This window comes from Hyperolius riggenbachi, chromosome 1 (genome assembly GCF_040937935.1).
Source record: "Hyperolius riggenbachi isolate aHypRig1 chromosome 1, aHypRig1.pri, whole genome shotgun sequence".
Taxonomy (NCBI): domain Eukaryota; kingdom Metazoa; phylum Chordata; class Amphibia; order Anura; family Hyperoliidae; genus Hyperolius; species Hyperolius riggenbachi.
The window spans coordinates 367,185,433-367,329,188 of NC_090646.1; the positions used below are offsets into that span (position 1 = coordinate 367,185,433).

The 143,756-nt window shown below is 48.5% G+C and overlaps 2 protein-coding genes across 4 annotated transcripts; one reads left to right on the plus strand and one right to left on the minus strand.

Moving 5' to 3' along the window:
• Positions 1–4,987: 4,987 nt before the first annotated feature.
• On the plus strand, positions 4,988–41,240 carry ARL9 (ADP ribosylation factor like GTPase 9). Of its 2 annotated transcripts, none has more exons than XM_068234265.1 (4): positions 4,988–6,472; positions 28,052–28,223; positions 32,477–32,652; positions 38,557–41,240. In XM_068234265.1, exons 1-4 carry the CDS (start codon positions 5,147–5,149, stop codon positions 38,746–38,748), a joined length of 1,866 nt encoding a protein of 621 aa, XP_068090366.1. In that variant the 5' UTR covers positions 4,988–5,146; the 3' UTR covers positions 38,749–41,240. The 2 variants fall into 2 exon arrangements, with proteins under 2 accessions (XP_068090366.1, XP_068090367.1); XM_068234266.1 differs by lacking the exon at positions 4,988–6,472 and adding an exon at positions 23,879–23,962.
• A 3,967-nt stretch (positions 41,241–45,207) lies between these two features.
• Positions 45,208–92,520, minus strand: HOPX (HOP homeobox). Of its 2 annotated transcripts, none has more exons than XM_068271330.1 (3): positions 92,394–92,520; positions 56,438–56,624; positions 45,208–47,885 (listed from the first exon to the last, which is right to left on the minus strand). In XM_068271330.1, the coding sequence occupies exons 2-3, from the start codon at positions 56,597–56,599 to the stop codon at positions 47,808–47,810; spliced, it is 240 nt and encodes a 79-aa protein (XP_068127431.1). In that variant the 5' UTR covers positions 56,600–56,624; positions 92,394–92,520; the 3' UTR covers positions 45,208–47,807. The 2 variants fall into 2 exon arrangements, with proteins under 2 accessions (XP_068127431.1, XP_068127430.1); XM_068271329.1 differs by having other exon boundaries at positions 92,229–92,519.
• Positions 92,521–143,756: the final 51,236 nt, after the last annotated feature.

Sequence of the window (143,756 nt, forward strand, 5' to 3'; positions counted from 1 at the left end):
TTACTTAATATGAAAAAGGAGCAAATGACCTGCCCTCTCCAGGGCTTTGGAGTCGGAGTCAAGGAGTCAGAACAATTTTTGGGTATCAGGAGTCGGAGTTGGGAAACAATGCTCCAACTCCTAATGAATTTAAACTGTAATTAAAATAGAAAATATGATAAAATGTTCTATTTCTCAGATAATAATCATCATAAATTATATATACTGTAATAGCTGTGCTTAGCCCCCAAAAATGAAATAAACCAATTTAAAAATAAGGGGACTGCTTTATTGAAGCAGCACAAGTAACTATTTTTAAGTCCGATATACTTATCTGATTGTGACTGTATATATGATGTGTACACAGGAATCTTTTATATATATTAAATAACATCTATGCTGTAAGAATAAAGCCTGATGTGTAGCTGTGTCACTAACAAACTATTTGAGGGGTTACTAAGAGATACTATACATGACTTCATAGTAGAAAATAATCTTATTTCTCAGCATCAACATGGGTTTACTAAAGACAGGTCCTGTTTGACTAACATGCTCAGCTTTTATGAGGTAGTGAATGCTAATATGGATATTGGGAATGCTGTAGATGTGATATACTTGGACTTTGCAAAGGCCTTCGACACTGTTCCCCACAGAAGTCTGGTGCAAAAGTTGAGGATGCAAGGACTGGGGAAGAGTTTGTGTGCATGGATAGGGAACTGGCTAATGGACAGAAAACAAAGAGTTGTGGTCAATGGATCGTACTCAAAATGGGAGACTGTTAGCAGTGGGGTCCCACAGGGGTCTGTACTGGGTCCAGTGCTCTTCAATTTATTTATTAATGACCTAGTAGATGCAGTAGTGAGCAATGTTGCTATTTTTGCAGATGATACAAAATTGTGCAGAATCATCAACTCTCAGGAAGATAGTGTCATATTGCAACAGGATCTGGATAGGATGGCTATATGGGCACATACATGGCAGATGAAATTCAATGTTGACAAATGTAAAGTCATGCATTTTGGTCGTACCAATGGTCTAGCACCATACAAAATAAATGGGATACAGTTGGGAACATCAAACTTGGAGAAGGACTTAGGAGTACTCATCGACAACAAGTTAAATAATCGTACTCAATGCCAAGCCGCTGCAGCTAAAGCGAACAAAATTTTGGGATGCATTAAAAGGGAAATAAAAACTCGAGATGCTAGCATAATATTGCCCCTGTTTAACTCTCTAGTAAGGCCACATCTGGAATATGGAATTCAGTTCTGGGCACCACATTACAAAAAAGATATTGCAGTTTTAGAGCAGGTGCAGAGACGAGCTACAAAATTGATACGTGGGATGGAAGGTCTCGCTTACCAAGAAAGGTTAGATAAACTGGGTTTATTTAGTCTAGAGAAAAGACGCCTTAGAGGAGATCTAATTAACATGTATAAATACATTAGAGGGCAATATAATAGCTTGGCGGATGAGCTTTTTGTCCCTAGGCCTTCTCAAAGGACTAGAGGACATGAGCTGCGCATGGAGGAAAAACGTTTTAGTCATTTATTTAGGAAAGGGTTCTTTACAGTAAGAGTGGTTAAGATGTGGAATGCATTGCCACAGGAAGTCGTTATGGCAAACTCTATACCTGCATTTAAAGGGGGCTTAGATGCTTTCCTTGCGTTGAAAGACATCCATGGCTACAATTACTAGGTTATGCCTAATGATGATGATCCAGGGATTTTATCTGATTGCCATCTGGAGTCAGGAAGGAATTTTTCCCATTTGGGGCTAATTGGACCATGCCTGGTGGGGGTTTTTTCGCCTTCCTCTGGATCAACAGGGGTATGTGGGGGACGGGCTGGAGTTGTACTTTGTACTGGTTGAACTCGATGGACGTATGTCTTTTTTCAACCAAAATAACTATGTAACTATGTAACTATGTAACAGCGTAATATGTTGGCACTTTATAAATACAATAAATAAATAAATAATAGAGATAGTCAATGAGATGCAAATAATTCTGCGTTGATGCTGGTTTATGCAAATTTATGCACTTCTTTTGCTCATGAAACCAAATAATTTGATATGTTGTAAAAATTTGGTTTGGTGACTAAGGGGTACCTGAGATGGATGAAAAGAAAAGTTTTATACATACCTGGGGCTTCCTCCAGCCCCCTTCAGGCTAATCAGTCCCTCGCTGTCCTCCTCCGCCATCTGGATCTTCTGCTATGAGTCCCGGTAATTCAGCCAGTCAGCGCAGTCCGGCCACCTCCATAGCCAATAGCGTTCTGCATCTGCGCAATAGTGCTGTGCAGGTGTAGTACTGGCAGCGGAGTGTGTGCATGCGCACTAAGCCCGACTTGCTCAAGTACCTGGACTCATAGCAGAAGATCCAGGTGGCAGAGAAGGAAAGCGAGGGACTGATTAGCCTGAAGGGGGCTGGAGGAAGCCCCAGGTATGTATAAAACTTTAATCTGTCTCAGGTTTACTTAAAGTTACACAGTAGTACTATACTCTACATATGCACTCCCCACAAATCTTCAGGGAATCCACTGAGCATGTTGTGCACATTGAACACAGAGGTGTTGTCTATCACCTATAAACCTGGTTCAGATTGTACATGAAGAATGTGTAATGGACGAAGAATCCGCTTATTCTCCTGCAGAGTACCTGCACATCAATCTTACATGTACCCACAGTTACATTGCCTAGGGTCTGATCCATGTTCAGATTGTGCATGAAGAATGTGTAATAGAGGAAGAATCCCCTCATTCCCCTGCAGAGTACCTGCACATCACTCTTACATGTACCCACAGTTACATTGCCTAGGGCCTGATAGATGTTCTTTGTTCCTGTCTGTACCTTCTACAAGTACTCTTACCAAGGATAAGTTTTAGGCCTTGTTCACATCTATGCAGCGCAGATGGCCATGCGATTGGAACGCAATGTGTACGATGACACACCATCTGCGCTGCTACCCGCTGCACTGCTGATCCCATCTACTGACAGTGAATGGGTCAGCTCTGCGCTTTACGGGCAGAATGCATGCAGCCGTACGCAAGCGCATCGTACTGCTGTGCAGCGCATTGGATGTGAACGGCAGAGGGCTGTCTATACCCTTCTGCCGTTCTTGCATGTTACCATGTCATACGCGCTTCCAAAGATCAGCTGGATAGGCAGGAAACTGGTATTGTTTAAAAGGGAATAAATATGGCAGCCTCCATATTCCTCTCAGTTTAGTTGCCTTTTAAAATTCCTAAGCATTGGCAGTTAAGAGATGCATTTTATGTTACACTAGTAAAAATGCCTACCACCCACAATGCGTGCACAGACGTGTCTCACTTGCTCATCCCCCACCGCTGTCCAAAGTTTATGCACACAGGGAGACATTGCTTGCTTGGCAGTTGGAAAAGCTTCTATTTCCCACAATGCAATGAGATTCACAGACAGCAAACTGTCAGGTCTGGTAGCAGGGACACACACACACGTTTTATTATATAGGATACTTTCAATCAACAAGATTGTAATATGCAAATTAGAGGAGTCGAGTGGAATTCTAACCTGAGGAGTCACAAGATTTTTGTACCGACTCCACAGGCCTGGCCATCTCTGCCATGTCCACCAGTACAGAGATGCCTCCCCTTCCCCTCAAGTAGTTCCATGTCTCTGTCAGCAGATTCATTTCCCTACAGTAGTGCCATCTTCTCCCCTTAAAGGACACCTGAGGTGACATGTGACATGATGAGATAGACATGTGTATGTACAGTGCCAAGCACACAAATAACTATGCTGTGTTCCTTATTTCTTTCTCTGCCTGAAAGAGTTAAACATCAGGTATGTAAGTGACAGTTTCTGAATGTATCAGACTGGGTCAGACTATCGGATAAGCCTCACTAATAAAAAAATGATAACTATAAAACACTTTCCTGTCCATAAATGGCTTCTGAGAGCAGGAAAAAAGATAAAAAGGGTCAATAGTTCATAGATTTTTAGCTCTGGCATAGATCAATGAAGGTATCATTGAGCAGAGAAAATGAAACAGTAAAAAATTAGATTTAAATGTAAAATAAAACTGGGGATATGGAAAAAAAGTCATTTTTTGGAGAAGGAAGATAGATGCAATTTTTTATCTCATCAGTTTATTTTCACCTCGGATGTCCTTTAAGAACATGTGCTCCCCCTTTCCCAGCAGATCCATGTTTCTCCCAGTAGATCCATAAGGCTCCTCACAGTAGTGCCGTGTCCTTCCAGGAGAGGAGAGCCATGCTTTACCTCCAGTAGTGCCCTTTCCTCCCCTCGGTATAACCATGCCCCCTTCGGTAGTGCCATTTTCTTCACTATTGTCCTCCTGACTCTCCCCTTACAAAGCAGTGCAAATAATTCAGGTGAATTGGAGGAAGGTTAAAATGTTTTCTTTTATGTTCTACATCATAAACTTCCCAGCACACCTTTTTCCAAACAACCATGCATCTTCTATCTTCATGATGCAAGGCAGTCATGTGGAACATTCAAACAGCATCATGCAAAACGCCTCCAACTGTTCTGGACCAACAGGGTTCCTTATCAGTCTCATTCTGAGAGAGGTGTGTTGGTAGCTTCATGTACACTCCGCACGAACATTTCTATCTATTCTACAGGTTTTTTTTAGCTTAATGGGGAGGGGGGGGGGGATCAAACGTACTTATTGTTATGGACAATAACACTATTTTTTTCTTCATATTATACTAGTGTTTAAAAAGAAGTTGTTTTTTATAAGACCATTAAAAAAAAACAAAAAAAAAACCAGTAGCTGCAAATCCATAAATCCGTCCACACACACAATTACAAGAAAAAGGGTCAGATGCATTGCCTAAACAGTGGGACTGTAGATCCAAAGGAGGAAAAAATTGTGCTGTATCATCATTGCAGATCTAGTAAGTATACTGTAAAGCGTGTGCCTGACCTTTGCAGTGAGTAGTATGCCCAGCCGTAGAGGGCAGTGCTGCTCTGTTCCCTCCTGTCACACGCCTGCCACTCCCCGGCTGTGTCTTGCTGTCGGAAGTAGGGAGGTGCCAGGCATTGTTGTGTGTGCAGTGCACACCTGCTCTTCTTCCCTCTTAACCGGCTGGTGGCTGCCGCCTTGCCTTCAGGAGGAATTGCTGGAGCATGTAGAGTGCTGTGTACCGCCAGCCAGGCCGGGATGTCGGGGCTCAGGGAGCTGGGGCTGGCTGCAGCTCTGCTAGCTGCTACAGGAGGGGCGGCTATAGCTACATGGAGCTACATCTCTGCCCGGAGGAGGAAGGAGCACGGGGAGAGTGAACCAGAAGAGCAGAAAGCTATTCCAGTGCTGGGGGACGAGAATGGAGATGAGCCTGGATCCCACCAAGATGCTAAAGCAGAGTCCATGACGGTACTTTGTGTTGATAGAGCTGAAGCTGAGCTGGAAAGGTTAGCATTGCAGATAGATGAACGGCTAAGCATAAGGGCTTCATTCCAAGACAGAGGAGAGCAGAGGGCAGACCGAGAGAGCTCTGTGATGCAGCTGTATGAGGACAGAGCTGGGGTCCAAACCGTGGAAGACACGACAGCAGAGCTAATTACAGAAACTCTGCAGCTTTCAAGAGCAGAGCCAAGCATACCCCCTGTACCAGAAAGGAAAGCAGAGGCAAGCATACCCTCTGTACAGACCAAGAGAACAGAGCAAAGTATACCCAGTGTACAGGACAGGAAAGCAGAGCCAAGCATACCCTCTGTGCAGAACAGGAAAGCAGAGTCAAACATACCCCCTGTACAGGACAGGAAGGTAGAGTCAAGCATACCCACTGTACCGGAAAGGAAAACAAAGGCAAGCCTACCCTCTGTACAGAACAGGGTAGCAGAGTCAAGCATACCCTCGGTGCAGGACAAGGCAGCAGAACCAATTTTACCCACTGTTCAAGAAAGGAAAGTAGAGCCAAGCATACCCACTGTACCGGACAGGGAAGCAGAGCCAAGCATATCCACTGTACAGGACAGGAAAGCAGAGCCAAGCATACCCACTGTACAGGAAAGGAAAGCAGAGCCAAGCATATCCGCTGTACAGGACAGGAAAGCAGAGCCAAGCATACCCACTGTACAGGAAAAGAGAGCAGAGCCAATTATAACCAGAGTACAGGACAACAGAGCAGAGCCATGTGCTAGATCTGTACAGGACAGAGGAACAGAGTTACACACAACATCTGTACAAGACATGAAGCCAGAACCAAATATACCTGCTGTACAGGACAGCAGAGTAGTGTCAGGTGCACCGCACGCACAGGACATGAAGAAAGAACCAAATACACATAGTGTACAAGACTACACAGCACAGGAATTCACCCCACCTGTACAGAAGAGAGAATATCAAAGCGCCACTACTGGAGAAATATCCAGAGCAGAACCAAAGAACTCACTTGTGCAGGACAGGAGTGCAGAGCTATGCACAACACCTGCTGAACCTGCAGGGGAAAAGGAGTTATGTGACAATCATACTTCTACACAGCCTCAGGTAAGGACTAGATGAACAGGTGATGCATGGAAATCATTTATTTGTAGTATGTCGGTTTACATATAACATAAAACACTGTGGTGACTGTGTATATATATATATATATATATATATATATATATATATATATATTCTGCTGACATACTCGACTGTACAGGTGTATCTTGCTGTATAATTTTCTGAATTGTTTTTTAAGCTATATGGACCGTGTCCTAAAGTGTTTCGGGTCACATGAGAGAATGTAGCCTGACAAAGCTTCAGGGCTGAGAAAAGAGACAGGAGCGCCTCTCTGGTGCATTAACGTCGTAATGTATAAAAAGCGCATTAACATTACACTTACAGCGTATAGAAGAAAGTTAGGCGTTTCTTAAAGCCTGCCGGCAACTCCTGTCCTAGCTCTCTCGCTTGGCCAGAGGTCTGGTGGGCGGGGCCTCTGACGTCACTACGCGTTTCGTCGTTAACCACGCCTTCGTCGGGACTCTCTTCGCTCTGGCCAAGCGAGAGAGCTAGGAGAGGAGTTGCCGGCAGGCTTTGAGAAACGCCTAACTTTCTTCTATACTCTAAGTGTAATGTTAATGCGCTTTTTATACATTAAAACGTTAATGCACCAGAGAGGTGCTCCTGTCTCTTTTCTCAATTTTGTACAGATTGCTGGCACCACCCAGCGTTCGGAGCAGCACCTGGGAGCATTTCCACAACCACTGAGTGTCTTAGCAGAGCAGGAATAAGCACAAAGCTTCAGGGCTGCCTGTGCTGTGGGCAGTTTGCTGCTGTATTTCCCAATAGCCCTCTGCTAACTTATTGTGCCTGTTAGGATACTATAACTGGGTGCTTTGTGCTCTAAGAGTGCATCCACATAAAGCCACTGTTCCTGCTCCTGCTCTCTCCGTAGCTCTTCACATTCAGCGTAGTGTTTGCAGAGTAGCATGCTAGGTTGTTAAGCTCATACGTCTCTGTGCTCTTATGCCTCAAACTTTTCCTCACTGTAAGCACTGCAGTCAGTCTTCACTTCGCATTGACCCAATAGTTCATGTGGCACAACAGTCCTAGAGTACACTAGCCATGTAGGGGGACACATGAACAGCCAATCATTAAAATGACCGCATAGGGGGGCACATGTGTCTTCCTATGTGGTTAGTGTACCTAGAGAGACCTAGCACGTTTCCGTTAGCGGGTCCAGTGGTGTATCTGGGAAGAGAGTGCATGTGGCAAATACTGAGGTGGCTCCACTATCCAATTATAGGCAGATGTCTAAATGTAAAAAAATGCCCATCCTGCTTGGTGGCTGTAGGCTGGTTTCACATACTAGGAATTGGCGTTAGCGTTGCATTGTGGTGCGCCCACCGCATCACACCACCAAAAACAGGCCTTCAGGGAACAACACGTTAGTACACGGCATCTGTCCAAACAGGAAGTAATGCGTCACTACCTGCTTCGGGCATGTGGAGGTCCACGGAAGCATATTCTAAAAATACGCTTCCGCTCATGCATGCTGGGACATCAATGTACATAAAGAACTCTGCGTCGCCATAGACAAAGAGGCGATGCAGGTCACCGCAGGAGCCGCACAGTAACGTAGGTGTGCGCTAACATTAAGTCAGGCACTTCTGGTGCAGCATACTGCAACATGGGAAGTATGAACTTCCCCATAGACTTTCATTAGGCTGCGGTAGCAGTGCGTCAATTTGATGCACTGCACCGCCCCAGTGTGAAAGGGCCCTTAAGGTTTGCTCAAAACCTAGCCACAGTTTATAGCTTGGTCCTTTTTATATCTTACTAGCACCAACACGAAGATCCACTCACTCCATATTACCCATTAATTGAACATTCTTTCATGTACCCCTTATCGCGTAAAGCGCATTACATGTATAATGTGAATATCGAATATGCAGACACTTGTTTACCTGCAATGAGTGTGCAGCCTTCTAACACTGTAAAGCATTACATGGGGCCTATAAACATTTGTTCCATAAAAGCTGCGACAGGGCACAAAATAGATGCAGGCATTATAGCAATAAGCCCTGCCATAAAAGCCCCAGTAACAAGTGCTGCCATAATTACCTTCCATGCAGAGTAATTGCCTCCACCATGATCACTATTGTATAGCAAGCACTGCTACCACACCCCTCTATATATAACAAGTGCTGTCTTCATGCTCTCTTGTTGTATGTTCTCCTTGTGTTTTGTGAGAATGCTATACACTACACCACTGTGCTACCCAGTCAATAATGAATACAATTGCTAATCGATCATTAGGTAACAATTCTGCCAGGGCTGTGGAGTCAGACTCCTCAGTTTATGAAACCACCGACTCCAGGTACCCAAAATTGCTCTGAGTCGGCTGATTTTTTTTTTACCGACTCCACAGCCCCCCACAGTGTGTACTGCTGTATGTAGCGAGAAGGGAGGGGGGGGAGTGAACAAGTGAGTAACTTTCTGTGTCGCTGGAAACAAGAGAGCCCAATGCGATCTTTGGACTTGATTGATGAAGCTGCACTGCTATAGCAGCGTGAGCTCCATGACAGCAGTGTGACCTGAACCCAGAGCTGCACGGTCGGGCAGAGTAGTGTGCCTTCCTTAGTTACATGTGCTGCTTACATAGCAAGCACACTCCTTTAAATGCTGGCTGCCACTGTGAAATATTGCGTCTGCGATAATTTAGTAGCGTGGCTGCTGTTAACATAGTTACTATATAATAATGTAATTATGTTAACATAGTAGCGGCCGCACTAGTGAAGTATCGCAGTTGCAATACTTCACAGCGGCGGCCGGCATTTAAAGGAGTATGTCTTGCTATGTAAACAGTGCACGTAACTAAGAAAGGCACACTACTCTGCGCAGCGTGAAGCCCTGGTTTTAGGATGCGCTGCTGTCATGGAGCTCACGCTACTATAGCAGTGCAGCTTCATCAATGAAGGCCTTTGTCACTTAGTAAACTGCTAAACAATGTTGAGGGCAGCTGTACATACGGTAGATTCTCTACTGAAAACATGGGTTTAGATTGAGGTAAGGACATTAAAGAACAACTGAAGAGAGAAGTAGATGGCGGCTGCCATGTTATTTCCTTTTAAAGAGAATCTGTAACGTCAAAACGTCCCCTGGGGGGGTACTCACCTCGGGTGGGGGGAGCCTCAGGATCCTAATGAGGCTTCCCACGCCGTCCTCCGTCCCTCAGGGGTCTCGCTGCAGCCCTCCGTACAGCGGTGACGTCAATATTTACCTTCCCGACTCCTGTGCAGGCGCTCTGATGGCTGTCGGCTCCCAAGTAGGCAGAAATACCCTATCGCCGTCGGGTCTGCTCTACTGCGCAGGCACAAGTCTCCGGCGCCTGCGCAGTAGAGCAGACCCGACTGAGATCGGGTATTTCCGTCTACTTCGGAGCCGAAAGCAGCCACAGCGCCCCCGCTGGAGCCAGCAAAGGTAAATATTGATTTGACAGTCGGGTCTGTCGCCGGCTGTTCGGAGGGCTGCAGCGAGACCCCCGTGGGACAGAGGACGGCGTGGGAAGCCTCATTAGGATCCCGAGGCTTCCCCCACCCGAGGTGAGTACCTCCCAGGGGATGTTTTTGATGTTACAGTGTCTCTTTAAACAATACCAGTTGCCTGGCAGCCCTGCTGGTCTGTTTGGTTGCAGAAGTGTCTGAATTGCACCAGAAACAATCATGCAGCTAATCTTGTCAAATTTGACAATAATCAGAATCAGAATCTTTATTTTCGCCAAGCACGACTGGGCCGTGCCCGGAATTGGTCTTGGCACGTACAGGATACAGGTAGGATAGGGTACACAGAATACATCCGAAAGGATCAGCACTATATCAGACATTTCATACAGAGAAAACATTCAAGCAAATACTCAATTTTCATTTCCAATTTTCAATTTCCAATTTTTGCATAGTTACACAGCACTCAGGTGTGTGAAGGATATGTGTGGCGGCAAAACATGATCACGTTGTAGTGGGGAGTGCGTGGAGAGAGATTAGTGAGTTTACAGCTGAGGGGAAGAAGCTATTTCTGTGTCTAGTGGTCCTGGTGTAGATGGACCGATACCTCCGGCACAAAGAAAGCTGGCTGAAAAAACGATTGCCTGGGTGTGAGTAGTCATTTACAATCCTCAAAGCTCTGAAACTCAGCCTTGAGTGGTAGCGGAGGTCCAGAGCGGGTAGCGGTTTTCCTATAATTCTCTCCGCTGATCTGATGACTCTCTGCTCTTCCATCCTAGTCTGGTATGCCAGCTCCTCCCCCAGCGACAGACACAAATTACAGAGGACAGATGCAATTGAATCAGAGTAGAAGCTGGTCAGAAGTTTCGGGGACATGCCGAACTTCTTCAGTTGACGGAGAAAGAATAACCTCTGCTGGGCTTTCCTCTGGATGGAGGAGGTGTTTGCCTTCCACTTCAGGTCGTTGGAGATGGTTGTGCCCAGAAGTCGGACACAGGGAACTCTTTCAACTTCTTTGTCATCGATACGGATTGGAGGGTGGCGTTGGCGTGCTTCCTAAAATCAAAAATCATCTCAACAGTTTTTGCTGTGTTTAGGACCAGCCTGTTCTCCCTGCACCAGTGGCAGATGCTCTCAACCTGGTGGCGGTACGCTTCCTCGTCATTTTTAGTGATGAGGCCGACAATGGTGGTGTCGTCAGCGAATTTGATCACTTTGACGGAGTCCGCTGTGGATCTGCAAGAATTCGTGTACAGGGAGAACAGGAACGGCGACAGGATGCACCCTTGTGGTGCTCCTATATTTGTAATCCGAGGTTGAGAAGAGATGGTGCCTAGCTTTACGACCTGGGATCTGTTGGTGAGGAAGTCTGTGATCCACAGGCGTAGAGTGGGGTGGACCCCAAGTGCGGCAAGGTTCTCCTGAAGTATTTGGGGGCTGATGGTATTGAATGCTGAGCTAAAGTCTAGAAGGAGGATCCTGGCATATGTGCCGGGTTTGTCCAGATGATCATGGACAAGCTCCAGGCAGATATTGATGGCGTCGTCGGTGGACCTGTTTGCTCTGTATGCGAACAGGTGCTGATCCAGCAGTGCCTCAGTGGTGAGCTTGAGGAGGGGGAGCACCATCCTTTCAAGAATCTTCATGATGACTGATGTAAGTGCCACGGGCCTGAAGTTGTTGTGGTCGGTGACGCCTTGCTTTTTGGGGACAGGGATGATGGTGGACCTCTTGAAGCATGCGGGGACTTTCCCGCTCTGAAGGGACTTGTTGAAGATGGAGGAAAGAATAGGGGCGAGCTGTCGAGCGCCGGTTTTCAGGCAGGCTGGTGACAGAAACGCCTGATCTGCTACATGCATGATCAGGGTCTATGGCCGAAAGTATTGGAGGAAGAAGATCAGCAGGGCTGCCAGGCAACTGGTATTGCTTAATAGGAAATAAACATGGCAGCCTCCATATACCTCTCTCTTCAGCTGTCCTTTAAATGACTATTGAAGGGTACTAGATTACGAGCTCTGTCAATGTCAAGTTACGGTGCGTACACATGCACAATTAGCGTAATCTGTCAGAAGATGGCTCAGGGAATGCTTGTGGCCATGGAACGTCGCTGGGATCCATCTTCCTGCCTCTGGAAGTGAGTATTCAGCTTAACCACTTGCTGACCGCACGCTTATACCGTGCGTCGGCAAAGTGGCAGCTGCAGGACCAGTGACGCAGTACTGCGTCGCCAGCTGCAGGCTGATTAATCAGGAAGCAGCCGCTCGCGCGAGCGGCTGCTTCCTGTCAAATCACGGCGGGGGGCTCCGTGAATAGCCTGCGGGCCGCCGATGGCGGCTTGCAGGCTAAATGTAAACACAAGCGGAAATAATCCGCTTTGTTTACATTGTACGGCGCTGCTGCGCAGCAGCGCCGTAAGGCAGATCGGCGATCGCCGCCATGTGACAGGGGACGTCCTGTCACTGGCTGCACAGGACGGATAGCGTCCTGTGCAGCCCGGATCACCGGTAAGGGGACAGGTAGGAGAGGGAGGGGGGAATTTCGCCGCGGAGGGGGGCTTTGAGGTGCCCCCCCCGCCAGCCACACACAGGCAGAAGAGATCAGACCCCCCCTGCACATCATCCCCATAGGGGGGAAAAAAGGGGGGCAATCTGATCTCTCTGCCTGCACCCTGATCTGTGCTGGGGGCTGTAGAGCCCACCCAGCACAGATCACTAATAACCACGCTGGTCCTTAAGGGGGGGTAAAGGGTGGGTCATCAAGTGGTTAAAGCTGTTTAAAACCCTGACATAATATTCAATAAAAACATGTTTTTCTACTATTTATATGCCATACGGTTATCATATTTGCATTTGTGCAGCACGGTGGCGTAGTGGTTAGCTCTCTCGCCTTGCAGTGCTGGGTCCCTGGTTCGAATCCCAGCCAGGGCACTATCTGCAAAGAGTTTGTATGTTCTCTCCGTGTCTGCGTGGGTTTCCTCCGGGCACTCCGGTTTCCTCCCACATTCCAAAAACATACAGATAAGTGAATTGGTTTCCCCTAAAAAAAAATTGGCCCTAGACTACAGTACTTACACTACATAATATAGACATGTGGCAATGGTAGGGATTAGATTGTGAGCTCAGTGCTGCGTAATATGCCGGCGCTATATAAATACTAAATAATAATAAAAAAATAATAAAAAGTATTATTATTCATTTACAAATTATAGGTTCCTAAAAGTACAGTTTTTTTGCTTTGTGAGCGGACTTTGCATTTTATTAATAACTGGTTTTATTCATTATGTATTGGAGGCAGACATACTTTCAGTGTCTCTCTGTCTCCAGCTGCTTCTGCGCAGTCAGAGAATGTGTCACATCCCTCACTTGATACATTTAAGTAAACACAAGATTACATTATCTACAAATTTGGATGCTCCAGATTTCAATGCACTGAACTTTCAAGCTCTGTGTGTAAAAGGGCCCATACACCTAACAGTTTTCCCGCCGATATACAGCAGATTCATTCACTGTGATCGAATCTGCTGTGAAAACATTGCGCAAACGTTGACCGAGCGATCGATTTCCGACCGAAATCGATCGTTCCCTTTGTTCCTGTCCGTGCGGGAGATTTCACTCGATCGCCGTCGGGAGTGCATCGATAGCGGCGTTCAAATGTCCGACGACCGACGTAATACAGCGGCAATCCATTACCTGTTCTGCCGGCACGTGTCACCGCTGCTCCTTCTCCGCTGGGCTCTGAGTCTGGCAGGCTTCACTTCTTCCTGTCCCGGCAGGAAGTTTAAACAGTAGAGCGCCCTCTACTGTTTAAACGTCCCCGGACAGGAAGTGAAGCTGGAGCTGAGCGCGGAGAAGAAGACAGCGGAGACCGGGGGACTCGCGCTGGCCGGATCAGCAGCTTGACAGATGGTGATCGGTTTCATGCTGAAATCGATTCACAATCTGCTTGCAGCAAAGGCAGCCATACGATCCCTCCCTGATCAGATTCGATCAGAGAGGGATCTATCTGTTGGTCAATCTGATGGCAAATTGACCAGTGTATGGCCACCTTAACCCTTCGAATGCTGGTCTAGTAAAAAAAAAAAATGCTGGTTGCATATAATATGCTGTAAATAATTTTTTAGAGCAAAGAAGAAATGCTGGGTTATATTCCGCTTTAAGTTTACTGCAGCTTGTACTCCTGAGGCAGACATAGGTCATTGGGCCATATTATGGAAGTGTGCAGTGACAACTCTTTTCATCCATCACATGTTTCTTCATGTCTCCTGCCAGGGGCGTAACTAGACATGACTGGGCCCCCCTGCGAAACTTTGGATGAGGCCCCCCGCAAAACTTTGGATGGGGCCCCCCACCTCCCTCGCTTTCTGCACAGGAAAACTGAGGACCAATGTGTTTTCCCCATACAGATAAAAACACTTAGACTTAAAGGAAACGTCAGGCAATCTATGCTCCCCCCAGATCTACTTACCTGAGGCTTCCTCCAGCCCCTTGCAGCTGACAAGTCCCTTGTCGCAGCTCTGTTCCCAGTACATACATACATACATACATACATACATACATACATACATACACAGCCGTATGTTTTTACTACATGCAGTGGCGTATCTGGACAAAATAGTGCCTATGGCAAACACTGAAGTTGTGCCCCCCCTCCTCCCCCGCCATTCCCAGAGAATAGGATCTTTAAGACGCTCGAGAACTGAATGCAAAGTACGGCAAACGCTCAACTTCCATTTTGCACCCGTCGTGTAAAAATGTGTGACGTCGCTCACAAGAAGATGGATCGGAGAACGCTCATCGTTGCTGGATCCATCTTCTTACATGTTGTGCCAGCAATGAGTACCGTATTTAGTTTTGAGACAGTGAGCTGACTAAATGTTCACTTTCCTCCCTCCCCTTACCCCATCATCTACTCATTGCTGGTCAGTGCTCTGCTCTTATCAGGATGATCTCCTACACCAGGTCTGATAAAAGTCAAGGACCTGTGAATCTTCTCACTAGCACCTATGTACTGTGAGCCTGCTGAGAGCAATGTATGGGCAGCTTAAGCAGCTATGTACTGTGAGGCTGCTGAGAGCAATGTATGGGCAGCTATGTACTGTGAGCCTGCTGAGAGCAATGTATGGGCAGCTTAGGCTTTACAACTTACAATGCCTATATAGCAGCTCTCAGGAAGTTTATAGTAGTGATGGGCTGAACCTCCGATTTTAGGTTCGCGAACTTCCACGGAAGGTTCGATTCGCGGAAAAGTTCGTGAACCGCAATAGACTTCAATTGGGAGGCGAACTTTGAAAAATAGAAAAAATTATGCTGGCCCCAAAAGTGATGGAAAAGATGTTTCAAGGGGTCTAACACCTAGAGGGGGGCATGGCGGAGTGGGATACACGCCAAAAGTCCCGGGGAAAAATCTGGATGTGACACAAAACAGCGTTTTAAGGGCAGAAATCACATTGAATGCTGAATTGCAGGCCTAACGTGCTTTAAAACATCTTGCATGTGTATACATCAAATAGGTAGTGTAATTAGAGTACTGCTTCACATTGATGCACCAAACTAACTGTGTAAGGGCTGGTTCAGACGGGCGTTTTTGTGGCGTTTAACGCAGCGCTTTTTGAGATCTACTGCCATCCCATGCAAGTGAATGGGAGCGTTTAGAGCTGGCTTTTGCAGGCTTACATAACAGCCTGGCAGTAGATCCCAGCGTTGCGTCTAGTCTCAAAAGCAACATGCTACTTTCAGAGGCAGTAAACGCGAGGAAACAATAGCAGAGACCAGAACTGCTAGCCTTGAACGCTTTTCAAAAGCTTTCAAAAGATAGCTTTTAAACGCTGGCGTTTAAACGCTGGCGTTTGAACGCAATGCCAAGCAAAAGCTCAGCAGACGCCCGTGTGAACCAGCCCTAACGCACCGCAAGTTACCAGCTGTTTGTGTAGTGACGGCCATGCTGGACTACTGCGCACCATGGCGAGATTGCTCTTCCTCACTCAGTGATGTCAGGTAATGTGTGACTGCCTTCTCAACTTTCCATGGCATTGTTAAAAAGCTTACGTTTTGTTTTTAAATTACATTTTCTACTTGCTGTGTACTTGTTCAGTACCGCTACAATGAGAATCCTATGGAGACGGGCAAGTCTGGCATTGTGATCCCGGGTAATGGCTGGGGAATGAGGGATGGAATCCGGTGTGGAGCCTGAGCAACGACTACCACTACACATCCTAGGAGGGCAGCAGTCAGGCATGCACGCCCGCCCCGAGGTAGTGACCAAAAATTAACAATACAGGAGCACTATCGAGGGTTTGCTGTAATTAAAATGAATGTACTTTAAATCCTTTAAAGAGACTCCGTAACAAAAATTGCATCCTGTTTTTTATCATCCTACAAGTTCCAAAAGCTATTCTAATGTGTTCTAGCTTACTGTAGCACTTTCTACTATAACAGTCTCTGTAATAATTCAATGTATCTTTCCCCTGTCAGACTTGTCGGCCTGTGTCTGGAAGGCTGCCAAGTTCTTCAGTGTTGTGGTTCTGTGATGAATATCCCCTCTCCAGGCCCCTCTCTGCACACTGCCTGTGTGTTATTTAGATTATGGCAGATTCTCTCTTCTCTCTTATCTTTTACAAGCTGGATAAATCGTCCTCTGAGCTGGCTGGGCTTTCACATACTGAGGATTACAGACAAGGGCAAAGTTGTTTGCAAGAAGAAAAGAGCAGCCTGAAACTTCAGTGCATGAGAGCAGAAGGGGGAAAGAAACACACAATGATCTCTTGAGATACAAAAGAAAGGGTGTATACAGCCTGCTTGTGTATGGATGTATTTTCTATGTTTGGACATGCTGTACATCAACCTACTTCCTGTTTTGGTGGCCATTTTGTTTGTTTATAAACAAACTTTTTAAAACTGTTTTTAACCACTTTTAATGCGGCGGGGAGCGGCGAAATTGTGACAGAGGGTAATAGATGTCCCCTAACGCACTGGTATGTTTACTTTTGTGCGATTTTAACAATACAGATTCTCTTTAACGAGAACCAGTTATGGCAGGCAAAGATGACACCACATTCCTTTCACGAGAATCATATGGAGGCGGGCAAGTCTGCCATTTGTGACCCCGGGTAATAGCCGGGGAATGATGATGGAATCTGGTGTGGAGCCTGAGCAACGGATACCACTACACAGGCAAGGAGGGCAGCAGGCAGGCATGCACGCCCGCCCCGAGGTAGTGACCAAAAATAACAATACAGGATCCAGGAGGACTTTTGAGTCCCTAATTGTAATGAATCAACTTTAAATCCTTTAACGGGAATCCGTTATGGAGGGCAAGTCTGCCATTGTTTGTCACCACGGGTAATGGCCGGGGAATGAAGGTTGGATTCCGTCCCGAAGTGGGAGCCTGCTGAGACCCTTGCTGTAGCTGCCCTGACCGTGCTTTGCAGACCAGGCATCTGTGAAAGCATTTGCCAAGAATGTTTTACGGAGGGCCATTTTTTTGCCATTTTTTTCAATAGTTTCAAACAATTTAAAAAGACAACCATCTACAGTTTCAAACAATTTAAAAATACAACCATCTACAGTTTCAAACTGTAGATGGTTGTATTTTTAAATTGTTTGAAACTGTAGATGGTTGTATTGCGTTCCGGAGTTGGAGCCTGAGAAACGGCTACCACTACACATCCAGGCAAGGAGGGCAGCAGGCAGGCATGCCCGCCCCGAGGTAGTGACCAAAAATAACAATACAGGAGGACTATCGAGGGCTTGCTGTATTTGAAATTAATGTACTTTAAATCCTTTAACGAGAACCAGTTATGGTGGGCAAAGATGACACCACATTCCTTTCATGAGAATCATATGGAGGCGGGCAAGTCTGACATTGTCACCACGGGTAATGGACGGGGAATGAAGGTTGGATTCCATCCCGAAGTGGGAACCTGCTGAGACCCATGCTGTACCTGCCCTGACCGTGCTTTGCAGACCAGGCATCTGTGGTCAGTTGGACCCTTGACCCAGCGGAAGACAAACCAAGTCGAAAGCATTTGCCAAGAATGTTTTATGGAGGGCAAGTTTGCCATTTTTTTCAATTGTTTGAAACTGTAGATGGTTGTATTTTTCAATTGTTTAAAACTGTAGATGGTAGTATTGCGTTCCGGAGTTGGAGCCCGAGCAACGGCTACCACCACACATCCAGGCAAGGAGGGCAGCAGGCAGGCATGCACGCCCGCCCCGAGGTAGTGACCAAAAATAACAATACAGGACTCAGGAGGACCTTTTGACGCCCTAATTGTAATGAATCAACGTTAAATCCTTTAACGGGAATCCGTTATGGAGGGCAAGTCTGCCATCCATTCAAGTGCAAGTTATGCACTGACTGCCAGGTATAATGTGCAGTCACAGATGCAGTGAAAGGTATGCAGTGACTGCAAACAGCCGTTTGTTTAGTGACGGCCGTGCTGGACTGGTGCGCACCATGACGAGAGTGCAGGTGATGGTGGCTTTTCAGCCCATATGGTCGCCCGGCTGATGTAGCTGAATGACAGAACAGTGACTGTCCAGCTGATCAAATTTGGTCTGACCACAATGAAACAACGACCTTATTATCTTTGGTGTGCCACCCCCACCCGAGACACTCATATAGCCGGCGGTCATTGCTTCATTGTGATACGCAAGCCCCTTCACCGCGGCAAGGTAAGGGATGGGCACATGTACATGCCTTTTTGTTTTTTTGTTGCAGCCGCCTGCAGTTCAGCCAGAAAAATTAGGCAGGCATGTGCACGCCCCAGAAAAATTAGTATAGCGGCCGCTGCTAGCAGCAGCCTTAAAAATTCTGGAATCCGCCTAGAGTCCTGGACCCTGGTGGTGGTGGTGGTGGCGGAGAAGGCAGTCAAGCGGCCTGCAGGCAGAGATGCTGTGTGTGGGGACTGACTTAGTCTTCGGTCGTGCAATAGCCCTCAGGGATCCATGCCTCATTCATTTTGATAAAGGTCAGGTACTGAACACTGTCATGACTTAGGCGACTTCTCTTCTCAGTGACAATGCCTCCAGCTGCACTGAAGGTCCTTTCTGACAGGACGCTTGCGGCAGGGCAAGAGAGAAGTTGTATGGCAAATTGGGACAGCTCTGGCCACAGGTCAAGCATGCGCAACCAGTAGAGCAAGGGTTCATCGTCGCTGCTTGCAGTCGCAGTGTGTACATCCACACTTAAGGCCAGGTAGTTGGCTACCTGCCGGTCCAGGCGTTGGTGGAGGGTGGATCCCAAAGGGCTACTGCGAGGCATTGGACTAAAGAACGTTCGCATGTCCGACATCACCCCGAGATCGCTGGAGCGTCCTGTCCTTGCCTGCGTGGACTGGGGAGGAGGATTACTGCCAGTGGTACCTTTATTGCGTTGTACTGTCACATCACCCTTAAATGCATTGTAAAGCATCATTGACAGCTTGTTCTGCAAGTGCTGCATCCTTTCCGCTTTCTGTTGAGTTGTTAACAGGTCTGCCACTTTGTGCCTGTACCGAGGGTCTAGTAGCGTGGCCACCCAGTACAGGTCATTCCCCTTGAGTCTTTTGATACGGGGGTCCCTCAACAGGCTGGACAACATGAAAGAGGCCATCTGCACAAAGTCGGATCCAGACGTACTCTCCATCTCCTCTTGCTCTTCCACAGTGACGTCACGCAACTCCTCTTCCTCTCCCCAGCCACGAACAATACCACAGGAACGTGGAGTAGCAGAAGCCCCCTGTGACGGCTGCTGCGGTTGTTGTTCTGCCGCCGCCGCCTCTTCCTCCTCCACAGAAACACCTTCCTCATAATCGTCATCCGAGTCTGACTCCTCTCCTTCCCCACACGACTCCTCTTCTTCCTCCTCCTCCTCCCCCCCCTCTGTGGTGCCGCAGGTGTCAAGGAAACATGTGGTTCGGATTGAAATCGCTCCCACGAATCCTCCTGCCATAGCTGTTCCTGTTCCTCCACAGCTTCATCCACCACTCTACGCACGGCACGCTCCAGGAAGTAAGCGTAGGGGATCAAGTCGCTGATGGTGCCTTCAGCGCGACTCACCAGGTTGGTCACCTCCTCAGACGGCCGCATGGTCCTGCATGCATTTTGCATCAGTGTCCAGCTGCTGGGCCACAACATCCCCATCTTCCCAGATTGTGTCCTTCTACTGTAGCTGTACAGGTACTGGGTGACGGCTTTCTCCTGGTCTAGCAGGCGAGAGAACATGAGCAGGGTGGAATTCCAGCGAGTCGGGCTATCGCATATCAAGCGTCTCACCGGCAAGTTGCTTTTCCACTGAATGTCCGCAAAGCGTGCCATGGCCGTATAAGACCGCCTGAAATGCCCACACAACTTCCTGGTCTGCTTCAGGACGTCCTCTAAGCCTGGGTACTTTGAGACAAATCTTTGCACGACCAGATTCAGCACATGTGCCATGCAGGGTACATTTGTCAGCTTTTCCAAATTCAAAGCAGAAAGGAGATTGCTGCCGTTGTCACACACCACGTTGCCGATCTCCAGCTGGTGCGGGGTCAGCCATTGCTCCACCTGTTTGTTAAGAGCAGCCAGGAGAGCTGCTCCAGTGTGACTCTCCGCTTTGAGGCAAGACATGTCTAAAATTGCGTGACACCGTCGTACCTGGCATGCAGCGTAGGCTCTGGGGAGATGGGGCTGTGTAGCTGGAGAGGAAGAGGAGATGGCAGCACCGCTAGAGTTCAACTGACACTCAGCCGAGGAGGAGGAGGTTGACAGCGAAGAGGATGTAGCTGGAGGAGGAGAGGAGGTGGCAGGAGGCCTGCCTGCAAGCCGTGGAGGTGTGACAAGTCGGTCCGCTGCGCAGCCACGTACTCCCTGCTTGCTGCCACCGGTCACCAGGTTGACCCAATGGGCTGTGTACGTAATGTAGCGGCCCTGCCCGTGCTTGGCAGACCAGGCATCCGTGGTCAGGTGGACCCTTGACCCAACACTCTTCGCAATAGATGACACCACTTGCCTCTGAACTGCACGGTACAGTTTGGGTATGGCCTTTCGTGAAAAATAAGTGCGGCCTGGTATCTTCCACTGCGGTGTCCCAATGGCCACACATTTACGGAAAGCCTCTGACTCCACCAGCTTGTATGGTAATAGCTGGCGAGCTAATAGTTCCGCCACACCAGCTGTCAGACGCCGGGCAAGAGGGTGACTGGCCGAAATTGGCTTCTTCCGCTCAAAGACTTCCTTCACGGACACCTGGCTACTGCTGTGGGCAAAGGAGCAGGAACCGCTCAAGGGCAGAGGCGGTGGGAAGGAGAGTGGCTGTGAAGGTTCAAAGGAAAAAGCGGATGAAGACGATGCACCTGAAGGAGGAAGAGGAGAAGGAGGGTGGCTTGTCTTTTGAGGGGTGCAGCTTTTCCTCAGGTGTTCTTCCCATAGCTGTTTGTGCCTTTTCTTCAGGTGCCTTCGTAAGGCACTTGTCCCTACGTGAGTGTTGGCCTTTCCACGGCTCAATTTTTGGAGGCAGAGAGAACAGATGGCTTTGCTCCTATCTGAGGCACACAACGTAAAATATTTCCAAACCGCAGAGCCCCCCTGGGGTGATGGCACTACCGTGGCATCAACAGCTGACCTTGAAGGGCATTTTGGCTGGCTGGCCATAGCTGGCGATACATGGCGCCGGACACTGCCCCCAGCTGTTTCTGAGGACGAGCTCCCTCTGCTTCTATCCTGGAGTCGTCTCCTCCTACTCCTCTCTGGCTCCCCCTCTGAACTGTCCCCCTGGTCATCTCCTCTTTTGGGAACATACGTGACATCCGTATAATCGTCATCATAATCCTGCCCAGCTTCGCTTTCCTCAGACACCTCCTCAACTGCACCAACTGGTTCATCATGCCCCTCCTCACACGTTACGTCCATACTATCACCACCTAACTCAGACGTATGAGGTGGTGTACCTGCGCCTTCTTGTTGTTGTTGCAGTAGTGGCTGTGAATCCGTGATTTCACCACCACCACCACCAAATAACTCCTGCAAAGTGTCACATGCAGCGGATGTGGTGCTTGTTGTATCGTTGGTGGCTGCGGGAGATGAGGAGTTCTGTGTTAAATACTCAAGCACGTCCTCACAATTTTGGGAAGTGATGGCACGTGCCTTCTTCTGAGCACTGTACTTTGGGCCAGGTCCGCACGAAATCACAGCAACACCACCTCGCACAGACCTGCCAGTGCCAGATGGCCTTCCTCTCGGTCTGCCTCTTCCTCTACCTGGTTTGTCCATCTCGGGGGGAAGCTAGATATATGCAGTCAGCTGAGTTCACTCAACCCAAAGGTAGTTATATATGCAGTGAGGTGAGTTCACTAAAAACAACAGGTAGTTAGATGCAGTCAGCTGAGTTCACTCAACCCAAAGGTAGTTATATATGCAGTGAGGTGAGTTCACTGAACACAAAAGGTAGCTATGTGCAGTGAGGTGAGTTCACTTAACCCAAAGGTAGTTATATATGCAGTGAGGTGAGTTCACTGAACACAACAGGTAGTTAGATGCAGTCAGCTGAGTTCACTCAACACAAACGTAGTTATATGCAGTGAGGTGAGTTCACTCTACAGAAAAGGTAGATATGCAGTGAGGTGAGTTCACTCAACTTAAAAGGTAGTTATATGCAGTGACGCAGGTTCACTCAACACAAAAGGTAGTTATGTGCAGCGAGGTGGGTTCACTCAACACAACCCACCTCATCATTGCATACACCTACGTTTAACTAAACACAACAGGTACTAGTAGTAGATAAATGCAGTACTGGGTGGGTAGTACAATGTGCAGCTCCCTGTCACACACAGGTAGTCACTGAATGTGCTGCTGAATGCTGGTGGGCTGCTGGCAGTGGGACACACACATTATGAATTAGCAATGCTGTCTAAGCAACACAAGTGTCTCACACACACAGGTAGTCAAGTCACTGAATGTGCTGCTGCTGCTGCTGGCAGTGGGACACACAGTATGAATTAGCAATGCTGTCTAAAAAACACAAGTGTCAAACACAGAAAAAAAAAATTGATCACACGAACAGGATGAGCTCTGAAAAGAGCTTTTCTGGGGCGCTATTATAGCAATAAGATGCAGCTAAGCAAGCTAAGAAGGCAAGAGCCTGACTAATCTGTCCCTAGGAGAACAAGTCTGCAGCAGCTGTCCCTATTCTGTCTCTAGCAGGCACACGAGTGAGGCTAATGGCCGCCGGAGCCTGCCTTATATAGGGGGGGTGGGGCTCCAGGGCTTAGTATAGCCGGGTTGGCTGCAATGCGCCTACTGACTGTGATGCGGAGGGTCAAAGTTGACCCTCGTAGAGCATTATGGGGCGAATCGAACTTCCAGGAAAGTTCGCCGGCGAAGGCGAACCACCCGAAGTTCGCCTGGAACCGTTCGGCCCATCTCTAAAAAGCACACAGCTGCAGGTCAGAAGATTCACATGTCCTTTGCTTTCAGAGGCCATAAGGTCGTGTGATAAGAATCTAGGAATCTCTTTGGAATGATTGCTGATAAAGGACAGTGTAGAACTTTTTTCACTCTGTGACTCTTTTGTTTGTAACTTGTACATTAAGTCTTCAGAACTTTGCTGCAATGTGGGACAGATGTTTTTTACGAACCCCAGGGAGCAGGGACAGTGTACAAATTCCAAAGTGTGTGTGAGTCCTTATCTGTGTGGTGGACACATGCAGTCAATATAACAATGGTGCGAGAGCAGAATACGTTTTTTTTCTCCATGCCCTTAGCTGCTAGTCTCTCAAACTTTCCCCCCACGGGCCCCCTGTGGCTTATGGGCCCCCCTGCGGAGGCATCCCCTGCAGGGTCTATTGTTACGCCTCTGTCTCCTGCTGACCTATGACATCCAGGTCACGTAAAGGTGTTGTGCTTTTAGGTTAAAGCTGGATTAGGTTTAACTGCATTAGCCAAATCTCATTAATGACGAAATAGATACTTAGATACTCCGTCACATTTGTTTATTGCTTGAGCTCCTGTATTTCCATTCATGTTTATTAAAGCAAGTGCAAGAGTCTGGACATGAATGTGCAGAGCAAGAAGACATGGAGAAAAGAATTAAGAAGGTAACTTTCTTACTGCCTGATACACCAGATAGTATTTACCAGGCCAGGAGTTTATCTTACTGCTGTGTAGTACTGATCCATTAACCTGCTCAGTTGTGTTATGTGTAAAGACAATTTTTTTAACATCATTTTAATTTGAACAGACACATTACGAGGCAGTTATAAAATGTAAAAGGTCCCTGGGTGCATATAGTCTGTCACTGATTGGTAACAGCTGTGTGACAGGCATCTTTTAATGCAATCAATCTGACATGAATTCTAAAAAATTAAACGGACACAGGCCTCACAAATCAGAGTATGTCTTCTGTAGAGAAGTGGATGTCCTCTGGCTAACTGGATCCCTGCTATGGAGGTGTCCTTGCCCTCTGTTGCCTGAACATCAGCATTTTTGTCCTGGTTGTTCCTGGTTAACATTCTCAGTTTGATGCATGAAAGTGTTTTGGCATTCTTTTGTCTTTGCTTTGCATATTAATCGGTTTATCAGTTTTAATTTTTTTAAGCAATACTGAACCCCTCCCTCCCCTGCCCCCCCCCCCCCCAAGAAAAATACACACCACACACTTAGACTGCACCCCCCCCCCCCCCCATAATCGACCGTCAGATGTGCCCCTGTGCCTCCAGTATTGGCAGCACCCTCCCCAGCATAGACAGATGTGCCCCCCAGTATTTGCAGCACCCTCCCCAGCATAGACAGTTAAATGTGCCTGTCCCCAAGTACTTCCGAAGAGGATCTGTGCTGTGCATGTGCGATGATACTGAGGCATGTAGAAACCCTGTCCACAAAGCTTATGTTGGATACATACGGTGCGTTCCCGCACTCGATGGCCCATCGATTCGCGTCGACTCGATTATTTCCGACATGTCCGATTCGCGTTTCGATGGATCGTTAGGTTGATTTACATGTAAAGTATGCCAAATCGACCTAACAATCCTCGAAATGTGCTCGGAAATAATTGAGTCGACGCGAATTGACGGGCGCATCGAGTGCGGGAACGCACCGTGTGTATCCAGCATTACTGGTAGCTCACTCTACAGGTTCAGAACCACATTTGCATAACAAGAATCTTGGTTTCAGAATCCATTTTCTTTTTTTTTGGCCAAAAAGTGACATTTGCTTAAAGAGACTCCGTAACAAAAATTGCATCCTGTTTTTTATCATCCTACAAGTTCCAAAAGCTATTCTAATGTGTTCTGGCTTACTGCAGCACTTTGTACTATCACAGTCTCTGTAATAAATCAATGTATCTTTCCCTTGTCAGACTTGTCAGCCTGTGTCTGGAAGGCTGCCAAGTTCTTCAGTGTTGTGGTTCTGCTATGCACTCCCCCCTCAGGGGGGAAAGAAACACACAAATGATCTCTTGAGATTCAAAAGGAAGGCTGTATACAGCCTGCTTGTGTATGGATGTATTTTCTATGTGTGGACATACTGTACATCAACCTACTTCCTGTTTTGGTGGCCATTTTGTTTGTTTATAAACAAACTTTTTAAAACTGTTTTTAACCACTTTTAATGCGGCGGGGAGCGGCGAAATTGTGACAGAGGGTAATAGGAGATGTCCCCTAACGCACTGGTATGTTTACTTTTGTGCGATTTTAACAATACAGATTCTCTTTGAGGTATCTAAATAGTGTATTTAGATCTGAGCCTGAAATTGGACACTAAATCGCATCTACAGTTTCCTTATGAAAACAACAATCGTCAGATTGCCTCTATATAATATACAGTACAGTATGTTGAGTATTTTAACAAACGGTAACAGAAATATATCGGCAATTACTTTGTTTTCTAAGATTTCTCCTTTTGAACCACTGTATGCTTTACAGCAGAGGTGCCCACACTTTATTGGCTTCTGAGCTACTTTTAAAAATTAGCAAGTCAAAGTGATCTACCTATGTACAATTTTAGGAGCACACTTGTATATACATAATGGAAAATGTAGTGGGGTCAGGATTTACCATGAAGGCCTTTGCGATCTACCGGTAGATCGCGATCTACCTAATGGGCACCCCTGCTTTACAGTAAGTCAATGGGAAAGCTGCTCTGCATGGCTCACCTGTGAGATTGAAAAGCTTTTACTCCAACCTTTGTGTACAGATGTGAGGATGTCTCCACCCTATGGAAAGATTGTGTCACTGCAGTAAACTTGCTAAGTTATTTGGTCAGGGCTGTGGAGTCGGAGTCGTGGACGTGGAGTCGGGCAATTTTGGGTGCCTGGAGTCGGAGTCGGGAAAAAATGCTCCGACTCCTAATGAATTTGTAACTGTAATTAAAATAGAAAATATGATAAAATGTTCTATTTCTCAGATAATAGTCATTAAAAATAATGTATATATATACAGTATATATACAGTAAAAGCTGTGCTTTGTCCACAAAAATGAAATAAACCAATCAAAATTAGTTACTTGTGCTGCTTCAATAAAGCAGTCCCCGTATTTTTAAGGTCAGATATACATATCTGATTGTGACTGTATATATGATGTGTACACAGGAATCTCTTATATATACTAAATAACATCTATGCTGTAAGAATAAAGCCTGATGTGTAGCCATGTCACTAATAGAGATGGTCAACGAGATGGAAATAATTCCGCATTGATGCTGATTTAGGCAAATGTACGCACTCCCTTTGCTGATGAAATCAAATAATTTGATATGTTATTAAAATTTGGTTTGGTGACTACAAATTAAAGGGTAGCTGAGACGGATGAAAAGTAAAGTTTTATACATACCTGGGGCTTCCTCCAGCCCCCTTCAGGCTAATCAGTCCCTCGCTGTCCTCCACCACCCGAATCTTCTGCTATGAGTCCTGGTAATTCAGCCAGTCAGCGCAGTCCGGCCGCATGCCGCTCCCACAGCCAGGAACATTCTGCACCTGCGCAATAGTGCTGCACAGGTGTAGTATGCTCCTGGCGGCGGAGTGTGTGCATGCGCACTACGCCTAACTGGCTCAAGTACCTGGACTCAGCAGAAGATCCAGGTGGTGGAGGAGTACAACGAGGGACTGATTATCCTGAAGGCGGCTGGAGGAAGCCCCAGGTATGTATAAAACTTTAATTTCATCTGTCTCAGGTTTACTTTGTTACACAGTAGTACTATACTCTACATATGCACTCCCCACAGAGCTGCAGGGAATCCACTGAGAATGCTGTGCACATTGAACACAGAGGTGTTGTCTGTTTACAATCTCCTCATTCCCCTGCAGAGTACCTGCACATCATTCTTACATGTACCCACACTTACATTGCCTAGGGCCTGATAGATGTTCTTTGTTCCGGTTTGTACTTTTTACAAGTACTCTTACCAAGGACTAGTTTTAGTCTAAAGGGAATAAATATGGCAGTCTACATATCCTTCTCACTTCAGTTGTCTTGTAAAATTCCTAAGCGTTGGCAGTTAAGAGACGAATTTCATGTTACATACTTTTAATCAACAAAATTGTAATATGCAAATTAGAGGAGTCGGAGTCGGTGGAATCCTAAACTGAGGAGTCGGAGTCGGTGGATTTTTGGACCGACTCCACAGCCCTGTATTTGGTTGCGAATTGTTCAATAAATGTTACTCTGTGCACTGTGCAGACTTATGAATCATTGGCCCTGATTTAACAAACTGTGTAAGATTGCCATATGCAGGGAGCACATGGCAATTTTTCTGGTACTAACACAAGGGGGGACCGCCTGTTTACCTAATAGCACCACACGTTAACAGGATAATGCGTTCATTGTAATAACATGCGTTACCATATTAGCACCGCACCTTACTGTATTAATGAGCGTGTTTCTGAGTTCCTGTTCTGTGCCTGTGCACAGGAATCTTACTGCAACTGGATGAATCAGGACAAGCAGGAAGCCATATACTATTGCTATAGTTTCCAGAAATTCTTATAGAAGCTGAAGACTGAGGTTAAAAGATGATACTCACCTGTGTAATAACTTGTATACTGATATGTGTTATATAGATTTTAGCACTACAATGGAGGAACAGTTTAGTACACAGGTGGCTGAGATATTTGCTAATCACCTTTTATATTTAGTTTTATTTGGAGTTAGAAAAGACAAAAAATGTTTTTTTGTTTGTTTTTCACCTATAGGCTAAGACAACACAGTGTACACATGTTGTGGTTCTGGGACTTGATGGATCTGGAAAAACAAGTGTCCTGAATTCCATGACAGCCAGTAAGGGAAAGTTTGTCACAACACCGACAGGAGGTGTCAACGCCATGTGTGTTAGCAATGGAAATTCTAAAATGGAGTTTTTGGAAAGTAAGTTTGACTTCTTTTTTTTATTCAGTTTCCTGTTAATTCATGCAGTCAAGTCACAATTCGGGTACTTCCAGACATCAGAACTAGGAAAGAGGTGGCATTTGGCCTCTCCAAGGGTACATTTTGGAGGCCTTGCTAAAGTCCATCCAAGCTGGGTTTTCTCCAGGTGACCATTACGGTTTTCTCCAGAATAAAGCCTTGTATACATGTTCAAGGCATGTCACTTGGCAGGAATCAGGACCAGATCCCTTGGGTGGCATTGCAGGGCTGAGGCTGTACATACATTTTGCTAGCTTTGTTGGGGTTGGAAGGCCAACAGAGCGGCGTGGTTGTGATGTCATGCAGGGTAAGCTGAGAGGCTGGCTGAGGGAGGTCAGAAGGGGGGGGGGGGGTAGTCAGGGGCTGCTTTGTACACAGGCTTTAGAAGAAAAAAATGACATTTAATTACAAGGTATTTAAATTCAGTTTGAGGACATGAGAGGCTGCATATACCATTTTTTTTGTCACTGGAGTTACACTTTAAAGGACAACACTGCAAAGTGTAGATTATTTCTTTACTGTGTAGTATCACTGCTGTTATTAGTATGGAAATCCCAGAGTTCATCTCCTAGCTTCAGTTTATACTGGCTAAAGTTCCATGTTCACATGGTTACATTAGCTTATCAGTTAGGTTGATAACTAGGTTAAAACTAGTTGTCCATGAGTCAATAGTGGTCCAGTTCTGCAAATGACTGCTTCCAGGTTCTTCTCTGATACCGGTACTACACAATTTTGATTAGCCCAGTTACTTAATTTCAGCAGACATGTATTTGAAAATAGTCCCAAATCAGTCAGAAGTTTATCAGTTGGGCTGGCAGGGGTTATTAAATTGGTTCAGCTTATTTAAGCACATCGATCAGCAGACATCAAATAGATGCCAATGTGAGCTATCTGTATTCCTGCGCCCAAGTGGTGAGTTGGGCACCCGATGCAGACAGTAGTAGCCTGCTGCTATGTAGTGTTCAGTTACACTTGCTGATCGGCCATTTGTAGATAATTGGCTAGTGGTTACAACAGCCAATCGGCTAATAGTTGTGGTCGTCTGGGCGTTGGGGGTTTAGTGTTAAGCAGTGGAAGGGAGGTTAATGTTAGGCACTAGGAGGGGGTGTTCGTGTTAAGTATTTTCAGGGAAGATTAGTGTTAAGCAGTAGCAGGGGGATGGTTAGTGTGTGAATAAGGTGCCAAGTAAGTCAGTGAAAATATGTGCAACATATTAGTGTACTGATATTTTACTACAATCGGCAGCATCTGGTGCCCTACTCACCTGGTAGGAATGCTACCCACTGCAATATGTAATCTTAGTGTCAATCTTGGTGTCAATTTTGATCAAACTTGGTGGCAATATCACACCATGCTTGGCCACCTCAGTAAGTCAACAGAATATTACTGGACTTGCTTACTTGAGACAGGACTACAGGTACACTGTTTTCAGTACTACATACGGTAGCACTCTTCAAATCTTGAAGGAAACATTGAAGCGCAGCAGAATTTTCAGAAAGCTCATGGCAACCCAGAACCATATAGAAAGTATGAGGCTTAAAGAGACCAAAAAGCCGTCTTGCTAAAAAAAAAAAACTATGCAAACTAAATACTGTTTATATTTGCCTTCTTAAAACAGATGGTATTTGCAGTAAAGCAGATTTAAAGTTTACCTTTAAAAAAAAAAAAAAAAAAAAGGCTCCCCTAGGGCGTACTTACCTCGGCAAGGGAGAATCCTCTGTATCCTGAAGAGGCTTCCCCCGGCGTTCTCCCTCCTCTCAATTCTGCGATGAGACCCCCAAAAAGCAGCCTCTTTACGCATGTGCGCTGGCATCATCCAGCTCGGGCTCCGATGGAAATAACGAGCCACAGGTCTGTGCTACTGCATAGGCACAGAAAGCTTGTGATTGCGCAGTGGTGCGGATACGATCCAGATGGCTTTTTCTAAACAGGATGGAGCTACTGCGCCCATGCGAGCTGCCGAAATGCGTCGACAAGCTCTGGAACAGAGGAGGACAGGGGAAGCCTATTTCGGATCCAGAGGCTTCCCCCTGCCGAGGTGAGTACACCATAGTAGATACACTTTAACCACCTGGGCGGTATGGACGAGCTCAGCTCGTCCATCACCGCCGGAGGCTGCCGCTCAGGCCCTGCTGGGCCAATTTGCGCCAAATAAAGAGCAGCACACGCAGCCGGCACTTTGCCAGCCGCGTGTGCTGCCCGATCGCCGCCGCTCTGCGGCGATTCGCCGCGAGCAGCGGCGAAAGAGGGTCCCCCCAGCCGCCTGAGCCCTGCGCAGCCGGAACAAAAAGTTCCGGCCAGCGCTAAGGGCTGGATCGGAGGCGTCTGACGTCAGGACGTCGGCTGACGTCCATGACGTCACTCCGCTCGTCGCTATGGCGACGGTGTAAGCAAAACAAGGAAGGCCGCTCATTGCGGCCTTCCTTGTTTATTCTGGGCGCCGGAGGCGATCGGAAGAACGCCTCCGGAGCGCCCTCTAGTGGGCTTTCATGCAGCCAACTTTCAGTTGGCTGCATGAAATAGTTTTTTTTTAATTTAAAAAAAACCCTCCCGCAGCCTCCCTGGCGATCTTATCAGAACGCCAGGGTGGTTAAGTGAGCAAGAGAAATCGTCCTTAATGCTTCACTTCAGAATATGCAAATCATCTCTTTATGCCCCTAAAAGCTAGGCATACATCCAGAACCGCTGGTACAGTTAGATCCATAAATGTTTGGACAGAGACAACTTTTTTTTTTTTTTTTTTTTTTTCTAATTTTGGTTCTGTACATTACCACAATGAATTTTACATGAAACTACTCAGATGCAGTTGAAGTGCAGACTTCTTGCCTCTCCTGTGCCTACCACTAACATCCCCCGTTCCTCTGCCTAACCCTAACCTACCCATCTCTACGGATTCTGTCATGTCCAAGAAAGTGGCCGGCCAATATTAGACTTTGGCCGGTGATGTTGCAACTAAATTGGCTATTTTGAGAAATGCCTGTCCAGTTTCCACTTTTGCCAACTTCTGGCTTTGGCCGTACCAAATACTGTACATTTTACTGAGCCACACCAATACATCATGCATACATTCTGTTTCAGAGTTTCTGCTCCTCACAGCGCATTACATAGCTTGATATGGCTCTATGTTAAAGGGCTTAGACCAGTAATGGTGTTGCTCTATAAAATGTATATGTCTGTACTAGCCTAGTGGTTATGGGTCACCATGAGCTATCTGGGTATTCCATAGTACCTTCTGTTTTAAAGGACAACTGTTTGTGAGAAGAATGTGGAGGCTGACATTTATTTCCTAAATAATACCAGTTGCCTTACAGCCCTGTTGGTCTGTTTGGCTGCAGTAGTGTCTGAATCCCACCAGAAATAAGCATGCAGTTAATCTTGTCAGATTTGACAATAATGTCAGAAACATCTGATCTGCATATGCTTGTTCAGGGTATATGGCTTATGTATTAGCTGGAAAGGATCAGCAGGACTGCCAGGTAACTAGTATTGGTTAAAAGGAAATAAATATGGCAGCCTCCATATCCCTATTACTTCAGTTGTCCTTTAAGAAGGCAAATATTTTGATTGAAAAGCAAGTGATCCAAACAGCCATATATTGGTTTATATACAGTCTGTTTCCTTCCCAACAGTGCCAGCTAGTGGCCATAGGGATAAGTGGCTCTGGATGTAAACCAGTTTCAGCTTGTCAGATCACACACATCTGGTTCCCATGGCCCCTGTTAAGATAAGGAACTGTATATAAGTGACATTTGATCTAATACTGAGGAAAAGCTTAAAGTGTACCAGAGCTGAAAAACCAGAAGATTTGATACTCACCCGCATCTTCCTCCTGCAGCATAAACCCATCTGAGTCCCACGCCATCCTCCTGCGATCAGCCCCGGTAATAGGCTCAGTCGGGACCAGTCTGGGTCTTCTGGGCATGCATGGACCTCCCGCGCATGCGCAGTAGACACGACTGAGCCTATTACCAGGGCTGATCGCGGGAGGACCGCGTGGGACTTAGACGGGTTTATGCTGCAGAAGGAAGCTGCGGGTGAGTATCAAATCTTCTGGTTTTTACAGCTCTGGTTTACTTTAAAGCACCATTTACATGTGAAGAGAAGTACTTCTGAGTGGTTGCATAATACACTCATGGGGTGTTTACATTTTTTGTTGTTGTTAAGGAAAAAGTGAAATTTGTCATGACTAATTAATTTATCCATTTCACCAACAGTTGGAGGAAGTGAAAACCTGCGCCCATATTGGAAAATGTATCTTTCCAGAGCATTTGCTGTCATTTTTGTGGTGGACTCTGCAGATCACAGTCGCCTTCCACTTGCAAAAAGGCACCTTCATCAGCTGATTCAGCAAGACACCGTTCTTCCACTTATAGTCCTTGCTAATAAACAGGTACTGTCTAATTATCCTCCTAGATTACCTTTTCACTGCTAAGGTCATACTCCTACTTTGCTCATCAAAGAATGTTTCACTTGCCCCACATAAACACAAACCTGTACACACCTAACTTGAATGTTTTGGGTATGTATGGACAAGTCCCACTCTTGTCAGTGACATTTTATTTGTGAGGCACAGTGAACTGAGCCAAAAGAAAGCAACATCTAAGACTTGTTCAGTGTAAATTGAACGTGAGGTAAAATACTTTTCAAAATATGTATTTTTGGGGGAGTATTCACTGAGCTTTTCACACAGGTAGTAACAGTTTGGTTAAATTTGAAAAAAACTTAATGATAATTTACAAAAATGTTTACCTCATGCTGTATTTCATTCAGTAATTTAAAGGGAACCTTAACTGAACGGGGGGTAAAGAGTTTTACTTACCTGGGGCTATTACCAGCCTTCTGCAACAGTCCTGTGCCCTCGGCGCCGCTCTGGTATCCTCTGGTCCCCAGCTGTCACTTAGTTTCGTTTTAGACGACTCACCAGTCGCCGGCCGGCATGCGTATTATTGGACGCATTCACCAATGCAATTAGCGCTATTGCGGACCGCAACGCGTACAAAAATACGCGTTGCCGCATATCTACGCATGCGGAATGCGGCAACGCGTATTTTTGTACGCGTTGCGGTCCGTAATAGCGCTAATTGCATTGGTGAATGCGTCCAATAATACGCATGGTGGCCGGCGACTGGTGAGTTGTCAAAAACGAAACTAAGTGACAGCTGGGGACCAGAGGATTCCAGAGCGGCGCCGAGCGCACAGGACTGCTGCAGGGGGCTGGTAATAGCCCCAGGTAAGTAAAACTCTTTACCCCCCGTTCAGTTAAGGTTCCCTTAAAGGAATCGTGCTGTATTAGATTATTGCAGTGCTTGGAAGATGGCTGTCAGATGTGCAATCAATAGCATTTTTATCATAAAATTATTATAACATTTGTATCAGCTCAAAACCATTAGCATCTTATTAACCATTTTTAATTGCTACACAATAATATTGTGGATTTATGCTTTACAACGTGACATTAGGAAAATATGTTTTCATTAAAGGTGTCCACGCACTGGCAGATAGCCAGCATATTCAACCATCAGACTGATCCCCCTCTGATTGAATCTGATCGGAGAGGTATCTATTGCTGCCAGTGTAGTGCACACATATTTCCAATAGATTTCAGCATGAAATCTGTGCAGCCACTTCCTCCTGCCAGGCTCCCCTATATAATGTGTATCCCAATCCCATCAGCCACAGCCGCACCCTCCTCCCCCACGGTGAGTGTTGAAGTGGGGCTTAAGCTCACCTGTGAGCTGCCATGCTCCTGTGACCTCTCTCCATCGCTGCTGGGATGCCTGTACACCTGCATGACCTTGTACATGTCGTCACATCACGGGGTGCAGGTGCTCAGTAGCAATGGATAGTACATGGGACTCAGGAGGAGCGCGCCAGCAGACAGGTTAGCTTAAAGTGAATCTCCATCTATAAAATAAAAATTCTTTAGCGCTGCTGTAAGAAAAAGTTGTATTTACTTGCGGAGTCTTGTCCCACAAAGCCGTCCCGAAGACCCCACATCACTCCACTTCTGGCGCCTGGCCACGCCTCCCCTCTCTCCTCTGAGAAAAGCTGGTGCCCAGGAGGTGGTGGGCCCTGGGGTTCATGGTGGAATCTGGGGTCCCCTTTAACAAGGAGTCCTGCAGATGCCTGCCCCCAAGTGAAATGGGTAAAGGGCTACTGAAGTACCCCATACACATTTCCACAAACACTTGAGTGAAATTAACCAGCTGAGCGGTCTGGACGAGCTCAGCTCGTCCAACACCGCCAGCGGCTGCCGCTCAGGCCCTGCTGGGCCGATTTGAATGAAATAAAAAGCAGCACACGCAGCCGGCACTTTGCCAGCCGCGTGTGCTGCCTGATCGCCGCCGCTCTGCGGCGATTCGCCGCGAGCAGCGGCGAAAGAGGGTCCCCCCAGCCGCCTGAGCCCAGCGTAGCCGGAACAAAAAGTTCCGGCCAGCGCTAAGGGCTGGATCGGAGGCGGCTGACGTCAGGACGTCGGCTGACGTCGATGACGTCACTCCGCTCGTCGCTATGGCGACGATATAAGCAAAACAAGGAAGGCCGCTCATTGCGGCCTTCCTTGTTTATTCTGGGCGCCGGAGCGCCCTCTAGTGGGCTTTCATGCAGCCAACTTTCAGTTGGCTGCATGAAATAGTTTTTTTTTTATTTAAAAAAAACCCTCCCGCAGCCACCCTGGCGATTTAATCAGAACGCCAGGGTGGTTAAAACACAATGACAAAAAAGGTCCTTTATTGTACTGAATTAACCATTAATACTTAGCTTTGGATAATCCAGTGCTTCAGGCTCAGCATTCTGGCTATCCCAGCCTGCATGGGTGACAAGGGGTTAAAGAGGCTTGGGAGGGGGGACCACTCGCTGTCCGTTTTCAAGAAATGTACACAATGTACATACAGAACTCAGAATGCAGTACAGTGTACTGCAGCAAAGTGTCATTTTACCCAGTTTAAGCACTTTAGGATCCCTTGCATATCTACACGCCTGCATACTTCACGTGCAGATCAGGGGGGTAGATATGCGTAGTGTTCGTTCGATTCACCGTCGCAGCCCCTGCCATCTGTGATCGAGATATGAGAATATTCTATTCTCAATCCCGATCACCGTTCCTGTGTCTTCCGAGAACTTGATAGTAAGGCAAGCGCTCTGACAAGACACTTCCGTGTTCTATTAATAGAAACACGGTCTCAGTGACACAATCTTGTGGTCAAAAAGTAAAAATACACCTAATTATACCACTATACTGTTTTACATAAAACATTTATTATTAATTTTATTTTATTTTTAACCCCTTCCAACCCTGCCCCACAGTTACAGAAATAAAACACCTGTTAAAAAAATGAAAAAAAATTACATCATTTAAAAAAAAGTATATAAATAGTTCAAAAATATGCAAATAAGTGATTTTGTGCCCACTGGATCTAAAATCAATACGATTGGCTGCAACAAGTGATAAGTGGGGTTACTCACACCCCCACCGTTAAAGTAAAAAATATCTCAGAATAGGAAGTAGTGCAATTATACGCTAGGAAACGAATTTTACTCAGCGAATCAAGCTATAGGTACCTGTTGTGGTGTGTGCCAGGCGGTGTGCCATAGGGCGGTGGCACTGAGAGAGTTGGTTAGTGTTTTTTGCATTCATAGATAATTTTATCTGGTTTTATAGGGGATTCATGCCTCTGTATTTATGATTTTAAATAAAAGAATGTATATGTGACGGTACATATAGGCGCATAAGTGTTTTCTGGTATATAAATAGTTACCTTAGAAACTTTTCAAATATGTATGTCATGAGAGTATATTACTGTTAATTTTGCAAAAAAAAAGTCTTGTAATAAGTGAAATAGTTTTAAAAGTCCCTAAACTGAAAAAATGCTCCTTTATTTCTAGATAAAATATTATCATCATACATAGTACTAGGGACATAATTTAAACGTTGTAATAACCGGGACAAATGGGCAAATAAAATGTGTGGGTTTTATGTATCGAAGAACATATTATTTTAATCACTTCACCCCAAAACGGTTTTTACCCCAACAGACGAGTGTTTTTCACCTTTCAGTGCTCATCCCTTTCATTTGTCAATAGCTTAATGACTACTAATCACAATGAAATGATCTATATCTTGTTTTTTTTTTTTTTCACCACCAATTAGGCTTTTTGGGGTTAATATTTGTTTTCAGTAATGACTTTGTTTTCTATGCATTTTAAAGGGAAAAACAAGGAAAAAATTTACTATTTCTCCAATTTCATCCCCTATACAGTAGTTTTAATATAAACACTGCTACTGTACAAAACCCACACATTTTATCTGCTTATTTGTCCTGGTTATCACAAGATTTTAATTATGTCCCTTGTACAAAGTATGGTGACAATATATTATTTGAAAATAAAGGTGTATTTTTTTTTTCTATGGTGTTTTTTTTCCCCCCACTAATCTCACGTGCACGCAGGCGGGAACGCATGTGCACGTGCACACGGGAGCTTGCACGAGCACAGCAGCAGCAGTACTGTTTGACTTATAAAAACGTCCTGCTAGAGCCTCTTAACGACTCCAGGACATTTTTATAAGTCTGATTGTCATTAAGTGGTTAAAACTATAATGGCTGAAAACTGAGAAATCATGATTTTATTTATTTTTTTCTTATTATTCTCTTTACAATACATATAAAATAATTCATAGCAAAAAGGACCACCAAAAGAAAGCCTAATTTGTGGCAAAAAAAAAATACATAGATCATTTCAGTGTGATAAGTTATCGCTGAATGAATGGGAGGAGCTCTGAAATGTGAAAATTGTTTTTGTTTTTAAGGGGAAAAAACCTGTGATCCTGTGGTGGTTAAAAAACATTTTTTCCTATGTTTCCTTTAAAACCAATTTTCTCAAAAATTACATGGTCTTTTTTGGAACATCAATTTTCAGCTAATTCAGAATTCAGCTGTTCCGATCAACTCTACTTTGCATTCTCAATGGCGGCAGAAAAGGAGAGAATCATGGGTGTGGGGGGAAGGAGTTGCTAGATGAGGGATGAAATGCTCTGCCCTGTGCGGTGACATGAGTGTAAACCAGGGCTGTGGAGTCGGTACAAAAATCCTCCGACTCCTCAGTTTAGGATTCCACCGACTCAAACTCCACGACTCCGACTCCTCTAATTTGCATATTACAATCTTGTTTATTAAAAGTATGTAACATGAAATTCGTCTCTTAACTGCCAACGCTTAGGAATTTTAAAAGACAACTGAAGTGAGAAGGCTATGGAGACTGCCATATTTATTCCCTTTAGTCATAGACTAAAACTAGTCCTTGGTAAGAGTACTTGTAAAAGGTACAGACCAGAACAAAGAACATCAGGCCCTAGGCAATGTAACTGTGGGTACATGTAAGAGTGATGTGCAGGTACTCTGCAGGGGAATGAAGGGATTCTTCCTCTATTACACATTCTTCATGTACAATCTGAACCAGGTTTATGGGTGATAGACAACACCTCTGTGTTCAATGTGCACAACATTCTCAGTGGATTCCCTGCAGCTCTGTGGAGAGTGCATATGTAGAGTTTAGTACTACTGTGTAACAAAGTAAACAAAGAGACAGATGAAATCAAAGTTTTATACATACCAGGGGCTTCCTTCAGCCCCCTTCAGGCTAATTAGTCCCTTGCTATCCTCCTCCGCCACCTGGATCTTCTGCTATGAGTCCAGGTACTTGAGCCAGTCTGGCGTAGTGCGCATGCACACACTCCGCCGCCGAGAGCGTACTACACCTGCGCAGCACTAATGCGCAGGTGCAGAACGCTCCTGGCTGTGGAAGCGGCATGCGGCCGGACTGCGCTGACTGGCTGATTTACCAGGACTCATAGCAGAAGATCCGGGTGGTGGAGGAGGACAGCGAGGGACAGATTAGCCTGAAGGGGCCTGGAAGAAGCCCCAGTGTATATGTAAATTATTTATGATGACTATTATCTGAGAAATAGAATATTTTATCATATTTTCTATTTTAATTACAGTTTAAATTCATTAGGAGTCGGTGCATTTTTTTCCGACTCCAGGCACCCAAAATTGCTCCGACTCCACGACTCCGACTCTGACTCCACAGCCCTGGTGTAAACAGATTTGAAAGTAGCCTTCTTTTGCTCCAAAATTATTAGTTTATGTTGAATTATATTTATGGTGTACAGTATATATTTTCTTTGAGTCAGTGGATTTTCACTTCAAGATAATCTTATGTTGGTTTCTTCCTCTTCTGCTTGCTGATCAATGTTCAGGTGAAGCGGAGATGATAACCTTTTCCATCTTCCTTACAGGACTTGGAGAATGCATACCACATCACTGAAATTCATGATGCTCTTGCACTATCGGAGATTTGTGAAAACAGGAAGCTGTTTTTAATCGGAACACACGTGACGAAAGATGACTCTCAGATCTCGTCTGGGATACTAGATGCAAAGGAATTTCTTGCACAGCTCCTTTCAGAAAGTTCTGCTAAAAAATCTTAGTTGCACTTGTCTTAAGCTCATGCCAAAATCTAGATTCTGCAGTTATAAAATGTCTGTTGAAGGATTTCTATGCTCTGAATAATAATAATGCAAAGTGCTTTGCAATTTTACTATATAAAATAGGTCTTTATTTAAAGTACACTTGAATGAATGCAGCCCATGGTGCAGCCCTCCTCCTCAGTGTCCAGATGCTACTCGTTGTCCTTGGGGTCCCTCCTGTTCCCCATACCTGGTCCTCTTAACCTTTTGGGGACCGACGTAGTTTGAATCTACGTCCAGCAGGTGGTGCTGCCGCCCTGACTGGACGTTGATTCAACGTCTGCACTAACAAACTGTCCCGACGTGATTGTGCGCACCGGAGAGGGGAGATTAAGCTGTCATATGACAGCTGACATCTCCCTTCAGTGATCAGCAGCCATCACGTATGGCTGCTGATGACGTGATCACTACGATCGCCATCGTAGTGATCAATTTGACAGCTTCGACGGTAGGGGGAAGAAGAGCATCCGCTCACCAGAGGGGTCCGCTGCGGCACATTGCTGGAGCCTGAAAGGTGAGTAATGGCTGCTGACTGAAAGAGGGGGACCTGGCCACACAGGGGACCCTATGCACAGCAAGACCCTGCCGAGATCCGGCAGCTCTAACCCCCCCCCCCCCCCCCAACGCGCCCCTCCTCCTTTCAGCAAAAACGCCTGGTCCTTAAGGGGGGTTAGGTGGACGGTCCCGAAAAGGGTTAAAGAGGAGCTGTTAGGTATAAGGTCTCAGAGAAAATAAACACATATATCAGTAGCTAAAGATTGGCTGTACTTACATTACATATGCATTTCACTGTCCACGTTTGGATTTCACAGAATTTGTATATAGTATATGCAGAGATAGATGCTCCTGACAGCTCATGGCAGGCTCCATGTTTTTCTGTCAAATGTGTCGTCATGTCCTGCCTGCTTCCTGATCACAGATAAGCTCCTACTTGAACAACACAGTGTGCAGTGAATATTAATGAGCCATGTGGCTAGGAACAATAGCTGACTCCTGCAGTGTACTCTGCCCGAGATTTATCAGTGCTACACGCTGGACTGATTACACAAGCTGCTGTAACGTCTCATTAGCAGCCGAGGGGAGGGCCCCAGAATGCTTTGCAGTTTAGTATGCGGCTTGCGTCTTTATGGGTCTATAACAGACTTGCTGATAAGCACACATCAAAGGTAACTGAGATTTTTATCTTCACTAATGGCTTTTGAGCTTCCTTCTAAACTGTTTAACACAGGAGAATAGAGGTTTAAATTAGCTTCTGCAGCCTGACAGTTACTCTTTAAGTATTCCTTCAGTTGGCTTTCCTAAAGTTCCCCCAAGCGGCGCTGTTCGATTCAGAACTATGCAAGTGCGAGTTCTGAACTGTGCCTGCATAACAAAGGTAACTGCTTATTCATTAATGTTTTATTTCACTGTGCGTTCACAGCTTAAGGTGTCCATTAACGGTCCAATTTCTGGCGAAAAATCGATCGATAAGATAATTCTGATCGGATTGGTTGTAAATAATCTCCGTTGGTGGACACAATCAATTACAAATGATTGAAAAAAATGTCCGATTGAATTTCCGTCAAACCAAAATTAGGTTTTTCTTGGCAGTTGTGATAGATAGGAAGCAAAGATTGGTTCATTGAGGGTATAGTGAACGATGTATTACAATATTTCACTTCCAATCAGAATTATCTGATCACTCAAACAATTTTTTTGCTAAAAATTGGATCATTAGTGGCCACCTTTAGAGTCACTCTGCGCCATTTGGTGGAGCTTCTGGAAGCGCCAGAGGACGGGGGGCGGGAGGACAGCGAGCAGCATCTGGAGACTCAGGAGGAGGTAATCTAGCCCACCATGGGCTACATTCAGTCATTTTTTTGTTTTTTTTGTCTGACTTGGGTACTTTTAGGAGGACATTTTTTTTCACAGGTCACATTTATTCAGTATGGGACCTGTCTTTAGGGCGTGGTTATTATCTGCTTAACTATATATATTTATATATATTTAACTGAATTTCTGAAAACGGGCTTAATTGTTACCTAGTTTTTTATTGTGCAGCATATAACTACACAGTCAAGGGATTCATATGTTCTGTTTGAAACAGAATTGCAGTGTCTATTTATAAACTGGCTTCTGTTATGAAAAAGAGCAGGAACAATCTTGTTACATAATAGGACCACGTGTACCTGTTACATGAGGGCTGATGTATCAGAAGAATCCCAGCAGTGCTGTCCATGGGTAGTAATCAGATTCCAGCTTTCAGCTGATCTTAGAGAAACAACGATCTGGTATGTTGTCATGGACACGCTTGCCTTTCAGACAAATCTGTATATTGGTTCTATAAAATCTTTCCCTGAGTTTCTCACTCTGTTTTATATTAGCTTGTATTACAAAACCCTGAATATGTGCACAGATCTACTGTTAAACGTCAAAACTGCTGATTAAATAAAGTTTGCCTTTTTATCAAGAAAGTGTCATGGTTTTTAATTTTAACAGAGGTGCTTAACTTGAATCCTTGTGCAGATCGCTTGATACTCCTCCCTGTATTGCCTGTTGAAGCGGGATTGAGCCTGCGAAACGCGTTACAAAATTTTTTGGGGAGTTTCTAATACATGTGTTTGACTGTCTGAATCACAGCCGTTGTCGTGTCTGCTTGAGGGAGGTAATACCACCACTTCCACCTCCACCACCTCCTTCATTTTTGCCATTTGAGTTGGTTTTTAAACTCATTTAATCTAATTTTATACTTTTGCCGCCTCTGTTCATTGTATACGATTTCGAGTCCACCCTTGGTGGATATTTGCTACCCTTTTTTCCTGTCTACAGAGAGCGGCTTCTTAATCCTGAGTGGGGTCAGGATAACCTCCCCACCTGCCTTTACAGTGGTTGCCTGCTTGTGACCCTGACTTGTGAGTATCTAGCAATACGAATTTATTGCCACCTTATGCAGTATGTATTACACTATTGGGGCTCTTGGTGTTCCCTGTTTTTTCATTTTATGCTTATCGTCTACATTAACGGAAATTTTGTTAACTGAAAAAATCAACTCTATACAATTCATAGCAGCTTGTGGAACATCAGTAATGGCATTTACCTATATCCCCTTCCTGACCTCAGACACTGCAAAACTCCTCGGCCATACCCTCGTTAGGTCCCGCCTGGACCCCTGCGATCCATCATGAACGCAGCAGCCACATTCATCTATTCCTTCCACCATTCTGTATCCACGACTCCCCTATGCAAATCCCTCCACTGGCTCCCTACTTTTTTAAAGTATTTTTTTAGGAGTAGAAAGATAGATGCAAATTGTTTATCTCATCAGTTTTGTACCTTGGGTTCACTTTAAGTTTCTTGGGAAACATGCTGCTGGGATATGATTGCTTAAATGATATTGTATTTTGGGTATATGCCTGCTCAAATATGATCTAAGGTTTGTAATGTGGATGGAGACTGTGCAGCAACATGCGTCTTTGCTACTGCTAACAGTCCTTGTTTTCCACCACCCAGCCACACCAGCAGATTGAGGATGTTGAGAGGTGCTGAAGCTGAGCAGCATTCTATGGAGTGGTCACAAAGATAGGTAATATAATGACAGGGACACACAGAAATGCACTATAAAATATGGCACAGAGAGAGGCATTGTGTGGAGGCATAGGTATAGGCACTATAATAGAGCGACAAAGGCTCTAAAAATGCACTATAATGAAAGTGACAATGTGCTGCAGAGAAGGCCATTGGGGAACACTGAGTGGGCACTAAGATGCTGCCTATTTATGTTATGTGGATTATATACCTGCTTAATTATGTTATTTTTGTTTGAGAGACATGCCTGCATAATTATGTATTGACATGGTGCATAATTGTGTTATGGACATGCCTGTTTACATTTTTATCCAAGATTTTAGAAGTGGTAGCTGTGGGAAACATATTCTGTCTAGTTTATTACATCTCGTGGCTGTATAGTAGATAGGGCCTTGATATTTATTAGGGAAATGGGACCCCATCATAAGGTTGGCTGGGAGACCATTGATTTCTAGCTATATCGATGGTTGCTGTTACTTTGCCCATCTTCTCCCTCAGCGGTTTATTGCCACCACAAACTGGTGTAATCCTGTAACTTATTTAGAGAGCAATGAATGCTCTCAAGGGACGAGCTAGAATCGCATATTACTGTCATTTATAAAATAAGAAGGGATGTTTCCTCGTGCATAGCAAGAATATTATCCTCTCCCATGCAAAACTACCGTAGTCTACTTTGACCAGGCAGGGTTCATACCAATGAGGCAGGCTACAGACAAAACAAATTACAACACTCCACATAATCCAATGGGCCAAATCAAACCCCTTGATGATCCTATCAACAGACGCTGAGAAGGCATTTGATAGGGTAGCATGGGAATTAATTAATTTTTGAGTACTGCAGTGCTGAACCCCCCCCCCTAGTGACCAGGCCATTTTTATTCAAATAGGCCACTGCAGCTTTAAAGGAACACTGTAGGGGGTCGGGGGAAAATGAGTTGAACTTACCCAGGGCTTCTAACTGTCCCCCGCAGACATCCTGTGCCCACGCAGCCACGCACCGATGCTCCGGCCCCGCCTCCAGTTCACTTCTGGAATTTCAGACTTTAAAGTCTGAAAACCACTGTGCCTGCGTTGCCATGTTCTAGCTCCCGCTGATGTCATCACCAGGAGCGTATAGCACAAGCCCAGTATGGTCTGCACCTGCGCAGTACGCTCTTGGTGACATTAGCGAGAGTGAGGAAACTGCAACGCAGGCACAGTGGTTTTCAAACTTTAAAGTCTGAAATTCCAGAAGTGAACTGGAGGCGGGGCCGGAGCATCGGTGAGTGGCTGCTCGGGCACAGGATGTCTGCGGGGCACTATTAGAAGCCCTGGGTAAGTGCAACTCATTTTCCCCCGGCAGGGCCGCACAACACAGCCCACAAGTGATTTCCCCCCCCCCCTTTTCTCCCCACCAACAGAGCTCTCTGTTGGTGGGGTCTGATCGCCCCCAGATTGTTTATTTATTTTTTTTACAAATATTTTTCTTGCTGTTTTTCATTTAAAAAAGGATTTCTTCTTTAAAACATCCATTTCTTTAAAACATCCCTACCCACAGCCAGCCAATGATGGCGATCGGCTGTCATAGGCTTCTGCCTATGAGAGCCGATCACTCTCCAGTGTCCCAGGGGGACAGCTGTGTCACACGGCAATAGCAGCCGTGTCACGCGGCAATAGCCGCTCGGAGACTGAAGGCGGGGTGGAGCTCCGCCCCCCCTCCCCCAAGCAGGAGATGCGCGCGCAGCCTGCGTGCGATCTCCTGCATTAGCTGGCCCAAGGACTTCACGCCAATCGGCGGTAGGCGGTCCTGGGGCTGCCGCCGCGGCCACGCCCATCAGCGTGACGCGGTCGGCAAGAGGTTAAGAGGACACTTCAATGCATAGGGGTCTCAGACAAGGGCGCAAATTAACTTTTTCTCCTGAGTTTTCATTTGCTCTTTAGTACCCAAAAGTAGGTGAAAAAGTACTATCAAAATTATTTTCTGTTTGTTTTTTGTTTTTGTTTTGCTTTTGGTGGTTTAATTGCTTAAGGGCCACGGGCCTAAACAACCCCCCCCCCCCCCCCCTTAAGGACCAGGCCATTTTTTACAAAATGGGCCACTGCAGCTTTAAGGCCTCGCTGCAGGGCCGTGCAACTCAGGACACAAGGGATTTCCTCCCCCCCACCCCACTCTTTCTGCCCACCAACAGAGCTCTCTGTTGGTGGGATATTATCAGTCATAGGATGTTTATTTTTTTTGTCAAGAATTATTGACAATTAATTATTGAATTATGTATAAAAATACATTTTTATTTATTTTCAACACCTCCTCCCTCCCCCCCGCCAGCCAATCACTATGATCGACTGTCATAGGCTTCAGCTTATGACAGTGGATCACCTCCAAGCCTACCAGGGGGACAGCCGTGTGGCTGTCCCCAGTACAGCGATGCCTTAGATCGCAGCGCTGTACGGAGAAAAAAGACATCTCCTAGTGGCGATCGCCACTGGGAGGCTGATGACGGAGCGGAGATCTTGCAAAACACGCCCCCAGGACTGCACACCGATCAGGGTTAGGCGGTCCTGGGGGTGGCGCTGCGTTCACGCCTATCGGCGTGACGTGGTCCTGGAGAGGTGAAAAGACATTTTCTTAACAAGGTGTGAAAATATCACCTAGGAGAAAATGTTAATTGCGTATGGGCCAAGATGTTAACCCGCATCCTTATACACAACTCCAACTGCCAGAGTCAAAACTAACGACATCTTATAACCCTTTCCCATATATAATGGCACATGGCCGGGATGTCCACTTTTGCCTCTAATTTTTGTCCTTTCCTTCTCAGTAACAATCTGACTGAATCCCAACATATCAGGTGTTATTAGGGCAATCTGAACACAAAATAGCAGATTATGCAGATGACCATTTATTCTTCATGTCAAATTAAAACTTAGAATATCCCTCCCCAAACTATTGACAGGATTTAAGACATTTGGAATAGTTACTAGATTTAAAAATAAACTTGGAAAAATGTGAGGCCATTACTGTGGTAAAGTACAACCAACCTAACTCAGGTAGTGGAATGGAGCAGACATTCAAAATTGAAGCAGTGGGTATCTTTAGAACAGAACCTATTAAACTCTTCCATAAATAAGATTCTCTGCGCCCTCAAAAGCCTCATGCACACTCACCCTGCCAGCATTCTTATTAGCCAGACTATCATAACACTGGCTAAAATCCACACACCCACAAATCTCATCTTGGCCTTCATCATTTTTGCCAGTTTTAGATAACCTTAACTGTCCTCCTGGTTGCATTAAAAATAACTGTGTCTTGATTCACACTACAACGAAGTAGACCAACAGAGACTGGATTATTCCTCAATCACCCTCAAACATTACATTTCTAGGGTCATGACCTATTCAACATTTCCTGCTTTCACAAAGGAAAGAAACCAGACTTCTCCAAGAAAACGCCCCCTTTGAAGACTTCTGTGATGCTGAAGGACCAATCAAGGGAGCCTTGTTTCAAATATGCTCGGCTCTGACCCATCCCAAATAGCAGCAAGAACTGAGATGACGCTCAGTGGGAGAGAATACTGCTGTTTGCACACAAAGCTTCTATTTCTCTCAGGGTATTGTAATCCATTTTTAACATTCTCATCTGATGGTATCTCACAACTCACAGGCTGAGCAAAATATATCCATGTACAGACAATTGTTGGATATGAAAGGCAAACTGGGGCAATTGTACACATTTTCTGGGATTGATTGGTGGAATATATTTTACATAAATTGACCCATCCAAACAACCCCACTTTTTTTTTTTACACTATAGCTCTTGGAATACTAAGTTATTTATATATAATCTCAATTGACATTTAGTTAAAGGAACGTCTGAGTGTGTGCAGTGCGGGCAAACATTTTGGAACTTTGGGGGTCCCAGCGCTGGAACAGAGGGTTGGGGGAAGTCTCCCATAGGATCCAGAGGCTTCCCTTTCCCAAGGTAAGTATCTCAAAGTTTGCTTTAGAGTCCCAGATTTACTTTAATGTAGAAAGAGTCCTAATAGCTAGACACTGGAAATCCACTAACCCTCCAGCCCATACTGAATGGCTTCAAGAAATAGCCTCTACATAGAGAATGGTGGGACTCACCCGTGGCAGTCATGGGAAGGAAGAGTTTTATTGGTTTATTTGGCTCCCTTGGCATGATTCCACTAAGAAAGATGAGCCTATTTTTGGTGAGGTTTGATTTGTATAGTAGAGACTGGGTCACATCCTCAAACTTACACTCTCTACACCCCACCCAAGAAAATATATCATGCAGCTACATGGTGAGACAGCTCAACAGTACTTGAAGCTGGGCCTGGGGTCATCCCCACTTCCCTCACTCGTTTTGCTCATCATGCTGTTTTCTTTATTCTCAACCTCATCCAATAACTGTAAATCTCTAACTTGTACATAGGATAACTATAGTTCCTCAGTTGAGACTAGATAATCTAGACCCTTCTAGCCCAACATACAAGGAAAATGTACACAGATTGCACTCCCTGATCTACTAACTATACATACACATCAGTGGCGTAGCTAAGGCGCTGTGGGCCTCGGTGCGAGTTTTATATGAGGCCCCCCCAAGTACTCTATGCATAACAATTGATATGGCGCACCAAAACCTGTGTCGGAGGTGCAAGAAGGCGGTGGGGAACAGCTTGTTAATGATTACTACTATTCAAAGTATAGAAGTGATTATTCTAATCACAGGACCAATAGAGAGATAATACTGCAGTTGAGGGAGGGCCCCTCTGGCCCAAGGGCCCCGATGCGGTCGCAACCTCTGCACCCCCTATTGCTACACCCCTGATACACATGTACGTACATACATTGAGCATAGTTTCTATTGTCTAATTGTTTAATTAGCTATACTGTGTGCCTAAACACTATTTTGTTGTGTATAATGTATCAAGCCTTGTGGATTATCACTACTGTCACACGCCTGGCTGGATGACATTTTTGTCTTTTATTGTTCATGTTACAAAAACCTAATTAAGAATCTTAAAAAAAAAAAAAAAAAGAAATTACCGGTAATACATTTATATATTGTACTTTTTTGTTTCCTTAAATAACTCATGTAAAAAAATATCTGACTAATTAATTTTATATTAATTTATATTTGACTTACACTTGTGCTGCTGTTTACACATGTTTAAATGGTCAGATACAAGCATCTTTAATATAGGTGTAGATATTTTACAGTTTAGATTATAACAATCTATACAGGTAATGTACATATTCTCTTTTTTCAAATACTTTGTTATATTCACTAGAAGATATTTCAAATATCTTACATTTGTACATACAAAACAAAGAAATATTATTTATTAAGCATAGCGCTCAGGCACTAAATTGTGTTTTACTTTCAACACAATATTAAGGTCTGTAAAAATAAAAATATTGGGGGATAAAAGTGTTAAAAAAAAACTGAAGATGGCATCATAGAGGCTGCTTTAGTCCATGACAGATCCACATTCCGATGGTAGACCTTCTGATCTTCTCCATTTAGATAATCGACATTTAAACCATTTCTAGAAAAAGAAAATCAGAATTAGCCATGGTAGCTCAGATCCTATGCAGCAGGTGTCTTATAGCAGATTAAAAAAAAGACAAACTTCAAGGCTTGCCAAAGGGCTTACTGTCCCAAAACAGTGGGCTGTCGCTGGAGAAGCTGACTTTTGTCTCTGATGGATTTTTGACATTTTCAACAAAGAACTTTTTTACTCCATTGGTGCTAACCCAAACCCTCTTGCTTTGCAGTGGCAGCCCGAGTGGTGAAGGGGCTGCGGGTCATAGAACACGCTGATCCAGGGGCGTAGCAATAGGGGGTGCAGAGGTAGCGACCGCATCAGGGCCCTTGGGCCAGAGGGGCCCCGAAGGGCCCTCCCTCAACTACAGTATTTGCCCTCTATTGGTCCTGTGCTCATAATAATCACTTCTATAGATACTTTGAATAGTGGTAATCATTAACAAACGGTTCCCCATCCCCTTCTTGCACCTTCTTGACACTGTAGTTGCCATTGGCAGGTTTTGGTGCGTCGTATCAATTATTATGTATAGAGTGCTTGGGGGGCCCCATTCTAAAACTTGCATCGGGGCCCAGAGCTCCTTAGCTACGTCACTGCGCTGATCTCCTTGCGTGAGTGTTACCCTATGCCCCATTTGCTAGTTGGAAGGACCAAGACAGTGGATCGCGTAACTGCATTGCTGAAAACTTGATCAGCAGCACCCAATGGGTAAGTGGCTAATAAAATGCAGGGATTCTCTTATTTACCTGTAAACAAAAACAACATAAGGTAAGTTCATTACACGATTTAATCCCTTGAATTTGGAAAAGTGCTTCAGTGGTTTTTTCTGATAACAGCACCAAAAAACAAAATAAATGTGTTATTTCAATAATTTAAATTTACGTAATAGAGTTTGAGGTAGTGCAAGTGTCGGTTTTCTGATCACAGGTAGACGGCTGAAATTCACAGCTCTACATGTGAGCATGAATGAGACCGAAGTAGGTTTGCTGGCTTAGATACTTATATTTTTGTTTGAGGGTTTGTTCACACTACGATAGAGCATCTTTAGAGGGTAGTGTACTCAATGTGCTGTACCTCCTCCTGTAGACCATGGAAGTTTCTCCCACTGTCTGCAGAGCTGATACATGGCATATCATCAGATATGGCATCACATCCACTAAGTAACACTCAGGTCACAAATGTCTGTTGAGGTTTTGTAATGAACAAACCTGTATCTGGCGAAAACAGATTTTGTGACCAGCCTGTAGGAACACATGGGTCCATTCTACATGTTCATTAATCCATTGCCGTCCGATCCAGAGAACAGTCTGGTGGAGAACCTGTTTTGAATCAACCCTATTTGTATTAGTTTCAGTAAGTTGTAGTCTTTGTTTACTGTAATGTTCTCACATCTATCTGACTGTATTACTTTACGGCTAATATTTTGTATGTGCAGGAATATCAGGAAGGTTTCAGTTAAATAGGGGCAGATTTATTAAAACCAGTTCAAGGAAAACTGGAGCAGAACTAGAGCAAAAATGAAGCAGATGTCCCGGTCTAGTTTTCTGATTGGTCGTTTCGAGCAACTGCTCAACAACTGCACCCATTTTCACCAGATTTGTTCCATTTCTCCTTGCACTGGGTTTGATAAATCTGCCCATCGTTTATTTTGCTGCATGAAATATAATTAAATGAGAAAGAAAATATATCCCAAGTTTCCACTAGAGGGCAGTAGAGCGACGTGTAGCCTTGTGTATTACTTTCCAAACAATTCCTCATTACTAGTTTGTGATGGGAACAGAATGACACCACAATAATATGTAAATTAAAACCATTCCCCTCCAGAGCACTTGTTCTGTATACCACAAAGCATTAAGTAGAAAAATACACATTTCAATAGATTTGTAGTGACTTAATATGGTCACCTTTAGTAAAAACAAGGATGATCCAAAAAATAAATCTAATTGCCTTGGACTCTGGATTTGATCATCAGGCAGTCGCCGCTAAGATAACACACATACTACAGTGTTATGTGTTTGGCCCATATCCAATTAAATACTAGGATTGGAAATAAATATATCCTTTTGATTGCACTAGACTTTAGCCTGTCACTTCTTGCTGTTCCATCAACCATATCATTCAACTGCACTATCCACTAAAGTAAAATGAGTAGTGCAACCAGCAATTTCAATTTGTTTGGACAATAGCACTTTATCACTATTTATGAATTATGCATTTTGTATGAGTTTTTATACTGAAATTGTTTGCACTTATCGGGCTTGATTCACAAAGCGGTGCTAACCTACTTAGCACGTCTAAAGTCTTTAGACGTGCTAACCAGGGTGCTAAGTAGGTTAGCACCGAATTTCTGAATCAGATAATTCGGTGCTAATCTACTTAGCACCCTGGTTAGCACGTCTAAAGACTTTAGACGTGCTAAGTAGGTTAGCACCGCTTTGTGAATCAAGCCCATCCACTTTATAACCAGCATTTGTAATGTAGGCAGGCTCCCACACACGTTAGAATTATGAGATGGATTGGAAGTACAGTTTTGTTCGCACAATGTGAATGTGAGAATCTATCTAACCTTTTGTAAAAAGAAGGTAGTGGAAATGTGACCTGTCAACTAAAAAAAACAAACAAAAAACAGCAAAATAAAATGAATATGAAAAGCCTATTTTTGCATTATTGACATGTTTACAGAATGATTGCTTGCTGCCATATGTGCCAGAGAACCAGACACTGCTTTCCGGACAGATGAGTTTCAGTCCAGGGGAGAACAAACAGCTCAGTGTAAGGGCAGACACAGGCTATGCACTGCATTACCCATTAATGTATCCATTTCATCTGCTGCTAAATGGAATGGGACAATTAAAGGCTTTCTGTATCCTAGCTAGGTTAGGGAGAAAAGCAATAGGGAACAAACAACTGATAATACAGCTGAACAAAGATATCATAGTGACTGTGGGAGTTAACTGTTTGTGACATGTGCAATGTGTTTATGCCCTAAGTGTAGCCTTGTATCTGATAAGCAGGCCTCGTCTGCCAAGTCATATGATGACAACCAGAGACAAATACCATGTGGTTATTTTTAATGTTATTACAAGGTTTAGTGTTATGCCAGATTAAATGACAGCTGTCTCATACCAAAGAATGCAATTACTTTTACATTTTATGAGAATTCCAAGTAAGAATGTCTACAACAAGAGGGATATATGTACACGGTGTGCTAAGGTACTATAAAGTTGTGTTGTTTTTGCTAGATGGTCAGATTTGTACGTTAAAAGAAATCAAAAGGATGCATTTTATGGGGTGTTTGTATAGGTCTCTAAATCTGGAGTTTTTCTTTCCTGCGGTACTATTTTAAAGCACAGTAAACCAAAGTGATATATCCAGTTTCATACGTTTTCAAAGCTGTTGGGATAATGTCATCACAGCACATGGTCCATTCAAAAGCAACATAAAGATATCTGTGGTCCACCTGACATGCATGAATTGTAGTTCAGTGAATACTGATACCTGCTAGCTCTTTGTGAGTGTGTAATACACCTAAAGTGAACCAATGTGATGTACAGTGCTGTGCAAACCTATTCACCCATCTGGACTTTGTACCCATTTTGTTACACTCCCACCTATAATTCTAATGCTTCTTACCTACTTAAGGACCACGCTGATTGAAATCTACGCCCTGTTTTGGTGGTTACCTGGCTGGCAGGGCGTAGATTTCAATCACCGCCACAGCACGCATCCGCCGTTTTCGTCGATCTCGCAGCTGAATCCCCGCCGTCTCCCATCGCAGCTCACTTGCTCTGCCTGTCTCTATGACGACAGAACCCTGTGAGCCGGTCAGGAGCCGATTTCATTGGCTCCTGGCCGTGTCTATTTATGTAAGCATTTCCCATAGGCTTACATTGATAGACACGATCAGGAGCTAATGAAAGCGGCTCCTGACTGGCTCACATGACTCTGCCGTCATAGAGATGGCAGAGTGGATGTCCTGAGGATCCCAGCATGCGGCGGGTATATGCGGCGATTCGTCGGGTTTCCGTCATTATTGTACCAGAGGTCTCTTGTCCCTAAGGGGGCAGAGACCGCTGGTACTTAAGTGGTTAGACTATTTTATGTAGATCCTTCACATAAAAAATATGATTAAGTTGGTGAAGTGAAATAAGAAAAATATGTATAATGAAAATTGGCATGTACAATTTGTATTCACCCCTTTGCCGTGAAGCCCCTAAAAAGTCCTGGTGCAACCAATTACCTTCAAAAGTCACATTTTAAGTCCACCTGTATGGAATCTAAGTGTCACATGATCTGTCAGTGTAAACACACCTTTTCAGAAATGCCCTAGAGTCTTCAACACCACTAAGCAAGAGGCATCACACCATGAAAGACCAAGAAGCTCTCTAAACAAGTCAGGGACAAAGTTAATGTGAAGTACAAGTCAGGGTTGGGTTATAAAACAAATATCCAAAGCTTTGAATATCCCTCAGAGCACCATCAAATCCATCATCTTCAAATTGAAAGAACATGGCATCACAACAAACCCACCAAGAGAGGGCCGCCTACCAAAATCCTTAGACTGCGCAAGGACTGGAGGTCATTAATCAAACAGGAAGCATAGCAACCAAAGGTAACCCTGCAGAAGTTGCAGTGTTCCACATCAGAGACTGGATTATCTGTGCATAGGACCATAATAAGCCGTAAACATCATAGAGGTGGGCTTTAAGAGTGGCCAGAAAAAAAGTCATTGCTTAGCATTAAAAATAAGTGTGTAGGAGGTATGAGTGCTGAGGTATTGAACCTTTCATATCAGCAGCATCTCTTATGCAAATCAGGAAGGAGCTGCATGATTGCCCACAAGGTTGTGCATCCAAGGCTGAATTTTAATTAAGCCTAGGACTAATGTCACTGACTGGAAGGGATTTCACCTTTTCAGCTGGATTTCCATTGGCTGCAGGACTTTTCCCTACTGAGGACTGCATACCTGAAGTGAGAGGAATATAAAGACTGACATTTATTTCCTTTTAATCAATACCAGTTGCCTGACATTCTGTTGATCTTTCCTGCATCAGTCTGACTGGATTTGCTGCATGCTTGTTTCAGGTGGGTGATTCAAACTTCATTTAAACATCTGATCTGAATTGCTCGTTCAAGGTCTGTGTCTAAAAATATTAGAGACAGAGGATCAGCAGGATGCCAGGCAACTGGTATTGTTTAAAATGTAAAAAATATGGCAGTCTCCATATCCCTTTCATTTCAAGTGTCCTTGAGGGCCCTTTTCCACTAGCAATCGCTAGCGGTTGCGCTAAATGCTAGCGATTGCGATTCAGCAAAAGTGCAAAATTTCCTGGCGATTTCCCGACGTTTGTGTATGTACTGTATAGCAAAATCGTGGCAAAAATCGTTCCGTGGCGCAATCGCGATTTACTGAAAAAACGAATCACGGTAGTGGAAATTCCCTCCCGCGATTCCTATGTTATTTAGCAAACCGTAGCGATTTTAAAATCGCTACCGATTTGCAATTTTGCGATTCAGCAATCACGAACCCTCTAGTGGAAAAGGGCCCTTAATCTCTTCCCACCCTGCACCTTTTGTCACACAACTGTGATATTCCTGTAACTGTTTAACAGCATTAACATGACACCCTCTCAATTCCTCCTCCAGCCCTAGGTGAGGAGTCGGACGGATGCTACTATAAAAAAAGGATTGAAAACATTGTACAAATATATGATAAATGCTTAAAGGGAATGTCCGAGGTAGTTAAAAAAAATCTACTTACCCGGGGCTTCCTCCAGCCCCTTGCAGTCATCCTGTGCCTTCGCCGCAGCTCCGCTACCAGCTAGTGGCCCGGGCGTCCCCTCGGTGCAGATGCTGACCTTGGCAGGTCGGCATCTACTGCGCCTGCGCGAGAGCTGCCCGCGGTCACGCTGACGTCATCTAGAATGTTCTGCACAGGCAGGCAACTATACCAGCTATACTGGGGCTATGCTACCTATACTAGAGGCCACTATATTACCTACAGTATACTGGGGGCACCTATACCTGGCATTACCCGCCATGGCAGGCTTAGCATGCCACACTCGTTCTTTTCCTTTTTTTGGGCAGGGAGTGTCTTTTAATACCCAGCACCGGGTGTCAAATGCCCGAGGTACCCCACTGCAGTGAGCTAACAAAAGCCAGACTGGTGCATAAGAGCAGCCGGCAAGCACTGAATTCCTAAAGGAGGTGCTTATGATGAAGATTAAAAAGAAGTCGCAGTGTGTCCAAAATAAAATAAATAAAATGTTTCCTTAATTCATGAATTGAAAAGAGTTGTCACTTCAGGATGACCCTCATACACCCTCACACCTGACCAACCAACTTTGCCTTGACATCTTGCAGCATGCGCGATCGATAATGCGACCAATTTTCGTCCTGAAATTGGTCGCCTTGTTGGTTGGGCATGCACATTAAAGTAATCGAATCAGATGGTCGATTGGCCACCAAGTTGCCTGATGTATGGCCACCTTAAGTGTCATTTGGATACAATTGTTATGTGGAGTAAAATATTATTTGTATATATGGATAAATCACCATCTCTTAAAGGCATCAAAGTCCCTAGTCACTTGAATGTTAACCTTCGCAAACAATTTCTGCATACTGATTGTCAATTGGATACACTCTGTAGGATGTTGTTTTGATGCTATAAGCAACTCTTTACTTCAAACAAATTTAGAAATGAAATTAAGACAATCCACAAATAACAGTGTTGGAAGTAGGGTTGCAACGGTATGAAATTCCATGGTAGGATAACCGTCTAAAAAAAATACCATGGTATTACGGTATACGTATTATACAATTATTTGGTCCCGGGCCCCCCCTCCTTACATTTAATAATGTGCCACCCCACTCCTTCAGCATACGTATGATTAAGCCGCCGGCAGATTTGGGGTGCCAGGTAAAACTGTAAAAAGGCTCACCCTGCTCCTGCAAAAGTACTGGTGGCATTAGAGATAGGTGTAGCCAGTAGTAGGTGGTCGCAGCATAGGTAGCCAGGGATAGGTGTAGCCAGTAGTAGGTGGCGGCACCATAGGTAGCCAGGGATAGGTGTAGCCAGTAGTAGGTGGCCGCAGCATAGGTAGCCAGGGATAGGTGTAGCTAGTAGTAGGTGGCCGCAGCATAGGTAGCCAGGGATAGGTGTAGCCAGTAGTAGGTGGCCGCAGCATAGGTAGCCAGGGATAGGTGTAGCCAGAAGTAGGTGGCTGCAACATAGGTAGCCAGGGATAGGTGTAGCCAGTAGTAGGTGGCCGCAGCATAGGTAGCCAGGGATAGGTGTAGCCAGTAGTATGTGGCCGCAGCATAAGTAGCCAGGGATAGTTGTAGCCAGTAGTAGGTGGCCGCAGCATAGGTGGCCAGGTATAGGTGTAGCCAGTAGTAGGTGGCCGCAGCATAGGTAGCCAGGGATAGGTGTAACCAGTAGTAGGTGGCCGCAGCATAGGTAGCCAGGGATAGGTGTAGCCAGTAGTAGGTGGTCGCAGCATAGGTAGCCAGGGATAGGTGTAACCAGTAGTAGGTGGCGGCAGCATAGGTAGCCAGGGATAGGTGTAGCCAGTAGTAGGTGGCCGCAGCATAGGTAGCCAGGGATAGGTGTAGCCAGTAGTATGTGGCCGCAGCATAGGTAGCCAGGGATAGGTGTAGCCAGTAGTATGTGGCCGCAGCATAGGTAGCCAGGGATAGGTGTAGCCAATAGTAGGTGGCCGCAGCATAGGTAGCCAGGGATAGGTGCCCGTAGTATAGACAGCCAGGGGGGACACAGCAGCAGAGGGGGGGGGGGTTACAAATACTCGTCGGCAGGTCCTGCATGCTGTACTGGCTTAATTCTACTTCCTGTTCTTGCATTGCATTTCCTTGTAACAGCACCCAGGGGACGCTGTTTCAGGGAAATGGGACGCAAGATCAGGAAGGAGGAAGAAGCCAGTACAGCGTGCAGGACCTGCCGGCAAGTGATTTATTTATCCTCGCTATGCACCTACCGCTATGTCGCTTCCCCGCCGCTACGCCATATTTATTTCCTTTTAGATAATACCAGGTGCCTGGCTATCCTGCTGATCACCTGGCTCTAATACTTTTAGCCATACACCCTGAACAAGCATATGCAGATCAGATGTTTCTGACATTATTGTCAGATCTGACAACATTAGCTGCATGCTTGTTTCTGGTGTGATTCAGACACTATTGCAGCCAAATAGACCAGCAGGGCTGCCAGGCAACTGGTATTGTTTAAAAGGAAATAAATATGGCAGCCTCCATATCACTCTCGTTACAGTTGTTGAAAGCTGTCTTGTAGAATTCCTTATTGTGCATTCCTAATTGTACAACATCATCTTCTTACAGGACAAACATTTATGTGTTTTTTGTTATCTTTTCATGAACATATATAACTAAACCTTCTGACTCATAAGAAAACTATTTTGCAAGTTTTCTGCTCATGTATTTGTGAGCCAAAAAAAAAAAGTTTCAAAAGAAAAGAAGCTCATAACTCTTTTCAAACAGATTATCCACCCTTTCTGCTTCATGCCAGTGCATTCACTCACCATTGTTACTTCCTCTGAGAGTCCGGCCTCAGCAGCAAACAGCATTAGTGTGGCGTTGTCCGGCTGCTTACACAATTTGAAATTGTGTTCAAGAATGTCGATCTGTTCCTGGCTTAGCGTTCCATTTTCATCTTCCCAGGATTCTTTTTGAAGGGAACTCATTATTACTGCTCGAGTTCCAGGGAATCTGCAATGAATTATGAAACGTTATATTATTCTTAAAGCAACTCAACTGAATTTGTCAGAGCAGAGCCTGCATCCTTATGTTATGGCTGTGACGAGTACTGTTGTAAGCAGCTGCTACCTCCCTCTCATTTAATCATCTGCTAACTGACTGACAAGGGTGCTGGCTAACTGGTCATTAGCTTGTGGCTTTAATTGATAGTGTAGGTTCCACTTCCTGCAAAGATTTCAATATTAAAAGAATTATCTGCTTATAGCCAATGTAAATTGAACCTAATAGGCTCTGGGTCCTATAAAGCCTTCCCATTCCTCTCACGGTTCCCTTGTTCCTGCGCTGTCACCCCCGTTAGCAGTATCCGACCAATCGCTCAAATGCTGGTCTTTACCACCGCTGGAGGTTTCGGAAGTCTTTGGGAGCCCGAGTGTTTGAGCGGGAGAGAATGTGCTAGCAGAGGTGTAGTATAAAGCCGCCCGCCATTGGGAGCACACAGGTTCCCAAAGACTTCTGAAGCCTCCCGCAGCAGCACAGAGCAGCATTTCACCGATTGGTTAGATATTGCCAACGAGGGTGACAGCGCTGGAATAGAGGGCTCTGTAGGACCTAAACCCTTCCTCTCCTTAGGTGAGTATCTGTTGTTGTTTTTTTAGGTGCAATTTACATTCACTTTAAGTAACACTTCAGTTATCTGTGCCAGATATTCATACGTTCAGCTTCACTGCTTAGCTTTTTACCCGGTAAAAGCATGAGGCCTCTTTCACATGGGAGACTAAAGGTGGTGAATTCACTGCCTGTCAGCTGCTCCTGGCCATGTGCCCAGTACCAGTGGTGAAGAGGCAGCCCCCCCATAGAATCTGCAATGCTGCGGTTCTCTGCCAAAATGTAACACCACTGCATATCAAGCAGTGACACTCATGGCGTTACAAACACTACTATTTGGCTGCATTTAATTTGCGACTGAATGGTACTCATGGCAGGAAGCTGGGAGGCTGAACTTCCCAACAAGCGCACAGTTCAACCTCCTATGTGAAAGAGGCCTGAAGGTGTAATGTTTCTTGATAAAATGGCACTACTTTTATATACAGAGATAAGCAATATATATACAGAGTGGAAGCAATTCATATATACATTTTTACATTATAAGTAACAGGTCTAATTTAACCTTCTGGGGACCGCCTGTAGTAAATCCTACGCCGCACTTGTGGCTGCTTAACTCTGATGCGGCGTAGGATTTACGCCACCTGCTCATTCTGCTCCCACCATGATGTGCACCCGAGAGGGGAGATTAAGCTGTCACATGTCAAATACACTGGTCCTAAAGGGGGGTTAGGCTGCCGGTCCCATGAAGGTTAAAGCAGATTCCTGTGTATAGTATGTAGTTATATATGTATGTGATTTTTATACAATATATCTAAGAAAAAAACACTTGTGCAATAAGTTCAACCATGCGCAATTTTAAAGCATTCTTTGTAAAATAAAAAAAGTATTTTTCTACTTTATTATTTGCTGCTATGGGCATAGTTTTTTTTTTGTTTGTTTGTTTTATTATGTATTGGACCCAATACAAAAAAAAAGGAATCTGCTGCCTGATTTGATGGCACTGCATGGGCCCGGCACTAGGGGGCGCATGCAGCATTGTCAGAGGGACCTGCCAGGGGACAGGAAGCAGATGAAGAATGAAGAGGAGGAGATCGCTGCTAAGAAGATGGGAATCCGTGTGCAGGGAAGCCGCAAGGTGTCGGCAAGGTATCCTGCACGCCTGAGCCGCCGCAGGTGAATACTAGCAATTATTGGATGAGCCTGACTCATTCTTTATGATAGTAGCTATTTTTTTAAGACGAGTCATTCTCATCCTTAACCACTTGCCGACCGCGCACTCATACCGCGCGTCGGCAAAGTGGCAGCTGCAGGACCAGCGACGCAGTATTGCGTCGCCAGCTGCAGCTTAATTAATCAGGAAGCAGCCGCTCGCGCGAGCAGCTGCTTCCTGTCAAATCACGGCGGGGGGCTCCGTGAATAGCCTGCGGGCCGCCGATGGCGGCTCGCAGGCTGAATGTAAACACAAGCGGAAATAATCCGCTTTGTTTACATTGTACGGCGCTGCTGCGCAGCAGCGCCGTAAGGCAGATCGGCGATCCCCGGCCAATCAGCGGCCGGGGATCGCCGCCATGTGACAGGGGACGTCCTGTCACTGGCTGCACAGGACGGATAGCGTCCTGTGCAGCCCCGATCCCCGGGGATGACCAGGTAGGAGAGGGAGGGGGGAATTTCGCCGCGGAGGGGGGCTTTGAGGTGCCCCCCCCGCCACCCACAGCAGGCAGGAGAGATCAGACCCCCCCAGCACATCATCCCCATAGGGGGGAAAAAAGGGGGGCAATCTGATCTCCCTGCCTGCACCCTGATCTGTGCTGGGGGCTGCAGAGCCCACCCAGCACAGATCACTCAAAACAGCGCTGGTCCTTAAGGGGGGGGTAAAGGGTGGGTCATCAAGTGGTTAATGATAGGGAGGTTAACCTCCGTGGTGGTAATCCCAGGCTGGGGTGGGGGCGGAAACCACAGTTCAGAGTGGTAATCCCAACCTTTGCTCGGGGTAGCCGCCGGAGGCTCTATACAGAGCAATGTGCGCAGCAAGAGAGTTTCTACATACCTCCCAGGGATCCCGACGTCGGCCTCCATTCTTCTTTCTCTCCTCCGAGGCTCTGCTTTCTGCTGGTGAGATTGCCGTCATGACGACAGCCGGCAATCTCACTTTAGAGTTGCAGCGCCACCCTGAGGATGGAGTGAAAACTGCAGTGCTGGAGCCAGGGAGGTGAGTGATTTCTGGCACTGCTGCAGATCTCACTGGCAGCATGATTTTTCCCAGCTTTTAGGGTCTGAAAGGGTGCAAAAAAATTGCACCGCTTTTAGACCTTAAAATCCAGAAAGAATCATAACGCCAAGGGGGTTAAGGCTCTAAGAAATTAATGTTGAATGTTGCAGAATGGGAACAACCTACAAATGTATTAGGGAATAAAGTGGTCTTCTACAGCTGAGTTCCTTGCGCCACCGTTTGAAAAATAAACAAGGTAGGCTGACAATTTAGGTTTTATAGTTTTTATATTTGTAAAGCTTTTTTAATTTGACTTATTATCACTAGCAACCTGTTTTTCAACTTCCAGTTCTGCCTGTCTTATTTCTTTTTATTACACTCCTTATAGGTTTTTAATAAAGATCCCCTAATGCTTTAGGGCACTAAATGCATTCCTTTTAAACTAAGTTGTCTAAGACATTTTATTTATAGAAATGTTGTTCCCATAAGGGATAATACAGTATTAATTAAGACTTTGATTAAGAGTTTGACATTTACCGTAGTTGTTACTCTGTAGTTTGCTATCCCAGTCTACAAGACTTTGAGAATATTTGAGCTGTTTAAACTTGGCTTCTTTAAAACTCAGTTTTAGTTGGCGTTAAATTTCAGGTCAAATGTTGCCATATTAAAGAGTAACTGTCGAGTATAAAATCAAAAATCAATTCTTTATTTTTATCTGGTAAACAAGTAATAAGGATGCTGATCAGGCAATCCAAAAGTTAAAATCACTATTACTTTTCTTGTTGATAAATTATCATTCCCCAGTTTACCTGACTCTTATTTGGTACACAGAAAATTTGGTACACAAAAGAAAAGTTGCAGGTCTTTTTTTTCTTCTCTACTTCCCCTCAGACTTAACTAATGCAGCCTGATTGGCTGAAGCCTCTTTCCCTCCTGTTTTCCGCTCCCACACCTCTGTTCCTCTCTGATTGGCCAAAATTTCTCAGACTGAAACAGTCTCCTCTGCCTGATTTAGGAAGTGCACTAAGGGCGGATATTACATCACGACTGGCTTCAAAATAGCCACAGTAAATATGGAAACTGTATAGAATAGGATTCTCTACTTTTCCTTTATAAAATTCACAGGAATCATAACGTGGACAGTGCAATACATATGTTATGTAAGTAGAGCAAGTATTTATCTACTTATATATTTGTTTTTTTTCCTGAGATAGTATGGCTGACAGCTCCTCTTTAAAGAGAATCTGTATTGTTAAAATCGCACAAAAGTAAACATACCAGTGTGTTAGGGGACATCTCCTATTCCCCTCTGTCACAATTTCACCACTCCCCGCCGCATTAAAAGTGGTTAAAAACAGTTTTAAAAAGTTTGTTTATAAACAAACAAAATGGCCACCAAAACAGGACGTAGGTTGATGTACAGCATGTCCACACATAGAAAATACATCCATGCACAAGCAGGCTGTATACAGCCTTCCTTTTGAATCTCAAGAGATCATTTGTGTGTTTCTTTCCCCCCTGAGGGGGGAGTGCATAGCAGAACCACAACACTGAAGAACTTGGCAGCCTTCCAGACACAGGCTGACAAGTCTGACAGGGGAAAGATACATTGATTTATTACAGAGACTGTGATAGTACAAAGTGCTGCAGTAAGCCAGAACACATTAGAATAGCTTTTGGAACTTGTAGGATGATAAAAAACAGGATGCAATTTTTGTTACAGAGTCTCTTTAAGAGTTCTTTTTCTCAAGTGTTGCTATTTCTCAAGTGGTTGGCTCAATGACCATTTGAGTCATATAAATTATCGTGTAGTGTGAAAAAGAAAACTGAAACTTTTATTAGGACTAGACAGCAGATGTCAGAGTGAGGGAAAGGTTATGGTAGACAGACAATAGAGACTGGAAAATATGTGGGTGGAAAAGAATATAGGTGATGGTCGGAGAAGTAGGGGGTTCTATAAAGTGTAGGACCGGTTGACAAGCATAGACTGTAGGATTGTAAAGTTGGTCATACACCTGTAAGTTTCCATAAAAAGAGTTATTTAAACAAAATGTATTAACAATTGAACTCTTCTCAAATGACAGAACATTGTTCTGTAAATCAAGCTGATCTGCTGATCATTGAGTTTCGCTTTATATAAAGAGGAGGACAGTGACAAACTAGAATAAGCAGCAGTACACAACAAAGGCAAGCAGGCAGGATTTTCTAGTGTGTACATGTAAGGTGACAGGGAATTTGGGCTCAGGGTAAAGCCAAAAAACGGCTCACCCTGCTCCTGCAAAAGTCCCAGTGGCATTAATTACTATTCCCCCTCTAGGCCACCATGGACTGTGGGGTAAAACATAATTTGGCTGCCAGCTATTGCCGGCAGCCGAATTACACTGTTTTTATCGTAATCTGGGTTCCGTCTCTTGATGGTTCCCAAATTAGCGCCTGAGCGCCGCTTTAGCCTTAATTGGCGCCTTTTGCGTCTAAATTTCCAGCGCTATTTTTGCTGGGCTCATGCTTCATCACTAATAAGCTGTGAGTGGACATTGGAGGACACAATTCAAAAAGGTGCCCAAAACAATCTTGAATGATCATTTCAGTAGACCCAAGTTGGAAATGTGTACAGGCCTTTAGCTGAAGCTACTCGCCAAATGTGCTGAGCTGGAGCAATGTCCTCACCACTAGTCATTAAGAGGAAATGGTTTGTATCTATATAATATGCTCCCCTTCCTTCATCAATCCAGGACAGTAGAGCATGTGCCAGTTCCCCCCCCCCCCCTCCTTCCCCCCCCCCCCCCCCCCCCAGACAACAAGCTATCATAGGGCCTCCCTCCTTTAAACACATCATAGTCCCATTCTGGAATCTCAGTGTGGGTTCATCCCTGAAGCTTCAGGTGGGTTTTGTAAGTATGAAGATGGGTACAAGAGGTTTAGTTTAATGGGAAGGGTAGCCCAGAGTTGGTGACCAGGAAAGAAAATTTGTGTTCATCTTTTTATATAATTTCCCTGCGTCCCATGTCCCTGTGTCAGTGCTTTTGTGCTACTGCTCATGTCCAGCACTGAAAGCCTTTGGGACAGGACACAGGAGGGGCCAGGGGGAGGGCCGGCTGGCCGGACGGGCATGTGTGTGTGTGCGCGCTGCGGGCATGTGCATGCTGCGGGCGTGCAGGTGCGTATATGCGCGGTGGACGTGCGCTCTTTAATGCTGCAGCGGTGGCAGACCTAGATCCCATTTTTAAACGGGCTTAGGTCAGCTAGTTTGATATAATAATCAAATATGAGGGTTTGTAAGAATCGTGTATGCTGTTATAAACTGATTAAGCTATCTTTTGTCATTTTAAGCAAACTTTATTTTTAACAGTTGTACCTAATAATTTAAATAATTTTAAAATTATCCTTTGCTTATTATACCTCCCCAGCAGTATTGACGGTTTTACACGTCAATACAAAACATGCTGTGAACAGTAGTGATGTGCATACACGGCAATACTCTCTGCACTGTATACTAGACTCTTGCTTGACATTTTGGCAAGTTACAGGAAAAAAAAGGTTATGAAAATTAATTGGATCAATTTTTGCACAGAAATCCTGGGGAAATTGAACGCCAGGGAGGTTAAAACATTTTCAATTGTTTCTTTATTTGTTTTTATCTTTCTAATATATGCGTGAGTAGTAAAGAATGCATTTTAAAATCTATTAGAGCCCTTTACCACTGCAAATGCGATCGCAATTGCACTGTGATTCTGATCGTGATTTTCATCAGTTTGAAAATGCAATTTCCCATGCATTGCTTCACATTTTTAGTAGGATTGTAATTATGTGTGGTGTGATTTAATTTTTTAGCAGCCGAGGGGGAGGGGTTTTACGCCTTATATGGAAACCGCATGAAGATCTCACTGTACTGTGATTTCCATGTGCTCCCTTAGGGTACCTAATCAGAATCGTACAAAAACTGCAGCAGGCAGTACAATTGCACTTGGGTAAGGCTATGTTTGCACTGTACCATGAATCTTTTGCATCCCAAAAATTGTATGCGGTTGTTCTGATTGGCAAAAAATTGCATGTAAATTTGTATGCGTTTTATGCAAATTTTTGCATTGGTCAAAATTAACAATCTACCTAGTAACAGCTTAGTCATGACTGCTGACAACTTCCTGAAACAAGGCATTTAAAGAAAATTTTCATGCAAATAATGTGAAAATTCGCATTACTATGCAATGCCATTTGCATTAACTACTATTTGTTGTCAAATCAATGCGAATTTTCTATGCGAAAAAATCTTTAGCAAAACGCACAAGTGGAAACCTAGCCTAAATATAACAATGCGCCTAATCGCTGCAGTGGAAAAGGGGCACTGCGACTACAGTGTTAATTACCGTGCCCCTGCAATTTACAGAGCATCAGGAAAGTTTGCGAGCTGTTTTTCGGATTGGAACCAGCCTAGTGGAAGAGAGGTCTTACTGTAACTAGCAAATATGCAACAGCATAATCTATCTCTATCTATCTATTGTGTCAGTGAAAGAACCCCACATTAAAGAGGCACTGTGACATATAGTAGAAAGCAGTAAATTATTCAGGATACCCACTGCGTGGGTTTCCTCCCACGTCCCAAAAACATACAGATAAGTTAGTTGGCTTCCCCCTAAATTGGCCCTAGACTATGATACACGCACTACACGATATAGACATATGACTATGGTAGGGACTAGATTGTGAGCCCTTCTGAGGGACAGTGAAGTGAAAAAACAGAACAGTATACTCTGTACAGCGCTGCGGAAGATGTCAGTACTATATAAATACTAAATAATAATAATAATCTCTTAAAACATGGCCATGTGTGATCGGTATGTCCAAAAAGACTCACTTTACACATGTCCCACTGTATTTAATACTGGGATTAGACCATGCTGTCATCTAGAAGTTACTGCAAGAAAGACTGGCTTTCCTTTGAGCAGCCGGCGCAGTATGAATCTCTTCATCAACCAACCTACAAACCTGTCCTGGGAATATTTTTGATGCACTGTAGTGTTTGTGGTGAAAATTGTATTGATTCATGAAATATATATCATCTGTGTCTTGTTTTGTGCTCTGCCGCTGTTGATGTGTGATATTAATTAGCCTTTGTTTGTGTGGTGTGCAGACTGCAGAGGGTTTTCTTTTCAAATCTGTGTGTTGTGCTCAGCTGCTATTAGCTGTGTGATATTAATTGGCTTTTTATGTGGCCTGCTGTTGTTGTCTGTGTGATATTAATTGGCGGTTTTCTGAGATCTGCTGCAGTTGGCTGTGTGGTAGGAATTGGCTTATATTTGTCTGGTGGTAATGGTGTTTGTACTTGTGCGGTATTGTGTGTTTTGCTGCTGTTGCTAGCATGAATGTCGTTGACCCTGTACCATACTTATATGTGAGGCGGGGCTGGGCCTTTGTGACCTTGTATTTACTTGCCAAACAGTATGCTCCAGTGTAATAATCATATTTTAGTTAAATGGACTGATGAACTGGCTGATATCCTGGCTGGACTGATTTAGACTGGGCTCACACTATTCTGAACTGTACTTCACCATTGGTCACTTTGACAAGACACAGAACATTATATTGCATTTTTCTATAGACACATTCTATAGGCAGTAGCAGTGTTAGGTAGTCTTGCCCAGGGTCTCCTACTGAAATAGGTGCTGACTTACTGAGCAGGAAGAGCTGAGATTAGATCCCAGGTCTCCTGTGTCAGAGGCAGAGCCCTTAACCAGTACACTATCCAGCCATTGCTGGAGTAGAAGGGTCATGGTCATCTAATTTCTCAAAATGAGTGGTCACACAGTCCGCTGTCCAGAAAAATGTTTGCAATTGGATTTTGCGCAAACACATGCATGTGCAGAAACCTGCTCACCATACATCACATCAAATCACTAGAACTATTTTTTTTAATACATAGACTGATATTGCTCGTCCTGAAGCAGATAGATTCATGGTGATGCTCATGTGCATAGTGCAAAAGCTATTATTTATTATAGTAGCATGAAGGGAATTACGATTGGACATTTATAAACATCCTATCAGTAAATCTGCCAAAAAAAATCACATTGTGTGTACCTAGCATTAGGCAATAGTAAATCAACCCCAGAATGTGCTAAATTGCTGATAAGAACTAAACAGAAGTGATAAGCACTTCCAGACCTACAATTTACCTAAAGCAAAGGCAAGACATATGAGTGAAGCTTGTTAGTAAACCAGCTTCAGCATGTGCTGATCTGTGTTTGAATATCAATATACCGTAAGCACATACTGTTTATATGTACTCTTCATACTGGAGGTGACATGCCAGTATTATAAAATGGAAAAAAAAACATGAGAAATGCAAACATATTGCATTACTGATCATGGCCCAATTGTAAGACATTTTAATTTCAATTAAATATACTAACACTCTTAATAATTTGCATTGAGGTGAACCTGTCTTTTGCAATTGTGGCAGAGTGAGGAGAAAGAGGGAAGAGAGCAGCAGTAGTGATGTTGGCAAGAGACAGTGCTGTTTTGGTATGTAACAAAGAAAGGTGTGTCAGCATGAGACAGAGAGCTATGTCAGCACAAGTCAGAGTGTGATAGACATAAAGAGGCATAGCACATTTCTTCAAAGAGAGACTAATGCTGGGTACACACTGAGATTTTCTGGCCAATTTACTCTCAGATCGATTATTTCCAACATGTCCGATTTGCTTTCCGAACGATCTCCAAGAATTTTCCAATCGATTTCCTATTAAAGTGTACGGAAATCGATCGGATAATGCTTGGAAATAGATCAGAAAGCAAATCGGACATGTTGGAAATAATCGATCTGACAGTAAATCGGCCAGAAAATCTCAAACATGTCCGATTTGCTTTCTGATCTATTTCCAAGCATTATCCGATCGATTTCCGTACACTTTAATAGGAAATCGATCGTAAAATTCTTGGAGATCGTTCGGAAAGCAAATCGGACATGTTGGAAATAATCGATCTGAGAGTAAATTGGTCAGAAAATCTCATATGTACCCAGCATAAGGGCCAGTGCACACCAAAAACCTCTAGCAGATCCACAAAATGCTAGAGGTTTTTGAAGCAGATTTTCAAAGCGATTTTAGGCATGTTTAGAGAAATTTTCTAAACATGCTTAGCGTTTTTGTGTAGCAGATTTCATATATTGTTACAGTAAAGCTGTTACTGAACAGCTACTGTAGCAAAAACGCCTGGAAAACCGCTCTGATCTAGCATTTTTCATAGCGATTTGAGCTTTTTCTATACTTTACATTTAGGCAGAAACGCGGTTGCTAAAAACCTCAAACTGCTGGTGTGCACCATCCCATTGAGATACATTAGCCAAGCGTTTTCACAGGCGGCAGCGGATTTGAAAATGCTACAAAAAATGCTTGGTGTGCACCAGCCCTAAGAGAGATGGATGGCAGAGCGAAACATACAGAGCACGGTGGAAGACAGAAACCAACAGAGGAATGGCACATGAGAGAAAAAACAGAGAATGGTAGTACAGAAGGGAAAAGACAGAGAGGGATGGCACATGGGATAAAAGACAGAGAAGGGTGGTACAGAAGGGAAAGATAGGCGGGGATGGTACAGAAGGGAAAAGACAGAGGGGGATGACACAGAGGGGAAAAGAAAGAGAGGGATAGCAGAGAGGAGAAAAGACAGAGAGGAACGGCACAGAGGAGAAAAGAGAGAGAGAGAGAGATTGCACAGAAGAGAAAAGACAGAGAGGAAATGGTACAGAAGGGAAAAGACAGAGAAGGATGGCACAGCGGGGAAAAGACAGAGAGGGATGACACAGAGGGAAAAAGACAGAAAGGGATGGCACAGAGGGAAAAAGACAGAGAGGGATGGTTCAGGAGGGAAAAGACAGAGAGGGATGGCACAGAAGGGAAAAGACAGAGAGGAATGGTAAAAAAGGTAAAAGACAGAGAGGGATGGTGCAGAAGGGAAAAGACAGAGAGGGGTGACACAAGTGAGAAACAACAGAGAGGGATGGCACAGAGGAGAAAAAGCAGAGAGGTATGGCACAGAGGGGAAAAGACAGAGAGGGATGGCACAGAGGGGAAAAGACAGAGAGGTATGGCACAGAGGGGAAAAGACAGAGAGGTATGGTACAACAGGGAAAAGACAGAGAGGGATGGCACAGAGGGGCACGTGCAGAAGACCCCAACTGATGCGACTAAAACAGTTACCGGGGCTGATTTCCGCTGAACGGAGGCACGGGGGGAGGAGGACAAGGGACTCAGACATGCTTATGGGGCTGGAGGAAGCCCCAGGTAAGTAAAAAAATCTTTGTTACTTGCCTCTGACACAGGAGACCTGGGTTCAAATCTTGGCTCTTCCTGTTCAGTAAGCCAGCACCTATTTAGTAGGCGACCTTGGGCAAGACTCCCTAACACTGCTAACTGCCTATAGAGCGTGTCCTCTGGCACTTTGCTCACTTAGACAAAGACAAGACAAATAACATGTATATTGCGCTTTTCTCCTGGTGGACTCAAACTTCCAATTTTAGCAGGGGATCAACTAATTATTTCCCCCACTGTAGCATTGCCCATTGCTTCTCAGTTGGCCAATAGTTGGAATGATGTCACTAGAAAATCTATATGTAGGGTGAGGCCGAGAGGGTTATTGTCACCTAGATTAATTAAATCAACTTCAAGTATAAAGGTCCGTACCAGCAATTTTTTGAGCGACGAGCTACAATTTCTGCGATCTTGCAATGTGGGTATAGGCGCGAGATTACCCGAATTAGCCGATTAGTGGCGCGGGGCAATAAGGACCGTCACGGCGGATCAGATCTTTAAGATCCTCGACAACTCCCGAGCAAAGTGCCAAGATTGGGTGAATGCTTATTTGCGCTCATCGTATGCTGTCGCGTGATGCCACGTATACCCGCCTCCAGGGAGATGGATCGAGGAGTGCTCATCTCATCGTCGTGGGACGTCACTGGGATCCATCTTCTTGGGTCGCGAGGTGAGTATTCAACTCTAATATGCAAACTGCAAAGATTCATGTATAAATCGTTATAGGAAACAAGTACTGTATAGTCATGTGCCCTGCCTATAACATATATAGTATAGCCATATCCCCTGATAGTAAGTATAGCTATATTATCTCACACCCCATGAAACAGAAGGCAGGCTATTTTTCAACAAAACGTAGAAGGAATTCAGCGTGGGATTTTTCAAATCTCCTGTTTGCCCAGACAGAGGATCCTGTGTCACGTTAACGTTGAGCAGAGGATCCTATGTCACCTCAGAGACACACTATCAAAGACACGCAAGTATCACAACAACTGGACTGCCTATGCAACAGGTGACACACTGGAGCCTGTGAGCTATGCATACATTGTGCTGAATGTGCATTGGCTGTGTCCGCATGTCCTATGCAGACACAGCCAATGCTACATAGCATGATCCTAAACTGACATATCAGTAATAATCCTATTGTGAAAACCTCAGGCCAGGATTGCGTATGCAAGGAAGCTGCACAAAAACAAATTGGTGAGTCCACAGTTAGAGATCATATTATGATATGTCTAACAGTATCGGCTGTCTCCCTTCCTATTTTTAAATAATAAAAATAGGAGATTATCTAATTGATGATCTATGTCTGATACATTGTTTGTTGTTAGAATTGAGTGGTTTTGGTCCAGGGATTAAAGAAAACCTGAAGTGAAAATAAACTTGAGATAATGAATTGTATGAGTAGTACACCTAAGAAGTAGAACATTAGTAGTAAAGAAAAGAGTCTTGTATTGTTTTTCGCAAGAAGTTTTATATCAGGATGATACTATTTATTGGCTAACTAAAAATGAATAAAAATAAGCAAGCTTTCGGCCTTGCAGCCTTCGTCTGTACCACCAGTTTGCAAGCTAACAGGATATAAGCCAGACAGCTTATATACATGCAACATCAAAAGGGAAAACAGATATTTTTTCAAGCATAAATACATGTCATTAAGATGCCTTAATTCACACAGACCATCGACCTGGGGTTAGAGGTTATAAGCTAAGATCAGGATCCTTGTTTACTCCCTGCTCACATACCTGGGAGTTGGACTGACACAGAGGTATCGTAAATTCTTAGTTCACAAGTTCAGCTATAATGGCTGAGAAAAGTTCAAATATCATCAGTCTCATACCAATATAGAAAGTTGTTGTCCTTATTCAAACCGTGGGCAACGAGGGAGGCGGGGGGGGGGGGGGGGGTGTAAATATTTTAGCTCTGCGGCCAATCAGTGCATTTTGTGGGCACTACTGCGGCCAATCAGTGCATTTTGTGGGCACAACTGCGGCCAATCAGTGCATTTTGTGGGCACATCTGAGTGCATTTTGTGGGCACAACTGCGGCCAATCTGAGTGCATTTTGCGGGCAAATCTGCGGCCACTCTGACTGCATTTTGTGGGCACAACTGCAGCCAATCTGACTGAATTTTGTGGGCAAATCTGCGGCCACTCTGACTGCATTTTGTGGGCACAACTGCAGCCAATCTGACTGCATTTTGTGGGCAAATCTGCGGCCACTCTGACTGCATTTTGTGGGCACAACTGCGGCCAATCTGAGTGCATTTTGTGGGCAAATCTGCGGCCACTCTGATTGCATTTTGTGGGCACAACTGCGGCCAATCTGACTGCATTTTGTGGGCACATCTGTGGCCAATCTGACTGCATTTTGTGGGCACATCTGCGGCCAATCTGACTGCATTTTGTGGGCACATCTGCGGCCAATCTAAATGCATTTTGTGGGCACATCTGCGGCCAATCTGAATGCATTTTGTGGGTAACTCTGCAGCCAATCTGAGTGTATTTTGTGGGTACATCTGCAGCCACTCTGAGTGTATTTTGTGGGTACATCTGCAGCCAATCCGAATGTATTTTGTGGGTAAATCTGCAGCCAATCTGAATGTATTTTGTGGGTAAATCTGCAGCCAATCTGAATGCATTATGTTGGTAAATCTGCAGGCAATCTGAATGTATTTTGTGGGTAAATATGCAGCCAATCTTTGTGTATTTTGTGGGCAAATCTGCAGGCAATCTTTGTGTATTTTGTGGGTAAATCTGCAGCCAATCTGAATGTATATTGTGGGCAAATCTGCAGCCAATCTGAATGTATATTGTGGGTAAATCTGCAGCCAATCTGAATGTATTTTGTGAGTAAACCTGCAGCCAATCTGAATGTATTATGTGGGTAAATCTGCAGACAATCTGAATGTATTTTGTGGGTAAATCTGCAGGCAATCTGAATGTATTTTGTGGAATACATCTTCAGCCAATCTTTGTGTATTTTGTGGGTAAATCTGCAGGCAATCTGAATGTATTTTGTGGGTAAATCTGCAGCCAATCTTTGTGTATTTTGTGGGTAAATCTGCAGGCAATCTGAATGTATTTTGTGGGTAAATCTTCAGCCAATCTTTGTGTATTTTGTGGGTAAATCTGCAGCCAATCTGAATGTATTTTGTGGGTAAATCTGCAGGCAATCTGAATGTATTTTGTGGGTAAATCTGCAGCCAATCTTTGTGTATTTTGTGGTAAATCTGCAGCCAATCTGAATGTATTTTGTGGGTAAATGTGCAGCCAATCTTTGTGTATTTTGTGGGTAAATCTGCAGCCAATCTGAATGTATTTTGTGGGTAAATCTGCAGCCAATCTGAATGTATTTTGTGGGTAAATCTGCAGACAATCTGAATGTATTTTGTGGGTAAATCTGCAGGCAATCTGAATGTATTTTGTGGAATAAATCGTCAGCCAATCTTTGTGTATTTTGTGGGTAAATCTGCAGGCAATCTGAATGTATTTTGTGGGTAAATCTGCAGCCAATCTTTGTGTATTTTGTGGGTAAATCTGCAGGCAATCTGAATGTATTTTGTGGGTAAATCTTCAGCCAATCTTTGTGTATTTTGTGGGTAAATCTGCAGTTAATCTGAATGTATTTTGTGGGTAAATCTGCAGGCAATCTGAATGTATTTTGTTGGTAAATCTTCAGCCAATCTTTGTGTATTTTGTGGGTAAATCTGCAGCCAATCTGAATGTATTTTGTGGGTAAATCTGCAGGCAATCTGAATGTATTTTGTGGGTAAATGTGCAGCCAATCTTTGTGTATTTTGTGGGTAAATCTGCAGCCAATCTGAATGTATTTTGTGGTAAATCTGCAGCCAATCTGAATGTATTTTGTGGGTAAATCTGCAGCCAATCTGAATGTATTTTGTGGGTAAATCTGCAGCCAATCTTTGTGTATTTTGTGGGTAAATCTGCAGGCAATCTGAATGTATTTTGTGGGTAAATCTTTAGCCAATCTTTGTGTATTTTGTGGGTAAATCTGCAGTTAATCTGAATGTATTTTGTGGGTAAATCTGCAGGCAATCTGAATGTAATTTGTGGGTAAATTTTCAGCAAATCTTTGTGTATTTTGTGGTAAATCTGCAGCCAATCTGAATGTATTTTGTGGGTAAATCTGCAGCCAATCTGAATGTATTTTGTGGGTAAATCTGCAGCCAATCTGAATGTATTTTGTTGGTAAATCTTCAGCCAATCTTTGTGTATTTTGTGGGTAAATCTGCAGCCAATCTGAATGTATTTTGTGGGTAAATCTGCAGGCAATCTGAATGTATTTTGTGGGTAAATCTGCAGCCAATCTTTGTGTATTTTGTGGTAAATCTGCAGCCAATCTGAATGTATTTTGTGGGTAAATGTGCAGCCAATCTTTGTGTATTTTGTGGGTAAATCTGCAGCCAATCTGAATGTATTTTGTGGTAAATCTGCAGCCAATCTGAATGTATTTTGTGGGTAAATCTGCAGCCAATCTGAATGTATTTTGTGGGTAAATCTGCAGCCAATCTTTGTGTATTTTGTGGGTAAATCTGCAGGCAATCTGAATGTATTTTGTGGGTAAATCTTTAGCCAATCTTTGTGTATTTTGTGGGTAAATCTGCAGTTAATCTGAATGTATTTTGTGGGTAAATCTGCAGGCAATCTGAATGTAATTTGTGGGTAAATTTTCAGCAAATCTTTGTGTATTTTGTGGTAAATCTGCAGCCAATCTGAATGTATTTTGTGGGTAAATCTGCAGCCAATCTGAATGTATTTTGTGGGTAAATCTGCAGCCAATCTGAATGTATTTTGTGGGTAAATGTGCAGCCAATCTTTGTGTATTTTGTGGGTAAATCTGCAGCCAATCTGAATGTATTTTGTGGGTAAATCTGCAGGCAATCTGAATGTATATTATGAGTAAATCTGCAGCCAATCTGAATGTATTATGTGGGTAAATCTGCAGACAATCTGAATGTATTTTGTGGGTAAATCTGCAGGCAATCTGAATGTATTTTGTGGGTAAATCTTCAGCCAATCTTTGTGTATTTTGAGGGTAAATCTGCAGTCAATCTGAATGTATTTTGTGAGTAAATCTGCAGGCAATCTTTGTGTATTTTGTGGTAAATCTGCAGCCAATCTGAATGTATTTTGTGAGTAAATCTGCAGCCAATCTGAATGTATTATGTGGGTAAATCTGCAGACAATCTAAATGTATTTTGTGGGTAAATCTGCAGGCAATCTGAGTGTATTATGTGGGTAAATCTGCAGCCAATCTGAATGTATTATGTGGGTAAATCTGCAGACAATCTTTGTGTATTTTGTGGTAAATCTGCAGCCAATCTGAATGTATTTTGTGAGTAAATCTGCAGCCAATCTGAATGTATTATGTGGGTAAATCTGCAGACAATCTGAATGTATTTTGTGGGTAAATCTTCAGCCAATCTTTGTGTATTTTGTGGTAAATCTGCAGCCAATCTGAATGTATTTTGTGAGTAAATCTGCAGCCAATCTGAGTGTATTATGTGGGTAAATCTGCAGCCAATCTGAATGTATTATGTGGGTAAATCTGCAGACAATCTTTGTGTATTTTGTGGGTAAATCTGCAGCCAATCTGAATGTATTTTGTGGGTAAATCTGCATGCAATCTGAATGTATTTTGTGGTAAATCTGCAGCCAATCTGAATGTATTTTGTGGGTAAATCTGCAGCCAATCTGAGTGTATTTTGTCGGTAAATCTGCAGCCAATCTGAGTGTATGTTGTGGATAAATCTGTAGGCAATCTGAATGTATTTTGTGGGTAAATCTGCAGCCACTCTGAATGTATTTTGTGGTAAATCTGCAGCCAATCTGAATGTATTTTGTGGGTAAATCTGCAGCCAATCTGAGTGTATTTTGTCGGTAAATCTGCAGCCAATCTGAGTGTATGTTGTGGGTAAATCTGTAGGCAATCTGAATGTATTTTGTGGGTAAATCTGCAGCCACTCTGAATGTATTTTGTGGTAAATCTGCAGCCAATCTGAGTGCATTTTGTGGAGAATCTGCTATCACTCCATTTGCATTTTGTGGTGAAATCTGCTGCTAGATTTTATTTTTCCCCGGGGGGGGGGGGGGGTGTAGGGGGGTTAGATGGTGTCGGACTGCCGGCCCTCCACCATGTGGTCTGAAAAAAAACGGCCCTCCATGCCCGCGAAGTTGGACAGCAGTGTTCTATAACACTTAAAAGTTTTGGGTGTTTGTTAGCGATGGCTCGAACCTCCGATTTTAGGTTCGCGAACCTCCGCAAAAAGTTCGGTTCACGCGAACTTTTCGAACCACAATAGACTTCAATGGGGAGGCGAACTTTGAAAACTAGAAACATTTATGCTGGCCACAAAAGTGATGGTAAAGATGTTTCAAGGGGTCTAACATATGAGTTTTTGCATGGAGGAGTGGGATACATGCCAAAAGTCCTGGGGAAAAATCTGGATTTGACGCAAAGCAGCGTTTTAAGGGCAGAAATCACATTGCATGCTAAAGTGGAGGCCTAAAGTGCTTTAAAACATCTTGCATGTATATACATCAATCAGGGAGCACTTACAGACCAAACTCACTGTGTAATGCACCGCAAACAGCTGTTTGTGTAGTGACGGCCGTGCTGGACTGGTGCGCACTATGACGAGAGTGTAGGTGATGGTGGCTTTCCAGCCCATATGGTCGCCGGGCTGAGGTAGCTCAATGACAGAACAGTGACTGTCCAGCTGATCGAATTTGGTCTTTCCACAATGAAGCAACGACCTTATTATCTTGGGTGTTCCCCTCCCCCCCAAGACACTCATATAGCCGGTGGTCATTGCTTCGTTGTGATATGCAAGCCCCTTCACTTCGGCAAGGTAACGATCATGAAGGGGAATTGACACATGTACATGCCTTTTGTTTTTCTGGCTGCATTGCAGCTGCAACAACAAAATTAGGCAGGCATGTACACACACCAGAAAAATTGTTATAGCGGCCGCTGCTAGCAGCAGCCTTAAAAATTCAGGAATCCGCCTGGAGTCCTGGACCCTGTTGGTGGTGGCGGAGATGGCAGTCAAGCAGCCTGCAGGCAGAGATGCTGTGTGGGGAGCAACTTAGTCATGGGGCAGGCAGTCACACGGCGTGCAGGCAGAGATGCTGTGTGTGGGGACTGACTTAGTCTTCAGGCGGGCAGTAGCCCTCCGGGATCCATGCCTCATTCATTTTGATAAAGGTGAGGTACTAAATACTTTTGTGACCTAGGCGACTTCTCTTTTCAGTGACAATGCCTCCAGCTGCGCTGAAGGTCCTTTCTGACAGAACGCTTGAGGCAGGGCAGGACAGAAGTTGGATGGCAAGTTGTGACAGCTCTGGCCACAGGTCAAGCCTGCGCACCCAGTAGTCCAGGGGTTCATCGCTGCTCACAGTGTCTACATCCACACTTAAGGCCAGGTAGTTGGCTACCTGCCGGTCCAGGCGTTGGTGGAGGGTGGATCCAGAAGGGCTAAGGCAAAACGTTGGACTAAAGAATGTCCGTATGTCCGACATAACCATGAGATCGCTAGAGCATCCTGTCCTTGCTTGCGTAGACATAGGAGGATTACTGGCAGTGGTACCTTTATTCCGTTGTGCTGTGACATCACCCTTAAATGCACTGTAAAGCATAGTTGCCAGCTTGTTCTGCAAGTGCTGCATCCTTTCTGCCTTCTGGTGATTTGGAAACATCTCCGCCACTTTGTGCCTATACCGAGGGTCTAGTAGCGCGGCCACCCAGTACAGCTCATTCCCCTTGAGTTTTTTTTATACTGGGGTCCCTCAACTGGCTGGACAGCATGAAAGACGCCATCTGCACAAAGTTGGATGCAGACGTACTATCCATCTCCTTTTGCTCTTCCTCAGTGATGTCAGCTAAGTTCTCCTCCTCCTCCCAGCCACGAACAATACCACGGGAAAGTTGAGCAGCACAAGCCCCCTGTGACACCTGCTGCGGTTGTTCTTCTGCCTCCTCCTCCAAAAAAACACCTTCCTCATCATCTGACTCCTCTTCCCCACACGACTCTTCCTCCTCCTCCTCCCCCCTCTGTGCTGCCACAGGTGTTGAGGAATCCTCTGCTTCTGCTGAGAATTGATCCCACAACTCTTCCTCCTGTTCCTCTTTCTGTTCACGCTTCTCCACAGCTTGATCCACCACTCTACGCATGGCACACTCCAGGAAGAAAGCATATGGGATCAAGTCGCTGATGGCGCCTTTGCTGCAACTCACCAGGTTTGTCACCTCCTCAAACAGCTGCATGAGCCTGCAGGCATTTCGCATGAGTGTCCAGTACTTCAACCAGAACATCCCCATCTCCACAGAGCATGTCCTTTGACTGTAGTTGTAGAGATACTGTTTGACAGCTTTCTTCTGTTGTAGCAGGCGGTTGAACATCAGGAGCGTTGAATTACAGCGAGTCGGGCTATTGGAAATCAAACGTCTCACCGGCAATTTGTTTCTCCGCTGAATATTGGCAAAGCGTGCCATGGCTGTGTAAGACCGCCTGAAATGCCCACACACCTTCCTGGACTGCTTCAGGACGTCCTGTAAGCCTGGGAACTTAGACACAAATCTTTTAATTATATGATTCAGCACATGTGCCATGCAGGGTACATGTGTCAACTTTCCCAAATTCAAAGCCCAAATGAGATTGCTGCAGTTGTCACACACCACGTTGCCGATCTCCAATTGGTGCGGGGTCAGCCACTGATCCACCTGTTTGTTCAGAGCAGCCAGGAGAGCTGCTCCAGTGTGACTCTCCGCTTTGAGGCAAGACATGTCTAAGAAGGCGTGACACCGTCATTCCTGGCATGCAGCATAGGCCCTGGGGAGCTGGGGCTGTGTAGCTGGAGAGGAGTAATATTATAATTGGGATGATGTCTTTTTTATATTTATCCAGGAAAAAGACTGAAAAACCTTTAGGTCCTTTTTGATGTGATCCACCTCACTTCGAAACAACTCACTTAATTTGTAGAAAGGACTATGGTATAAACATAAAGCACAAAGTCTTATAAATCTTGTGGTACAAAAATATCCAAAATCTTTATTGACACAGTTACAAATTTCTTAAAAAAGGAGGTCTCTGCAGGATGCTCCTCGTTTGCATGAATAATCACAGGAGATCGCAGCACCAGTAGAGTTGAACTGCCACTCAGCCAAGTAGGAGGAGGACGACGACAGCGAAGAGGATATAGCAGGAGGAGAGGAGGTGGCAGCAGGCCTTCCTGCAAGCTGAGGTGTCACAACTAGGTCAGCTGCACAGCCACGTACTCCCTGCTTGCCAGCGGTCACCAGGTTGACCCAATGGGCTGTGTAAGTAATGTACCTGCCCTGACCATGCTTGACAGACCAGGGATCCGTGGTCAGATGGACCCTTGACCCAACGCTGTGTGCCAGAGATGACACCACTTGCCTTTCAATGGTACAGTTTGGGTATTGCCTTTTGGGAGAAATAATTGCAGCCTGGTATCTTTCACTGCGGTGTCCCAATGGCCACAAATTTTCGGAAGGCCTCAAAGTCCACCAGCTGTTATGGAAACAGCTGGCGAGCTAACAGTTCCGCCAAGCCAGCTGTCAGACGCTGGGCAAGGGGGTGACTGGCAGACATTGGCTTCTTCCGCACAAAGATTGCCCTCATGGACACCTGGCTGCTGCTGTGTGCAGAGGAGCAGGAACCACTCAAGTTGAGAGGCGGAGTGGAGGAGGGTGGCTGTGATTGTGAAGGTGCAAGGGAGAAAGCAGCTGAAGATGATGCACCTGAAGGAGGAAGAGGAGAAGGAGGGTGGCTTTTCATTTGTGTGCTGCTTTTCCTCAGGTGGTCTTCCCATTGCAGTTTGAGCATTTTCTCCATGTGCCTTTGTAAGGCATTTGTCCCTACGCGGCTGTTGGCCTTTCCACGCCTCAATTTTTGGCGGCAGAGAGAACAGATGGCATTGCTCTGATCTGAGGCAGACACACGAGAAAATTTCCACACCGCTGAGCCCAGGGGTGTGGGCACTATGGTGGCATCAGCAGCTGACATTGAAGGGCATGTTGGCTGGCTGTCCATAGGTGGCGATACATGGCGCCAGACACTGCCACCAGCTGTTTCTGACGACGAGCTCCCCCTGCTTCTTTCAGGAACTCGTCTTCTCCTACTCCTCTGACTCCCCCTCTGAACTGTCCCCTTGGTCATCTTGTCTCTTAGGATCCCACATGGCATCCGTATCATCATAATCATCCTCCCCAGCTTCGCTGGCCTCAGACACCTCATAAACTGCACCAACAGCAGGTACTTCACCTCCTGACACCTTACATCCATAGTGTCGCCTAACTCAGACATATGAGGTGGTATAACTTGCTTAGCGCCTTCATCTTGTTGTAACAATAATGGCTGTGAATCAGTGGATTCCCACCAAATAACTCCTGCGAAGTGTCAAATGCAGCGGATGTGGTACTTGTAGTAGCGCTGGTGGCTGCGGAAGATATGGTGTTCTGTGTTAAATAGTCAACCACGTCCTGACAATCTTGGGAGTTAATGGGACGTGCCTTCTTCTGAGCACTATACTTTGGGCCAGGGTCGCACAAAATCACGTCAGCACGACCTCGAACAGACCTGCCGGGTGGCCTGCCTCTGGATCTGCCTGACTTGACTAATACAATGTGCAGTCACACAGGTGCAGTGAAAGGTATACAGTGACTGGTATTACAATGCAAAGTGCAGCTGTCACACAGGTGCAGTTAACTGGTATGCACGGACTGGTATATTACACAGCGTGCGGTCGCACAGGTACTGTGAACAATTATGCAATGACTAGTATTACAAATGTGCAGCTGTCACACACACAGGTACCGTGAACAGGTGCAGTGACTGGTATATAATATATAATATAACACTGTACTGGTATATAATATATTATATAACAGGTGTACTACTGAACAGGTATGCAGTGATTGGTATTACAAATGTGCAGCTGTCACACACACAGGTACCGTGAACAGGTGCAGTGACACTGTGTGCGCTCACGTAGGTAAGTAGGTGCACTGAACAGGTGGGTATGCAGTGATTGGTATTACAAATGTGCAGCTGGCACACACAGGTAGTCACTGAATGTGCTGGGTCTGGCAGTGGCACAGTAGGAATTACCAAGGGGCCAAGGTCCAGCAGCTGCGACTAACTGACAGGCCTGTATATGCAACACAAGTGTCTGTGGGACATACACACACAAAAAAATAGATCACTAGAACAACATTAGCTCTCAAAAGAGCTGTTGAGGATGAGGAGTGCTTTTTAGCAATAAGTATCAGCAAGAAGGAGCAACCTAACAAGCCTAACACAAGAGCCTAACTAAGCTTTCCCTATGTCAGCAGGTTCTCTCCCTTCTCTAATTACTGCAGCCACACGAGTGAGTGAAAAGGCTGACGCTGCCTGCATTTTATAAGGGGGGGGGGGGCTCCAGGAGGGAGTGTAGCCTGATTGGCTACCCTGTGTCTGCTGACTGTGATATATATGGGGGCGGGTCGAACTTGCATATAGTTTGCGATTCATCGCGAATGCAAACCACCGAAGTTCGCGCAAATAAGTTCGCGGTCGAACCGTTCGGGCCATCTCCAGTGTTTTTTTTTTTGCTTCAGGTTTGCTTTAAGCAATTGACTGTTATCACCTGTGTATATTCATCATAATGACTACTTTCCATAATAACATCTTTGTCCATTTCATGGGGGAGGCTATGGGGTGCAACTAGTGTTGGGCGAACAGTGTTCGCCACTGTTCGGGTTCTGCAGAACATCACCCTGTTCGGGTGATGTTCGGGTTCGGCCGAACACCTGATGGTGTTCGGCCAAACTGTTCGGCCATATGGCCGAACTAAGAGCGCATGGCCGAATGTTACCCGAACGTTCGGCTAGCGCTGTGATTGGCCGAACGGGTCACGTGTAGTGTTGGGCGAACATCTAGATGTTCGGGTTCGGGCCGAACATGGCCGAACTCCGAACATAATGGAAGTCAATGGGGACCCGAACTTTCGTGCTTTGTAAAGCCTCCTTATATGCTACATACCCCAAATTTACAGGGTATGTGCACCTTGGGAGTGGGTACAAGAGGAAAAAAATTTAGCAAAAAGAGCTTATAGTTTTTGAGAAAATCGATTTTAAAGTTTCAAAGGGAAAACTGTCTTTTAAATGCGGGAAATGTCTGTTTTCTTTGCACAGGTAACATGCTTTTTGTCGGCATGCAGTCATAAATGTAATACATATAAGAGGTTCCAGGAAAAGGGACCGGGAACGCTAATCCAGCAGCAGCACACGTGATGGAACAGGAGGAGGGTGGCGCAGGAGGAGAAGGCCACGCTTTGAGACACAACAACCCAGGCCTTGCATGAGGACAAGAAGCGTGCGGATAGCAATTTGCATTTTGTCGCCATGCAGTCATAAATGTAATACAGATGAGAGGTTCAATAAACAGGGACCGGAAACGCTAACCCATCACAGATGTTCATTGTTTATGTTACTTGGTTGGGGTCCGGGAGTGTTGCGTAGTCGTTTCCAATCCAGGATTGATTCATTTTAATTTGAGTCAGACGGTCTGCATTTTCTGTGGAGAGGCGGATACGCCGCCGATCTGTGACGATGCCTCCAGCAGCACTGAAACAGCGTTCCGACATAACGCTGGCTGCCGGGCAAGCCAGCACCTCTATTGCGTACATTGCCAGTTTGTGCCAGGTGTCTAGCTTCGATACCCAATAGTTGAAGGGTGCAGATGGATTGTTCAACACAGCTACGCCATCTGACATGTAGTCCTTGACCATCTTCTCCAGGCGATCGGTGTTGGAGGTGGATCTGCACGCTTGCTGTTCTGTGTGCTGCTGCATGGGTGTCAGAAAATTTTCCCACTCCAAGGACACTGCCGATACCATTCCCTTTTGGGCACTAGCTGCGGCTTGTGTTGTTTGCTGCCCTCCTGGTCGTCCTGGGTTTGCGGAAGTCAGTCTGTCGGCGTACAACTGGCTAGAGGAGGGGGAGGATGTCAATCTCCTCTCTAAAGTCTCCACAAGGGCCTGCTGGTATTCTTCCATTTTGACCTGTCTGGCTCTTTCTTCAAGCAGTTTTGGAACATTGTGTTTGTACCGTGGATCCAGAAGGGTATAAACCCAGTAATTGGTGTTGTCCAGAATGCGCACAATGCGTGGGTCACGTTCAATGCAGTCCTAGGCCGAAGAGGTCATAGCCTAGGGTCACAAAACCTGTTTATTTGGGCAATTTCAATGGTGGCGAGTCTGACGTACATAAATCGCAGCAATGGCCGTTAGCAACGTCTGAATCTCACGAAATGTCTTATGCAGGTAGAAGACATATTGTTAGACTTGGGCTCCAAAGATGGGTTCCCTACATCTCTGCAAACCAGAGTTACAGGGCTCCAAATTTGGTAAAATCCCCCATAGGCTTTCATTGGGCCTCCTATTTACAGTTCCAAAATCTCACATCTTTTCAAAGGGCAATTGCTCAGCAGTGGCAAATTTTCTAGCATTGTAGGGACCCTTAGGGGGAACATGACTGGTGAGTTTCGGGCCCCTAGGCCGAAAAGGTGATAGCCTAGGGTCACAAAAACCTGTTTATTTGGGCTATTTCAATGGTAGTGATGGTGGCGTACATAAATCGCAGCAATGGCCGTTAGCAACGTCTGAATCTCACGAAATGTCTCATGCAGGTAGAAGACATATTGTTAGACTTGGATTCCAAAGATGGGGTCCCTACATCTCTGCAAACCAGAGTTACAGGGGTCCAAAATTGGTAAAATCCCCCATAGGATTTCATTGCCTCCCTATTTCACTTTCCAAAATCTCACATCTTTTCAAAGGGCAATGGCTCAGCAGTACCAAATTTTCTCGCATTGTAGGGACCCTTCGGGGGAACATGACTGGTGAGTTTCGGGCCCCTAGGCCGAAGAGGTCATAGCCTAGGGTCACAAAAACCTGTTTATTTGGGCTATTTCAATGGTAGTGATGGTGACGTACATAAATCGCAGCAATGGCCATTAGCAACGTCTGAATCTCACGAAATGTCTCATGCAGGTAGAAGACATATTGTTAGACTTGGATTCCAAAGATGGGGTCCCTACATCTCTGCAAACCAGAGTTACAGGGGTCCAAAATTGGTAAAATCCCCCATAGGATTTCATTGCCTCCCTATTTCACTTTCCAAAATCTCACATCTTTTCAAAGGGCAATGGCTCAGCAGTACCAAATTTTCTAGTATTGTAGGGACCCTTAGGGGGAACATGACTGGTGAGTTTCGGGCCCCTAGGCCGAAGAGGTCATAGCCTAGGGTCACAAAAACCTGTTTATTTGGGCTATTTCAATGGTAGTGATGGTGACGTACATAAATCGCAGCAATGGCCGTTAGCAACGTCTGAATCTCACGAAATGTCTCATGCAGGTAGAAGACATATTGTTAGACTTGGATTCCAAAGATGGGGTCCCTACATCTCTGCAAACCAGAGTTACAGGGGTCCAAAATTGGTAAAATCCCCCATAGGATTTCATTGCCTCCCTATTTCACTTTCCAAAATCTCACATCTTTTCAAAGGGCAATGGCTCAGCAGTACCAAATTTTCTAGCATTGTAGGGACCCTTAGGGGGATCATGACTGGTGAGTTTTGCCACTGCTGAGCCATTGCCCTTTGAAATGGTGTGAGATTTTGGAACGGTAAATAGGAGGCCCAATGAAATCCTATGGGGGATTTTACCAATTTTGGACCCCTGACACTCTGGTTTGCAGAGATGTAGGGACCCCATCTTTGGAATCCAAGTCTAACAATATGTCTTCTACCTGCATGAGACATTTCGTGAGATTCAGACGTTGCTAACGGCCATGGCTGAGATTTATGTACGCCACCATCACTACCATTGAAATAGCCCAAATAAACAGGTTTTTGTGACCCTAGGCTATGACCTCTTCGGCCTAGGGGCCCGAAACTCACCAGTCATGTTCCCCCTAAGGGTCCCTACAATGCTAGAAAATTTGGTACTGCTGAGCCATTGCCCTTTGAAAAGATGTGAGATTTTGGAAAGTGAAATAGGCAGGCAATGAAATCCTATGGGGGATTTTACCAATTTTGGACCCCTGTAACTCTGGTTTGCAGAGATGTAGGGACCCCATCTTTGGAATCCAAGTCTAACAATATGTCTTCTACCTGCATGAGACATTTCGTGAGATTCAGACTTTGCTAACGGCCATGGCTGAGATTTATGTACGCCACCATCACTACCATTGAAATAGCCCAAATAAACAGGTTTTTGTGACCCTAGGCTATGACCTCTTCGGCCTAGGGGCCCGAAACTCACCAGTCATGTTCCCCCTAAGGGTCCCTACAATGCTAGAAAATTTGGTACTGCTGAGCCATTGCCCTTTGAAAAGATGTGAGATTTTGGAAAGTGAAATAGGGAGGCAATGAAATCCTATGGGGGATTTTACCAATTTTGGACCCCTGTAACTCTGGTTTGCAGAGATGTAGGGACCCCATCTTTGGAATCCAAGTCTAACAATATGTCTTCTACCTGCATGAGACATTTCGTGAGATTCAGACTTTGCTAACGGCCATTGCTGCGATTTATGTACGTCACCATCACTACCATTGAAATAGCCCAAATAAACAGGTTTTTGTGACCCTAGGCTATCACCTCTTTGGCCTAGGGGCCCGAAACTCACCAGTCATGTTCCCCCTAAGGGTCCCTACAATGCTAGAAAATTTGCCACTGCTGAGTAATTGCCCTTTGAAAAGATGTGAGATTTTGGAACTGTAAATAGGAGGCCCAATGAAAGCCTATGGGGGATTTTACCAAATTTGGAGCCCTGTAACTCTGGTTTGCAGAGATGTAGGGAACCCATCTTTGGAGCCCAAGTCTAACAATATGTCTTCTACCTGCATGAGACATTTCGTGAGATTCAGACGTTGCTAACGGCCATTGCTGCGATTTATGTAAGTCAGACTCGCCACCATTGAAATTGCCCAAATAAACAGGTTTTGTGACCCTAGGCTATGACCTCTTCGGCCTAGGACTGCATTGAACGCGACCCACGCATTGAGCGCATTCTGGACAACACCAATTACTGGGTTTATACCCTACTGGATCCACGGTACAAACACAATGTTCCAAAACTGCTTGAAGAAAGAGCCAGACAGGTCAAAATGGAAGAATACCAGCAGGCCCTTGTGGAGACTTTAGAGAGGAGATTGACATCCTCCCCCTCCTCTAGCCAGTTGTACGCCGACAGACTGACTTCCGCAAACCCAGGACGACCAGGAGGGCAGCAAACAACACAAGCCGCAGCTAGTGCCCAAAAGGGAATGGTATCGGCAGTGTCCTTGGAGTGGGAAAATTTTCTGACACCCATGCAGCAGCACACAGAACAGCAAGCGTGCAGATCCACCTCCAACACCGATCGCCTGGAGAAGATGGTCAAGGACTACATGTCAGATGGCGTAGCTGTGTTGAACAATCCATCTGCACCCTTCAACTAATGGGTATCGAAGCTAGACACCTGGCACAAACTGGCAATGTACGCAATAGAGGTGCTGGCTTGCCCGGCAGCCAGCGTTATGTCGGAACGCTGTTTCAGTGCTGCCGGAGGCATCGTCACAGATCGGCGGCGTATCAGCCTCTCCACAGAAAATGCAGACCGTCTGACTCAAATTAAAATGAATCAATCCTGGATTGGAAACGACTACGCAACACTCCCGGACCCCAACCAAGTAACATGAACAATGAACATCTGTGATGGGTTAGCGTTTCCGGTCCCTGTTTATTGAACCTCTCATCTGTATTACATTTATGACTGCATGGCGACAAAATGCAAATTGCTATCCGCACGCTTCTTGTCCTCATGCAAGGCCTGGGTTGTTGTGTCTCAAAGCGTGGCCTTCTCCTCCTGCGCCACCCTCCTCCTGTTCCATCACGTGTGCTGCTGCTGGGTTAGCATTACCGGTCCCTTTTCCTGGAACCTCTTATATGTATTACATTTATGACTGCATGCCGACAAAAAGCATGTTACCTGTGCAAAGAAAACAGACATTTCCCGCATTTAAAAGACAGTTTTCCTTTTGAAACTTTAAAATCGATTTTCTCAAAAACTATAAGCTCTTTTTGCTAAAAAAAATGTTCCTCTTGTACCCACTCCCAAGGTGCACATACCCTGTAAATTTGGGGTATGTAGCATGTAAGGAGGCTTTACAAAGCACAAAAGTTCGGGTCCCCATTGACTTCCATTATGTTCGGAGTTTGGGTCGAACACCCGAACATCGCGGCCATGTTCGGCCTGTTCGGCCCGAACCCGAACATCTAGATGTTCGCCCAACACTAGGTGCAACATGGCACTACAGTAAGCAAACCTTCAATGGCTGACATATAGGACAGATTTGTCAAAAAGTAACAACTCAAACTGCTTATTCACCACCACTGCACTGAGGATATATTTTTATTATGTGAACTGAGGGAGATCTAAAAAAAAAAACCACTCAAAATGTAATTCCATACATCAGTCAAGTTAAAAATCAGTTTCTAAGACTCTACGTTATCCATTAAAAATGACAAACTGTTTAAATCTCTATACAGGAAAACCATTGACAGATGCAGCTATCTCCACAATACCAGCTCTGTTACACCAGAAAAGCCATTATATACAGCCAGGCTACGTTGTGACGTGATCCACAGAAATAGCACTTCAGAGTATGGCAGAAACTCTACAACAAAGAGGATGCAGAATCACAAGCATCAACACCAGGGTAAACACAGTATTAGGAACTCTGGAAACTCAGAGAGAATCTCCTGCGGTACAACAACAAAACAAACCCAAAAGAACAATAAGTACACATATGCCACTGGCAGCTGCTTACAATCTAGGGTGGGCCTCTGAAAGATACATTTTCAGATTCACCTATTATGTCCTAAGACAACCAGCTAACCTCAGACACCAACTGGTTAACAGGAAGTTTTGTTGCTTCATCTGGAAGCTTCAAATGACAACCAGGGGAACTAAACCATGCAAAAGTAAATTCTGCAAACTGTGCAATAGAGTTAACCTGCCATCAAGTGTCACATGACACTAGAGCATTGACAATCACAGATACTGTTTAATGCTGCCTTTCCAGGAATGTGCCATAACTCATACAAGATGGTGTGACAGTGAATATATATATATATATATATATATATATATATATATATATATATATATATATATATACACACACATAATAAAAGGACACGTGGAAGACATAACTACTGTACTGCTACAGGTCGCCGTCAAAAACTGCCAGGAAATGGAACTGAGATTTTGAATGTTATGTAGGGCCTTTGAACGCAGGATGAAAGTATTCACCTTAGCCTTTTAAATTACTCTCCAACACTTTTGTAACCACTGGCTTTTTCCTCCGTGCACAAGTGGCTTTCGCGATACTGAGCAGGCGCAGATCGTATTACAGGAAAGATGAAGTGGCAAAGCATTGGAGCTTTATTTCCAGGCAAGTATATAAATTGGTAAGCACACCAGACTTCTCAAGAGCAAAAGCGTATCATTTTATTCTTCGAAGCATATGTCAAGACACCATACATTGACCATTGTTTCGCTGGTTCCCCTTCGTCAGAACAGTGCAGACATATGTCAGCTTTATTTCCAGATATGTCATCAGAAAGAATATTTCACCAATGAGGACACTGTCAGCTATAAAAAAAAAACATTTTCAGGAGTGGGAAATATCGGAGCCCCGTCAGGCTTTCATTGCTGCTTTTGCCCCCATTGTAAATATTTCCTCACATCTTTGAACACCAGGCACAGGAAGTGAGGAGAACCTATCCTTTGGGGATATATACTGTAATAGATCTATTTTTAGTCATACATATCCTGGAAAAGGAATATAATAGATGTTATTGCTAAGTGGGATTCCACCTTAAAGTAGTGTGTTGATGAGAAATAAAAATGAATGTGTGTGTCCATAACAAGTAGTTTTATACCCTGACTATCATTAGCAGGCCTCACAGCTCTCACACAGGTCAGGACCTCCAGATATTATGGTTGCATAACAGGAGTTAGGCCGGCGTGTTGAGGATGCTGGAATGTTGGAAGATATGATAAGGCGAGAGGTTTTAAGGTCTTGTCCATTTATAAACTCACTGCTGGATAGCGTACTGGTAAGGATGTTACCTTTAATGTAGGCTTTGAGCCTTTGACCAGAGTTTGAATCATGGCTCAAACCAGTATGCAAAATGGTAAGGAGTCCTTACCATGATCCTTGTCGCCTGAAGCACTTTTAGCCTCCCATGAGAAAAGCACAATATAAATGTTCTGTCTCTTGTCTTGCTATGCTACATTTAAAAAGTGTCAGAGATCTGGTACTCTGAAGTTGGGAACTCTATGGTGATTTTCTGATACGAGCTTGGTGGAACATTACAAGGTTTCCCAACACAGTTTGACCTGTGACCAGTGTTGGCAAACACTGCAGAATGGAGTGATAGGACCTAGCACCGTTTTTCAGCAGACAGTAGTCAGAACTATGCATGGGGAAGACAGCTGTAGCAGTTTCAACCGAGTTCAACGGGAATGTATTGTTTAAATGATACTAAGTTTCAATGACATACACATTTCTAGACTACAATCTTGGTGTAAAGTGAGAACCCCCTGTACTAACTACATGATAAAAAGATGCTGCAATGTAAATACCTGTCCTCTTGTACACAGCTGAAGTAGCAGCTCTCTTAGGTCCGGTTCGCATTGGCATAAAAAACGGTCAGCTTAGCAGAAGGAAGTGGACTATGTTTATCAATAGGATCCTTTCACATTACTCCTTTCAAATGGATCTGTTCGTCCTGTTCCACCGAACGGAGCACATGTTTGAAGAGGCTGCGATTTTTTTGGCTTGACGGATGCAGCGCATTGACCAAACTCTAATGGAATGGAGGGTCACAGATGAAAAACTGATACCCAATGAAATGTGATGGATCCGTTTTGAAGGATCACTTTTTACATGGATCAGTTTTTGATCAATGCAGTGTGAACCCTCCCTTATACTTGTAATGGTGGTTACTGATAAAAATGCAAAAACGGGGGTCTATTTATAAAAGGGTGGTATAATGTGAATTGTCACATTGCATTTTAAAAAACAATCTGCTATTAGGTTGGAACAGTTTGCAAACCTTACCCGGGTCACATGGGAACATAGGGCTTGATTGCTAAAGCAGCACAGCTTAATGTAAGGGAGCGTTCGTTAAAAAGAAGGGGTGGCCGCTATGCATGCCTTACATAGCAGCGCACATTGCTATGTAAGGAGCGTGCCTTCCTTAGTTGCGTGCGGTGCTTACATAGCAATGCGTGTAACTTTAAATGTGGGTGGTCCTGTGAAATATTGCCACCACGATACTTCACTAGCGGCCGCTACTATGTTAATTAACATAGTAGCAGCCACTAGTGGTCAGGATACTTCACATGACCAATGGCATCTACGGAAGACATACATAGCAACGCGCGCTTCTATGTAAGGCATGCATAGCAGCCGCCTCTTCTTTTTAACAAGCGCTCCCTTACATTAAGCAGCGCAGCTTAAATAATCAAGCCCATAGTGAGGACTGCTGAAAGGCTAGTGAATTAGAGTTTATACTTTTGCAGCCACATGCATTGCACACACTCACAGCAAGAGAGTATCTCAAGATAGCCTGGCTTTATTACAAAACAAACAAACTAAAAAGGTTAGGTTAGACATGGCTGCACGGGCAAGTTCAAAACCGCTAATTTCCTAAATTGTCAGTAGCCCCCACGATGTTCTGATGTAATTCACATGTAGGTTGCAACTTTTTCCACCTAATAGCAGATCATTGTTTACAAAGCTCAGGTTCAGGCTTGCCATATCACGCTCTCCCTTGTTCTCCAGCGTTAGACAACCCGGCGGAGCTAAATAGCGGGGATCTTAGTATAAATTGGAATGGAGCAGTCAGAGAACATACATGAACACATCTGTTTGCTGTGTGAAAATTCATTTCCTGCAGATTGTTGATGGAATTAACTTTCAAGGTCGCAAGTTTTTGAAGAAGCCGAAGAAACAGATATTGAATTTATTAGATGCATTCCTTATTTATACTGTGTGAACGACTGTCTTGTGAAGCCAAATCACTATGTGATAGAGAAGGCGGAAACAGTGCAGAATCCCATTTTCAATTCATGCTGCTGCTCTGAGTAACCAGCAGTGGGAGCCTCTGTTACTAAGGCATTTCTAATGACGTGCATATGCATTCACATGTGCATATGTATTCACTCCCTTTGCCATGAAGCCCCTAAAAAGTCCTGGTGCAACCAATTACCTTCAAAAGTCACATTAGTGAAATGAAGTCCACCTGTGTGCAATCTAAGTGACGCATGATCTGTCATTATCAACACATCTTTTCAGAAAGGTCCCAGAGGCTTCAGCACCACTAATGAAGAGGCATCACACCATGGAGTCCAAGGAGCTCTCCAAACAAGTCAGGTACAAGGTTGTTGAGAAGTAGAAGACAGGTTTGGGTATAGGAAAAACATGATGCCACAACAAACCTACTAGGAGCGGTCCACCCACCAAAACTCAAAACCCGAAGGAGGGCATTAATCAGAGAGGCAGCACAGAGACCAAAGGTTACTTGCAGGAGTTGCAGAATTCCACAGCAGAGACTGGAGTATCTGTCCATACAACCACAATAAGCTGTACACTACATAGAGCTGAGCTTTATGGAAGAGTGACAAGAAAAAATACTTAGTTTGCCAAGAGGTGCATGAGCAACTCCCCAAATGTATGCAGGAAGGTTCTCTCGTCGTCAGATGAGACTAAAATTGAACTTTTCGGCCACCAAGGATAATGCTATGTCTGGTGCAAACACAACACATCCCATCATCCCAAGAACACCATCTGCACAGTGAAACATGTTGGTGACAGCATCATGTTGTGGAAAGGTTTTTCAGCAGCAGGGACTGGGAAATAGTTCCGAGGCAAGGGAAAGATGGATGGTGCTAAATACAGGTTGTGAGGCAGCAAAACATGAAAAACGACAAAGGGGGGTGAATACTTTTTCAAGGCACTGTAAGTAATCCAGCACACATATACTTGATTACACACTGTACCTTGCTACATGGCTACAGGAATTATAAATTGTCTGCTATTAGGGTAAGATTTCCCAACATCATCTGGGTCATATCATATCAGTGTCGGACTGGGAGATGGAAAAACTGAGTAAATCCACCTGCTGGCCAAGCAGCAGAAACCCTGTGTTCTCACTCCCAATAGAAACCTGCAGTAAGTCTTCACTGTGAGCAGCAACACCAGATTACTGCTGCTTGGCCAGCAAGTGGATTTCCTTAGCTTTTTTAGCTCCCAGTCCAACACCGTATCACATCTTAGATAAGATTGCTGAGGCATATGTAAATTACAGGTTGTATTATTACAGCTGCATGCATCAGCAACAGCAAGGGCATTTTGTCAAAAAATAAATCCAGGACACCGTGAGTTTATTAAAGAGTACCTGAAATGATTTTTTTTTTCCAGCAACCGGCGCAATTGCCAGGCCACCTAGCAGAAGATCCAGGCAGCCTGGGAGGAGAATAAGGGACCCATGAGTCTGAGGGGGTTTTGAGGAAGCCCCATGTAAGTATATATGTTTTATTCTTTTTCATCTTAGGATGACTTTAAGGCTTGGATCCCACCTGCGATGGTCCATTTGGCCCAGAGCGTAGTGGACCAGTTCAGTGTCCACTTGTCACGTTCACGTTTGAGACAGAGCTGACCCTGGCCACCTTCTCCCTGTGATCCACAGGAGATAGCAGAGGAAGAAGGTGGGTGAGGTCAGGTGGTGGCTTTGTGCTGGGGAAGGATCTTCCACTTTGCTTGCAGCTTATACTTTTTGCACATGCACTGTGCTGTTACTTTTTACAAAGGGAATTTAAAGGAATACTGTAGGGGGGTTGGAGGAAAATGAGTTGAACTTACCCGGGGCTTCTAATGGTTCCCCGCAGACATCCTGTGCCCACGCAGCCACTCACCGGTGCTCCGGCCCCGCCTCCAGTTCACTTCTGGAATTTCAGACTTTAAAGTCTGAAAACCACTGCGCCTGTGTTGCCATGTCCTTGCTCCCGCTGATGTCACCAGTAGCGTACTGCGCAGGCCCAGTATGGTCTGTGCCTGCGCAGTACGCTCCTGGTAACAACAGCAGGAGCGAGGACACGGCAACACAGGGTGAACCAGAGCTTTAAATCTGTCTGTGAAGAAGCATAATTACTTTTAAACCAAACAGGATGCTTGGTAAGTTTTTATACACGATATATATATATATATATATATATATATATATATATATATATATATATATATATATATATATATATATATATATATATATATATATATATTGTACATATATGTACACAAGATGTAATTAATTCAAGTAAACCAATATAAGAGACACATAACAGCAACCCATTGCAAAAAAGATTCAAACTTATTTATGTAGGCTTGCTCCATAAGAAATGTGCAATATGCCAAGAGCAGTAACCAATAACAATAACAAAAGTCATTGGCATTAATCTCTGTATAAACGTGGCATTTGTTTGGTTACTAGGGAGTCACAGAACCCTGGATATCACCACTGTTTCATAGGATAAGCTTTATTATTTTCTACTTTCACAAAATAATACATATGACTCTTGTGCAATTAACTTTTTCTCCTCAGTTTTCTCCTCAAGCCTTATTTTTTACACCTTGTCATTAAAATACCTTTTAAGCAAGAAAATACTCAGAATATTTTTGGCAGTACTTTTTCACCTACATGTCAGTACTTTTTCAATTGCAGAGTACTGAAAAGTTATTTTAAAAGGGAGATGAAAAATGATTTCCCAGGAGAAAACTTAGGAGAAAAAAAGTGAATTGATTAAGGGCCATAATTTGCTACCAGGCTAGATATAGATAGATTACAAGTGTCTGACTCAAACACATGACTTTTCTCAGTCACATTTTTGCACCATAAGGACCAATAAAAATGTTCACCTCAATGTAGCCAATCAGTGAAAAGAGAGCATTTGGCATCCAACTGCCAAATAGTTACAATCATGTGTGCATTTACAAGACTTCCTATGGAACGAAGCAGTCACCTGCCCACAGATACCTCCATGGACAACACCTCATTCAAATGATTCAAAACTTGCAATTTAAGCTTCAACTAACTATACTGTCCAGTCTACCTTTAGGAAGAACAGGCAGCATTACAATATTCCACTAAAGTAAGTGATAAATGTGCATCAGGTTGCCTTGCAGACCCATCCGCTGTCATATTTATCACAGAGATCAATGAGTTCTTGTATACTGAAAACAACCCTCTTTATCCCACCTCCCAAATAAGTATCTGCTCTTATACACTCCTTGCTTTCATAAATGCATGTTTCCTCCAGCTTCCTCCAGCCCAGAAAAAGTAATCATTTACTTACATAGGAGACTTTGTTGCTTGGAAGAAGTAGCACACACTCAGCCAGACCGTCTTGAATTAATAAAAAGCAGTGGCAGAAAGCTTTTTAGTTGTTTTGCTTTGTTCACGGATGACGCCTATTTGTTTGTCACACATTGTTGTGTTAAAATTGAACAAACATGGGTACCTGAAAAACCTGCAGTACAAGCCCAGGCAACTGAGATGCTAGCAGTCGGGAGATCACTTGTCAGTAGAGCGATCAGCTTCTACTAGCATACGCTGAGAGTTTCTATGGTGCTGTTGTTCCTGTTACAGGCTTGCTTTTCCATATGCTGCTCAATGGGTGTTTCATATTTCACATGCAGCACACGCCTAGTGAGCTTGGCAGAAGGTTACATAAGCTATGAAGGAGCTGCTAAAATCCCTTTTCACTGAAGTGACAGAATGTATTCTTTAAGTGGTGTTAAGTGGCATGAGTACAAGAAGATGAGATCACATGGCAAGTTGCTCTTTTGTTTCCAGCCAGTGTCTGGCTGGCCCAATCGCACTTTTGAACAGTCACATTATGGTAACTGAAATATTCATTCAGTGTCAAGTATGGAATGCAGAAGACATGAGACATTGTAAACGTGGCTACAGACAAAAAGTGGACAAACATTGCCCAATACCGTAACATGATGCTAGTTTTTGTTTTGTATTTATATAATAAAGGTGTTGATTCTCTAACAATTACGCACGGTAGCTGCACATACAACTCTGTAAATGTGAGACATCACACAAAGTTTTACACCTGATGCACAAAAGCAAAACAACATATTTTACTGTACACTAACCAATGCATTATTTCACGCATTTATTAATTACATGCATAAACATTCATGCTATCCTAGTTATGTGTGAACATAATTGCGCATTAAAAGCAGGCCTGTTTCTGGGAACAGGCCATCCAGGCGAAAGTCTTGTTTACCTTCTTCCATATAGGGCATAATAATGCACCCTCTGTAATAATGAAATGCTGTTTCAGGCACTCTTCAGTATAAAGCACAGTATATTCCAGTGGTCCCACAATATATCTCTGATTTCTGAAGTCCTCTGTAGCACATTCCAGCTTCCCCTGCACTGTAATCCTTGGCTAATGCTATTGTAGTTTCCCCAGCAGGGTGCATCCTGCTCATTCTTCCTCCCCTATCCATAAAGTGTGTGGGGGGAAGAGGAAGAGTGACACAGGTTGCCTTGCCTGGGGAGCCAAACATAACAATATCTTGCCTGTATTATTATTTTGTATTTATATTACACCAACATCTTCTAGTGCACTGTGCAAAGTATACATTTCATTGCAATGGTAGCAAAGTAATGCTTTATTTGTGCAGTTGGAGTAGTCACAGCAGTCACTGCAGCTATCCTGACAATTTATCAAAAGTCGCTAAACTTTTGCATGGCTGTGAAAACACTTATTATTGCAGGTTCTGAATAAATGTTCAGTAAGTGATTTGTTTTCCTCTGTGTGGAAACTGAATGAACAGCAGGAGGGTAAGTGTGATGTTAAAGGATACCTGAGGTGACATGTGACATGAGATAGACATAGGTATGTACAGTGCCTAGCACACAAATAACTATGCTGTTTTCCTTTTTTTTTCTCTGCCTGAAAGAGTCAAATATCAGATATGTAAGTGGCTGACTCAGTCCTGACTCAGACAGGAAGTGTATACAGTGTGACCCTCACTGATAAGAAATTCCAACTATAAAACACTTTCCTAGCAGAAAATGGCTTTTGAGAGCAGGAAAGAGAGAAAAGGGGTCAATAGTTTATAGATTTTAGCTCTGGCTTACTTCAATGAATGTGTGATTAAGCAAAAACAATAAAACAGTTAAAACTTAAAAAGTAGATTTAAACATAAAAAAACTAAAATATATTTTAAAAAGTCATTTTTAGGAGAAGGAGGACAGATACAATTGTTTATTTCATTAGTTCATTTTCGCCTCGGGTGTCCTTTAAGCATGACTCAGGCTTCTGACTGATATTCTCAACTCTTAAACCGAAAATAAGATCATGGGACTCCAGAAAGGTTCTATTTAGGTTCAGGTCTACAGACACAATTACTTATCTCATAAGTTTATTTTCACTTAAGGTTTGCTTTACTGGAAGAATATGTACTGTTCACATGCTAATTTTACAGTCACATCCTAATATATATATATCTCACAATGCAACGCTGGAAGAGAAAAAAAATAATTGTATCAAAAACACAGACATTAGGTGCTATAATCTGTACACTACATTAAATCAGGTGTTATTCAAATATTACTATTCACTCTTCACATATGGTGACTTTGGGTTTATAGCATGAAACAGTTTCGTGATATGTTACCTTGGATCCGCTACAATTGATAACACAAGCGACTTTATTTAAAATTTTATTTGAAAAATTCTGTATCAAAAATGACTGTGATGATTAATGATAATGTTGTATGTGTATTTTTTGAGAATGAAATAAAAATGATTGTTACACAATGTGGTGTGTCCTAGGTAACCTTGCTGTTAGTTTGAACGCCATACTACATACATACTGTATTGTTCAAGGAGATATCAGTTTCTCATGTTACTCATGTGAGACCTTGAAATGTTTCCTAGGCAAAGTCTCCTAATGAAATCTGCTACTATTCAGCAAAATAATAGCCTAGATAGTCATAAAGGATGATTTTAGACTAGTCGAATCTAGTGTGCATATACATTCAGTATATACTGTGCCATGAATGCAGCTTATTAAGGCAGATTTGGAATACAGGTGATGGATTCACTTTAATAGATGCAGGAATAAAATTAATAATTGCAGGCACTTTTTATGGATACTGTACAAATAGGGATGCAATAAATCTCTTACAGATGCATTGTTTGAGTTTTTAAAATGGCAAAACCAAGCTCTAATATCACTTAAGGTGACCCAAAGTTTTTGCATCATTTTATTGCTATTTACCTTTTGCTGTTTGGCCAACAATTCTGTAAAATGAACTAGGAAATTTTGTTACATCATCTATATACTGGCGCGTAACTACATTAGGCAGCCCCCCACAGAGATCTGTTGGCTGGGTCCCCCTAATCTCCATCATGTGGGGAGGTGGGTGTCGGAAGCTATAGAAGCCTGGTGGTGTGTATAATGCAGAGCAGCAGTGGAGCGGAGCGTTATACATTACCTGCTCCCGGCAGTGATACATGTCTCTTTTCACTTCCTCTTCAGTTTGCAAGTGCCGTGCAGCCAGCCAATAACCATGTGGCCTCAGTCCCTGGACGGAAGCCACGTGGTGATTGGCTGGCTGCACAGCACTTATAAACAGAAGACATTAAAGGGTACCAGAGCTGAAACAGTTATTAGAAACCGGGAGCAGGCATGTGTTGGATGCAATCCTCATGCACACCGATCCCCACATTCTCCTCCCCCTCCTTTTTTACCTAAATTGCCAGCACAGCTAATTCCTTGTCGCCCAGGTCATGCCATCCTATAATAAAATACTGTACTATTCCCCTCCGAGTTGTGGCTAGTTGGAGGGAGATATAATTTGGGTGTAAATCCCCAATTTACTCTTGTGCAGGGTGCGCAGCAGAGCACTAGTGCTATGACAGCGCCCAGCTTCAGCACTGAGCACCAAAATAACTTGCTTTGCCGCTTGCCTGCTCGACGATGCGACCAATTTCGGGCCAAGCATGTTGATCCGACATGCTGCAAGATGTCGGGCTATCCTGGTCAGTCAGATGCATGACAGTAACAGCGAGTGATATCGGGACGATCAACGAAACCCCTGACGCTGTCCCCTCTAATGTTCAATGTGACCCCTCCTCCCTGGTGCCCAGTGCACTGTACATTACCAGTCCATGTGTGCTGCTGGCTCCGAGCTCCTTCCTCAGTCCATGCATGTGCCCCACTTGGTTGCTGGCGTACACGTTGGCCCGTGTGCTACGTCGCACGCTCCCATATTGCTCTGGCAATCAGGTGGGGTGCATGTACAGATGGAGGATGGAGCCAGCCCGAGCCTGCGAAGGACATGGACAGGTAATGTATATATATGTACACTGAGCTTCGGGGTAGTACATTAAACATTGGGGGGGGGGCAGCCTCAGGGCAGTGAGGTGGCAGATACGGTTTCACAAGGCCGATTCCAGATTGATTTCAGCATGAAATCGAACGGGAATCAGCCTGCAGCAGTGGCGGACATACGGCCGTGCAGGCCGTGCCGCCGCACGAGGGCCCCTGAAGTTCTGCTGCTTCAGGGGCCCATTAAGTATTGCAGGGTTTTTTTTATTTATTTTTTTTTTTTTTTATGTTTTTTTTTTTTTAACCTGGGGGGCCCAACTCCTGTCCTCCCCCCTCACCTCGCCCCCCCCCCCCCCCCCCCCCATGCGGCGGGAGAGCGGAAAATACAAGAAGTCTCCGGCCGGGGCGGCAGCTGCCGCTTGGTCTCCAACTTGGAGACATATCGGAAACTAAGCAGCAGCTGCCTCTAGCGTCTGCTGCAGCCCCGGCCGGAGACTTCCTGTATTTTCTGCTCTCCCGCCGGCTGCAGCGCATACCGGGAGGGGGGCCCCGAGGTGAGTGAGGGAGGATAGGAGTCGGGCCCCCCACCCGGATAGCTACCCACCCGGATAGCTACCCACCCGGCTACCTTACCCACCCACCCGGCTACCTACCCCGCTACCTAACCAGGCTACCTACCCACCCACCCGGCTACCTAGCTACCCACCCGGCTACCTAACCACCCTGCCGGCTATCTACCTGGCTACCTACCCACCCGGCTACCTAACCACCCTGCCGGCTATCTACCTGGCTACCTACCCACCCGGCTACCTAACCACCCTGCCGGCTATCTACCTGGCTACCTACCCACCCGGCTACCTACCCACCCGGCTACCTAGCTACCCACCCGGCTACCTAACCACCCTGCCGGCTACCTACCTGGCTACCTACCCACCCGGCTACCTAGCTACCCACCCGGCTACCTAACCACCCTGCCGGCTATCTACCTGGCTACCTACCCACCCGGCTACCTACCCACCCGGCTACCTAGCTACCCACCCGGCTACCTAACCACCCTGCCGGCTATCTACCTGGCTACCTACCCACCCGGCTACCTAACCACCCTGCCGGCTACCTACCCACCCGGCTACCTACCCACCCACCCGGCTACCTACCCACCCACCCGGCTACCTAACCACCCACCCGGCTACCTACCCACCCGGATACCTACCTACCCACCCGGCTACCTACCCACCCACCCGGCTACCTACCCACCCGGCTACCTAACCACCCACCCGGCTACCTACACACCCACCCGGCTACCTACCTACCCACCAGGCTACCTACCTACCTACCCGGCTACCTACCAACCCACCAGGCTACCTACCCACCCACCCAGCTACCTAACCACCCACCTACCCACCCACCCACCAGGCTACCTACCCACCCGCCTACCCAGCCACCCACCAGGCTACCCACCCGGCTACCCAGCCACCCACCAAGCTACTTACCCACCCGGCTAAGGGCTACCTACCTACCCACCCGGCTGCCTACCTACCCACCAGGCTACCTATCCACCCAACCACCCATGGGAGCTGCGCGCCGGATGGAGGCTGGGACAGGAGGTCTGCTGCTGCAGGTGAGTAAATGTTTTTTTTTTTATTATTTATTTTAGCAGGTGTATGTTCTGGGCAGGTCTGCCACATAATTGCGTGTATGTTCTGGGCAGGTCTGCCACATGATTGCGTGTATGTTCTGGGCAGGTCTGCCACATGATTGCATGTATGTTCTGGGCAAATTTGCTACATGATTGCATGTGTTTTCTGGGCAAATCTGCCGACATGATTGCACGTATTTTCTGGGCATATCTGCCGACATGATTGCAGGTATTTTCTGGGCATATCTGCCGACATGATTGCAGGTATTTTCTGGGCATATCTGCCGACATGATTGCAGGTATTTTCTGGGCATATCTGCCGACATGATTGCACGTATTTTCTGGGCATATCTGCCGACATGATTGCACGTATTTTCTGGGCATATCTGCCGACATGATTGCACGTATTTTCTGGGCATATCTGCCGACATGATTGCACGTATTTTCTGGGCATATCTGCCGACATGATTGCACGTATTTTCTGGGCATATCTGCCGACATCATTGCACGTATTTTCTGGGCATATCTGCCGACATCCTTGCACGTATTTTCTGGGCATATCTGCCGACATCATTGCACGTATTTTCTGGGCATATCTGCCGACATCATTGCACGTATTTTCTGGGCAAATCTGCCGACATGATTGAATGTATTTTCTGGGCAAATCTGCTCACATTATGTGTATTTTCTTGAGAAAACCTGCACAATTATGTGAATTTTCTCACCCCGGGATCACTTTAAATTACAGTTAGCTCCGCCCTTATCCGGTCATTGCCACGCCCTTTTTTTGCCGCGGCGCTAAGCGCCGCAGGTTCTATCCACGCCCATTTTTTGCGTTATAGCTGCACCCATTTTTTGACACGGCGCGCTTCGCGCGCCGCAGGTCAAGGGGGCCCACAATTGATATTTTGCACAGGGGCCCACTGCTGCCTGTGTCCGCCACTGGCCTGCAGTGTATGGGCAGCTGATCTCTCTCTAATCAGATTCGTCTAGAGAGAAATTTGTCTCTTGGTTGAATCAGCACATCATCGCCAGATGTATGACCACCTTAAGAGAAAAAATTTCATCTTCTGTTTAAAGTAACATTTCAGCACTCTACAATTGAAAAAGTACCAAAAGTGTAGATGAAAAAAAACCTGTCAAAATTATTTTGAGTATTTTCTTGCTTGCTGGTGACTTAAAAATGCGTGTTATTGGTGTGAAAGGTGTGAAAATATATCCTAGGAAAAAACTTAGGAGAAAAAGTGAATTGGATAAGGGCTAAGATAACTAACCAGTAAGGAGACCTTTGGCAAGACTCCCAAATGACCACCAGGGTGGCTTACTGAGAGCACTGAAAAGGCATACTCATTCTCATTAGGTATTCACTAATAAGAACTCCTCAGTGCCACTTACTGTACAATCTAAATTCCCTAATCAGTATCCTAATACAATAACATTTGTAAAGCGATTTTCTCCCTTAGTACTCAAAGCACATAGATATATCTCAGATCAATACAGGATTACAGGCTGGACTGTGTTACAGGTGTTCGTAAATGTCAGACTAAACAGATTACTTTTCAGTTTAGATTTAAATGCTTGAAGAAATGGAGATGACCTGTGGCAGGGAGTTCCAAAGTGTAGGGGCAACATGACAGAAGGCTTTGTCTCCAAACGATTTGAGGACTCAGGGGATGACCAAGTTATTAGATCCTTTGGTCTAAGATTGTGCGAGGTGTGATGCGGTTGCAACAAATCCTTCAGGTATCCAGGGCCCAAATTGTACAAGGATTTGAATGTAAATAAGCCAATCTTAAATAGAAGACTGGTTACTGGTTGCCTCTGAAGAAGCAGGTTTTGTCCTGTGAAACGACGTTAGGCATTTCACTTTGTATGCCATGCGGTTTGGGGATGCATTAAAGGTTTACTAAGCATACTGCTGCTGCTGGTGCCCGGATACTTTTTGTTCTAATGTTTATGGATTACGATTCTAACTGTCTGGAGGCACAGCTGGAGTGACCTGTTACCCCCTACCTGTCTACAGTCCTTAGCATCTTGTGCCAATCTACATTAATTTTTTCTTGGGATTTAAAAGCAAGGATCGCGGCGGGGAGCGGCGAAAACGGCAAAGTGGGATCCAGGAGATCACAATGACTCGATTAGCATGTTTTTTATTGTACAAATCGGACAGTACAGATTATCTTTAAAGGAATGCCAAGACAAGTTGAAAAAGTATGCTTTTACCTACCTGGGGCTTCTTCCAACCCCCTGTAGTCATGAAGGTCCCTCGTTGTCCTTCCGGTTCTCTCCTTTAATCCTTATTACAGGCTCAGGGACTGGGAGGACATGATGGACCTTCAAGGCTACAGAGAGCTTGAAGAAGCCCCAGGTAAGTAAAAATAGACCTTTTCAACTTGCCTCTTGTGTTCTTTTAACTGACTTTCTCTTCTCCAATCCATTATGAACTCTATTGCACAGTGCATCCACCTCTCCTCTTCCTTCTCTAATGCTGACCAAAACAACAGGAAAAAATGGGTCAGCGACGTAATACCACACAAGACAGAAGGTGAATCCTAATCTTTATTGAAATAACAAATATAACACTTTTCACTGCACAAAGTACATAAATACCCCAATTCAAATCACATTTTCCATTTAGCAAGATCATCAGGAATATACAATTGCCCAATGCCCAGTTGTATCATGTAAGTTAATATACAGTGGGTTGCAAAAGTATTTGGTCCCCTTGAAGTGTTCCACATTTTGTCATATTACTGCCACAAACATGAATCAATTTTATTGGAATTCCACATGAAAGACCAACACAAAGTGGTGTACACGTGAGAAGTAGAACGTAAATCATACATGATTCCAAACATTTTTTACAAATAAATAACTGCAAAGTGGTGTGTGCATAATTATTCGGCCCCCTTTGATCTGAGTGCAGTCAGTTGCCTATAGACATTGCCTGATGAGTGTTAATGACTAAATAGAGTGCACCTGTGTGTAATCTAATGTCAGTACAAATACAGCTGCTCTGTGAGGGCCTCAGAGGTTGTCTAAGAGAATACAACACCGTGAAGTCCAAAGAACACACCAGACAGGTCAGGGATCAAGTTATTGAGAAATTTAATGCAGGCTTAGGCTACAAAAAGATTTCCAAAGCCTTGAACTTCCCACGGAGCACTGTTCAAGCGATCATTCAGAAATGGAAGGAGTATGGCACAACTGTAAACCTACCAAGACAAGGCTGTCCACCTAAACTCACAGGCCGAACAAGGAGAGCGCTGATCAGAAATGCAGTCAAGAGGCCCATGGTGACTCTGGATGAGCTGCAGAGATCTATAGCTCAGGTGGGGGAATCTGTCCATAGGACAACTATTAGTCGTGCACTGCACAAAGTTGACCTTTATGGAACAGTGGCAAGAAGAAAGGCATTGTTAACAGAAAGCCTAAGAAGTCCCGTTTGCAGTTTGCCACAAGCCATGTGGGGGACACAGCAACCATGTGGAAGAAGGTGCTCTGGTCAGATGAGACCAAAATTGAACTTTTTGGCCAAAATGCAAAATGCTATGTGTGGCAGAAAACGAACACTACACATCACTCTGAACACACCATCCCCACTGTCAAATATGGTGGTGGTGGTGGCAGCATCATGCGCGGGGGATGCATCTCTTCAGCAGGGACAGGGAAGCTGGTCAGAGTTGATAGGAAGATGGATGGAGCCAAATACAGGGCAAACTTGGAAGAAAACCTCTTGGAGACTGCAAAAGACTCAAGACTGGGGCGGAGGTTTACCTTCCAGCAGGACAATGACCCTAAACATAAAGCCAGGGCAACAATGGAATGGTTTAAAACAAAACATATCCATGTGTTAGAATGGCCCAGTCAAAGTCCAGATCTAAATCCAATCGAGAATCTGTGGCAAGATCTGAAAACTGCTGTTCACAAACGCTGTCCATCTAATCTGACTGAGCTGGAGCGGTTTTGCAAAGAGGAATGGGCAAGGATTTCAGTCTCTAGATGTGCAAAGCAGGCAGAGACATACCTTAAAAGACTGTAGAACCACCTATTGCTGCAATTACAGCTGCCAAAGTATTGACTCAGGGGGCCGAATAATTATGCACACCCCACTTTGCAGTTATTTATTTGTAAAAAATGTTTGGAATGATGTATGATTTTCGTTCCACTTCTCACGTGTACACCACTTTGTATTGGTCTTTCACGTGGAATACCAATAAAATTGATGCATGTTTGTGGCAGTAATGTGACAAAATGTGGAAAACTTCAAGGGGGCCAAATACTTTTGCAACCCACTGTAGATAAGTAAATATAAATAACTGTGTGTGTACTGATGAGGTACTGACCTTACTCAAAACTGATAAAGGTAAAGTGAATCCCAATGGGGAAACCATCTGCTGTCAGGAGATACAGTGGTGTATATATAAATGGTACAAAGGATCCTTAACCATACTAATATATTTGAATACCAAGTTACTCTTATGGTGGCCATACATGGTACAATTTTTTCATCCAATCTTACCATTTCTATGTAATATAAGGGAACTGCCTAAATTATCCTTTTTTCGGTATATTCGCTTAATTTACCCTTATACTACATAGAAATGGTAAGATTGGATGAAAATTTTTTACCATGTATGGCCACCATTAACCTCAGCAGTCCAGTCTATGGTGCTAACAAATATGGTGGTGCTGCTAGTAGGCAAAGGATATATAACCTGTTTTGCTCCTTTGAGATTATGTCAACTTGAATTACTGATTTAAAATGAAGCCAATCAAATCCTAAACATACTCCCATATCCTCCCTACTTATGCTGAAACATGCATCATTTAACACCTTATCACCCTTCACACATTTTACCTATTTCCATCGCTAGGTACACAGTAATTTATGGCCTTGCTTAGCTGGTCCCACCTTCACTAGCTAATCAGGATTGCCAGCATGTGTCATGCTCATGTCACAGCACTTTAACTTGTTGTTCATCATTTAACATATTTATACCAGCACAAGGATATGATGAAAAAAACTTCAAGAAACTCCTAAAAGTTTATATGCAAAGTACACAGAATCTTTATTAATCCCAGAAGACAAAGACCTACAAAATATTTATATAATGTATCCTTCAGATAGCATATTCCATAGCAGAGAATAGCGTATATACAGCAGTGGTTAACATCGAGACAACAATGTCAACTTGTTTTGGGAAAGACCCTTCATCAGGCCTCATCATACATTGATACAAATCTAAAAACAATAAATATTAAAAACATTAGAACCATACACAATGATTATAAATGACCATAACTACCCACAGAAAGAGTTAGTGCAGAGTAAAAGAGTATATTGATCATTTTTTCATAAGAACATAGCTAGTTAAAAGAAAGTCTTTCCCTTAAAGGACCTCTGTTGCGAAAATCTTAAAATTTAAAATACATGTTAACATATACAAATAAAAAGTGCGTTTCTTCCGGAGTTAAATGAGCCCTAAATTACTTTACTCCTATGTTGCGGTCACTTAAAGTAAGTAGTAGAAATCTGACATTACTGACAGATTTTGGACTAGGCCATCTTCTCATAGGGGGTTCTTAGGGTTTTCTTTATTTTTAAAATCACTTAGTGAATGGCAGTTGCTCTGTCCAACTGCCAAAAAAAGTGTACAGAGAGCAGGGAGGCTGGCCAACATCTTTGTATAAATCTTTTTCAGGGAATGTCTTTATAAAGAACAAAGACCATGCTGAGAATCCCCCATGAAGAGATGGACTAACCCAAAACCTGTCGGTAATGTCAGATTTCTACTGCCTACTGTAAGTGACAGCAACAAAGGAGAAGAGTCATTTATGGCTCATTTTACTCTGGAAGAAATGTACTTCTTATTTTCGCGACAGTTCCTCTTTAACTAGCTATGTTCTTTTGCACAATTGGTCCTATCTTTGGATTCTTTTCACTTTCACTTCTTTTCGTATTAAAAATATGTTTAAAAAGTCAATAAAATATGTGTGCATTTGGCACTGCCTGATAAATGCAAAAAGTTCACACAAACTTTGCATGGCAACATACAAATCTCAGCGAGCAATGCAAAGAAGACAGGATAGGCTGATGCATAGCGTGAAATAGCAGTGTAATTCCTGTGTTCACAGATAAAAAACACAGCAGTCTTATCATGAGTGACTGAAAATAAAACCAGGCACTGGGAGACATAATAAAATTGCTTTACTTCTGATCCATAAAGAAACCGTGTACAAATAGATGGTGGGGGGTGGGTGAATGAGAGGATATTGGGCTTAACAATCATTTCACAATGTATACTTTGTTATCTTACTATAATGGGTTAGAGCTACAGTATTTAACCACTTCCCAACTGAGGGGTTTTACCCCCTGACCACCAGAGCAATTTTCACCTTTCAGCGCTCCTTCCATTCATTCGTCTATAATTTTATCATTACTTATCGCAATGAAATGAACTATATCTTGTTTTTTTCGCCACCAATTAGGCTTTCTTTAGGTGGGACATTATGCCAAGAATAATTTTATTCTAAATGTGTTTTAATGGGAAAATAGGAAAAAATGTGGGAAACAATTTATTATTTTTCAGTTTTCGGCCTTTATAGTTTTTAAATAATGCATGCTACTGTAATTAAAACCCATTAAATGTATATGCCTATTTATCCCGGTTATAAAACCGTTTAAATTATGTCCCTATCACAATGTTTGCCGCCAATATTTTAGTTGGAAATAAAGGTGCATTTTTTTCAGTTTTGCGTCCATCCCTAATTACAAGCCCATAGTTTATAAAGTAACAGTGTTATACCCTCTTGACATAAATATTTAAAAAGTTCAGTCCCTAAGGTAACTATTTATGTATTTTTTTTAAATTGTAAATTTTTTATTTTTTTTTTAATTACAAAAAAAAAAATATTGGGGAGTGTGGGAGGTAAGGAGTTAATTTTTGGTGTAAAACAAGTTTATTTGTGTGTAAAAAATGGTTAGGGTGTAGTTTTACTATTTGGCCACAAGATGGCAACATTACCAATTTGTTCGTTTTGGCCACAAGATGGCAACATTACCAATTTGTTCGTCGATTTTCCCGTTCGTTGATCTTTGGGCGAGCGGGCGGCGGCGTGTTTACTAGCGGCGGGCGGCGTGTTTACAAGCGGGAGCGCGGACAGCGGCGGGAGTGCGCAGAGTACGGATTTCTCCGTCCCTGGGGGTGAAAGGATGGAAAAAGGGGCGGAGAAATCCGTACGCGCGGGGGTAAAGTGGTTAAGTGTTAAGGTGCATACAAACACACAAACAATAACTGTCAACCCTTAGGGATTGGCATCCGGTCTCTAACGGTACAATTTCGATGCGAAAAATCGTTTGAGCGATCAGTAATTCTGATTGGATGTGACCAGATTAGTTGTAAATAATCGCCATTGATGGGCACAATTGATTACAATTATACAAAAGTTGTACGATTGTTTTTTTTGCGAACCAAAATGGGGATTTTCTTGTCGGTTGTGATAGATAGGAAGCAAAGATTGGTTTGTTAATGGTGTAGTGAATGATGTATTTCGATAGTTCACTTCAGAATTATCTGATTGCTCGAACGATTTTTCATTAGAAATAAGATCATTAATGGCCACCTTAAAGAAATCATCAGCCAAAATAAAAGAAAAACCTATTTACTTACCTCGCAGCTGTCTGTCCCACGCCTAACCGCTCCGTTCGCAGCTGCCGGCCCGGGGTCCCCACACAGTGCAGAGGACTACTTCAAGGTGGTCCTTACTGCGCCTGCGTGAAGCACGGCTGTCAATCAAGCCGACGTTGTCCGCGGCGTACTGTGCAGGTGCAGAACTACTGCGCCTGCGCAGTACGCCGCGTCACGCCGATTTTGACAATGGAGGTCTGCACAGTACGCCGATTTTGTCACTGGAGGTCTGTCAATGAGGTTTGTTACTGGGGTCTGATACCAAGGAGTCTGTCATTGGGGAATCTATCACTTTCAGCTGCCAATATTTGTCTCGCCAGTCATTGAGGAGTTTGCCATTTTGAATTATATGCTGACAGCAAGCCAGATGGTCCTTCTTCTTGTTAGCCAAGATGACACAGGGCAGATTTATCGAAAGTGTTTGAGAGAAAATCATAGGTGGTTTCAAGGAACATGCAAAATTGTTCCAGAATTCTAAAAAAATTGCTTCTAAAAGAGAAGGAGAGAGGTGGGGCTCTCAGAATTGGTGCAGTCTGTAAGAGAATCCTCTGAGTGAGGTAAAGCTATGTACCCACATTACGATTTTCCCACCAACCCGCACGACCATGCGAACATCACTTAGTGTTGCGCCGCAATAACGACCATCACGGCGGATTGCTAATATCCCAGACTCACCGCGCAAAGCACCGCGATCACTTGAAGTCTAGTGCGCTCCCAGCATGTAGCGCCGCATGACTACACACATACCTGCCGGCAGGAAGAGGCGTCCCTGACAAAGGATGTCGCAGGAGCCGTCAGGCGGTGAAGATGCATTGTAGCTGCTTTAACAAGGAAAAGGGGGACTTTTAATTGTATTTTTTTGTTGTTTTACTATAAGGGGCACTTGTAATTGTATTTTAATGCTAAAATAGCAGCAGTCAGAGCACATCTTAAAGAGACTCTGTAACAAAATTTTCAGCCTTAGTTCTTCTATCCTATAAGTTCCTTTGCCTGTTCTAATGTGCTCTGGCTTACTGCAGCCTTTCCTAATTGCACAGTGGCTGTGTTATCTCTGTTATATGATCTAATCTGTTTTCTTTTGTCGGCTCTGTCGGCTAAGGCTGGGATGTGTGGAATGTGCAGGGCTGCTTGTGATTGGATAGAAGCGATACACACCCTCTGCAGGCCCCCTGCAGGCTCTGTATGACTCACACACTCTGCTTATGTGAGCCTATCACAAGCTGGTTAGTTTGTTTGTAAATACTGCCTAAAACTGTTAATTACAAGCCAGGATTGCAGTAGAGAGTGGCAGAAACAGCACAGAGGGGCCCAGGAGAACATAAAGAGAATCTGTACTCTAAAATTTTTACAGCAAAAAGCATACCATTCTATGCATTAAGGGAGGATGGACTGAATGAGGTCACACTCACTCTTGCTTTCACTAAAGAATGTGGCTCTTATATCTGTCCTCCAGGGACAACAAAGGATAATTTGCATATTCAACAGTAATGCATCGTGGGAGACATCAAATGCTCACTCCAACCTGAATTATTGCAAATACCTTCTGTTTTAAGAAGGCAAACTTTTGTTTTGCATAACATTCTCGTAAGAGGGCTTTTTGTTCCTTTCTAGTCCCTTACACACTTCTAGGAGTTCTGGTTAACCATGAGCTTGCTAACGCTATCTCTCCTATCTCACAGTATTACAGTATAACTGCTGGCTGAGCTTTGCAAGAAAGACGTGTGACCAACAGCACGAGTTTTAGAAGTGTTATCAATCACTTCTTTTGCACTGGTTTTGCACTGACCTACCAGTAAGACGTTTCTGGAAATGGATGAAAAACTAGTACACAATTCTTATTTTGTGAATCTATTCTCAGAACACATGCAGAATACTACTTTCTTCCAAATGTGATTAAATAGGTAGGAATTATTTTTTTAAAAACCTGTCATAATTGTATTGATAAATCTGCCCCACAGTGTCCATGATTTCCTAAAAGAAAAAAAATTCTAATTACAGGACAGTGCTCAGCTTTACCTTAGTCTATTGTAAATGGGTTTAGGCACAGAGAAGTCAGTGGTATTTTCTTGATCATGATTAGCTTCTTTGCATGGAAAATGTTAACTTATGGAGGAGTGATGAACTGTAGTCAGTGTTTGGAAGTGTAATTTCCGCTACAGAATCACATCTAGTTTAATGCAGTGCCAATTGAGAGCCCAAAGATCATGACCATTCAATATTCCTCTCATGGGGATGTTGTGCCAGGCAAATGATCAAATGATGTTAGGGTAAGGTGAGAGTATCTTCTTGATGAATATATCAATCAAGCCTCAACAAGGCTGTGGGAAACCTGGAATTAGTAATGTCTCCACAAATCTGAGGCATGGCTCCTGAAGGACCTAGGTGATAAATTGTTTAGTAAGGGAATGTACCTAATGGCCAGGTCACTATGTGGACATGAGTACAAATTCAAAGTGGATAAAGTCTATTGGCTCAGATTTATTTGTGCTGAGCCCATGACTAATGATGATGATAGTGAGCTGGATGATCCCTGGAATCACAGTATCACCAACTACTGTTATGACAAAGGGATTATCCAGAGGCAGAAGAAAAATCTCAAATTCCATGTAAAACAGGAGGACTGCTAATCCAAGCAGGATGTCATTGAAGGGATTATTCCAGAGAGGGGAATTTAGATTAATGTAGCTGTTTGTGACAGTGGTCACTGGTCAGACAAATTCACTACTACTTCAGTCAAATTGCCAACATAACGTGATTAAGGCTAGCATTTCTTATTAATGATGTTATCCAGACAGGTGCAAAATTAAAAAATGGCTAAAACTTAATGCTGACAAAACTGAGGTTCTTGTTATCGAGGGCCAGGACTCAACAGCAAAGCAGCCCCAGTCTCAACCAACACCGCTAAGGATAGGGAGCTCAGACCTGAAAAACTCAGACTGTGTGCGCAGCCTGGGAGTACTGATTGATAGGAAATTAAGCTTCAGGAATCAAATCTCAGCTGTTGTGAAACATTCCTTCTTTCATCTAAGGAATATTATTATTATTATTATTTAGTATTTATATAGCGCCGACATATTACGCAGCGCTGTACAGTGTATATATATATATATCTTGTCACTAACTGTCCCTCAAAGGAGCTCATAATCTAATCCCTACCATTGCCATATATCTATATTATGTAGTGTAAGTTCTGTAGTCTAGGGCCAATTTTAGGGGGAGCCAATTAACTTATCCGTATGTTTTTGGAATGTGGGAGGAAACTGGAGTGCCCGGAGGAAACCCACGCAGACACGGAGAGAACATACAAACTCTTTGCAGATAGTGCCCTGGCTGGGATTCGAACCAGGAACCCAGCGCTGCAAGGCGAGAGAGCTAACCACTACGCCACCGTGCTGCCCCAATATTGCAAAGATTAAACACCTAATTCCTTCAGAGGATCTTCCAACCCTAGTCCATGCCTTCGTCACAACAAGGTTAGACTACTGCAACGCCCTCTACACAGGCCTGCATAAGAAAGACTTACGCTGCCTGCAATTAGTACAGAATGCCGCCGCAAGGCTGTTAACGAGCCAACCCCGCCATTGCCACATAACACCAACCCTGAGCTCACTCCACTGGCTACCGATAAAATGGAGAATTCTGTTTAAGATTGTCTTACTGACATTCAAATCCTTGCACAATCTGGGCCCTGGATACCTGAAGGACTGTTGCAACTGCATCACACCCCCCACAATCTTAGATCAAAAGGACGCAACACCATGGTCACCCCCAGAGTCCACCTCAAAACCTTTGGAGACAGAGCCTTTTGTCATGCTGCCCCTACACTTTGGAACTCCCTGCCACACCCAATCAGGACAGCTCCATCCCTGGAAGCATTTAAGTCTAAACTGAAAACCTATCTCTTTAGTCTGGCATTCATGAACATCTGACTATCTCCTCTGTAACACAACCCAGCCTGCAACCCTGTATTAAAGGGACTCCGAGCTCACAATAAAAAAGAAAGTTGAACTCACCTGGGGCTTTCTCCAGCCCAGTGCTGGTCGGGAGGTCCCACGACGGCGTCCTGGCTCCTCTCCAACACCCCGATCCGGAATGGCTGACAGGCCGCAGCCCGGGCGACACTCTCCCGAGTGTCGGGCTGCTCCTTCCGCGTATGACGCGGATGACGTCACACGCCGGCCGCCTCGCGTCATCACGGCGGCCGGCGTGAAAGTACTGCGCATGCGCGATTAAAGCGCGCATGCGCAGTACTTTCACGCCGGCCGCCGTGATGACGCGAGGCGGCCGGCGTGTGACGTCATCCGCGTCATACGCGGAAGGAGCAGCCCGACACTCGGGAGAGTGTCGCCCGGGCTGCGGCCTGTCAGCCATTCCGGATCGGGGTGTTGGAGAGGAGCCAGGACGCCGTCGTGGGACCTCCCGACCAGCACTGGGCTGGAGAAAGCCCCAGGTGAGTTCAACTTTCTTTTTTATTGTGAGCTCGGAGTCCCTTTAATCCGAGACACAACTATGCGCTTTGAGTCCTATAGGAGAAAAGCGCTTTACAAATGTTATTGTATTAAAAAAAAATGTCAGGAAGGGCTTGCTGTTCTCAGAAAGAAGTAACAGAAAGCTACCATACATAGACCTGGGATGATATTCTTTACTTAACCACTTGTGGACAGGTTGTCTCTGGCCCCTTTTATGACCAGAGCTGACCTTTCCCTATTTTGTTATGTGAGTGCTGTGATTGGCTCACAGCAATCATGAGGTAAGGAGCCATTTAAATTGCAGCCAATCACCTTACGGCTCCAGTCTCTGAGTGTCATTTGACATGCATATAGAGCAGGGTTGGGTCGAGGCAGAGGCAAGAGAGGCTCCAGCCTCAGGGCGCAGTGTAGGAGGGGGCGGTCAACTCACTCAGCTATCATTCCCCTATTGTGTTTGAAGCAGAGAGAAATCAGAAAAAGGGATACATGGCAGTGACTGCAAGCCAGATAACTAGAGATTAAGGTGTTGGGGGGGAGGGGGGATGGGAGTGGGAGTTGGGGGCCCTGGGGTGCTTCTTACTGTAATAGCAATCAGTGTATGATGGCTGGGGTGGGAGGGATAGAGGGGTGTACTTTGGTGTCTCAGTCTTGGTTGCTGAAGGACCTTGTCCCATCTCTGATCCAGAGCTGCATGGTGGTTGGCTGCACAGCGCACAGCAACACTGAAGAAGAATGAGAAGGACCTGTCCTGCCGCTGTGAGCAGGTAATGTATAACACTCCGTTGCTGCTCTGAATGAGGAGCGACGGCAGGTGGCATGGTGGCGTAGTTGTTAGCGCTCTTGTCTTGCACTGCTGGATTCCAAGTTCCAATCCCAGCCAGGGCAACATCTGCAAGGGGTTTGTATGTTCTCCCTGTGTCTGTGTGGGTTTCCTCTGGGCACTCTGGTTTCCTCTCAAAACATACAAATAAGTTAATTGGCTTCCCCTTAAATTGGCCCTAGACTACGATACATACACTACACAATACATACATAGACATATGACTGTGTTAGGGATTAGATTGTGAGCCCCTCTGAGGGACAGTTAAAGTTCCAGTGAAAATAATGTAATAAAAAAGTGCTTCATTTTTACAATAATTATGTATAAATGATTTAGTCAGTGTTTTCACATTGTAAAATCTTTACTCTCCCTGATTTACATTCTGACATTTACCACATGTTGACATTTTTACTGCTGGCAGGTGATCTCAGTGGAAGGAGAGAAAGCTTGCTTTTTGGCAGTTGGACCCAGCTGGAAAAAGCTGTTATTTCCCACAATGCAATGAGGTTCACAGACAGGAAACTGTCAGGACCATGGCCCTGACATCACACTGTGGGAGGGGGTTTCACCACAATATCATCCATACAGAGCCACCCGATGATCCGTTTGTGAAAAGGAAAAGATTTCTCATGGGAAAGGGGGTATAAGCTACTGATGAATGAAGTTCAATTCTCGGTCACAGTTTCTCTTTAAGTGATAATATACTCTGTACAGCGCTGCTTAAGATGTCAGCGCTATATAAATACTAAATAATAATATAACGGGTTCTTTGGTTGAGCAATAGTGTTAAATGTGAAAATACTCCTTTAGACCTCAGAGCCATTATTTTTTTTTATCTACATAACTCTTTTAACCTCACCTCACTGTTGTGTGTGGCTGTAGTTATAGTAGTATTTTTAATAGACATAACTCAACTTTATTCATAAAATGCATTTTGGAATGACACATTTTGAATCATAATTGTGCAATTACAATTGCTCTACTAATAAAAATGTAGCTTTCATTCCAGAAAACAGCCGCGCCCTGTTGTGTCTCAAGCCTGTAAAAACACACAGAACACCTAATCCTTATTTTCTTGCCAGTTGAAGCGTAGACTATGACAGCCAATATGTTTAACTTGGTTCTTGAACAAGAATGATGTGTTGATGTGCTGTAAAGCGAACACACCTATAGATAGGCTTTACATTTAGTACACTTATCCTTAAAATATAGTCTTGCCATGCACTGAATACTAACTTATGTAGACAGGGAATGTCAGTAACACAATTAATGTGATGTATCATAATTTGATGCAGTTTACTGTGAAATACAGGGAGGGGTTATTAGATATAACACAAATACATGTCATGAGTGTCATATTATATCAAAAGATAAAACTGTGTTTGAGTTTATTGGTTTTATGTTTGTTTGCTAATCCTGCTCATGCTTCAGAAAGTGTAGATTCTGTGCAATGCCACAGGTGGTCATACACAATGGCAACTTTCAAACAGAAAATAGGTTGTGATTAATCAGGATTCTGATCACAAACAAAAAGATCATTCTGTCAAGCTATTAGAATTGAACATGGGCTGTAATCGATCTTCTAAAAAGAAGTGGTTAAAAGATCACATGATATTGGTGAAAATGTTTATTTTATTGTATCATCAATGCATCCACATAATGGAACAACATTTGTAAAGCGCTTTGCAGCCATAGGGCTTTAAAAGCTCTCTGTTCAGAAATCAGAGTTAGGGTGGTTCATGCCACAGAGGAAAATGTGACAAGTTCACAAAAGCTAAATTAAACTGATGGTCTTTAAGTTTAGAAATAAACACCTTCAAGATTAGAACTGTCCTGATTGATTATGGTAAAGTTTTCCAAAGCATAGGAGCAACATGACAGAAGGCTTAGAAGTTCACCTGGGCACTGGTTGTTGGTCCCTCAGCAGGGTGCGGTGTGAAGTCTCGGACTAGGGTGCGATGTGTTGTCTCCCCTCAGGGCGCAATGTGTAGTTTATTGATTGTTGTTTTTCCATCTTGGGCGCCGGTTGTAAAAAGTCCCTCCTGAGTGCCGGTTGTAAAAAGTCCCTCCTGGGTGCCATTTGTTTGATGTCTTGGACCAGGGTGACGTTTGTTTGAAGTCTCGGACCAGGGCGCCACTTGTTTGAAGTCTCAGAGCAGGGAGCTGTTTGTTTGAACTCTTGTACCAAGGAGCTGTTTGTTTGAAGTCTCGGACCAGGGCGCTGTTTGTTTGAAGTCTTGGACCAGGGCACTGTGACCAGGACGCTGTTTGTTTGAAGTCTCAGACCAGGGCGCTGTTTAAAACCGGAGGACTTCACATCCCGCTCTGCCGAGGTACCAACAACCAGCACCTAGGAGAACTTCAACCGGAAGACTTCACACCATGCCCTACTAAAGGAACCAAAACCAGCACCCAGGAGAACTTCAACCGGAGGACTTTACACCGCACCCTGCCGAGGTACTAACAACCAGCACCTATGGGGGAGTTTATTAACAACCGGTGCCCAATAGGGACTTAAGTAACAACCGGCGCCCAGAAGGGATTTTAGTAGCAACCGGCGCCCAGGAGGGACTTTAGTAGCAACCAGTGACCAGGAGGGACTTAAGTAGCAACCGGCGGCCAGGAGGGACTTTAGTAGCAACTGGCGGCCAGGAGGGACTTTAGTAGTATAGATGAAGAAGATAGGAGAAAGGAATAGTCTTCTTTAAATTCTAGCAGATTCAATTTGAGAGATGTGTCCACCTTCTGGTGAATTGAACCATAATCCACAGGTGTTAAAGGACTTACGAGGCCAAGTATACAAAAAAAAATAAAAAAGTTAGCTACCTGGATCAGCTTGTAAGTCACGGAGGACGCCGTTCGCGCCCTCTGTGCCGTTCCGCCTGGTCCCCGCCGCTGAACAGCCCCCCCAACGGTCCCCGACCGCGTGGCCCGGGTCGTGCTCCCCAGCCTGTACCAAGATGGCCGCCGGAGCTGGCCGCGGCTGCGCAGTCCGCATAGCCGCGAGTGCGGCTGCGCAGCTCCAAGGCCAACCCCCCGATCCACGTAACAGTAGCGTGGATCGGGGGGTTGGCCTTAGAGCTGCGCAGCCGCACTTGCGGCTATGCGGACTGCGCAGCCGCGGCCAGCTCCGGCGGCCATCTTGGTACAGGCTGGAGAGCACAACCCGGGCCACGCAGTCGGGGACCAGGCGGAACGGCACGGAGGGCGCGGACGGCGTCCTCCATGCCTTACAAGCTGATCCAAGTAGCTAACTTTTTAAAAAAAAAATTTGTATACTTGGCCTCGTAAGTCCTTTAAAGTGGACCTGAACTTTTGCACAGGACAGAAGGAGAACAGAGAAATGCACACTATATGCATTTAGAGAGTTTAGCCTGTTTAATTACCCCTCATTTGTGTCTAATCACGTTTTTAATTTGAGTTCTCCCCTGAGTCACATGACTCCCACAGCAGAGACGGCAAATAAGCTCATTTGAAAGCACAGGATGTTAACAATATGTGTGTTTCCATGAATCAGGAATTAGAAACAGTGCAGATTTATTGCAGAACTTTTATCTTCTGTAACAAAGAAATCTTTTTTGTTTAAAGGTTATTATGCTGTTGTGTATCTTTTAGATCAGAGAGGAAGTTCTGAGTTCAGGTCCAATTTAACCACTTGAGGACCGCAGCGTTAAACCCCTCTAAAGACCAGGCCATTTTTCACAATAAGTGCCACTGCAGCTTTAAGGGCTCGCTGCAGGGACCCACAACACAGCACACAAGTGATCACTGCCCTTTTCTCCCCATCAACAGAGCTTTCTGTTGGTGGGGTCTGATCGCTCCCCCATTGTTGTTTTTATAATCAATATTTGTTTATTTTTTTAATTAAAAAAGTGTCTTATTTTTGTGCTCCCCACTCCCTCCCTTCCTCCCACCGCCAGCCAATCCCCGTGATCAGCTATCATACTCTTCAGACTATGACAGCCGATAACCTCCGAGCCCACAGAGGGAACAGCCGAGTCACAGTATAGCGCTGCTGGGGATCGCAGCGCTGTACAATCCAATTAGACGGCGTCTGTTTCGCCGTCTAACAGTCTCCTAGCGACGATCGCCGATGGGAGGCTGAGGCTGGAGCAGAGCTCCGCCTACCAAGCGGAGATGCGCATGCAGTAGCGTGCGCGATCTTCTGCAAAAGCCAGCCCCATGATTTTACGCCGATCAGCGTCAGCGTCAGGCGGTCCTGGGGCTGCTGCCACAGCCATGGCCATCTGTGTGACGCGGTCGGGAACGAGTTAAGAAAGGCAGGGTCTTGTTGAAGAAACTGTTTAAATAAATACCTGCTTGTTTTTGAAGGTTTAGTAAGGCATTTGATAAATCTGGCATATCTTTGTGTGGCCAAACTCACTCACTTATATACGGCGTCCCATATCTTTTTAACCCGTGGGAAATCTCACAATATATGCCTAAAGCAACCTATAGTGACACGGCTTCTGAAACTATTTGGGTCCTCATCTGTCAAATATTTTGAGTACCTGTCGAGTGTTATCCTCCCTGACGGTATGATTATTTCTGGGTTTTGTGGTCTTTTTAAAACATTTCAGACCTTAAAACCAGAAAAAAATCATGCTGCCAGAGTCTCTGCAGCAGCCCCTGCTCTCACTCACTTCACTGGGCTCCAGCACTGCAATTCTACCTCCATCTGGGTGGCGCTGTAACTCTATTGTGAGATCACTGATGGCAATCTCACCAGAAGGATTCAGAGCCTCGAAGGACAGGAATGAGAACGGCTACAGACGAATGGATCCCCCGGGAGATGAGTAAAAGCGCCTGCTGCACACTATACTCTGCATTGAGCTCCAGCAGGCTAGCCCGAGCTACACTCAGGATTACCGCCAGGGAGTTAAATATGTACAGTGCAAAACTAAGGGATGTTTCTGTCAATTTCACATTGGTTGAATGTTTTGGGGTAAGGTTCCATATTTTCTCCCATTCTTCTGATATGGGGTGCAAAAGGTGAGTTAATCACTTGCCGACCGCACGCTTATACCGTGCGTCGGCAAAGTGGCAGCTGCAGGACCAGCGACGCAGTACTGCGTCGCCAGCTGCAGGCTGATTAATCAGGAAGCAGCCGCTCGCGTGAGCGGCTGCTTCCTGTCAATTCACGGCGGGGGGCTCCGTGAATAGCCTGCGGGCCGCCGATGGCGGCTCGCAGGCTAAATGTAAACACAAGCGGAAATAATCCGCTTTGTTTACATTGTACGGCGCTGCTGCGCAGTAGCGCCGTAAGGCAGATCGGCGATCCCCGGCCAATCAGCGGCCGGGGATCGCCGCCATGTGACAGGGGACAGCCTGTCACTGGCTGCACAGGACGGATAGCGTCCTGAGCAGCCCCGTTCACCAGGGGGGGCAGGTAGGAGAGGGAGGGGGGGGGGGATTTCGCCGCGGAGGGGGGCTTTGAGGTGCCCCCCGCAACACCCGGCAGGCAGGAGCGATCAGACCCCCCCAGCACATCATCCCCCTAGTGGGGAAAAAAGGGGGGCGATCTGGTCGCTCTGCCTGCACCCTGATCTGTGCTGGGGGCTGCAGAGCCCACCCAGCACAGATCAGCTAAAACAGCGCTGGTCCTTAAGGGGGGGGGGGGGTAAAGGGTGGGTCCTCAAGTGGTTAACAGCCCTGCCATGGCCTACAAATGTAAAGCCTCCATTTCATAGAAAATTGGAACAGGAAGAAGGGGGAAGCTCATACCTAATTACGAGTCATATCCATGTTCCGCCACATTCTGCAGACTTTGCTGGTATATTGGTGAATCTTATGAATTCATCCTACCCCAACCACCCTTCCCTGCATGGTAGCTATGCACACAAATGACACCAAACACAAAAATATTTACATTATTGTGTTGGCGGTGTATATGGAAGATGGAGGAAGAAAAAGTATGCAAACATTGCAGGGATTTGAACCCCGTCCTGCCAGGCAGGAGTGCCCATCACCAACGCTTTCTGCTTTTCTGCCATAGTCAAATCATACTAACAGTTTGAGTGAAGAAAAAAACTGCACATTTCCCAGTTGCTCCAGAGGAAGGCGAAAAACCTTACAAGGCCTAGTCCAATTAGCCTTAAAAGGGAAAACTTCCTTCCCGACTCCTTATGGCAGTCAGATAAATCCCTGGATCAACTCTCCCTGGGACTTTTACAACCGGCACACCCAGGAGGGATTTTAATAACAAAGGGGGGACCCAGGAGGGACTTTAATAACCACCGGCACCCAGGAGGAATTTTTACAACTGGCACCCAAGAGGGACTTCAATAAAAACCGGCGCTCTGGAGGGAAAAGAACAGTCAAAGGACTAAACACATCACCTTTTTAAAGGACTAGTTATCATGCCCTGCCGAAGGACTTCACACTGTGCCCTGCTGACGGATCAACAACCGGCGCCCAGGAGAACTTCAACCACAGTCACAGTGCGCCCTGCCGGAAGACTTCACACGGCGCTCTGCTGAGGGACCAACCGGCGCTCAGGAGAAGTTCAACCGGAGTTAACACCATGCCCTGCCGGAAGACTTCACACCACACCCTGCTGAAGGACCAACAGCATGGGCCCAGGAGAACTTCAATGGGAGGACTTTACTAACCACCAGTGTCCAGGAGGGACTTTTACAACCGGCACCCAGGAGGGAATTTTACAATCGGAACCCATGTGGGACTTCAATAAAAACCGGCGCTCTGGAGGGAAAAGAACAGTCAAAGGACTAAACACATCGCCTTTTTAGGGGACTACTTATTGTGCCCTGCCGAAGGACTTCACACTGCGCCCTGCCGACGGACCAACAACCGGCGCCCAGGAGAACTTCAACCAGAGGAAGTCACAGTGCGCCCTGCCGGAAGACTTCACACGGCGATTTGCCGAGGGACCAACCAGCGCTCAGGAGAACTTCAACCGGAGTTCACACCATGCCCTGCCGGAAGACTTCACACCACACCCTGCTGAAGGACCAACAGCATGGGCCCAGGAGAACTTCAATGGGAGGACTTCACACTGCGCCCAGGAGAGACTCTAGTAACCACCGGCGACATGAAGGGACCTAGTAACCACCGGCGACATGAAGGGACCTAGTAACCACCGGCGACATGAAGGGACCTAGTAACCACCGGCGACATGAAGGGACCTAGTAACCACCGGCGACATGAAGGCACCTAGTAACCACCGGCGACATGAAGGCACCTAGTAACCACCGGCGACATGAAGGCACCTAGTAACCACCGGCGACATGAAGGCACCTAGTAACCACCGGCGACATGAAGGCACCTAGTAACCACCGGCGACATGAAGGCACCTAGTAACCACCGGCGACATGAAGGGACCTAGTAAGCACCGGCGACATGAAGGGACCTAGTAACCACCGGCGACATGAAGGGACCTAGTAACCACCGGCGACATGAAGGGACCTAGTAACCACCGGCGACATGAAGGGACCTAGTAACCATCGGCGACATGAAGGTACCTAGTAACCACCGGCGACATGAAGGGACCTAGTAACCATCGGCGACATGAAGGGACCTAGTAACCACCGGCGACATGAAGGGACCTAGTAACCACCGGCGACATGAAGGGACCTAGTAACCACCGGCTCCCAGGAGGGACCTAGTAACCACCGGCTCCCAGGAGGGACTTCGTAACAACCGGCTGCCAGGAGGGACTTCGTAATAACCGGATGCCAGGAGGGGTTGAAGTTGGGGCGGCCGACTCCCAAGAAGGGCTTAAGTAGGGGCGGCTGGCTCCCAGGAGGGGCTTAAGTTGGGGCGGCCGGCTGCCAGGAGGGGCTTAAGTTGGGGCGGCCGGCTCCCAGGAGGGGCTTAAGTTGGGGCGGCCGGCTCCCAGGAGGGGCTTAATTTGGGGCGGCCGGCTCCCAGGAGGGGCTTAAGTTGGGGCGGCCGGCTCCAAGGAGGGGCTTAAGTTGGGGCGGCCGGCTCCCAGGAGGGGCTTAAATAGGGAGGGCCGGATCCCAGGAGGGGCTTAATTAGGGAGGGCCGGCTCCCAGGAGGGGCTTAAGTAGAGAGGGCCGGCTCCCAGGTGGGGCTAAAGTAGGGAGGGCTGGCTCCCAGGAGGGGCTTAAGTAGGGAGGGCCGGCTCCCAGGAGGGGCTAAAGTAGGGGCCGCCGGCTTCCAGGAGGGGCTTAAGTAGGTAGGGGGGTCGGCTCCCAGGAGGGGCTTAAGTTGGGGCGGCCGGCTGCCAGGAGGGGCTTAAGTTGGGGTGGCCGGCTGCCAGGAGGGGCTTAAGTTGGGGCGGCTGGCTGCCAGGAGGGGCTTAAGTTGGGGTGGCCGGCTGCCAGGAGGGGCTTAAGTTGGGGTGGCCGGATCCCAGGAGGGGCTTAAGTTGGGGCGGCCGGCTCCCAGGAGGGGCTTAAGTTGGGGCGGCCGGCTCCCAGGAGGGGCTCAAGTTGGGGCGTCCGGCTCCCAGGAGGGACTTAAGTCGGGGAGGCCGGCTCCCAGGAGGGTCTTAAATAGGGAGGGCCAGATCCCAGGAGGGGCTTAAGTAAGGAGGGCCAGCTCCCAGGAGGGGCATAAGTAGGGAGGTCCGGCTTCCAGGAGGGGCTTAAGTAGGGAGGTCCGGCTCCCAGGAGGGGCTTAAGTAGGGAGGTCCGGCTCCCAGGAGGGGTTTAAGTAGGGAGGTCCGGATCCCAGGAGGGGCTTAAATAGGGGCCTCCGGCTCCCAGGAGGGGCTTAATTAGGGAGGGCCGGCTCCCAGGAGGGGCTTAAGTAGGGAGGGCCGGCTCCCAGGAGGGGCTTAATTAGGGAGGGCCAGCTCCCAGTAGGGGCTTAAGTAGTGAGGGCAAGCTCCCAGTAGGGGCTTAAGTAGTGAGGGCAGCTCCCAGGTGGGGCTTAAGTAGGGAGGGCCGGCTCCCAGGAGGTGCTTAAGTAGGGAGGTCCGGCTCCCAGGAGGGGCTTAAGTAGGGGCGGCCGACTCCCAGGAGGGGCTTAAGTAGGAGCCGCCGGCTCCCAGGAGGGGCTTAAGTTAGAGCGGCCAGCTCCCAGGAGGGGCGTAAATAGGGCGGGCCGGATCCCAGGAGGAGCTTAAGTTTGGGCGGCAGGCTCCCAGGAGGGGCTTAAGTAGGGGCGGCCGGCTCCCAGGAGGGGCTCAAGTAGGGGCGGCCGGCTCCCAGGAGGGGCCTAAGTAGGGGCGGCCTGCTCCCAGGAGGGGCTTAAGTAGGGGCGGCCTGCTCCCAGGAGGGGCTTAAGTTGGGGCGGCCGGCTCCCAGTAGGAGCTTAAGTTGGGGCGGCCGGCTCCCAGGAGGGGCTTAAGTAGGTGGGGTCGGCTCCCAGGAGGGACTTGATTAGGGAGAGCCGGCTCCCAGGAGGGGCTTAAGTTGGGGCGGCTGGCTGCCAGGAGGGACTTAATTAGGGAGAGCCGGCTCCCAGGGGTGGCTTAAGTAGGTGCGGCCGGCTCCCAGGAGGGGCTTAAGTAGGGGCCGCCGGCTCCCAGGAGGGGCTTAAGTTAGAGCGGCCAGCTCCCAGGAGGGGCTTAAATAGGGCGGGCCGGATCCCAGGAGGAGCTTAAAGAGAAACTCCAACCAAGAATTGAACTTTATCCCAATCAGTAGCTGATACCCCCTTTTACATGAGAAATAGAATGATTTTCACAAACAGACCATCAGGGGGCGCTGTGTGACTGATTTTGTGCTGAAACCACTCCCACTAGAGGCTCTGAATACCGCGGTACTCCTGGCAAACTGCCACAACGTAACAATGTTCAGACAGGAAATGGCTGTTTAGAGCTGTCTGTAACAGCCAGAGCAGCTAGAAACAGCTACATAAAATGCCCACAGTAACAATGTCACCATGTAATACATGTCAGAATGTGAATCTGGGAGAGGAAAGATTTTACAATGAGCAAACACTGACTAAATCATTTATACATAATTATGGTAAAAATGAAGCACTTTTTTTATTACATTATTTTCAGTGGAGTTCCTCTTTAAGTTTGGGCGGCAGGCTCCCAGGAGGGGCTTAAGTAGGGGCGGCCGGCTCCCAGGAGGGGCTTAAGTAGGGGCGGCCGGCTCCCAGGAGGAGCTTAAGTTGGGCGGCCGGCTCCCAGGAGGGGCTTAAATAGGGCGGGCCGGATTCCAGGAGGGGTTTAATTAGGGAGGGCCGGCTCCCAGGTGGGGCTAAAGTAGGTGGGGTCGGCTCCCAGGAGGGACTTAATTAGGGTGAGCCGGCTCCCAGGAGTTGCTTAAGTAGGTGCGGCCGGCTCCCAGGAGGGGCTTAAGTTGGGGCAGCCGGCTCCTAGGAGGGGCTTAAGTAGGGGCGGCCGGCTCCCAGGAGGGGCTTAAGTTGGGACGGCCGGCTCCCAGGAGGGGCTTGAGTTGGGGCGGCCGGCTCCCAGGAGGGGCTTGAGTTGGGGCAGCCGGCTCCCAGGAGGGGCTTAAGAAAGGGGCGGCCGGCTCCCAGGAGGGGCTTAAGTAGGGGCGGCCGACTCCCAGGAGGGGCTTAAGTAGGGGCGGCCGGTTCCCAGGAGGGGCTTAAGTTGGGGCGGCCGGCTCCCAGGAGGGGCTTAAGTAGGTGGGGTCGGCTCCCAAGAGGGACTTAACCACTTGAGGACCCACCCTTTACCCCCCCTTAAGGTTTTAGCTGATCTGTGCTGGGTGGGCTCTGCAGCCCCCAGCACAGATCAGATTGCAGGCAGAGCGACCAGATCGCCCCCCTTTTTTCCCCACTAGGGGGATGATGTGCTGGGGGGGTCTGATCGCTCCTGCCTGCCGGGTGTTGCAGGGGGGGGGGCACCTCAAAGCCTCCCTCCGCGGCGAAATCCTCCCCCTCCCTCTCCTACCTGCCCCCCCCTGGAGAACCGGGCTGCACAGGACACTATCCGTCCTGTGCAGGCAGTGACAGGCTGTCCCCTGTCACATGGCGGCGATCCCCGGCCGCTGATTGGCCGGGGATCGCCGATCTGCCTTACGGCGCTGCTGCGCAGCAGCGCCGTACAATGTAAACAAAGCAGATTATTTCCGCTTGTGTTTACATTTAGCCTGCGAGCCGCCATCGGCGGCCCGCAGGCTATTCACGGAGCCCCCCGCCGTGAATTGACAGGAAGCAGCCGCTCACGCGATCGGCTGCTTCCTGATTAATCAACCTGCAGCTGGCGACGCAATACTGCGTCGCTGGTCCTGCAGCTGCCACTTTGCCGACGCACGGTATAAGCGTGCGGTCGGCAAGTCGTTAATTAGGGAGGACCGGCTCCCAGGAGGGGCTAAAGTAGGTGGGGTCGGCTCCCAGGAGGGACTTAATTAGGGAGAGCCGGCTCCCAGGAGTGGCTTAAGTAGGTGCAGCCGGCTCACAGGAGGGGCTTAAGTTGGGGCTGCCGGCTCCCAGGAGGGACTTAAGTTGGGGCGGCCGGCTCCCAGGAGGGGCTTAAGTTGGGACGGCCGGCTCCCAGGAGGGGCTTAAATAGGGCAGGCCGGGTTCCAGAAGGGGTTTAATTAGGGGCGTCCGGCTCCCAGGAGGGGGGCTTAAGTAGGGGCGGCCGGCGCACAGGAGGGGGGCTTAAGTAGGGGCGGCCGGAGCCCAGGAGGGCGGGCTTAAGTAGGGACGGCCGGGGCCCATTTAGGGGGCTTAACTAGGGACAGCCAGCGCCCATTAGGGGGGCTTAAGTAGGGACAGCCGGCGCCCATTAGGGGGGCTTAAGTAGGGACAGCCGGCGCCCAGGAGGGGGGGGCTTAAGTAGGGACAGCCGGCGCCCAGGAGGGGGGGCTTAAGTAGGGACATCCGGCGCCCAGGAGGGGGGGCTTAAGTAAGGCCAGCCGGCGCCCAGGAGAGGCGGCTTAAGTAGGGAAAGCCGGCTCCCAGGAGGGGGGATTAAGTAGGGACAGCCGGCGCCCATTAGAGGGGCTTTAGTAGAACAGCCGGCGCCCATTAGGGGGTCTTAAGTAGGGACAACCGGCACCCAGGAGAGGGGCTTAAGTAGGGACAGCCGGCGCCCAGGAGGGGGGCTTAAGTAGGGACAGCCGGCGCCCAGGAGGGGGGCTTAAGTAGGGACAGCCGGCGCCCAGGAGGGGGGCTTAAGTAGGGACAGCCGGCGCCCAGGAGGGGGGCTTAAGTAGGGACAGCCGGCGCCCAGGAGGGGGGCTTAAGTGGGGACAGCCAGCGCCCATTAGGGGGGCTTAAGTGGGGACAGCCGGCGCCCATTAGGGGGGCATAAGTACGGACAGCCGGCGCCCAGGAGGGGGGCTTAAGTAGGGACAGCCGGTGCCCAGGAGGGGGGCTTAAGTAGGAACAGCCGGCGCCCAGGAGGGGGGCTTAAGTAGGGACAGCCGGCGCCCAGGAGGGGGGCTTAAGTAAGGACAGCCGGCGCCCAAGAGGGGGGCTTAAGTAGAGACAGCCGGCGCCCAAGAGGGGGGCTTAAGTAAGGACAGCCGGCGCCCAAGAGGGGGGCTTAAGTAGGGACAGCCGGCGCCCAAGAGGGGGGCTTAAGTAGGGACAGCCGGCTCCCAGGAGGGGGGCATAAGTAGGGACAGCCGGCTCCCAGGAGGGGGGATTAAGTAGGGACAGGCGGCTCCCAGGAGTGGGGCTTAAGTAGGGTCAGCCGGCGCCCAGAAGGGGGGCTTAAGTTGGGACAGCCGGGACCCAGGAGGGGGCTTAAGTAGGGACAGCCGGCGCCCAGGAGGGGGGCTTAAGTAGGGAAGGCCGGCGCCCAGGAGGGGCTGAAGTAGATGGGGTCGGCTCCCAGGAGGGACTTAATTAGGGAGAGCCGGCTCCCAGGAGGGGCTTAAGTAGGTGCGGCCGGCTCCCAGGAGGGGCTGAAGTTGGAGCAGCCGGCTCCCAGGAGGGGCTTAAATAGGGCGGGCCGGATTCCAGAAGAGGTTTAATTGGGGAGGGCCGGCTCCCAGGAGGGGCTGAAGTAGGTGGGGTCGGCTCCCAGGAGGGACTTAATTAGGGAGAGCCGGCTCCCAGGAGTGGCTTAAGTAGGTGCGGCCGGCTCCCAGGAGGGGCTTAAGTTGGGGGCGGCCGGCTGCCAGGAGGGGCTTAAGTTCGGGCGGCCGGCTGCCAGGAGGGGCTTAAGTTGGGGCGGCCGGCTGCCAGGAGGGGCTTAAGTTGGGGCGGCCGACTGCCAGGAGGGGCTTAAGTTGGGGCGGCCGGCTGCCAGGAGGGGCTGAAGTTGGGGCGGCCGGCTGCCAGGAGGGGCTTAAGTTGGGGCGGCCGGCTGCCAGGAGGGGCTTAAGTTGGGGCGGACGGCTCCCAGGAGGGGCTTAAGTTGGGGCGGCCGGCTCCCAGGAGGGGAGCTTAAGTAGGGGCGGCCGGCGCACAGGAGGGGGGCTTAAGTAGGGGCGGCCGGCGCCCAGGAGGGCGGGCTTAAGTAGGGACGGCCGGCGCCCATTTAGGGGGCTTAACTAGGGACAGCCAGCGCCCATTAGGGGGGCTTAAGTAGGGACAGCCGGCGCCCATTAGGGGGGCTTAAGTAGGGACAGCCGGCGCCCAGGAGGGGGGGCTTAAGTAGGGACAGCCGGCGCCCAGGAGGGGGGGCTTAAGTAGGGACATCCGGCGCCCAGGAGGGGGGGCTTAAGTAAGGCCAGCCGGCGCCCAGGAGAGGCGGCTTAAGTAGAGAAAGCCGGCTCCCAGGAGGGGGGATTAAGTAGGGACAGCCGGCGCCCATTAGAGGGGCTTCAGTAGGGACAGCCGGCGCACATTAGGGGGTCTTAAGTAGGGACAACCGGCACCCAGGAGAGGGGCTTAAGTAGGGACAGCCGGCGCCCAGGAGGGGGGCTTAAGTAGGGACAGCCGGCGCCCAGGAGGGGGGCTTAAGTAGGGACAGCCGGCGCCCAGGAGGGGGGCTTAAGTAGGGACAGCCGGCGCCCAGGAGGGGGGCTTAAGTAGGGACAGCCAGCGCCCATTAGGGGGGCTTAAGTGGGGACAGCCAGCGCCCATTAGGGGGGCTTAAGTGGGGACAGCCGGCGCCCATTAGGGGGGCTTAAGTGGGGACAGCCGGCGCCCATTAGGGGGGCATAAGTACGGACAGCCGGCGCCCAGGAGGGGGGCTTAAGTAGGGACAGCCGGTGCCCAGGAGGGGGGCTTAAGTAGGAACAGCCGGCGCCCAGGAGGGGGGCTTAAGTAGGGACAGCCGGCGCCCAGGAGGGGGGCTTAAGTAAGGACAGCCGGCGCCCAAGAGGGGGGCTTAAGTAGGGACAGCCGGTGCCCAGGAGGGGGGCTTAAGTAGGAACAGCCGGCGCCCAGGAGGGGGGCTTAAGTAGGGAGAGCCGGCTCCCAGGAGGGGGGCATAAGTAGGGACAGCCGGCTCCCAGGAGGGGGGATTAAGTAGGGACAGGCGGCTCCCAGGAGTGGGGCTTAAGTAGGGTCAGCCGGCGCCCAGAAGGGGGGCTTAAGTTGGGACAGCCGGCACCCAGGAGGGGGCTTAAGTAGGGACAGCCGGCGCCCAGGAGGGGGGCTTAAGTAGGGAAGGCCGGCGCCCAGGAGGGGCTAAAGTAGATGGGGTCGGCTCCCAGGAGGGACTTAATTAGGGAGAGCCGGCTCCCAGGAGGGGCTTAAGTAGGTGCGGCCGGCTCCCAAGAGGGGCTGAAGTTGGAGCAGCCGGCTCCCAGGAGGGGCTTAAATAGGGCGGGCCGGATTCCAGAAGAGGTTTAATTGGGGAGGGCCGGCTCCTAGGAGGGGCTAAAGTAGGTGGGGTCGGCTCCCAGGAGGGACTTAATTAGGGAGAGCCGGCTCCCAGGAGTTGCTTAAGTAGGTGCGGCCGGCTCCCAGGAGGGGCTTAAGTTGGGGGCGGCCGGCTGCCAGGAGGGGCTTAAGTTGGGGCGGCCGGCTGCCAGGAGGGGCTTAAGTTGGGGCGGCCGGCTGCCAGGAGGGGCTTAAGTTGGGGCGGCCGACTGCCAGGAGGGGCTTAAGTTGGGGCGGCCGGCTGCCAGGAGGGGCTGAAGTTGGGGCGGCCGGCTGCCAGGAGGGGCTTAAGTTGGGGCGGCCGGCTGCCAGGAGGGGCTTAAGTTGGGGCGGCCGGCTCCCAGGAGGGGCTTAAGTTGGGGCGGCCGGCTCCCAGGAGGGGCTTAATTTGGGGCGGCCGGCTCCCAGGAGGGGCTTAAATTGGGGCGGCCGGCTCCCAGGAGGGGCTTAAGTTGGGGCGGCCGTCTCCCAGGAGGGGCTTAAGTTGGGGCGGCCGGCTCCCAGGAGGGGCTTAAATAGGGAGGGCCGGATCCCAGGAGGGGCTTAATTAGGGAGGGCCGGCTCCCAGGAGGGGCTTAAGTAGAGAGGGCCGGCTCCCAGGTGGGGCTTAAGTAGGTAGGGCCGGCTCCCAGGAGGGGCTTAAGTAGGGAGGGCCGGCTCCCAGGAGGGGCTAAAGTAGGGGCCGCCGGCTTCCAGGAGGGGCTTAAGTAGGGAGCGGCCGGCTGCCAGGAGGGGCTTAAGTTGGGGCGGCCGGCTGCCAGGAGGGGCTTAAGTTGGGGCGGCCGGCTGCCAGGAGGGGCTTAAGTTGGGGTGGCCTGCTCCCAGGAGGGGGGAGGGGCTTAAGTAGGGAGGGCCGGCTCCCAGGAGGGGCTTAATTAGGGAGGACCAGCTCCCAGTAGGGGCTTAAGTAGTGAGGGCAAGCTCCAGGTAGGGGCTTAAATAGTGAGGGCAGCTCCCAGGTGGGGCTTAAGTAGAGAGGGCCGGCTCCCAGGAGGTGCTTAAGTAGGGAGGTCCGGCTCCCAGGAGGAGCTTAAGTAGGGGCGGCCGACTCCCAGGAGGGGCTTAAGTAGGGGCCGCCGGCTCCCAGGAGGGGCTTAAGTTAAAGCGGCCAGCTCCCAGGAGGGGCTTAAATAGGGTGGGTCGGATCCCAGGAGGAGCTTAAGTTTGGGCGGCTGGCTCCCAGGAGGGGCTTAAGTAGGGGCGGCCGGCTCCCAGGAGGGGCTTAAGTAGGGGCGGCCGGCTCCCAGGAGGGGCTTAAGTTGGGGCGGCCGGCTCCCAGGAGGAGCTTAAGTTGGGCAGCCGTCTCCCAGGAGGGGCTTAAATAGGGCGGGCCGGATTCCAGAAGGGGTTAAATTAGGAAGGGCCGGCTCCCAGGAGGGTCTAAAGTAGGTGGTGTCGGCTCCCAGGAGGGACTTAATTAGGGTGAGCCGGCTCCCAGGAGTTGCTTAAGTAGGTGCGGCCGGCTCCCAGGAGGGGCTTAAGTTGGGGCAGCCGGCTCCCAGGAGGGGCTTGAGTTGGGGCGGCCGGCTCCCAGGAGGGGCTTAAGTAGGGGCGGCCGGCTCCCAGGAGGGGCTTAAGTAGGGACGGCCGACTCCCAGGAGGGGCTTAAGTTGGGGCGGCCGGCTCCCAGGAGGGGCTTAAGTAGGTGGGGTCGGCTCCCAAGAGGGACTTAATTAGGGAGGGCCGGCTCCCAGGAGGGACTAAAGTAGGTGGGGTCGGCTCCCAGGAGGGACTTAATTAGGGAGAGCCGGCTCCCAGGAGTGGCTTAAGTAGGTGCGGCCGGCTCACAGGAGGGGCTTAAGTTGGGGCTGCCGGCTTCCAGGAGGGGCTTAAGTTGGGCCGGCCGGCTCCCAGGAGGGGCTTAAGTAGGGCGGGCCGCGTTCCAGAAGGGGTTTAATTAGGGAGGGCCGGCTCCCAGGAGGGGCTTAGGTTGGGGCGGCCGGCTCCCAGGAGGGACTTAAGTAGGCGCGGCCGACTCCCAGGAGGGGCTTAAGTAGGGGCGGCCGGCTCCCAGGAGGGGCTTAAGTAGGGGCTGCCGGCTCCCAGGAGGGGCTTAAGTAGGGGCGGCCGGCTCCCAGGAGGGGCTTAAGTAGGGGCGGCCGGCTCCCAGGAGGGGCTTAAGTAGGGGCGGCCGGCGCCCATTAGGGGGGCTTCAGTAGGGACAGCCGGCGCCCATTAGGGGGGCTTAAGTAGGGACAGCCGGCGCCCAGGAGGGGGGCTTAAGTAGGGACAGCTGGCGCCCAGGAGGGGGGCTTAAGTAGGGACAGCCGGCGCGCAGGAGAGGGGCTTAAGTAGGGACAGCCGGCGCCCATGAGGGGGGCTTAAGTAGGGACAGCCGGCGCCCAGGAGGGGGGCTTAAGTAGGGACAGCCGGCGCCCAAGAGGGGGGCTTAAGTAGGGACAGCCGGCGCCCAGGAGGAGGGCTTAAGTAGGGACAGCCGGCGCCCAGGAGGGGGGCTTAAGTGAGGACAGCCAGCGCCCATTAGGGGGGCTTAAGTGGGGACTGCCAGCGCCCATTAGGGGGGCTTAAGTGGGGACAGCCGGCGCTCATTAGGGGGGCTTAAGTGGGGACAGCCAGCGCTTATTAGGGGGGCTTAAGTGGGGACAGCCGGCGCCCATTAGGGGGGCCTAAGTAGGGACAGCCGGTGCCCATTAGTGGGGCTTAAGTGGGGACAGCCGGCGCCCATTAGGGGGGCTTAAGTGGGGACAGCCGGCGCCCATTAGGGGGGCATAAGTGGGGACAGCCGGCGCCCATTAGGGGGGCATAAGTGGGGACAGCCGGCGCCCATTAGGGGGGCATAAGTGGGGACAGCTGGCGCCCATTAGGGGGGCATAAGTACGGACAGCCGGCGCCCAGGAGGGGGGCTTAAGTACGGACAGCCGTCGCCCAGGAGGGGGGCTTAAGTAGGGACAGCCGGCGCCCTGGAGGGGGGCTTAAGTAGGGACAGCCGGCGCCCAGGAGGGAGGCTTAAGTAGGGACAGCCGGCGCCCAGGAGGGGGCTTAAGTAGGGACAGCCGGCGCCCAAGAGGGGGGCTTAAGTAGGGACAGCCGGCGCCCAGGAGGGGGGCTTAAGTACGGACAGCCGTCGCCCAGGAGGGGGGCTTAAGTAGGGACAGCCGGCGCCCTGGAGGGGGTCTTAAGTAGGGACAGCCGTCGCCCAGGAGGGAGGATTAAGTAGGGACAGCTGGCGCCCGGGAGGGGGGCTTAAATAGGGACAGCCGGCGCCCAAGAGGGGGGCTTAAGTAGGGACAGCCGGCGCCCATTAGGGGGGCTTAAGTAGAAACAGCCGGCTCCCAGGAGGGGGGCTTAAGTAGGGACAGCAGGCTCCCAGGAGGGGGGCTTAAGTAGGGACAGGCGGCTCCCAGGAGTGGGGCTTAAGTAGGGACAGCCGGCGCCCAGGAGGGGGCTTAAGTTGGGACAGCCGGCGCCCAGGAGGGGGGGCTTAAGTAGGGACATCCGGCGCCCAGGAGGGGGGGCTTAAGTAAGGACATTCGGCGCCCAGGAGAGGGGGCTTAAGTAGGGAAGGCCGGCTCCCAGGAGGGGGGATTAAGTAGGGACATCCGGCGCCCATTAGAGGGGCTTCAGTAGGGACAGCCGGCGCCCATTAGGGGGGCCTAAGTAGGGACAGCCGGTGCCCATTAGTGGGGCTTAAGTGGGGACAGCCGGCGCCCATTAGGGGGGCTTAAGTGGGGACAGCCGGCGCCCATTAGGGGGGCATAAGTGGGGACAGCCGGCGCCCATTAGGGGGGCATAAGTGGGGACAGCCGGCGCCCATTAGGGGGGCATAAGTGGGGACAGCTGGCGCCCATTAGGGGGGCATAAGTACGGACAGCCGGCGCCCAGGAGGGGGGCTTAAGTACGGACAGCCGTCGCCCAGGAGGGGGGCTTAAGTAGGGACAGCCGGCGCCCTGGAGGGGGGCTTAAGTAGGGACAGCCGGCGCCCAGGAGGGAGGCTTAAGTAGGGACAGCCGGCGCCCAGGAGGGGGCTTAAGTAGGGACAGCCGGCGCCCAAGAGGGGGGCTTAAGTAGGGACAGCCGGCGCCCAGGAGGGGGGCTTAAGTACGGACAGCCGTCGCCCAGGAGGGGGGCTTAAGTAGGGACAGCCGGCGCCCTGGAGGGGGTCTTAAGTAGGGACAGCCGTCGCCCAGGAGGGAGGATTAAGTAGGGACAGCTGGCGCCCGGGAGGGGGGCTTAAATAGGGACAGCCGGCGCCCAAGAGGGGGGCTTAAGTAGGGACAGCCGGCGCCCATTAGGGGGGCTTAAGTAGAAACAGCCGGCTCCCAGGAGGGGGGCTTAAGTAGGGACAGCAGGCTCCCAGGAGGGGGGCTTAAGTAGGGACAGGCGGCTCCCAGGAGTGGGGCTTAAGTAGGGACAGCCGGCGCCCAGGAGGGGGCTTAAGTTGGGACAGCCGGCGCCCAGGAGGGGGGGCTTAAGTAGGGACATCCGGCGCCCAGGAGGGGGGGCTTAAGTAAGGACATTCGGCGCCCAGGAGAGGGGGCTTAAGTAGGGAAGGCCGGCTCCCAGGAGGGGGGATTAAGTAGGGACATCCGGCGCCCATTAGAGGGGCTTCAGTAGGGACAGCCGGCGCCCATTAGGGGGTCTTAAGTAGGGACAACCGGCACCCAGGAGAGGGGCTTAAGTAGGGACAGCCGGCACCCAGGAGGGGGGCTAAGGTAGGGACAGCCGGCGCCCAGGAGGGGGGCTTAAGTAGGGACAGCCGGCGCCCAGGAGAGGGGCTTAAGTAGGGACAGCCGGCGCCCAGGAGGGGGGCTTAAGTGGGGAGAGCCAGCGCCCATTAGGGGGGCTTAAGTAGGGACAGCCGGCGCCCATTAGGGGGGCTTAAGTAGGGACAGCCGGCGCCCAGGAGGGGGGCTTAAGTAGGGACAGCCGGCGCCCAGGAGGGGGGCTTAAGTAGGGACAGCCGGCGCCCAGGAGGGGGGCTTAAGTAGGGACAGCCGGCGCCCAGGAGGGGCTTAAGTTGGGGCGGCCGGCTGCCAGGAGGGGCTTAAGTTGGGGCGGCCGGCTCCCAGGAGGGGCTTAAGTTGGGGCGGCCGGCTCCCAGGAGGGGCTTAATTTGGGGCGGCCGGCTCCCAGGAGGGGCTTAAATTGGGGCGGCCGGCTCCCAGGAGGGGCTTAAGTTGGGGCGGCCGTCTCCCAGGAGGGGCTTAAGTTGGGGCGGCCGGCTCCCAGGAGGGGCTTAAATAGGGAGGGCCGGATCCCAGGAGGGGTTTAATTAGGGAGGGCCGGCTCCCAGGAGGGGCTTAAGTAGAGAGGGCCGGCTCCCAGGTGGGGCTTAAGTAGGTAGGGCCGGCTACCAGGAGGGGCTTAAGTAGGGAGGGCCGGCTCCCAGGAGGGGCTAAAGTAGGGGCCGCCGGCTTCCAGGAGGGGCTTAAGTAGGGAGCGGCCGGCTGCCAGGAGGGGCTTAAGTTGGGGCGGCCGGCTGCCAGGAGGGGCTTAAGTTGGGGCGGCCGTCTGCCAGGAGGGGCTTAAGTTGGGGTGGCCTGCTCCCAGGAGGGGGGAGGGGCTTAAGTTGGGAGGGCCGGCTCCCAGGAGGGGCTTAATTAGGGAGGACCAGCTCCCAGTAGGGGCTTAAGTAGTGAGGGCAAGCTCCAGGTAGGGGCCTAAATAGTGAGGGCAGCTCCCAGGTGGTGCTTAAGTAGAGAGGGCCGGCTCCCAGGAGGTGCTTAAGTAGGGAGGTCCGGCTCCCAGGAGGAGCTTAAGTAGGGGCGGCCGACTCCCAGGAGGGGCTTAAGTAGGGGCCGCCGGCTCCCAGGAGGGGCTTAAGTTAAAGCGGCCAGCTCCCAGGAGGGGCTTAAATAGGGTGGGTCGGATCCCAGGAGGAGCTTAAGTTTGGGCGGCCGGCTCCCAGGAGGGGCTTAAGTTGGGGCGGCCGGCTCCCAGGAGGAGCTTAAGTTGGGCAGCCGGCTCCCAGGAGGGGGGCTTAAGTGAGGACAGCCAGCGCCCTTTAGGGGGGCTTAAGTGGGGACTGCCAGCGCCCATTAGGGGGGCTTAAGTGGGGACAGCCGGCGCTCATTAGGGGGGCTTAAGTGGGGACAGCCAGCGCTTATTAGGGGGGCTTAAGTGGGGACAGCCGGCGTCTATTAGGGGGGGCCTAAGTAGGTACAGCCGGCGCCCATTAGTGGGCCTTAAGTGGGGACAGCTGGCGCCCATTAGGGGGGCTTAAGTGGGGACAGCCGGCGCCCTTTAGGGGGGCTTAAGTGGGGACAGCCGGCGCCCATTAGGGGGGCATAAGTGGGGACAGCCGGCACTTATTAGGGGGGAATAAGTGGGGACAGCCGGCGCCCATTAGGGGGGCATAAGTGGGGACAGCTGGCGCCCATTAGGGGGGCATAAGTACGGACAGCCGGCTCCCAGGAGGGGGGATTAAGTAGGGACAGCCGGCGCCCATTAGAGGGGCTTCAGTAGGGACAGCCGGCGCCCATTAGGGGGTCTTAAGTAGGGACAACCGGCACCCAGGAGAGGGGCTTAAGTAGGGACAGCCGGCACCCAGGAGGGGGGCTAAGGTAGGGACAGCCGGCGCCCAGGAGGGGGGCTTAAGTAGGGACAGCCGGCGCCCAGGAGAGGGGCTTAAGTAGGGACAGCCGGCGCCCAGGAGGGGGGCTTAAGTGGGGACAGCCAGCGCCCATTAGGGGGGCTTAAGTAGGGACAGCCGGCGCCCATTAGGGGGGCTTAAGTAGGGACAGCCAGCGCCCAGGAGGGGGGCTTAAGTAGGGACAGCCGGCGCCCAGGAGGGGGGCTTAAGTAGGGACAGCCGGCGCCCAGGAGGGGGGCTTAAGTAGGGACAGCCGGCGCCCAGGAGGGGGGCTTAAGTAGGGACAGCCGGCGCCCAGGAGGGGGGCTTAAGTGGGGACAGCCAGCGCCCATTAGGGGGGCTTAAGTGGGGACAGCCGGCGCCCATTAGGGGGGCATAAGTACGGACAGCCGGCGCCCAGGAAGGGGGCTTAAGTAGGGACAGCCGGTGCCCAGGAGGGGGGCTTAAGTAGGAACAGCCGGCGCCCAGGAGGGGGGCTTAAGTAGGGACAGCCGGCGCCCAGGAGGGGGGCTTAAATAGGGACAGCCGGCGCCCAGGAGGGGGGCTTAAGTAAGGACAGCCGGCGCCCAAGAGGGGGGCTTAAGTAGGGACAGCCGGCGCCCAAGAGGGGGGCTTAAGTAGGGACAGCCGGCGCCCAAGAGGGGGGCTTAAGTAGGGACAGCCGGCGCCCAAGAGGGGGGCTTAAGTAGGGACAGCCGGCTCCCAGGAGGGGGGCATAAGTAGGGACAGCCGGCTCCCAGGAGGGGGGATTAAGTAGGGACAGGCGGCTCCCAGGAGTGGGGCTTAAGTAGGGACAGCCGGCGCCCAGAAGGTGGGCTTAAGTTGGGACAGCCAGCACCCAGGAGGGGGCTTAAGTAGGGACAGCCGGCACCCAGGAGGGGGGCTTAAGTAGGGAAGGCCGGCGCCCAGGAGGGGCTAAAGTAGATGGGGTCGGCTCCCAGGAGGGACTTAATTAGGGAGAGCCAGCTCCCAGGAGGGGCTTAAGTAGGTGCGGCCGGCTCCCAGGAGGGGCTGAAGTTGGAGCAGCCGGCTCCCAGGAGGGGCTTAAATGGGGCGGGCCGGTTTCCAGAAGAGGTTTAATTGGGGAGGGCCGGCTCCCAGGAGGGGCTAAAGTAGGTGGGGTCGGCTCCCAGGAGGGACTTAATTAGGGAGAGCCGGCTCCCAGGAGTGGCTTAAGTAGGTGCGGCCGGCTCCCAGGAGGGGCTTAAGTTGGGGGCGGCCGGCTGCCAGGAAGGGCTTAAGTTGGGGCGGCCGGCTGCCAGGAGGGGCTTAAGTTGGGGCGGCCGGCTGCCAGGAGGGGCTTAAGTTGGGGCGGCCGACTGCCAGGAGGGGCTTAAGTTGGGGCGGCCGGCTGCCAGGAGGGGCTTAAGTTGGGGCGGCCGGCTGCCAGGAGGGGCTTAAGTTGGGGCGGCCGGCTGCCAGGAGGGGCTTAGGTTGGGGCGGCCGGCTCCCAGGAGGGGCTTAAGTTGGGGCGGCCGGCTCCCAGAAGGGGCTTAATTTGGGGCGGCCGGCTCCCAGGAGGGGCTTAAGTTGGGGCGGCCGGCTCCCAGGAGGGGCTTAAGTTGGGGCGGCCGTCTCCCAGGAGGGGCTTAAGTTGGGGCGGCCGGCTCCCAGGAGGGGCTTAAATAGGGAGGGCCGGATCCCAGGAGGGGCTTAATTAGGGAGGGCTGGCTCCCAGGAGGGGCTTAAGTAGAGAGGGCCGGCTCCCAGGTGGGGCTTAAGTAGGTAGGGCCGGCTCCCAGGAGGGGCTTAAGTAGGGAGGGCGGCTCCCAGGAGGGGCTAAAGTAGGGGCCGCCGGCTTCCAGGAGGGGCTTAAGTAGGGGGCGGCCGGCTGCCAGGAGGGGCTTAAGTTGGGGCGGCCGGCTGCCAGAAGGGGCTTAAGTTGGAGCGGCCGGCTGCCAGGAGGGGCTTAAATTGGGGCGGCCGGCTGCCAGGAGGGCCTTAAGTTGGGGTGGCCTGCTCCCAGGAGGGGCTTAAATTGGGGCGGCCGGCTCCCAGGAGGGGCTTAAGTTGGGGCGGCAGGCTCCCAGGTGGGGCTTAAGTTGGGGTGGCCGGCTCCCAGGAGGGGCTTAAGTTGGGGCGTCCGGCTCCCAGGAGGGGCTTATGTTGGGGAGGCTGGCTCCCAGGAGGGTCTTAAATAGGGAGGGCCGGATCCCAGGAGGGGCTTAAGTAGGGAGGGCCGGCTCCCAGGAGGGGCATAAGTAGGGAGGGCCGGCTCCCAGGAGGGGCATAAGTAGGGAGGTCCGGCTCCCAGGAGGGGCTTAAGTAGGGAGGTCCGGCTCCCAGGAGGGGCTTAAGTAGGGAGGTCTGGCTCCCAGGAGGGGCTTAAGTAGGGAGGTCCGGATCCCAGGAGGGGCTTAAATAGGGGCCGCCGGCTCCCAGGAGGGGCTTAAATAGGGAGGGCCGGCTCCCAGGAGGGGCTTAAGTAGGGAGGGCCGGCTCCCAGGAGGGGCTTAATTAGGGAGGGCCAGCTCCCAGTAGGGGCTTAAGTAGTGAGGGCAAGCTCCAGGTAGGGGCTTAAATAGTGAGGGCAGCTCCCAGGTGGGGCTTAAGTAGAGAGGGCCGGCTCCCAGGAGGTGCTTAAGTAGGGAGGTCAGGCTCCCAGGAGGAGCTTAAGTAGGGGCGGCCGACTCCCAGGAGGGGCTTAAGTAGGGGCTGCCGGCTCCCAGGAGGGGCTTAAGTTAGAGCGGCCAGCTCCCAGGAGGGGCTTAAATAGGGTGGGCCGGATCCCAGGAGGAGCTTAAGTTTGGGCGGCTGGCTCCCAGGAGGGGCTTAAGTAGGGGCGGCCGGCTCCCAGGAGGGGCTTAAGTAGGGGCGGCCGGCTCCCAGGAGGGGCTTAAGTTGGGGCGGCCGGCTCCCAGGAGGAGCTTAAGTTGGGCAGCCGGCTCCCAGGAGGGGCTTAAATAGGGCGGGCCGGATTCCAGAAGGGGTTAAATTAGGAAGGGCCGGCTCCCAGGAGGGTCTAAAGTAGGTGGGGTCGGCTCCCAGGAGGGACTTAATTAGGGTGAGCCGGCTCCCAGGAGTTGCTTAAGTAGGTGCGGCCGGCTCCCAGGAGGGGCTTAAGTTGGGGCAGCCGGCTCCCAGGAGGGGCTTGAGTTGGGGCGGCCGGCTCCCAGGAGGGGCTTAAGTAGGGGCCGCCGGCTCCCAGGAGGGGCTTAAGTAGGGGCGGCCGACTCCCAGGAGGGGCTTAAGTTGGGGCGGCCGGCTCCCAGGAGGGGCTTAAGTAGGTGGGGTCGGCTCCCAAGAGGGAGTTAATTAGGGAGGGCCGGCTCCCAGGAGGGACTAAAGTAGGCGGGGTCGGCTCCCAGGAGGGACTTAATTAGGTAGAGCCGGCTCCCAGGAGTGGCTTAAGTAGGTGCGGCCGGCTCACAGGAGGGGCGTAAGTTGGGGCTGCCGGCTTCCAGGAGGGGCTTAAGTTGGGGCTGCCGGCTTCCAGGAGGGGCTTAAGTTGGGACGGCCGGCTCCCAGGAGGGGCTTAAATAGGGCGGGCCGCGTTCCAGAAGGGGTTTAATTAGGGAGGGCTGGCTCCCAGGAGGGGCTTAGGTTGGGGCGGCCGGCTCCCAGGAGGGGCTTAAGTAGGGGCGGCCGACTCCCAGGAGGGGCTTAAGTAGGGGCGGCCGGCTCCCAGGAGGGGCTTAAGTAGGGGCGGCCGGCTCCCAGGAGGGGCTTAAGTAGGGGCGGCCGGCTCCCAGGAGGGGCTTAAGTAGGGGCGGCCGGCTCCCAGGAGGGGCTTAAGTAGGGGCGGCCGGCTCCCAGGAGGGGCTTAAGTAGGGGCGGCCGGCGCCCAGGAGGGGGACTTAAGTAGGGGCGGCCGGCGCACAGGAGGGGGGCTTAAGTAGGGGCGGCCGGCGCCCAGGAGGGGGGGCTTAAGTAGGGACGGCCGGCACCCATTTGGGGGGCTTAAGTAGGGACAGCCAGCGCCCATTAGGGGGGCTTAAGTAGGGACAGCCGGCGCCCAGGAGGGGGGGCTTAAGTAGGGACATCCGGCGCCCAGGAGGGGGGGCTTAAGTAGGGACAGCTGGCGCCCAGGAGAGGTGCTTAAGTAGGGACAGCCGGCGCCCAGGAGGGGGGCTTAAGTAGGGACAGCCGGCGCCCAGGAGGGGGGCTTAAGTAGGGACAGCTGGCGCCCAGGAGGGGGGCTTAAGTAGGGACAGCCGGCGCCCATTAGGGGGGCTTCAGTAGGGACAGCCGGCGCCCAGGAGGGGGGCTTAAGTAGGGACAGCCGGCGCCCAGGAGGGGGGCTTAAGTAGGGACAGCCGGCGCGCAGGAGAGGGGCTTAAGTAGGGACAGCCGGCGCCCAGGAGGGGGGCTTAAGTAGGGACAGCCGGCGCCCAGGAGGGGGGCTTAAGTAGGGACAGCCGGCTCCCAAGAGGGGGGCTTAAGTAGGGACAGCCGGCGCCCAGGAGGGGGGCTTAAGTAGGGACAGCTGGCGCCCAGGAGGGGGGCTTAAGTAGGGACAGCCGGCGCCCATTAGGGGGGCTTCAGTAGGGACAGCCGGCGCCCATTAGGAGGGCTTAAGTAGGGACAGCCGGCGCCCATTAGGGGGGGGGCTTAAGTAGGGACAGCTGGCGCCCAGGAGGGGGGCTTAAGTAGGGACAGCCGGCGCGCAGGAGAGGGGCTTAAGTAGGGACAGCCGGCGCCCAGGAGGGGGGCTTAAGTAGGGACAGCCGGCGCCCAGGAGGGGGGCTTAAGTAGGGACAGCCGGCGCCCAAGAGGGGGGCTTAAGTAGGGACAGCCAGCGCCCAGGAGGAGGGCCTAAGTAGGGACAGCCGGCGCCCAGGAGGGGGGCTTAAGTGAGGACAGCCAGCGCCCATTAGGGGGGCTTAAGTGGGGACTGCCAGCGCCCATTAGGGGGGCTTAAGTGGGGACAGCCGGCGCTCATTAGGGGGGCTTAAGTGGGGACAGGCAGCGCTCATTAGGGGGGCTTAAGTGGGGACAGCCGGCGCCCATTAGGGGGGCCTAAGTAGGGACAGCCGGCGCCCATTAGTGGGGCTTAAGTGGGGACAGCCGGCGCCCATTAGGGGGGCTTAAGTGGGGACAGCCGGCGCCCTTTAGGGGGGCTTAAGTGGGGACAGCCGGCGCCCATTAGGGGGGCATAAGTGGGGACAGCCGGTGCCCATTAGGGGGGCATAAGTGGGGATAGCCGGCGCCCATTAGGGGGGCATAAGTGGGGACAGCTGGTGCCCATTAGGGGGGCATAAGTACGGACAGCCGGCGCCCAGGAGGGGGGCTTAAGTACGGACAGCCGTCGCCCAGGAGGGGGGCTTAAGTAGGGACAGCCGGCGCTCTGGAGGGGGGCTTAAGTAGGGACAGCCGGCGCCCAGGAGGGAGGCTTAAGTAGGGACAGCCGGCGCCCAGGAGGGGGGCTTAAGTAGGGACAGCTGGCGCCCAGGAGGGGGGCTTAAATAGGGACAGCCGGCGCCCAAGAGGGGGGCTTAAGTAGGGACAGCCGGGGCCCATTAGGGGGGCTTAAGTAGAAACAGCCGGCTCCCAGGAGGGGGGCTTAAGTAGGGACAGCAGGCTCCCAGGAGGGGGGCTTAAGTAGGGACAGGCGGCTCCCAGGAGTGGGGCTTAAGTAGGGACAGCCGGCGCCCAGGAGGGGGCTTAAGTTGGGACAGCCGGCGCCCAGGAGGGGGGGCTTAAGTAGGGACATCCGGCGCCCAGGAGGGGGGGCTTAAGTAAGGACATTCGGCGCCCAGGAGAGGGGGCTTAAGTAGGGAAAGCCGGCTCCCAGGAGGGGGGATTAAGTAGGGACAGCCGGCGCCCATTAGAGGGGCTTCAGTAGGGACAGCCGGCGCCCATTAGGGGGTCTTAAGTAGGGACAACCGGCACCCAGGAGAGGGGCTTAAGTAGGGACAGCCGGCACCCAGGAGGGGGGCTAAGGTAGGGACAGCCGGCGCCCAGGAGGGGGGCTTAAGTAGGGACAGCCGGCACCCAGGAGAGGGGCTTAAGTAAGGACAGCCGGCGCCCAGGAGGGGGGCTTAAGTGGGGACAGCCAGCGCCCATTAGGGGGGCTTAAGTAGGGACAGCCGGCGCCCATTAGGGGGGCTTAAGTAGGGACAGCCGGCGCCCAGGAGGGGGGCTTAAGTAGGGACAGCCGGCGCCCAGGAGGGGGGCTTAAGTAGGGACAGCCGGCGCCCAGGAGGGGGGCTTAAGTAGGGACAGCCGGCGCCCAGGAGGGGGGCTTAAGTAGGGACAGCCGGCGCCCAGGAGGGGGGCTTAAGTGGGGACAGCCAGCGCCCATTAGGGGGGCTTAAGTGGGGACAGCCGGCACCCATTAGGGGGGCATAAGTACGGACAGCCGGCGCCCAGGAGGGGGGCTTAAGTAGGGACAGCCGGTGCCCAAGAGGGGGGCTTAAGTAGGAACAGCCGGCGCCCAGGAGGGGGGCTTAAGTAGGGACAGCCGGCGCCCAGGAGGGGGGCTTAAATAGGGACAGCCGGCGCCCAGGAGGGGGGCTTAAGTAAGGACAGCCGGCGCCCAAGAGGGGGGCTTAAGTAGGGACAGCCGGCGCCCAAGAGGGGGGCTTAAGTAGGGACAGCCGGCGCCCAAGAGGGGGGCTTAAGTAGTGACAGCCGGCGCCCAAGAGGGGGGCTTAAGTAGGGACAGCCGGCTCCCAGGAGGGGGGCATAAGTAGGGACAGCCGGCTCCCAGGAGGGTGGATTAAGTATGGACAGGCGGCTCCCAGGAGTGGGGCTTAAGTAGGGACAGCCGGCGCCCAGAAGGGGGGCTTAAGTTGGGACAGCCGGCACCCAGGAGGGGGCTTAAGTAGGGACAGCCGGCGCCCAGGAGGGGGGCTTAAGTAGGGAAGGCCGGCGCCCAGGAGGGGCTAAAGTAGATGGGGTCGGCTCCCAGGAGGGACTTAATTAGGGAGAGCCAGCTCCCAGGAGGGGCTTAAGTAGGTGCGGCCGGCTCCCAGGAGGGGCTGAAGTTGGAGGAGCCGGCTCCCAGGAGGGGCTTAAATAGGGCGGGCCGGTTTCCAGAAGAGGTTTAATTGGGGAGGGCCGGCTCCCAGGAGAGGCTAAAGTAGGTGGGGTCGGCTCCCAGGAGGGACTTAATTAGGGAGAGCCGGCTCCCAGGAGTGGCTTAAGTAGGTGCGGCCGGCTCCCAGGAGGGGCTTAAGTTGGGGGCGGCCGGCTGCCAGGAAGGGCTTAAGTTGGGGCGGCCGGCTGCCAGGAGGGGCTTAAGTTGGGGCGGCCGGCTGCCAGGAGGGGCTTAAGTTGGGGCGGCCGACTGCCAGGAGGGGCTTAAGTTGGGGCGGCCGGCTGCCAGGAGGGGCTGAAGTTGGGGCGGCCGGCTGCCAGGAGGGGCTTAAGTTGGGGCGGCCGGCTGCCAGGAGGGGCTTAAGTTGGGGCGGCCGGCTCCCAGGAGGGGCTTAAGTTGGGGCGGCCGGCTCCCAGGAGGGGCTTAATTTGGGGCGGCCGGCTCCCAGGAGGGGCTTAAGTTGGGGCGGCCGGCTCCCAGGAGGGGCTTAAGTTGGGGCGGCCGTCTCCCAGGAGGGGCTTAAGTTGGGGCGGCCGGCTCCCAGGAGGGGCTTAAATAGGGAGGGCCGGATCCCAGGAGGGGCTTAATTAGGGAGGGCCGGCTCCCAGGAGGGGCTTAAGTAGAGAGGGCCGGCTCCCAGGTGGGGCTTAAGTAGGTAGGGCCGGCTCCCAGGAGGTGCTTAAGTAGGGAGGGCGGCTCCCAGGAGGGGCTAAAGTAGGGGCCGCCGGCTTCCAGGTGGGGCTTAAGTAGGGGGCGGCCGGCTGCCAGGAGGGGCTTAAGTTGGGGCGGCTGGCTGCCAGAAGGGGCTTAAGTTGGAGCGGCCGGCTGCCAGGAGGGGCTTAAGTTGGGGCGGCCGGCTGCCAGGAGGGCCTTAAGTTGGGGTGGCCTGCTCCCAGGAGGGGCTTAAGTTGGGGCGGCCGGCTCCCAGGAGGGGCTTAAGTTGGGGCGGCAGGCTCCCAGGAGGGGCTTAAGTTGGGGTGGCCGGCTCCCAGGAGGGGCTTAAGTTGGGGCGTCCGGCTCCCAGGAGGGGCTTATGTTGGGGAGGCTGGCTCCCAGGAGGGTCTTAAATAGGGAGGGCCGGATCCCAGGAGGGGCTCAAGTAGGGAGGGCCGGCTCCCAGGAGGGGCATAAGTAGGGAGGGCCGGCTCCCAGGAGGGGCATAAGTAGGGAGGTCCGGCTCCCAGGAGGGGCTTAAGTAGGGAGGTCCGGCTCCCAGGAGGGGCTTAAGTAGGGAGGTCCGGCTCCCAGGAGGGGCTTAAGTAGGGAGGTCCGGATCCCAGGAGGGGCTTAAATAGGGGCCGCCGGCTCCCAGGAGGGGCTTAAATAGGGCGGGCCGGCTCCCAGGAGGGGCTTAAGTAGGGAGGGCCGGCTCCCAGGAGGGGTTTAATTAGGGAGGGCCAGCTCCCAGTAGGGGCTTAAGTAGTGAGGGCAAGCTCCAGGTAGGGGCTTAAATAGTGAGGGCAGCTCCCAGGTGGGGCTTAAGTAGAGAGGGCCGGCTCCCAGGAGGTGCTTAAGTAGGGAGGTCCGGCTCCCAGGAGGAGCTTAAGTAGGGGCGGCCGACTCCCAGGAGGGGCTTAAGTAGGGGCCGCCGGCTCCCAGGAGGGGCTTAAGTTAGAGCGGCCAGCTCCCAGGAGGGGCTTAAATAGGGTGGGCCGGATCCCAGGAGGAGCTTAAGTTTGGGCGGCTGGCTCCCAGGAGGGGCTTAAGTAGGGGTGGCCGGCTCCCAGGAGGGGCTTAAGTAGGGGCGGCCGGCTCCCAGGAGGGGCTTAAGTTGGGGCGGCCGGCTCCCAGGAGGAGCTTAAGTTGGGCAGCCGGCTCCCAGGAGGGGCTTAAATAGGGCGGGCCGGATTCCAGAAGGGGTTAAATTAGGAAGGGCCGGCTCCCAGGAGGGTCTAAAGTAGGTGGGGTCGGCTCCCAGGAGGGACTTAATTAGGGTGAGCCGGCTCCCAGGAGTTGCTTAAGTAGGTGCGGCCGGCTCCCAGGAGGGGCTTAAGTTGGGGCAGCCGGCTCCCAGGAGGGGCTTGAGTTGGGGCGGCCGGCTCCCAGGAGGGGCTTAAGTAGGGGCGGCCGACTCCCAGGAGGGGCTTAAGTTGTGGCGGCCGGCTCCCAGGAGGGGCTTAAGTAGGTGGGGTCGGCTCCCAAGAGGGACTTAATTAGGGAGGGCCGGCTCCCAGGAGGGACTAAAGTAGGCGGGGTCGGCTCCCAGGAGGGACTTAATTAGGTAGAGCCGGCTCCCAGGAGTGGCTTAAGTAGGTGCGGCCGGCTCACAGGAGGGGCTTAAGTTGGGGCTGCCGGCTTCCAGGAGGGGCTTAAGTTGGGACGGCCGGCTCCCAGGAGGGGCTTAAATAGGGCGGGCCGCGTTCCAGAAGGGGTTTAATTAGGGAGGGCTGGCTCCCAGGAGGGGCTTAGGTTGGGGCGGCCGGCTCCCAGGAGGGGCTTAAGTAGGGGCGGCCGACTCCCAGGAGGGGCTTAAGTAGGGGCGGTCGGCTCCCAGGAGGGGCTTAAGTAGGGGCGGCCGGCCGGCTCCCAGGAGGGGCTTAAGTAGGGGCGGCTGGCTCCCAGGAGGGGCTTAAGTAGGGGCGGCCGGCGCCCAGGAGGGGGACTTAAGTAGGGGCGGCCGGCGCACAGGATGGGGGCTTAAGTAGGGGCGGCCGGCGCCCAGGAGGGGGGGCTTAAGTAGGGACGGCCGGCGCCCATTTGGGGGGCTTAAGTAGGGACAGCCAGCGCCCATTAGGGGGGCTTAAGTAGGGACAGCCGGCGCCCATTAGGGGGGCTTAAGTAGGGACAGCCGGCGCCCAGCAGGGAGGGGCTTAAGTAGGGAGGTCCGGATCCCAGGAGGGGCTTAAATAGGGGCCGCCGGCTCCCAGGAGGGGCTTAAATAGGGCGGGCCGGCTCCCAGGAGGGGCTTAAGTAGGGAGGGCCGGCTCCCAGGAGGGGCTTAATTAGGGAGGGCCAGCTCCCAGTAGGGGCTTAAGTAGTGAGGGCAAGCTCCAGGTAGGGGCTTAAATAGTGAGGGCAGCTCCCAGGTGGGGCTTAAGTAGAGAGGGCCGGCTCCCAGGAGGTGCTTAAGTAGGGAGGTCCGGCTCCCAGGAGGAGCTTAAGTAGGGGCGGCCGACTCCCAGGAGGGGCTTAAGTTAGAGCGGCCAGCTCCCAGGAGGGGCTTAAATAGGGTGGGCCGGATCCCAGGAGGAGCTTAAGTTTGGGCGGCTGGCTCCCAGGAGGGGCTTAAGTAGGGGTGGCCGGCTCCCAGGAGGGGCTTAAGTAGGGGCGGCCGGCTCCCAGGAGGGGCTTAAGTTGGGGCGGCCGGCTCCCAGGAGGAGCTTAAGTTGGGCAGCCGGCTCCCAGGAGGGGCTTAAATAGGGCGGGCCGGATTCCAGAAGGGGTTAAATTAGGAAGGGCCGGCTCCCAGGAGGGTCTAAAGTAGGTGGGGTCGGCTCCCAGGAGGGACTTAATTAGGGTGAGCCGGCTCCCAGGAGTTGCTTAAGTAGGTGCGGCCGGCTCCCAGGAGGGGCTTAAGTTGGGGCAGCCGGCTCCCAGGAGGGGCTTGAGTTGGGGCGGCCGGCTCCCAGGAGGGGCTTAAGTAGGGGCCGCTGGCTCCCAGGAGGGGCTTAAGTAGGGGCGGCCGACTCCCAGGAGGGGCTTAAGTTGTGGCGGCCGGCTCCCAGGAGGGGCTTAAGTAGGTGGGGTCGGCTCCCAAGAGGGACTTAATTAGGGAGGGCCGGCTCCCAGGAGGGACTAAAGTAGGCGGGGTCGGCTCCCAGGAGGGACTTAATTAGGTAGAGCCGGCTCCCAGGAGTGGCTTAAGTAGGTGCAGCCGGCTCACAGGAGGGGCTTAAGTTGGGGCTGCCGGCTTCCAGGAGGGGCTTAAGTTGGGACGGCCGGCTCCCAGGAGGGGCTTAAATAGGGCGGGCCGCGTTCCAGAAGGGGTTTAATTAGGGAGGGCTGGCTCCCAGGAGGGGCTTAGGTTGGGGCGGCCGGCTCCCAGGAGGGGCTTAAGTAGGGGCGGCCGACTCCCAGGAGGGGCTTAAGTAGGGGCGGTAGGCTCCCAGGAGGGGCTTAAGTAGGGGCTGCCGGCTCCCAGGAGGGGCTTAAGTAGGGGCGGCCGGCTCCCAGGAGGGGCTTAAGTAGGGGCGGCCGGCGCCCAGGAGGGGGACTTAAGTAGGGGCGGCCGGCGCACAGGAGGGGGGCTTAAGTAGGGGCGGCCGGCGCCCAGGAGGGGGGGCTTAAGTAGGGACGGCCGGCGCCCATTTTGGGGGCTTAAGTAGGGACAGCCAGCGCCCATTAGGGGGGCTTAAGTAGGGACAGCCGGCGCCCATTAGGGGGGCTTAAGTAGGGACAGCCGGCGCCCAGCAGGGGGGGGCTTAAGTAGGGACATCCGGCGCCCAGGAGGGGGGGCTTAAGTAGGGACAGCTGGCGCCCAGGAGAGGTGCTTAAGTAGGGACAGCCGGCGTCCAGGAGGGGGGCTTAAGAAGGGACAGCCGGCGCCCAGGAGGGGGGCTTAAGTAGGGACAGCTGGCGCCCAGGAGGGGGGCTTAAGTAGGGACACCTGGTGCCCTGGAGGGGGGGGCTTAAGTAGGGACATCCGGCGCCCAGGAGGGGGGCTTAAGTAGGGACAGCCGGCGCCCAGTAGGAGGGGCTTAAGTAAGGACAGCCGGCGCCCAGGAGAGGGGGCTTAAGTAGGGAAAGCCGGCTCCGAGTAGGGGGGATTAAGTAGGGACAGCCGGCGCCCAT

Excerpts from the sequence above, each read along its gene's own strand:
- ARL9 (XM_068234265.1), top strand. The coding sequence starts at position 5,147 with ATGTCGGGGCTCAGGGAGCTGGGGCTGGCTGCAGCTCTGCTAGCTGCT. Across the intron at positions 6,473-28,051 it reads ATACTTCTACACAGCCTCAG|GCTAAGACAACACAGTGTAC; the intron begins GTAAGGACTAGA and ends TTTCACCTATAG. Across the intron at positions 28,224-32,476 it reads TAAAATGGAGTTTTTGGAAA|TTGGAGGAAGTGAAAACCTG; the intron begins GTAAGTTTGACT and ends TTTCACCAACAG.
- HOPX (XM_068271330.1), bottom strand. The coding sequence starts at position 56,599 with ATGAGTTCCCTTCAAAAAGAATCCTGGGAAGATGAAAATGGAACGCTA. Across the intron at positions 47,886-56,437 it reads TCTCAGAGGAAGTAACAATG|AAATGGTTTAAATGTCGATT; the intron begins GTGAGTGAATGC and ends TTCTTTTTCTAG.